The sequence below is a fragment of the Manis pentadactyla genome, chromosome 10 (assembly GCF_030020395.1).
Source record: "Manis pentadactyla isolate mManPen7 chromosome 10, mManPen7.hap1, whole genome shotgun sequence".
Lineage (NCBI taxonomy): Eukaryota > Metazoa > Chordata > Mammalia > Pholidota > Manidae > Manis > Manis pentadactyla.
The window spans coordinates 103066264-103175061 of record NC_080028.1 but is presented as its reverse complement, the minus strand read 5'-3'; the positions used below and the strand labels follow the sequence as shown (position 1 = coordinate 103175061).

Below are 108798 nucleotides of genomic sequence, written 5' to 3'. Positions count from 1 at the left end.
CCTCCTTACCCAGAACGACTCAGGAGACACGGGCCCACGCAAGAGACTTTATTATCTGAAGAAGAGAGTGGCTGCCCCAGAGAGAGGGGGTGGGGAGAGAGAGAGAGAGAGAGAGAGCAGCAGAGAGAGCAGGGGGACAGAGACAGAGACAAAGAGAGCAGCGAGACAGACAGACACACACAGACAGAGAGACGAGAGAGAGAGGGCAGCAGCGTGGTGCCTGTATTGTGGTGGATCCGCTCGGCCACTTGCCTTGGGGGAGGGTCAGGATATTTAGAGATAAGGCGGGGTAAGCCCAGCAAGCCCCAGGCAAGCCCAGGCATAATTCTCACCGGCTTATGTGCTTGGGACCATGGGGCAAAAGGAGGATAAATTATATATTCTTACATTCCTCCCTTTTCTGTTTTATAAGTGGTAGAGGATTTGGGAAGGGGTGAAGGTTAGTCTTCAGTAACTGCTTCTTGCTGATTAGGGGCGATGAAGTTCATTTTTGTATTGATGAGCCTTTGGTTTGCAGTGGCGATGGCGTGTTCCAGGATCAATAAGGATCATCGTCTTTGGAGAGGGGTTGGTCATCCTGTAATATAAGCTGGTTAAAGGTTTGGTTAGAAATTTTTTGCATTTGGGCTGATTGCTATGTTTACATAGGGTGGCTGAATTAATAGCATTTTTTGGGACATATGCGTAGGCAGCAAAGCAACCGGTAGGGCAAAGGGAATCCTTGATGGTGCAATCTTTTAGACAGTCTGAAAGAGAAGAAAGGGCTGGTGTTGGGAAGATAGCTCTGGTGAGAGAGTAAGTGTTGCTACCAGGGTTAACAATCCTGAGGCATGACGCATGGCTGTTGTAAGGGAGGGCTTAGGACTCTCTGCTGGCAGAAGCTTCTTCAGTGATGAGTGGAAGTGGAGATGAGTGCTGCGAAATGCAGAGTAAGAGGTCCTGGCAGGGTGGAGTAGGAACCTTTGGGAGATTTAGTGGGAGGGGAATAAGATGAGACAAATGGTTTAAGGTGGGAGTTGTGTATCCAATGGGGAAGACCTTGGAGTTTCACTGCAGTTGGCGTGGAAAGGATTACTGTGTATTGTCTTTGCCATTTGGGAATTAGGGATGGTGTCTTTGTTGTTTGGAACTGGCATGGTTTGGAGTTTTTTCCTGTCTATGGTAATGGCCTTGTAGCGCGGGGAGAGCTGAACTCCCAGGTATGTGACCTGAGAGGCAGACAGCTGAACTTTGGAGGGTGAAACTCGATAGCTGTGTTCTGAGAGAAAGTTTAAAAGGAGAATAGTATCCTGTTGAGAGGTTTGTAGGGAGGGACTGCATGGGAGGAGATCATCTACATATTGAAGAAGGGTGGAGCTCGAGAGAGTAAGGGATTTGAGGTCTTGTGCTAGAGCCTGTCCAAAAAGGTGGGGACTATCCCTAAAGCCTTGGGGAAGGACTTAAGTGGTCTCTGAATATTAAAAATTAACTTAACATAAGGAATTTCCTGCCTTGATTTTTCTCTGGAATACCGGCACCTTGGTCTGGGAGCATATCAAAAGGCTGCCTGCTCAGCTCCCAAGGTGGGCTGAGGTATTGTCTATTTGCTAAAGAATCCTGCCTTTTACTATGCCATCTACAGCTGGGTCTGCATGCTAAGTTAGTTGCCCAGTTTGCAAAATTACCTCCTCAAGATCTGAAGGTGGAAAGACAGCACATAGGCCTGGGCCTTTTAGTATGCTAAAGTGAATCTTATACATGATTACAAATGATTAGCATAATAAAACATGTGCTACTCTTTATCTGGGGAACATTAACTGATCTCACGGAAGAATGATTCTAGAGCTTAATGTTCAACATAGTTTTAGTGGGGGGGGCGGTTTCCTAGCATGTAGTTTTACATTGCTCTGACTGCAAATATCCTGCCTTGCTTTCTCCAGAAGCTCTCACCTTATTCTGTCTAAGCCTATGATCCCTGTCTCATTCTCCCCTCTTCAGATAGAGACTCTAGCTGCTGCTAGGGAAAAGGGGCGATGACCGCTCTGGCTGCTTCATGCTGAGAGGGGGCGCAGTAAAGGGTGCAGCTAGGTCTCCATCACTGGTCAGTTGAGAGGGCCTTGGAAGGTTGGCACTTCTATTCCGGGTTTCATTTCTATTATTATTTGCAGTTTTGTGGCTTTTAGGCAAGATAGAACAAATTGTTATTAGGTTAAGTAGCAACATCTAGAGTTGGATTTTCCATTCTGGAAGGACAAACTTGACGAGATTAAGAATGCATGGCTGAATATGAGAACTAGAAATATGAAGAGTCTAATTGAGAATCATAGCCAGGTATCATGGGGAAACTAGAATGTTGGATCGAGTTTACATCTCAATGACTAGTATTGGGATTTAGTATAGATAAGACTGCATTATTGAAACAATACTTTTCTCTAAAATCACCCTCATTTTTATTAGAAGTATCCAGATTAAGAAAATAATTAACAGTTGGCTTGATTATTTGCATAAGTGCAGCAAAAAGAGTAATTGATTACATGGGATCTTTTAAATGTGCTTTGCTGGAACTTTTTGCAAGGAATTGCAGATTGAACTTTTACCGGCTTCTTGAGGCCAGAAAGCCAGGCCAGACTTGCCATCAGCTTGTGCCTGCAGTACCTGTAGATCTGGGTGAATTCCTCTCTTCCTGAGGTTCCTGCACCTGCCAGGAAGTGACCTTCCTTACTCACCTGGTAAGGCTGCTGGGAACTGTAAGCAAGGTACCAGGCCAGTTCTTCTAAGGGGCTTTGTTGGCTTTATAAAGTCAATCTTAGTTCCTTAAAGCTGTCTGTTCTTATCTGAGTTTACATACGTGTCTCTCAGGTATGACATTCCAGTCAAAGCCTTGGTAATATAACCAGCGTTTTTAATTAGTCCTCTTACAAGGAAAGCAGATTCTTATTGAACTTATGCAAATAAACATACTGCCATGAAATATAAAAATAGTCACTGAGAGTTTTTAAATTCTGGAGGGATCAGGTAGAAAGATAAAGTTTCAATTCTGCTTATAAAGGCAGTCATTTACTAAACTGTTGTCAGCTTAAGAGAAAAAGCTTAAAACACTTTATCAACAACATTTGAAACAAAAAGCCACAAAATTATCTTCCTTAGTTTACTTAATCGTATGTAACTAATACCTGTTTTGCTGAAATCTAGTTTTTTACTAGTTTAGGAGTAATGAAACAGTGAGTATAGATGACAAAAGACTTACAAATGACAATGGTTAAAGATCTGATGAGAGATTACTGTAAGACAGTTGTGAAGGAAATTTGGATATTTCTGTAACACAAAACATTCAGTAACAAAGTTTAGCATCATTCTCTGTGATAGTGCCTTCCAGGTAATTAAGCAGGTAAATAAGCCAAATTAGCCAAATACTTTCTCCAATGAGAAAAAATTCCTCTGACATGTTCCAGGGGCCCTCTGGAAAATATCAGAGTTAACTAGAGGTAAAAAGCACTTTTTTTGAATTTGATTTTGGGAAACTGTTAAAAGTTGTAAGGCACTTGCTTAAATAGTTACTTACATTAGACAAAGCTACACTTCACTTTAAGCATTTTTCTTTGAAAGATTTAACAGATACCATCAACTTAAATGACTTTAGGTAAACTTAGGCAGCTGATAACCATAAGGACATGTCTATTCAGTTCAACTTAAATTAGCATTAATGCTTAATATCTTCTATTAGAATTTTCTGGAAATTTTAGAATGCCCAATTTTTACAAGCGCTTGTCTTTAAAACAATTTTTATTAATACCGTCTGGAGGTAGAAAAATATTTTTCATTTACACACTTAGACACAAACATACAGATTGAGATGTAATGATACAGTGAGAGGACAGAGCTCCTGGCATGAGCCAGAAGGGGACAAGAGAGCCCGTGGTGGTGCATTGTCTATAGGAGTTTTATAGGCAGTTGAGGATATTTGGGAACGTGAAAAAAGCTTAGGGGTGTGGACTTTAAGGCAAGTAGTAGGTGTTTAGGATTGCAGGGGAGACAGAGAGAGAGCTTGGTTCGGAGGTAGGAGAAAGCCTGGATATATGGGATCTCTTTCCATTTGCCCGTGCACTCACAGAAGTTGTATAAGTCGTGGAGAATTTTAGGATCTAAAGAGCCATTTGGGGGCCATTTAGACTGATTGTCTAAGGGATATTGTGGCCAGATCTCATTACAGTAGCGAACAGGTTTGAGGTCTGGAGTGAGGTGGAGGTTTAGATTATTGAGTAAGCACCCTAGCGGTGAATCTGCGGGAACGGAGGGGCCAGATCCCATGGTGAGAACGAGACCGTTCAGAAGTAGCTGAGGCGTCCCTGAGCGATTGAGAAGGTCATGGAGAAGACCAGGCACAGTTAGGGGGTTGTCACCACCTCTAACTGAGGGGTCGAGGCGAAAATGCTGAGGAGGCTCGGTACCTGGTACCAGGAGTTTTCGAGTCGAGTAGAAACGTAGATAAAGGGAGACTGGGTCTCAGTGGATGAGGGTTCTCACCATGGGGAGGCAGAGAAGGGTTGACTATGGGGATCAACTGTGACTCTGAAAGTTGTGGTTTGGGGTGCCCCTGTCCCAGAGGAGCCCTTGGGGGTGCCGGACACTCAACGGTCACTTCCCAGGTTCCAAAAGGACATTTAAGTTGACCATGAAGGGGAGACTCACCAAATCGAAGGCCGGTGTTGGGCGAGAGGAGGAGCGACTGGGGAAGTGGATGGTGAGCCCGTGGAGGAGGATCGGGCAGTGAGGGTTCCCAAAGCAGCTCAGGTGCACCAATGAAAAGGTATCTCGCCGCGACCCTCCTTACCCAGAATGACTCAGGAGACACAGGCCCACGCAAGAGACTTTATTATCTGAAGGAGAGAGTGGCTGCCCCAGAGAGAGGGGGTGGGGAGAGAGAGAGAGAGAGAGAGAGAGAGAGCAGCAGAGAGAGCAGCGGGACAGAGAGAGCAGAGAGCAGAGAGAGAGAGAGGGAGAGAGAGCAGGGAGAGCAGGGGGACAGAGACAGAGACAAAGAGAGCAGCGAGACAGACAGACACACACAGACAGAGAGAGAGAGAGGGCAGCAGGTGGTGCCTTTTATTGTGGTGGATCCGCTAGGCCTGTTGCCTTGGGGGAGGGTCAGGATATTTAGAGATAAGGTGGGGTAAGCCCAGCAAGCCCCAGGCAAGCCCAGGCATAATTCTCACCAGCTTATGTGCTTGGGACCATGGGGCAAAAGGAGGATAAATTATTTATTCTTACAGAGACCTGAAGTCCATGAGCTCATCTTCATGTTTCCAGAAGCCTCACAAAGTTGTGGCTTTTCCTCTGATAAGGCCAGAAAGCCAGACCCAAACATATGAAAACTCACACATACTGGGTTGAACTGTGTCCCTTCAAAAGATATGTCCAAGTCCTAACCCCTGGTGTCTGTGACTGTGATCTTATCTTGAAACAGGGTCATTGCAGATGTGACTAATTTAAAGTCAGACTAGATAGATCAAGGAGGGCCCCAAACCTATGACCATGCCCTTAGAAGAAGGGGAAATTTGGAAACACTGACACAGAGATACAGAGACACAGGGGAGAGTGCCATATGAAGAGAGAGGCAGAGATGGGGGTGCTACACCCACAGACCAAGGAAGCCCAGGGACTGCTGGAGCCCCCAGCCACTAGGAGAGGCCTGGAGCAGATCCTCCCTGAAGCCTCAGAAGGAACCACCTGCTGACATCCTAGTCTCAGACTTTGGCCTACACAACTAGGAGACAATGAATTCCTGCTGTTTAAGCCTCCACCTGCCCACACCCACCCCTCCCCCCTCTCCCAGCTGTGTGTGGTGCTTTGTTACAGCAGCCACAGGGCACTCATACATCCTGCTGTTTCAGAGCTTCTGGTTGGCAGGCTTTCTGCATTTCTGACACAAAATGGCAAAGGAGCTGGTCATTGATTAATGCTTGCAATGTGAAACCTTTTCCTAAAGGGTCCATGGAGGAAGATGGATAAAGGGGATCCAGGGTGAAGAAAAGTAGCAGCCTGCAACATACAGTTCTGGAAAAGTACCCAAGAGCCCCAGACTGACTGCTGCTCACGGCTTGGGTGTTGCAGAGAAAATTCCCATGCCTCTGAAATGCCCCCGGGGAAACCATGATTTCCTGGGGGGCAAGTAGGATCCAGGAGCTCTGAAGTCCCAACACTTGCAGCTATGGGATCTCAGGGAAGTATCTTCACTCCTGTCCGCAGTCTGCATAATAGGGTTCTCGCAGCCCAGCAGCCAAGATGGCCAAAGCGAGGGACTGCACGCCAGGTGGACGGACAGGGTGCAAGGAAGTCCTCCTCTGCTCTGCCCTCCTTTGGCCTGGAGGCACTGGCTGGAGCTGGGTTCATTCTTTCTGCCCATCATGGCTGACTGTGGCAGGAGGCTGGACCAGCCCTGCGTACAGAGGGAGTGACAGGTCCAGGCCTGTCACTGCTCAGGAGCTGCAAGAATGGCCACTGTGTCAGGGAATCAGGATGCAAATCTCTCACTGTCAGCCACAGAGTGGATGACCTGAAATAGAGCTAGTGGCCCAAGAAGTTGGGACTGGGTCTGCAATGCTGTATGCCACTGACTGGGGGCCAAGGGACATGCCTCTGTGACTCAGCGGTGACTCACAAGGAGGCAGCAGAACGGAAACCACTAGTCCGCCCCCCAGCTAAGGAAGCAGCCCCTGGAGGCAATAAGGAGCTACAGCATTGCATCCCCTCCACTATGGGGACCCAAGCTGGGGACCCGGAAAGCCCTGAGCCACGGATCTCCTTTGGCCCCATCCCAGTTCCCACATCACAGAGCAGGTGGTGAAGGGGTGTTCAAGGCCCAGGAATAAAGAAGCTTGCCCCTAATTCACATCTGAGTGTTAGACAGTAGGGCCTCAGTTTCCTTTATTTGAAATGGAACTAAAAATTGTTCCATGTCCTGGGAGGCTGTGGACACCCAGGGCACATGCCCGACTTCGATGAGTGCTCCGTCTCTGGGCACCAGTCTTGCTGTCACCCGGGTCTCCTGTGCTTCAAAGCCTAGAACTTTTTCTTTCTTCTTTTTTAAGTTAATAATCCAAACTCCAAGTCACAGAGCCTCTGGGAGCCTCAGCCTTTCAAGGCCAAATGGAGAGAATCATACTCAGCTCATAGGAATGTGAGATGTATGTAAAATAACATGTTGTCGCAGCACCCTTCACAGATGCCAAGAGCTGGAAAGCCCCAGGTGCCCACCAGCCGATGAACAGATAAAGAAAATGGGGCACCACCACACAGTGGAATATTATTCCGCCACAAAAAGGAAAGTAGTGCTGATTTATGCTACTACATGGATGAACCTCAAAAACATGCTGAGTGGACGAAGCCACAAAAGGTCACATGTTGTTTGATTCTGTTTGTATGAAATGACCAGACTAGGCAAATCCATAGAGACAGAGGGTGGATTCACTGTTGTCAAAAGCTGGGGGGCCGGAGAATGGGGAGGGAGTGTTCTGGGCATGGTGTTTCTTCTCTGGGTTTAGGAACCAGACAGGGGTGATGGTAGCATAGTGCTGTGAAGATGCTAAATGCCACTGAACTGTACACTTAAAATCGGTTAAAAGTTATGTGTGTTTTCACACATACAGCATATGATGGCATGTGAGAGGGCCTCTCTTCCCTCCTTCCAGGGAAGTAGTTTGTGAGCAAAGAATGAGGATGAGAAAGATGCTTGGCAGCATCTGGTAGAAGCATCTGGAATGGAGTGTCTGTGTCCCAGGCCAGGAAGGTGGCTGGGTTGAGGCTCCTCAATGGCTGTCCCAAGACCTGTGGGCGCCGGAAGAAAAGCCAAGCAAGGGCTGGGGCCCCAGATACTGGGGCGGAAGCCAAAACAATGGAATCCCCTGCATTTGGACTCCTTCCAAAAAGGCTCACATTTTCCGTGGAGAAGGCGTTCATGGGAACTGGCAGAGAGGCCGGGTTTCCCTGGCTCCCACTGAAATGTGACACCCTGGCCACACAGCCAGCCCAGAGCCTGGCTCACCACAGACAGCTGGCTCGTGGTCCATGGGAGCGCTGCTTGCAAGCTGGCCTCAGCGGATTTGGCTCTTGAAGGCTGGGAGACACGCCAGCTAGTGTGGTCCTTGAGAGGCCCACAGAGTGAGCCGAACACAGACGCAGCCGGGGTGAGGATGTGAGCACGTGTCACTCATCTGGAGTCACCTAGCCAGCAGCATGGCCCGTCGAGAGAGCCCCTGGGAAGCAGGACAGCAGCAGGGATGGCCTCCGAGGGGCCAAGGGTACTGTCACAACTCCCAACACGGAGCTTCCTCGCTCTCACCTGACAAGCACTACTGACAAGGACTCTGGGTCCTAAGCCTGGGGCAGGTCAAAAGCAGTACCCTGAGGGAGGCAGCCCAGGCTGATGAGAAAGGAGACCGGTACCAGATAGAAAGGAGTCACAGAGACCCTCTCCCCAGGGTGGGGCAGTGTCCACAGGCCCCTCACCCCACCTGTCCACCCAGCCCAGCCTAGCAGCTGGTTTTGCTGCTATGAGCACATGCCAAGAGTCATGGGACGGCCTCATCTCGGGCTTTGCCCAGCAACCGTGAGCTCTTTGGGAACCCACATCACCTCCAAGGCCTCATTGCTCACTAAGCCCAGCCTCCCCATCTGACAGCTGGGCAACTGAGGCTCCAAACGTACCCCGCAGCTTAAGAAAGCGGGGTGCCATATCAGTGCACATTCACAGACACCCCAGCCCTGAAGGTGCAGTCTGGTGGGGGAGCCGGAGGCAGGACCCCACCCTCACTGTGGGGTCCCTGGATAGTGAATAACTTACCTAACCCAAACGGAGGCCTGGCCCTTGCTCCTGGCTTCAGGGAAAAGTATGGTATGTCTGGTGGGCAGGTCTCTGTTTAGGGTGGGGCAGCCGCGCAGGAGGACCAGCCTCCGGACTTAGGGTGGGGGCTCTGGGTAATGCAGCAGCAGTTGAGCCAGTAACCAGTGGGAGGTCAACGAGTCAGTCATGCCTTCATAATGGAACCCAGATAGAATCTCTGGACACCAAGCCTGGGGGGCACCCCTGGTTGGTGACAGTCAATGCATTTTCTTGCACATCGATGTGGGAGGGTCACAGGCCGAGGACAACACAGCCCTCTCATAGGGAAGCCCCCAAACCACCCTCTGCATCTCTCCCTTCGGCTGATTTTAATCTGTATCCCTTGCTGTAACAAACTGACCTGTGAGCGCATCTGCTGTCAGTGAGTTCCAAGAATCCTTCTAGCACATTACCAAAGCTCAGGGAGGTTTTGGGAACTTGAGACTGGTGCCAGAGGTGAGGCAGTCTTGGGGACGTGGCCGCAGACCTTCGGCCAGCTCGGAGTAGTTGCTCTCTCCAGCCTGGAGCCTCACTTCATCCTCAGATGAGATAGATGACCGCCATCCCCACTTTACAAGGAGAGACAAGGGCTCAGAGAATTAGGTGTGGAGACAAGATGGAAGCCTGTCTTTTAAAATTTCTGGTCCAATTCTTTCTCCAGGACAGCCCACCAAGTGATGTGTTTTTAAAAGGCCGATGTTATCAGTCATTTATTGCTGCATCGTGAACCACCCTGAACGTAGGGGTTCAGAACCATTACCACCACGTTGGCCCGTGGCTCTGGGGGTCACTGGCTTGGGCTCCCATAGACCCGCAGGCAGAGGGCAACTCTACTGGGCTGGGCGGCTGGGGCTGAGGCCAACTCAGGTTTCTCTACCTGTGCCTCAGGGGCCATAGAGACAGGCTCTCAGGCAGGAGGCCCTTGTTGGCTTGTGTCCCCCTTGCTGATGCTCGTTTGGCTACAGCCCGCCAAGCCCAGAGGCAGTGGGCAGGACCAAACCAGAAAGGGACTTCGGGAAGTGTGGACACAGGGCCATGGCTATGACATGATTCAGTGGCTTTCCAAAATGGGGAATGACTTCTTAAACATTCTGGGCTCTTGAGGCATGTTCTCTGGTCCACCAGAAAGGGGAGGGCTGGGTGTGGGCAGCTGGGAGAGGGGCCGTGGAGGCTCCGGTTCTTACGGCCTCCTCACGAACCTCAGGAGCAACCAGAGGGGCCCTCCAGCTCTCTGTGGGCTGGGACCCGAGTCTGTGGCCAAGGCTGGCTGACCAGCTGTTGGAAGGATGGACTGCCACTTGCACCGTCCCTGAACTTCCGGGGGAGAAGCCAGCTGCTTGGACCGTGGGAAGCAGGCCAGCAGCGTGGGGAGCGGTCGGAGCCCTCCTGCCTGGGACCGTGAGAGAGGCTCTCATTCCCCTCCTGAGCCCTGCCAGCTGCTCTGTAGGCTGCCTGTGACATGTTCCCCTTCCAAGAGCTGAGCCCCTTTGACCAGAACATTTCCCAAGCTGTGGTCTCCCTGCCTGTAAAAGGAGGACGTCACGTTTGCCACCTGCGTGGTGCCAGGGCTGTGCTGGAAAGGGGTTGCTCACAGCTGTAACCCAGCTTCCTCTGGAACGTGTCCCATGTGACCTGCCCAAGTCCCCTTGGGGCCTGTCACTCACCCACAGCCACTAAGTCTCTGCCCAGCCTGGGTAGAGGCCGGTCACTGCCTCCCACGTGGGAGACCCCATATTCAAATCTGGGCTTGGATGAACCTTCTTTCACACACAGGGCAGCCTGTTTCATTGGCCAGGGTCAGGCTAGTAGGTAGGGTAAGCCAAGTTCTCCCTCCCCTGGCTGCACTGCCTCTCCAGCGAAGCCCTGCAGACATGCTGTCCCTGGCTCCTAAGGGGCTCAGAAAGGAAGCACCCCTCAAAGTCGCCAGCACCTGGGCTGTGCCCTTTGTCCTCAGCGTCTCCTCACTATCTCCCTCTCGGTCAAACTCGGTGCCATTCCGATGCTGGCCCCTGCTGCCCCCTCAGCCTCAGCTCCCCCAGAGGTCCAGGGTGGGCAGGGGTCAGGGCAGGAGCAAGGTAGAGGCTTCTGGAAGGGAGGACAGGATGACGTTGCTACCATGGCCCAGCCCTTGATAGATGCTCCACGTGCGTTTCTGGAACATGTGTCCGCGTCTGCTTGGCGAGCTCCCTGGGTTGGCATGGGCGCCTGAGCGCAGGCCAGAGCTCTGGCTTTTACTCTGTTTCCTCCCCAGATGCCCTGCTCTGCAGCTTAGGTGGGGTCAGCTGGGGGAGCAGGAGGCCCTGCTGGGCTCATCTCCCCACCTGCCCCAGGGCTGAGGCCCCAGCTTCATGAGCACACTCAGCTTTGCAGACCCCATGCCCACCCCAGTCTGATGCACCAGTGCCCTGGGGACGCGCCAGCATCACGGAGGTTGGACAGCTGGGAATGTGTCCCCATCCGAGGCTGCTCCCACCTGCCAGGCCTCTTTCTGCTCCCTGTCTTGGCCAGGAGCTGCCTGCCTTCTGGGGACCAGGTGCCCTGAGTACTCACCTCTCTCTGCAGGGTGGCTGGGGGTGCTGGGGGGTAGGCAGTATTCTCAGGGTCCCAGGCCAGGGGCCACGGTGCCCTCCCAACCACCAGTGAGGGGGTCCTTCCACCTTTCGAAATGCAGATCTGACCCTGTTACTCTCCACTCCTTCCTCGTGCCTACTGACTCCCCAGCATGAGGGCCAAACTCCCCAGCAGACAGGAGACCCCCCAACAGCCTCCACTTCTCTCAGGAGCCCTGGGTCCCCACTGGCCCAGGCCATGCCAGCCGTCTCAGCACTGTCTCCATCCCAGAGGGGTGGCAGGTTGAGGGGCTGCTGGTTCCCTTGGCAAGAAGACCCCCACCCACCCAGCCCTTGTCCCCTCTTCTGTGCGGAGGGGGACAGTGTGCTCCTGCCCCCTGGCCATTGCCCAGCACTTCTTGCCCCTGGGCCTCTGGAGTGCTCAGCCTCAAGCAGCTGGGCAGGTGGACATTTCGCAGGTCGAGAAATTCACTCCAGTCCTGCCAACCTCAGCCTGGCTGAGAGACAGACATGCAAACAGATGAATAAGCCTGAATACTGTGTACAAAGTGCCTGCCTCCCTCCCTCAGTGCCTGGCTCTCTGCAACCGTGCAGGAAATAGTAAACAGATGAAATGAACTTGGTTGTGAGAACACAACAAAGGAGGGACTGACCCACAGAGCTCCTGGCAGGGGGACCGTGTGGGCACTGGGGGAAAGCACATTCCTGCTGGGGAGACACATCACAGGAGAGGGCTGGCTGGTGGGGGGGAAGGGCCTCATGGGCTCCAGAAAAGGCTGTGGTCAGTGGGACGTGAACAGCTGGAGGGGAGGGCAGGGGTCAGGGACAGATGGGGGAGGTGCACCAAGCTGGGGCATGGAGGGAACCCAGGGTGGCATGTGGAGCTGAAGTGAGTCTGCTGAGCTGGAGAAGGTATGTGTTTACACTGGTTATTAACCAACAACCACAATAGCAGGACCAAAGGGCCAGAGCTGAGATTCCTGGTGCAGGGACAGAGAGGAGGAGCAGGGAGTGCTGGCCATCCCACTGGATCAATCCTGCTCTTCTCCCTGTTCTAACCCATGGGATATGAGGGGAAGTGTGCTCAAGTGAGGGGACACTCCCTCCTTCCTTCCCGCTGGCTGGAATGTATATGTTATGGCTGGAACCCAAGCAGCCTCTTTGAACCATGAAGCCTTGTGTTCAGGAGAGTGATGCCACAATAAAAGTGTGGGTCTTTGGAAACCATGTGGCCACCATACCTTACCTGTACTGTTTCTTTTGGGAATTTGGAACCTTCTAACTTGTTCAGGTCACCATTATTTTGGGTGTTCTCATACTCTAGCCAGATATAAACCTGATAAATGGAAGGATGGGGAGGAGGGCTCTGATTCTGAGGACTCTACTGAGACAGCATGGACAGAACTTTGTTCCTAATCTGTTGGGGGACACAGGTGTGAGGAGGGACAGCCTAGCTGCCTCTGACATCCTTCCTGGGGAGGGGGTAGACTTGGCTCACTGCACTAGGCATTTTGTGTGCCAGGCTCTGTGTTTGCTGTAGGTATGTGGGTGAATCTGACGACCACTTTCTTCAAGGAGCTTGTGGTCCAATGGGGACATACAATCCACTTAAAGGGCTCTGATGGAGGAAGGTATGCACTTTAGCCAAGAGCTGCAAAGCCCTTCCTATGTTTGTTCTGCACTGTGTTAGGTGTGGGAACAGCAACAAGCATCTTCGGCTCAGTGTGGAGCTTATCTCGGAGTATGATGGGGGGTCAGACTACGAAGAGCCCTGCTCTCCACGGCCAAGTAGCACAGCATGCTGAGTGCCCCAGAGGGGGCATCCCTGAGAGGTCACACCAGGGGCCACAGGAGTCCTGAGGGTGTTCCTGACAGTCCCGCCACCTCTGGGGTGGCCATCTCTAGGGCCATGGCTGCTGGCTCCTGGAGATCAAAGCAACTTCCCTCAGGCATTTCCTGCATGTCCTGGCCATCCCCCACCTCAGCTGCAGCAGACAGCAGATGGGGCCTGGCCAAAGCAGGTCTGGGCTGACTGGGGCAAGGGACAAGGCCGGACAGGCGAGGCTGAGACCACAGGCAGGGTGGGCAGGAGAGAAGTGCACAGGTGGGGGCTGTGGTGAGGAGGTTAAATCAGTCAGACGTTTTTTGAGGGAGAGAGTCAAGGATGGCTCCCCCCAGACTTGTGGTCCATGTATACAATGATGGGGTGGGTGAGGGGGGTCCCTGAGGGTGTGCCTGCTTGGGAGGAGAGAATTGTGCCATTTTTTTTAAAGTTCTATTTAGGAAAAAATATACATAACATAAAATTTACAATTTTAACAATTTTTAACTGTCCAGTTCAGGGGCATTAAGCACATTCACACTGCTGTGCAACCAACACCGTTCCCCCCATCATCTCTACTAGTTTCTCATCTTCCCAAATTGACCCTCTGTCCCCACTGAACACTCCCTCCCCGCTCCCCAGCCCCTGGCCCCACCACCCACTTTTTCTCTGAGCTTGACTCCCCCAGGGGCCTCCATGAGGGGGGTCACAGTGTGTGTCCTTCTGTGTCTGGCTTCTTTCACTGAACACCGTGTCCGCGGGGTCCCTCCATGCTGTAGAGTCAGGATCTCCTTCCTGTATAAGGCTGAGTAATATTCCATTGTGTGGATGGAGCCCATTTTGTTTATCTAGTCATCTGTTAGACTCTCCTGTCGCCCCAACGTTCTGGCTCCCGGGAGCGATGCTGCCGTGGACAGCATGTCCGAATGTCTGTCCACGCCTGACTTGAATTCTCTGTGGTGGAATTCTGGAAGTGGAATTGCTGGGTCACATGGCGATTCCGTTTCATTTTCTGCGGGACTGCCAGACTGTTTCCACAGTGCCTAAGCCATCTTACATTTCTGCCAGCAGTACCAGTTCCAATTTCTCCACATCCTCACCAACACCTACGATTTCGTTTTTATATTTTTATAGTAGCCATCCTAATGGGGGTGAGTGCCATTTTAGGCAAGCTGAGGCGGATGTCTTCGTCATCCAAAGGAGATGATGGGGAAGTGACAGAGACAAGCTGGCTGGGGAGGTGTGCTGTGGTCATGGGCATGGTGGGAGTCACAGAGCCGGGGGTGGGCACGCTCGGCGGGGCGGAGGGCAGGGCTGCGGGGAAGAGCCCAGAGCATCTCCCACACATGACGGCTGGTCAAGGGCAGCGGTCTGAGGTGGAGCAGGGGCATGGGGGTCAGGGCAGCAGAGGGGTGTTTCCGAGGGAGCAGTGGTTGGCAGGGTCACATGCTGCTGAGAGGTTGGGTGGGGTGACACCATGGTGGCTCCCCCTAGGGCTGGCACAGTGGGAGGGGACCAGGAACCAGATGTGGGCTGAGCAGTAAGTGTGAAGTGAGACCCCTAGGAGTCCTGAGGTGTGGGAGAGCCAGGGCGGGAGAGGGGCTGGGCAGGGGGACAGCAGGGCTTGGTCAGTGAGGGACACCTGAGTGTGTCTCCACGCCCATGGGGTCCTGGGGTGGAGGTGGGAGGGTGCGCTTGGAGCAGGGCACCTCCTCCCAGCCGCCAACAGAAGGAAGAAAACTTAGATGGGGAATGAAGCCCACATTCCACCAGCAGTGACCAAACTGGGAAAGGGATGTGACCTCAGGCCACAAAACCTTGAAAAGTAGTGTCTATGGGAGAAAACAGAAGATTCTGGAAGGACACAGAACAGATCCTAACCCTACCCTCATCCCTCAGATTAAATAATGAGGAATGAAGCAAAGTCCACAGAATTCTGAGAATTTTTGTTAGGACCTCTTTTCAAAGAACTTGCTGCGGGGGTGACATGCTGCCCAGAGGCCCCACAACTTCATGGTACAGGTTCTCAGAGCTCCATGTGCCCTGTGGGGGAACACCAGGAAGCCCTCCAAGTGGCTCTGGGCTGAGAAACAGCTCAGGATGTGCCCAGGAGCCCAGCCTGTCCTCAGGCACCAGGGACAGTCCCGAGGGCAGCCTCAGCCCCAACTGCTGCTCATGGCAACACGGGGCCCCTCCCGGGCCCAGAGATGGCAGGGGGTAGAGCTCCCTCTCCACCAGTGTGGGGCAGCATGGCCCCACAAAACGGAGGCAGCATGGGACACAGAGACTGGACCCACCCTGCCAGATGCGGCAGGCCCCCCGCCCCACTGTTCCACTCCAGGAGGGTTAAAGGTAACATTTGAAGCCCAGCTTCCCACTGCTGCAGAGTCATTTCCGTGCAGCGTTCATCCCCTGCCCTCCCGCCCGCCACCCTCCACACAGAGGGAGGCATCTGCGCTGATACCTACCAAGTATCCAGAGCACTTATTTGTAGGTAGGACGGGACAATGTGCGGCTACTCTCTGCTTAGCTAACTTTCTCAGCCCTGTGTTAGATGAGAAGGCAGTGGTCCGAGAGGAGGGTCCCCGAGCAGGGCACAGGCTGAGCTGGGGCTGGGGGTGGGGAGCCCATGGGTGGGGCGGAGCTCCGAGCAGCAGGCCGTGGGCAAGGCCTTTGTTTCCTGCTGGGACAGTTCAAATGCAAGAGGAGGATTTTCCCCAAAAAATATTCTATGGAAAAGAGGGAGCTGCTTTCTACTTTAGTTTTTACAAAGTATCTCATACCAGTGGGCTCTGAATTACTTTATTTTGACAGCCCCATATTGTGTGGGAAAGCAGCCGAGAGCCAGGAGTAACATTTATGTAGGCCACGGGCAGAATCAGCTAAAACAATCTAAGAAAGAAATGCAACGATTTAGTCACTATTGTGGGAGCAGAGCCTCATATTTGCAAGTATTGGGTGTCACTGTGAATCAGCCTTTAGAAAATCACTTAAATATACAGCTGGGGATCACGCTGTGGAAATATGAGCGGATCTGTGCAGGGCAGAAACCACCACCACCTCCAGATAAACATCCTCACGTTGGTGCCTCAGGTGGGAAGAAACCTTCCCAGAGACAGTGTATCCTATAGGATCTTTACGTCTCCATATGAATCCACTTGGCCAAGTGCATTAGAGAATCGGAATGGAGAGATGTGGGTGCGGGTGTGGGCTCACAAAACCCATGAGTGTCTTATTTTACATGTGATTTTAAATATATATGTACAGCCAAATGAGCGAATTAACTAACATAAGCTGACATTTGACAATTTCATCCACACCTAAAAAAAGTTGGTATTTTCAAGTTGGTACATATCTTCTCTTTGGAGACATGGAGGCAATTCATGTAGCTCAATATGGCTGGATGTTCCAGTGTGTGTGTGTATGTGTGAGAGTACCGAGTTTGTGTGCACATGCGTGTGTTTGTGACTGTGTGGGGATGGTGTGGCGTGTCTGTGGGTGTATTTGTCCTGGCGTCCATGGGGATGGCTGGCTGGGTCCTGCAGCCTTACTGCTGGTGTGGCAGCAGACATGGGTGCTCAGAGCGTCAGTCCCCAGGCCTGGTGAGTCACTGTGGGTGGTGAGGAGGCTGGAGGGAGATGGGGACAAAGCCCAGGCTTCTGGCTCAGACAGATGAGTAGCTTGTGGTGTTGCTGAGATGGGAGCATTTGGCGGGGGGCTGGGGTGGCAGAGGAGGGGGTGAAGGTAAATCAAAGCTGGTCCAAGCTGAGTTTGAGGCATCTGAGATGTATGTGCAGAAGTCTACATGATATTAGTGAGTCTGGGCCTTGGGAACGGAGCCTTGGGAACCCACATCTAACAGGTGGGCCGAAAGGCTGGAACAGGCTAGGAGGAGGCGTGCGAGGGGCCGAGTCCAGTGCCCAGGAGCCAGGAGCCAGAGCCAGTGGGGGAGGCAGCTGAGCGGGGTGGCAGTGGAGAGGCGCTGCCAGCAGGGACAGCAGCTTTGGGGGGACAGCCCCTACCTCCCCACCCTCTTCCTGGCTTTCATTCCTTTAGAGCTGCTGGGAAGGGGGCACTGGGAGGAAGAAAGTACCCAGACTGCGCTGCCTGAATGGCAGCCCCAGGAGCCTTGGCACACTTGCAATCTCTCCTTTGAATTCAGACTGTTCTGGGGCCTAATTAACACATAGCTCAGGGGCATCCCTCTCCTCATTCAGAAAGCCCAGGGCTCCATGGAGACTCCCTTAGACTCCTCAGGCAGCCACTGTCTGATGGGCTACCCCTCTATGATGCATGCTGGGCCCCCAGGATGTTAACAGAAGGTGCCAGCTGAACCCCTTAGCTGGCGCCCCGGCCTGTTCCTCTTCCTCACGCCTGTTCCCACCCTGACGGCAGTGCTGAAAGGAGCCAAAGCTTTGGATTCTGACTTTTTCTTACTCCCTTGCAACTTTTGAGGAAGCTCATATTTAAAGATATCCTAGTAAAGCCCTGGGGTGACTGTTAACCAGTCTTTAAGGAAGTTCCTTGGTTTTTAAACTTGCCCTACTTTTAAACTGAGAGAATTCCCTAGAGCACCTGAGATCAATGTCTGTGCAAATGTGTATCTGTGTGCACATTTATGATCTACATGCATTCACACTTACGTATACAATGTATGCACATTTATATACCTACATGCATGCACACCTATGTATCTAATGCATGCATATTTATGCACCTAAAATACACATATTTATGTATCTAATGTATGCCTGTTGCGTATCTACATGCACACACATGTAAGTATCTACATATTTAGCTACACCTTCTGCTTTTTTCCTTTTGCTAGGTAGAGGCCTGAGGTTGACCCCTCTCCATTCTCCCCTCACCAGCTCTAGCTGAGACCCCCAGAAGCTGCCTCTCTGCTCCTGGACCCCTGCCCCATGGGAGAACATGTAGTGGCAGGCTTGCGGCTGGGGCAAGGGTCTGATGCACCCAGCTCTCCATTGGCACAGACTCCTTAAGTCTGACCAGCTCCTCTGCAAAGCATGAAGGCTTCCAAATGGACCGTCTGCCAATGAGACACATGGTGACAGGTGCAAAGATGGGCCCTGCCAATGCTGGAGCCCGCAAGCCCCTGGTGGAGCTTCAGATGCAGCCTGCCCAGGACTGAAGGGCCTGGGGAGCAGCCACATGCGCACCCAGAGAGGCACCTTGTCCTGTGTGACAAAACACTGGGAAACAATCTCTCTCCAGAAATCAACTTTTTTTGTCATTGGCATCTGTGTTTGATTCCTGAGTAAATTATTCCTTCCCTGTTCCTCAACAAAAACAGCATTTGAGGAAATACTCCTGCTCCCCTATTTTTGTTTCCTGATACTCCAGTCCTCAGCAACAAGGAAGAACAACTCCGAGACGGGAGTGCTGATGGACAACGGCAGGCAACGGGCGGCGGGACCATTCCTCAGCCAGCTCTGACTCCCAGCCTGGGCGGCCATCAAAGCCCAGGGCTGGAGCCCCACACAGGGCTCCTGAAGATCAGCACAAGCGTGGGTGGCCTGAGTGAGGTGATTAAGATGACAGATTTATTGGGTAATCAAGACAAATGCCCTGCGAGTCAACTTTCATTTACAAAGGCCAATACTTCACACTTCAACTTGCACAAGAACTTGCTTCGCTTTCTGGGGTGCTGGCTTGGCCAGCTGCTAACGGGCTCTCAGGGCTTCGGCGAGGCAGGAGCCTGGAGTAGCCGCCTGACCCCCCACAGCTGTGTGTCCCCTCTAAGGTCCCCAGAGTTGCTCTTCCAAAGGCACAGGAGGGGTTTGACCAGCTTAGCTGGGTTCTAATGGAATTTAAATTTCACTCAGATTGTGAAGGCTTGTGGGGCTTTCTGCAGGGAGTATCTACTTCTTATATACAAAGCAAAGCTCTGCTGTGCTCCTCCTGCTGGATCTCAGCGGGTCGGTCCACCTGCTGATGCGACAGTGCTTTTGCCAGGAAGGTTTCTGGAGGGTCTGAAGGGTTGGGAGCTCAGTCCTCACCCACCTTGTCAGGGGATGAGCAGCCAGTGCATGCCATCAGACATCAGAGCCCTGCCCACCTTAAAATCCCTCCTCACACAGGTGGGCAAGTGAACAAGACCCTGAGTACACCGAGCTCCTTGCCCCCGGCCAGCTGGGCGGTCCCACCGGCAGCACCCATCGGGAGGCCTGGGGGCACTGCCATCATGGCTGTCCTCCTCTCTGGACCCTCTGCCCCTGCTCCCTGGGGGGGATACCTCCTAGTCATGTGCCTTTTGCTCCAGGAGCACACTTTGCACAGAAACCCACAGTAGAGCCTTCTGAAAACCTACCACCTCCTACCTGGCCAGCCCCCATGACACACCTCCCACACCTGCCCAAGGCTTTGGTCCCAGCCTCCCTTTGCCAGTGTCCAGGCAGCCATCTGGCCCCGGCCCCTGGTCTTCTTGCCAGAACCTGCTCCTCCCTGCATGGCCCCTGCAGCTGTGTCATCTGGGTGAACAGGAACCAAGGCCTTCAGCCATGGCACTGGCTGGGTTCATTTATAGCTGCCCAGCACCCTCAGAAAGGCGATCGGTCTCTCCCATGGCTGACAGGAACAGTATCCTACGAAGGCCGGTGGCCAGGCGGGTCAGCTGGCTACGGGTCCCAGAGTGTGCCCCTGGAGCGCCTGCTCTGGAGGGAACTGGTGGGGGCAGCACGGACTGTCCCCCCAGCTCAGAAGGGCAGGCAGCTCACACACTCTGCTTCACAGACAGACCCAGCCATGCTGCGTCAACAGGCACAGTGCTGTGCACACCCAGCCCGCAGGGCTGGGCCCAGGAGATGTGCGTCTTCCCTTCCCACTGGCCTCAGGGGGCAGGGAGGGCGGCTTTCAGAGCTGGGACGCCCACAGCCCAGCAGCAGCAGTCGGGCCGGGTGGAGGCCCCAGAGCTGGGCGAGTGCTGAGGAGTAGTCCTACAGTGTGGGCACATGCCTCTCCACTGCTGCCCATGTGGGCCTGTTGCCCTTTCCTGGCCCCACTGACTTCAGTCTTGTTACCCTGAGGACTGCTCCACTGCTCAGCCCTGCCCTCACCCCATGTGGGGTCGGGCTCCTGGGGGACGAGCCTGGGCTAGTCTGTGGGGCGGCACCACAGAGGCGGCCCAGTGGCAGACAGACCTCTAGGTTCCCAGCCCCTTTGCACCCTCTTCCCAGCTGCTCCCTGCCCAGAGCCCCACCTGAGCCCCGGGCCCTGTGTTCCCAGGGACTCACCTGCAGTGGCTGAAGAGTCAGAGTGCAGGAAGGCTGCCCCCCAAAGGGCATATGGGACACCAGCTCAAGTCACAGCCTGTGGGGTGTCAATGACTGAGGCAGCTCCTCCCGGGCTGTTGCCTTTAAGTGAGTGCAATGTGGGGCCGAGGGGCACAGGCAGGCAAACCTGTGAGCGCAATGCAGGGCCGAGGGGCACAGGTGGGCAAACGTGTGCATTTACAGCTTGGGCATCCTCTTGGAAAACTTGAGGCCCCTGCAGGCCACAGTGCCGCCAGGCCAGGGGCGGGACACCCTGATGGTGACCTGTCATCCGTGAGGGCCTGCGGAGCTCCTGGGTGAGGGCACTGAGGGAATGCCCGTGGCTCTGCATGGGGTGCAGCAGCCAGCATCTGCACGGCTCTGTCCCTTGGGGTCTGTGCTGGTGGGCAGGTGCCTACAGACCTCATATGCTGAGCCTGGCACCTGGGGAAGCACAGGCTGGGTTACAGGGAATGATCCAGTGGGTAAAACAAGCAAGTGTCAGATGCCATCAAATTATCAATCAGTCCAGGGGGGTAAAAAGAAGAGGAAAATCTATGTGACGGCCCACAGGCTAAAGAACGAACAACTAGACAAGCCAGGCCCCTTGGCTGGAATTTTTCTGACTCAGGATTATGAACAGAGCCTACGTGGAGAAAGAGTGTGAGGCGGGGTGCCCTGCGGAGGTGGGCCACCCACTGCGGGCTACAGAGCTCCTCCAGCCGCCGGCCTGCAAGCCGGAGCTGGGGACTTTCTGGCCACCGTTGGGGCTGCGCTTGTGTCCCTGAGCTCCACCTGAAAAGAGCTGCTGTGCTGCAGGGCTGGCCGCGCACCGGACTTACACCACCCCTAGAGGGCAGCAGGCAGCTGAGGCTGGAGGGGCCGCGCCCCAGAGCCCACCCAGGCCTCGGGGCCCCATACACCAGCAGGGCTAATCCCACACAGGAAGGGTGAGCCTGGGCTTCTGAACGCACCTCGGTGCCAAACCAGCAGGGTGTGGGCCGTGGAGCCGGGCCTGCATACAGCAGGGCCGGGGCTGCCTGACTCCCGTTCTCCTTCTGCGGGGTGAGCCCCCAGAGCCACTGGGCTCGCAGGACATGCTTCCCCGCTGCAGTGTCAAAGGGATTAGATCATAATCTGGTATTTTTAAAACACTTCATATACCCAATGAAAGACTCCCACAGCCCCTTCCTGGGCCCAGGAGCTCCTGGGGACGCAGGGAGCAGGGATGATGATGGTCGGAGTGGGGAGCCAGGACATGCCCTCATTTTGGACCCTGAAGTCACCAGCGTCTGTCCTGGGGATGAGGAAGCCCTGCCCCCACTGCAGGCCTATTTCGCCTCTTCCAAAACGCATGGCTTGGCATGTCCATCTTGACCTGGCTGGACAAACGTCCATGAGGGTAGGCGGTGGGTGACCTCAGCACTGGCTCCCGACAAGGCAGGCCTTCCCAGGCCTCAGCGGCACGTCTTTGCAGGGCTCTGGCGACCTTGTTCTGGCTGATGCCCTGCGCTGAAAACCAGCCAGAGGTGAGGCAGTGAGGCGAGCACTGGCCCTTCCCAGAGATCCCCTGCAGGTGTTCAGGGTTCTATACCAGCCAGCGAGCAAACCAGAGAAACCCATGGAGCCGGTGGCGTGGAGAAGGTACTGCTCTTTTCCTAATGAGATAAATCACTTTCCCGTTTTAGTTAGGTCCCCTGGAACGAGCTTTGTCCTCTTAACCCTAGTGGCCCCCACCAGCCACGCCGACGTGAGGGGCAACGGCCAGCGGTCTAGGACTGGGAGGCACTTTTCTTGGAAGGCAGCGCTGGAGCGACTATGATCTCGTCGGAGTCATCGGAGATGATGTCCTCGGTGGGTGGGGGCATGGCTGGCTGCAGCTCCAAGGGCGCCAGCTCAGCTGGAAGGAACCAGAGAGGGTGGGTTACCAGCTGCTCAGGCCCACCACCATGGTCATCTCACACATCACCCTGTTCCTGCCGGAAGCCAGGTCACTCCCAAAGCGGTAAGGGACGGAGGCCCGTCAGCCTCCCTCAGGCCACTCAGACACCTTCCTCTCCAGCCACATGCACTAGGGTCTCCAGCTCAGCTTGGCACTTGGGCCAGACTTTGCTGGCACTGAGGGGGCTCAGGTCTGGGTGGGAGACCCAAGGGCCCCTCACAGAAGCCCAGGACAGCAAGTCAGTGCTGGTGAGAACCACACACTGGCTAGGGAACAGGTGGGACAAGACCGGTTGCAGCCAGGACCGCGTGGGGCCCTGAGGTCACAGACCTCTAGCTCCCAAACCCTGCAGCCTGTGCTGGACAGCCCCCTACAAACACCACCCTCCAGACCCCGCCCCTTATAGACCTCATCCCTACAGACACCACCCTATGGACCCCACCCGCTAAGCGCGCCCGCAGACGTGTGAGGGGCAGTCCCGCGGCTTCATAAAGGTGCGGTGAGAAGCAGCCCATCACCCACTGGAGATAAAAACAGCCGGAAATTATGGCTCAGCTGTGCTGCAGATACGGTAGCTTTCAAGAAACTCAATATGAAAGCAGAACTTTATGAAATTAAAAGACATCAGTATTCAAGACCATCTTGTTTTTTCCTTTGAAACTCTTCTACAGCCAGAGCAAAGCAGGCCTGATTCACACGCTCCCACAGACCCCACCGGATGGCAAGCGGCGTTGTGCTCCCTGTGGTGCCAAGCAGCGTGGGCGGCGCTCCCGGCTGCCCTGCCCCAGGACTAAAGGATTCCGGCTACAGGGCTGGGGAGCAAGGCAGGAAATGGGTGTCCGTGGGGCAGGCGGAAGCCTTGGGTGCCCCAGTCTGCCAAGCTCCGCCCGCCTACCCGCCTGCCCTTTCCTCCCAGGGCTGCTACCGTTGTGGAGCTTTACAGACAGTTTCAGAGAGAACATCAAAGTTTGCCGGCTCTGACAAAGTCAGAAAAAAATGACTGATGTGGATAAATGCGATGGCGATTTCCAGGTCAGACACGGTGTGAGATCCTCAGCTCTTGTAGGATTCCCCACATACTGCCCCCAACGGGGCGGCCCCTGGAGGGTGGTGACGCGTGCCGTCTGCCCAATTCATCCCACCTGTGATTCCTGGCCTTCCCAGGGCCACCCCACTCACCCGAGCAGGACTGGGGGGCTGCTAGCCTCCGCGGCCCCCTCGGCCTCAGCGCTTCATCCTCCATAGCTGGCCCCTTGGCCATCTCCCCGCTGCTCCCTCACTGCCTTCCTTACCCGAGGACGCACCAGGACACACTCGCGTGGGCAGGGCCACCGTGCCCACCACTGTTCCACCCTCTTGTTTTGGTTCAGAAAAGCTGCTTCCTTGCATACTCTCCCCTGATCTGAAGCACCATTCCCTCCCTGCTCCTGTCCTCAGCTTCCACCTTCCTGGGGGCTCGGTACAGAGAAGCCCCTCGTGGAAGCATGACATGCAGAGAGGGGACGTCACACCTACACTTCTTAGCCTCATGACAGCGCCAGACCCCAAGGCTCTCCCTCAGCAGTGCAGTGGTGGCCACAGGGCTGTAATGAAGGCTTCCTAATGAGAGCACATGGAGGGACCTGCAGCAGTGTCAGAGCCAGAGATCCAGGACCGAGGGCCCTCCCAGGACCCCCGTGGACACAAGGCCTGGAGAGACCACATGCCAGGGATCAGGCCGAGCTGGGGCAGGCCCCATGCATGGGTGCCAGGCCCCCACCTACTGTAGGGACTTCTCCACTGTTTCTGGACCTTCATGAAGTAAAAGGAAATATAAGCAGTTTTACGTAAAACCAACCAACTGGAGAAGTACTAACCCTGGGGGAGGGAAACCACTTCACTCCAGCTGGAGCTGAGAATGAAACCAAAACACAGAAGCCGCGCAGACCCCGACTGTGGCCCTTGGTGACTGTGGGGCATGCTGCCACTGACGCAGGAGCTTCCTGCGGCCTGCCTGGCTCTCATCTCTCCCCACAGCCCAGGGCTGAGGGAGGCTTGGTCTGGGTGTCTCCCATCTGAGGGCATTGCTGAGCTCACAGGTGGGACGAGACCCTGACACGTGTTTACACATCCTAAGCTGCTGGGCTGTGGCAGCAATTCTGGCGTAAACCTCAGAGGCCAGCTGCCCTTGCAAAGAAATTCAAACGGAGATGCAATTACCAGGACAGGTTGCCAGGAAGGGTGGGGAGCAGGGCTGGCTGGGTGTGGCTGGAGCACAGGTTTTCTTGGCGGGAGCTGCGGCAGCACGTCTTTGACAGATGGGGCTGGAAACAAGGGACATCAGCTGAGTCTGACTTCAGAGAATGCAAGCATCATTGGAGGCTTACAGCCAGCCCCCTGGCTTGCAGGAGGTAGCCGTCCCATAGATGTGCCCAGCACAGCCAGCCCACAGGCCAGCTGGGCCCCGAGAGGCTGGCTGTGGGGCCCTCAACCTGTTCCGTCAGTCTCCTTGGGGTGCACGCTGATAGCAGGCCTCACACGCCTTCCCTCCCCCCTGTGTCGAGATGCCCGTGCGTGGTGATAGTGTACTGAGCTGAGCTGGCCTGTCCCAGGTCACTGGGAATCAGGACTGCGACAGTGTGACTCAGCCTGGCTCTCCTTTTGCAGAGAAACCATAGCCTGAAAAGCAGTGGATGGCTGCCATTCCCTGCTCTGCCATGCAGACTGAGAAGCAGGGGGCCTGTGGCAAGAGGGCAGCCTGAGATGTCCAGGCAGCAAACTGGCCTGGGCTACCCCCAGGCCCAGAGCACCCTGCCCTTCTACTTGTCTTCTCCCAGGACACAATTCTAGAAAGGCCTCTTCCTGAGGAACAGAGCTTGTGGCCCGCTCCACCTGTGTGGCATGATAGGCATTTTTCACAAGGTGTGACTTCTGTTCTGGGGACATGCCAGGGTCCTGTATCTTGGGAATGCCACCCACTGCTTTTCAGTCTATGGTTTCTCTCTGCAGAAGGAGAGCCAGACTGAGACACCCGCACCTGGATGCTCCGGCTGCCACTCTGGATGCGCAGATTCCCGAGATACAGGATGGGGGTGGCCTGCTGGGGGGACATACCCGTGCCTGGTCCGCACTAGGTGCGCCCGGAAGACGGACTGGATCATGGTGATGGCCTCCTCGTGCCTCGCATCACCCTCAGCCTGGGCGATGGGACTCGGAACACAGGGCGCAGGAGAGCTCTGCAGTGTAGAGACAGCAGGAAGAGGACTGTTTGAGACTCCTTGCCTTCCTGAGTGGCAGTGGCCGCCGCCTGGACTCGAGAACCAGGCGAGAGCACAGCCGCACTCCAGCGGCTCTGCTCGCTAACCCACCAGGTGGCAGTCCCCTGATTGGAGGACCTTGATGCTCAGCCTCCAGAGGTCCATGAAATGGCTGTCTCGCCCTGTTCTCAGTGGGGGGGTGGGTAGCTACAGAGAACCTGCACCTCCAAGCACTCTGTGCCCCAAGCTAACCCATCCGGAGCTCACACTGGAGGCACCACAGCATGGCCAGGATGTGCCGGGAGATGCAGTGCGGCACACCCATTGGCAAGGGAGGGACTGGAGGCTGAGACCCCCTGCCTCCCCTGCAGATGGAGCATGAGGAGAGGGAGCAGAGCAGGCGCTGTCAGACCCCGGCTGTGTCCAGCCCGAGAGTTACCTGGTTGGGAAGGCTGGGAATCTGTGAACCACAGGCATTGCTTGATAGCAGCTTCACCCGCACTAGATGACCCCGGAAGGCTGCCTGAAGCGCAGCAGCCACCTAGCAGGGGAAGAGGAGAGAGATGAATGCTCATTTCCCTGGGAGATGGGAGGTGCAGCTTAAGGAAGGCTCCAGAGGGAGCAGCTCTAACAGCAGAGAAAAATGACTTTCCTACTACTGCAAAACCACAGGAGCGTCTAGAAGAACCTCTCTCTCTCACTCACCCAACATCTCCCACAGCAAGAAACACGCCAGTTCTCTAGGGAGGCAAGGGCACAGGTGTCTGAACCACAGTGACCCCAACCTTGGAGCATAAATAAGCCACCTCTTAAATGCTATTAAATGCAGCTGCTAACACTGGCCTGAGTTTCACAGTCAGGTTTCCACACTGGGATATATATTCTGTCTCAGACATTTTCCATGCACACCTTCTACACTCAAGCAGGGCAGAGTGTGACTCCATGCTTCACAGTTATCTATCCTCCGACTTCCATCTTGAGGAATACACACGGATGATCTATAAGCTCTGAAGACAGTGTTCTGGATCTTATCACAGCACTTCCGTTTGAACAATCTTGCCTCCAGCCTGGCTGGAACTGTCACTGCTTGACCAGGGGCTTGGATGCCCGTAACAGGTCAGGGGAATGATGTGCTGGCACACGGATCCCTGGGCGTCATGCATCTAGGGGTGCAATTGTAGCATGAAGGTGAGGAGAAGGGAGAATCAAGATGGGTAAGGGCAGGCACAGCATGGTCAGCAGGGAGGTGGCCCTGTCCCTGGGGCTGCATGCTTGGCAGCCCCTGCTCGAGATGGAGCAGCACCAGCTGGACCAGGGATGGCAGCTGCCGCTGTACACCAACCCTATGTGACAGAAGGGGCAGTACACACCCTCTTGCCACATGCTGTGCCCACAAGCCAACTCTACCCTCACAACAGCTGCACACAGTAGGTCTCCCTTATCTTGGCTTTATAGAGATGAGGGAACTCAGGCCTCAGGAGGGGAGGCCAGAGAAGCACAACACAACAGCCCACAACAGCTGTCTGGTTTGTAAATGAGCTACATTGGCTTTGAGGAGTCCCAGATTCATTGATTTGCTCACACACTCAAAACCATTTACCAGGATTTTGGGAAGATGGCGCCTTGAGTAGGGCAGCAGAAATCTCCTCCCAAAACCATATATACTTTTGAAAATACAACAAATAAAACTACGCCTAACAGAGAGACCAGAGGATACAGTACAACAGCCAGGCTACATCTACATCTGCGAGAACTCGGCATCTCACGAAGGGGGTAAGGTACAAGCCACGGACCAGCGGGATGCAAGTGCTCTCCCCACCCCAGCTCACCTGCGGGAGGAAAGGAGTTGGAGCGGGGAGGGAGTGGAAGTGCAGGACTGCTAAATACCCAGCCTTGGTAATCCACACCGGGAGCGCAGACACACACTGCATGGTGTGCTGGATATTAGGGAAATGGAAAAGTAAAATCTGCGAGCGGGTCCCCACAGACTCATCTCAAACCCAAAGACACACAAAGAAAAAAAGTCAAGGGATGGAAAAATATTTCATGCAAACAACAAAGAGAAAAAAGCAGGTATTGTAGTACTTGTATCAGACAAAATAGACTTCAAAACAAAGAAAGTAACAAGAGATAAAGAAGGACATTACATAATGATAAAGGGCTCAGTCCAACAAGAGGATATAACCATTATAAATATATATGCACCCAATACAGGAGCACCAACATATGTGAAACAAATACTAACAGAATTTAAGGAGGAAACAGAATGCAATGCATTCATTTTGGGAGACTTCAACACACCACTCACTCCAAAGGACAGATCCACCAGACAGAAAATAAGTAAGGACACAGAGGCACTGAACAACACACTAGAACAGATGGATCTAATAGACATCTACAGAACTCTACATCCAAAAGCAGCAGGATACACATTCTTCTCAAGTGCACATGGAACATTTTCCAGAATAGACCACATACTAGGCCACAAAAAGAGCCTCAATAAATTAAAAAAGATTGAAATTCTACCAACCAACTTCTCAGACCAAAAAGGTATAAAATTAGAAGTTAATTGCACAGAGAAAACAAAAAGACTCACAAACACATAGAGGCTTAACAACATGCTCCTAAATAATCAACAGATCAATGACCAAATTAAAATAGAGATCAAGCAATATATATAGACAAATAACAACAATAGCACAAAGCCCCAACTTCTGTGGGATGCAGCAAAGGCAGTTCTAAGAGGAAAATATATAGCAATGCAGGCCTATTTAAAGAAGGAAGAACAATCCCAAATGAATAGTCTAAAGTCACAATTATTGAGATTGGAAAAAGAAGAACAAACGAGGCCCAAAGTCAGCAGAAGGAGGGACATAATAAAAATCAGAGAACAAATAAATAAAATTGAGAAGAATAAAACAATAGCAAAAATCAATGAAACCAAGAGCTGGTTCTTTGAGAAAATAAATGAAATAGATAAGACCCTAGCCAGACTTATTAAGAGAAAAAGAGAATCTACACAGATTAACAGAATCAGAAAGGAGAAAGGAAAAATTACAACGGACCCCACAGAAATACAAAGAATCGTTAGAGAATACTATGAGAATCTATACGCTAACAAACTGGAAAACCTAGAAGAAATGGACAACTTCCTAGAAAAATACAACCTTCCAAGACTGACCAAGGAAGAAACAGAAAATATAAACAGACCAATTACCAGCAACAAAATTGAAGCAGTAATCAGAAAACTACCCAAGAACAAAACCCCCGGGCCAGATGGATTTACCGCTGAATTTTATCAGACAAATAGAGAAGACATAATACCCATTCTCCTTAAAGTTTTCCAAAAAACAGAAGAGGAGGGAATACTCCCAAACTCATTCTATGAAGCCACATCACTCTAATACCAAAACCAGGCAAAGACCCCACCAAAAAAGAAAATTACAGACCAATATCCCTGATGAACATAGATGCAAAATTACTCAACAAAATATTAGCAAACCAAATTCAAAAATACATCAAGAAGATCATACACCATGATCAAGTGGGATTCATCTCAGGGATGCAAGGATGGTACAACATTCGAAAATCCATCAACATCATCCACCACATCAACAAAAAGAAGGACAAAAACTACATGATCATCTCCACAGATAGCCACGACAATCAGACAAAACAAAGAAGTCAAACTGTCACTGACAAAATTCAACATCCGTTCATGATAAAAACTCTCAACAAAATGGGTATAGAGGGCAAGTACCTCAACATAACAAAGGCCATATATGACAAACCCACAGCGAACATCATACTTAACACCAAGAAGCTAAAAACCTTTCCTCTAAGATCAGGAACAACACAGGGATGCCCACTCTCCCCACTGTTATTCAACATAGTACTGGAGGTCCTAGCCACGACAATCAGACAAAACAAAGAAATACAAGGAATCCAGATTGGTAAAAAAGAAGTCAAACTGTCACTATTCGCAGATGACATGATATTGTACATAAAAAACCCTAAAGACTCCACTCCAAAACTACTAGAACAAATATCTGAATTCAGCAAAGTTGCAGGATACAAAATTAATACACAGAAATCTGTGGCATTCCTATATACTAATGATGAACTAGCAGAAAGAGAAATCAGGAAAACAATTCTATTCGCAATAGCATCAAAAAGAATAAAATACCTAGGAATAAACCTAACCAAGGAAGTGAAAGACCTATACCCTGAAAACTACAAGACACTCTTAAGAGAAATTAAAGAGGACACTAACAAATGGAAACTCATCCCATGCTCTTGGCTAGGAAGAATTAATATTGTCAAAATGGCCATCCTGCCTAAGCAATCTACAGATTCAATGCAATCTCTATCAAAATACCAACAGCATTCTTCAATGAACTGGAACAAATAGTTTTAAAATTCATATGGAACCACAAAAGTCCCCAAATAGCCAAAGCAATCCTGAGAAGGAAGAAAAAAGCAGGGGGGATCTTGCTTCCCAACTTCAAACTCTACTACAAAGCCACAGTAATCAAGACAATTTGGTACTGGCACAAGAACAGACCCACAGATCAGTGGAAGAGGATAGAGAGTCCAGATTTTAACCCAAACATATATGGTCAATTAATATACGATAAAGGAGCCATGGATATACAATGGGGAAACGACAGTCTCTTCAACAGATGGTGCTGGCAAAACTGGACAGCTACATGTAAGAGAATGAAACTGGATCACTGTCTAACCCTATACACAAAAATAAATTCTAAATGGATCAAAGATCTGAATGTAAGTCACGAAAACATAAAACTCTTAGAAAAAAACATAGGCAAAAATCTCTTGGACATAAACATGAGTGACTTCTTCATGAACATATCTCCCTGGGCAAGGGAAACAAAAGCAAAAATGAACAAGGGGGACTATATCAAGCTGAAAAGCTTATGTACAGCAAAGGACACCACCAATAGAACAAAAAGGCATCCTACAGTATGGGAGAATATATTCATAAATGACAGATCCGATAAAGGGTTGACATCCAAAATATATGAAGAGCTCATGCACCTCAACAAACAAAAAGCAAATAATCCAATCAAAAAATGGTCAGAGGAGCTGAATAGACAGTTCTCCAAAGAAAAAATTCAGATGGCCAACAGACACATGAAAAGATGCTCCACATCGCTAGTCATCAGAGAAATGCAAATTAAAACCACAATGAGATATCACCTCACACCAGTAAGGATGGCTACCATCCAAAAGACAAACAACAACAAATGTTTGCGAGGCTATGGAGAAAGGGGAACCCTCCTACACTGCTGGTGGGAATGTAAATTAGTTCAACCATTGTGGAAAGCAGTATGGAGGTTCCTCAAAAAGCTCAAAATAGAAATACCATTTGACCCAGGAATGCCACTCCTAGGAATTTACTCTAAGAATGCAGCAGCCCAGTTTGAAAAAGACATATGCACCCCTATGTTTATCACAGCACTGTTTACAATAGCCAAGAATTGGAAGCAACCTAAGTGTCCATCAGTAGATGAATGGATAAAGAAGATGTGGTACATATACACAATGGAATATTATTCAGCCATGAGAAGAAAACAAATCCTACCATTTGCAACAACATGGATGGAGCTAGAGGGTATTATGCTCAGTGAAATAAGCCAAGTGGAGAAAGACAAGTACCAAATGATTTCACTCATCTGTGGAATATAAGAACAAAGAAAAAAACTGGAGGAGCAAAACAGCAGCAGAGTCACAGAACCCAAGAATGGACTAACAGTTACCAAAGGGAAAGGGACTGGGGAGGATGGGTGGGAAGGGAGGGATAAGGGGGAGGGGGAAAGGAAAGGGGGCCTTACGATTAGCATGTATAATGGAGGGGGTCATGGGGAGGGCTGTGCAACACAGAGAAGTCAAGTAGTGACTCTATAGCATCATACTACACTGATGGACAGAGACTGTAATGGGGTATGTTAGGGGAACTTGGTGATGGGGGGAGTCTAGTAAACATAATGTTCCTCATGTAACTGTAGATTAATGAGACCAAAAAAAACCCAAAAACCATTTACTGCATGGCCACCACACGTCAGGCACCATCCTAGGGCTAGGGGTATTGGCACATGGAGACAGAGATGGTACTGCCTCTGCGGACTCACATTCTAGCAGGAGAGGGCAGCAGTCCAGCAGGGAGGAATGGCACAAAGGCAGCTAAAGCAGGCCCCGGGGCTGGGGAGGAGGGGTGGGCGCACGGCGGTAATGCCTCTAGGGGCCCCAGCAAAGCGAGAGCAGGACACAGTGGTATAACATTTAGGACTCACCACCTGGTGGCTGCCTGGGGAGCAGGCCCAGGAGGGCACAGGTGGAGGTGAGGGTGGGGAGAAGTCCTCACGGCCCTGGGGGCTTCACCCTGGTGTTCACCCTCCATCCTGCAGTCTGTCCTGACCTCCATTCAGTCTTGCTTGCACACCTGCTCTCCTTTTCCAGAGCAAGCCATGCCCTTTCACACACCCAAGGCTGCCTGTGTGTATCTGGCCCCGCGTCCTTTCTCTTTGTTCCAGGCCTGGGCAGGTAGCACTGCAACCCCACGGCCCTTAAGCACACATCCACCCATGGCTGGAGTCTCTTGTCCACCTGTTCGTCTTAATGTCTTTCTGGGTCCCAAGGGCCCATTGGGGTGCTTGGCACCAAACTGATGACCAATATGGGTGCTGAAAGAGTGAACAAGCACGAATGAGCTGAGTGTGAAACGAGCCGAACACCTATCCGACTGATGCCGTGTGGGCCTGCTCCCATCTCATGAAAACAAGTGTCTGGTGATGCTTCGTGAGCTAGCCACAGTCACACTGCTTCAGCACGAAAACACTCACTGCAGCTGGGCAGACAGACTGGCTTACCTCATCCAGATCAGCCTTTTTTTTCTGAAAAACAGAGAAATCATGAATCAACATGAGGAGGACTTTTTAGAGTACAGTGTTCACTTCCAGACCCTGCCCCTGCCACAGGCAGGGTACCAGGTGCCCCTTGCTGGAGCCCCTCCCCACCAGCCTGGATGAGGGGCCGGCCGGTCCCCCGTGACAGTGAGAAGGCTGGTGGCTGTGACTGCATGGCCGGCGCCTCAGGGCAGCAGTTAGGGCGCGGTGCTTCAGTGGCCTCAGCGGCTATGCCAGGCCTCCCTGCGCTTGGAGGAAGCCCCTTCCCACCACAGGAGCTGGCCTACTGGGGCCCTTGCTAGGTGACCACAGAGTAGCTGGACACGGCCTGCTGCCTTTGTTACAGAGGGGACCCCATCAGGCTCCCAAATATGATTGTCATCAAAATTACCTGTGGACTTGAAAAAAAAAGATTCAGCTGCACCCAAGATATGCTGAACCAGAACTGTCACAGACTGGCCTAAGAACATGTATTTTTATACATGTAAGTGAAGCTGAAGGCCTTCCACAGTGAAAATCCCATGATTAGACATGTGCCTTCAGTGGCTAATGACCATGACTAGGTGCATGCATGCCACCTAGCTGGTTTCTGGTGTTAATCGGAGCACATAGCCCAAAGCTGTCACAGCAAAAGGATTTCCCCCTGACCAACAGAGGAACACAGAGCCCAGGTCCAGTGGGACATAAACAGGAGAAGACGTCTGTGTTTGATGAAAATAACCGACTGGCAGAGGTGGGATGAAGCAGCAGATGAGGGTGGTGCTGGCAAGGAGCTGGGGAACACAACAGCACACAGGCCAGCCTGGCAGAGTGGGAGCCAGGGTGGGAATGTGCCGCGCCTCGGGAGAGGGAGTGGCACACGCAGAAACCGACTTCCTGACTTGGGCTTGTGTCTGGGCAGCAGGCGGTCCACCCTGATCTGCACAGTGGGGGGACGGTCATGCCCGGGGAGAGCGCCCCAGGAGAGCGCCCAGCCTGCTCCTGGATGCAGTGGGCTGGACAGGTGCATGCAGAAGAGACCAAGGCGAGTCTCTGGTGTTAATCAGAGCACACGGCCCAAAGCTGTCACAGCAAAAGGATTCCTGGTATTTCAAATACCTTCTTCTCAAATGTCTTACTGGAGGCACGTGTCCTTGATTTTTTTTGGGTTCTCTTAAAACAGAGTCCTGGCTCAGTTTGGGAGCCATCTCCTGAAGGGGGGCAGCAGCGGGAGCCAGGGGATGGCAGCTGGGCGGGTGCTGGAGCAGCCGTCAGCACTGACTCGTGTTATCTTTTTAGTTAAGTGAAGGGCTGATGAGGAGAAAGGCAGAGGAGACTGCAGAAACCGGTAAGTTGCTTCTAAAAACCCCACAGCCCAGACTGCCAGATTCCAGGTCTGGGGTGAGGAGGGCAGGGAGCACAGAGGCCTTCCAGCCCGGGAGGTGGGGCGCCAGCGGGGCCTCAGCCTGGGGCTGGGCCCAGCATCCCGCAAACTCTGGGGCAAGCTGGATATTGAAAAGAATAATGACTGTAATTATTCTAGAAGTGACAAATTCTGAGTGCGCAGCGACACGCCCCTCCCAGCCTCAGAGGGAGACTCGCTGGCCCCCGCCGGAATGACAGGACAATGGCTTGCTCTGAAATCTGTTTACTTAGTACTGAAAGGAAGAGAATGAAGCATTCACCCTGCAGAACTTCCTAGGAGGGCCTGGAGTTGCTGCCCAGCTGCCCAGCTGATGAGGGAAAGAGAGGGAAGGATGAGGTCTGAGAACAGCCCCCTTCTGCAGTCGTGAGGTGATGACCCAGGCAGGGTCAGCACTGGATGCCAAGGCCTTCGGGAGTCAGGCAGGGAGAGCAGGGCACATACGGAGGCCGAACTCCAGTTACAGGTTACCGGTCATTATCAGGGCAGGAGGGGTTTACAATGGCCACAGCTGGCGGCCACAGCATGAACCAGCCACCACAGGGACACACACAGACAGGGGCCACCTGGCCCTGTGTGTGCTTGTACGTGAGGAAACACGCTGGCCATCGCCCATGAGCTATTCCTGCCTAAGCCATCAAAACTGAACTGAACCAGGCCTGTGGACCTAAATTCCCATTCGCAGGACACAAAGGGGCCCAGGACAAGGTAAAGGCCACAGAACAACACAGACCAGATGTGGGATGTTCTCTAAAGAACTGGCTGTGCTCTCTACACAGGAGGTAACTTTAAAAAGACGAAATGTTGGAACTGATATCATGAGCAGCCAGCACAGGCTTTGATTGCCATTAGCTCCAAACCCAGCCCAGACAGGCTGGTCTGTAAAGAACCGTGAATGGCATTGTGGGACACTTGGTGAATTCGGAGTCTGACGTGGGTGTTCCTGGTCTTGGGAAATGACCGCTACGTCTCTTAGGTGTGGCAGTGGCGTGTGTGGTGAGGACAGTGTCCTTGTCTGTAGGAGATACGTACTCAAATTTCCTAACATCTCAAGCTTACTTTCAGATGGTTCTGGAAAAAAGTGAGAGGTAGAGAAAGAAGTAGCTCCATGTCAGCTACAGCAAGTCCAGCTGGTGGGCAGGAGCTTGTCCAGTGCCTCACTGAATGGACTCGGTTCTCTCATTCTGCATTTGTAAGTTTTCATAATGACAGGTGGTGAGAAAGTGATAGCGAAGAACACTGGCTGCCCTGGGAAGACCCCCGGGCCGCAGGTCTGCTCTGCTGGGGAGAATGGGGCCCTGCTGGTTATAGACCTGGAGCCCCTTCAGGGCCCTGCGCTCACCTGAGGCCGTCTCTGTCCTGTGAGGATGGAACTCTCACTGAGCCACCCCAGAGCTTGGGGAAGGAGTCCAGGCCTCCTGTCCCGAGGTGGCACTGGGGACACCCCGCTCCTCAGCGTCACTGACTAACGGCAGCTGTCATTCCCTAGCCTAGGGGGCAGCCTTTCTGTCTAGTCAGTATAGCCAGGGTCCCTGGGGAGCGGCCTGTTGGGCAGGTTTCTCATGTTCCTAACACATCAGCCTCGCTCTGAGCTGCCTCCTCCCAGGACTCAGACGGGGCTGTGCAGGGCACCTCTCCCCAGCTGGTCAGCGATCAGCCCGCCTCACCAGACTCTGAGCACAGTCGCATGCTTGGAGTGGACAGGACAGCGCTTCCCGAGTGTGGCTGGGGTCTGTACCAGGGTCAGTCTCCCTGAGACCCTGCCACCCCGCCGTGTCCTGGCTGTCAGTGAGCCAACACAGGCTTCCGGACAAGCCCCTGCCATGCTCCTCCCAAGGACGGGCTGAAAGGTAGCCCCCGCGGGGTCCATCTTTCACCGTGGCCCAGGTGTGGCCTGTCGCTTGTCCCCATGTGACATCATTTTCAGCTGTGTACATTCTTCTCTCCTACATGGGCCTGCACGTGCGCTGCACCTCCAAGGGAGTCTGCACATCCCCCACACTCAACACGTGGTGGGATGAGAATGACCAAGTGGCTGGGGCGCCAGGGAGGGTGGTGCAGCCTGGACCCCTGGCAGCACAGCCGGCCAGGGTCCCACCAGGGCTCACCTTGTGCTTGTACGCCTTCCATCTGGCCTGCAGGGTCCGGGCGGCTGCATCTCTCCTCCGGTCGGAGCAGCCAGAGGGGGTGCAGGGGGCGCCCCCCTCACCCGTGTCCGGCCCCGAGTCCTGTGGGGAGGGCCTGCTGGCAGGACGCGAGGGCCAGGGTTCTGGAGTCTGCAGGATATTCGAGGCATAGAGGCTGGTTATGTCAGGCAGGAAGATGGCTATCAGGCAAGGCAGCAGGATATTACTTGGTAGGACCAGGCTAAGCTCATCAGCCAGACTTTCTAATTTAGAGGAAAAATCTGTACCCACACTGTTCGGTGTGCGGGATGACAAAGAAACCTCCGGGGAGACAAAAGTATAAGCAGTAAACGGACTGAAACTCTATTTAAGGTTTCCGCGGACATCCCTCGCTGTCTGGGGGGAGGCGCTCTCTCGGGAGGAGGGCGGGGCCACGTCACCCCAGCGGCTAACAGGCAGCGTACAGTCTCAGTGACTGGAACACGCTTCCTAATTTAGGGACATGCCACACTGCTGTTCAGATGATCTGCTCCTGGGGGTTCTCTTTGGCCTTTCTTTGAGTCTAATGCTGAATTATGAGATGGGACCTCTGCGATGGAAGGCAATCGATGTCAGCTTGGTGTTTAGGGTGGAAAGAAGCAAGACTTGCTACTGTGCCCATCAAACAACACCGACCTCCACCACTTAGGGCCCAAATCCCCCATTTACAAGGACATCTCGCAATGAACATCACGATGGGGACGACATTCTCACATCAGCGATGCAAGCTCAGACAAGATGTGCATCGTCAGAGGAAAAGCTCTCGCAGAGGGACCGGAACGGAAAGCCCAGCTGTGAGAGGACCGGCCGGGCATGCGGGTCTTGTAACTAAGTGCAAGGCCCGGGGTCAGTCCTCTCGCGGGTGCTCAGGCTGCTCACCTCACTTCCTGCCGAGACCCTCTCAGGGTCTCCCTGGGGGGCCCACCTCCTCCCTGCCAGGCCCAGGCCATCACCAGGCGGAGCTCCAGAAGCCGGGTCAGAACCCACCGAGGCCGCCTGGGCCAATGGGAGCAAGGAGGTGGAAACAGTCCCTTAAGAGACACAGCAAAAACTCTTGGCAGACAGCTGAAAGAATTTAAAATTTTGACATGCGTATAAATCCTTCCGGCAACTGCTATGAACTGACACGGAGTCTTCCCAATGAGTCCCTTTTACTTCAAATGGAGATGCTTTTCAGGCGGGAAAAACCCAGGGCTAGTAAATGCTTATGTAGACAATTCTTTCAATACTAACAGGACCCACATAGAAACAGCCATATTTGGCAGTCGTCCCTCCGCTTTTCCACAAGTAAGTTTCTCTCTAATAAAAAGGGGTCAGTGCCCTAGCGTTCTGGGGAGGGTTCTTCGTTCGCATCACACAGGACACAGGTCGGAGGCTCTCTCCACACAGGAGGAGGGAGAGATCCACTTCCCCTCCGGGGTGGCTGCAGCCATCCGGGCTCCTGACTGTTGGGGGCAAGGCTGCCGTAAAGGCCCGTGCACCTTTACCTCCTCAGGCCCACTGTCTTTATGAACAGTGGGACGCTTGGGATCTGAGATTTGTTCCTGTCATTTACAGGGGCAGAAAATCTCACGGCTGTATAATAAGATGCCTAAGAACACAGTGTAATTTTGACACCAAACAAATCTTGTTAAGCCTGTCAGGAGAAACAGAGAAAATGATTAAGGACATAATTCCTTGAGGAAAAGAAATTTTATAGGTGTCTCTACCGACATGTCCATTCTGTCTTGCACTGAGTGAGGATTTAAATCCCAAATTACTGAAATTAACAGAAAGTGGCAAAGAAACATGATGGCCCTGCAGCTGCAGAGCCAGACCCTCCTGATGGTCGGGGTGAGGCCCAGGGTCACCTTCCTGCTCTGACCTGTGTCTAGTTAGTTTGCAGGAAGGACTAAGATGACCTTTTCCCTCTCTCCACACAACACGCTGATAAGACAATAGGACATGCTTTTCTCCCCATTTTGAATGTCTATACAAAACCTGAGCAGGCCAAGAGAGGGAGGGGTCTTCAAGAACCAGATGCATTCCATAAACAAAGCCATTATTTCCAGTTCTGCTGGAAATGAAAAATATTTTTTCTCCCTAAGGGACATATGACTTTGAGTGAAGAGTTTTAAAAATAAGCAGAAGTGTCTACATTTGCTCACCCTGGGCACCTCTGGGGTCAGGACTCCTGAGTAGACAAGTCACACACCAGAGGGGACTGAGAGGGACCCCCACGGTCCAGTCCTCGCACTTGGCCAGAAGGACGTGTTGAGACCACGGCCTCTGTACTGGCCTTGGGGGGCTCCAGCTAGCGCACCACCTTTTCCTGCCTAATCAACAGAGCCGTGGTTTGCCTCAGTTTGTACCTTAACCTTTGCTCATCAGCTTCCCCACCTCCCAACTTTTAGCTCTTCCTTTTTCTCTTGTGCTAGAGTTGAAGCACATGTATTGTCACTTGCTAAGAGAAGAGGCTTTACAATGAGGACTCAAGCTAAATATGCCAGCCTTGGATTTAAGAAGCAAAGCATTTATTCTCAACTATCAGCAGATAACCCAGCAGCCACATTACACCTGCATTTTCCTGGGGGCCAATGACAATCTGTCAGGCCACTTGCTACAGAAACAACAAGTCATCTTCTGAAGCAAGAGCTTGGTTCAAATGTGTGCAGGATGAACACCAGCCCTCTGGCAGCTTCTCCAGGAGTTACCAAACTGCAGCAAGCAGGAGAGTCACAGAAAGGGGCTGTTGCACAGAGCCTGCCCATCTCCGACGTGCTCACATAGCCCGGGCCACGCTGGCTTCATCTACCACACACCAACACGGTGGGCACCTCCTGCAGCAAACTGCAGCCACAGGGTTTTAATATCTCTGTTATTTGTTTCTGTGTTAACACAGTATCTACCACCTGAAGATTCCATTAATTGGAAGAGGTTAGCAAGGCACATTTGAGCCTATGGAAGTCCAAGTGCAGTTAACCCTGGGCCAATGGGGACGGAGGGCTCCCCTGGCCCCACGGAGGCGCCAGGGAACCCTCATGGCCACCTCAGAGGGAGCTGCCTCTGCAAGGGGACAGGGACAGGAGGACAGACTGTGTAGACTCACCTCTCACCTGCCCACAGGCCCACCAGTCATTCAACACCAGAACATGTGCACACCCAGCTGCAGGTCCAAGGCTGAGCCCTGGCAGTCCTGTGTCGGGTTGCAGGGCCCGCACAGGCAGTCCTCACTGGCTGCTTGCCCCAGCCCTCCAGGCCTTCTCGGACTCCCTGACTTCTAAGGGACAACTCCTTGTTGGTTAATGGCACTTTGTGCATATTTGAAGTTTTAGGAAGACCTTCACGTACCAGCTTGACCACCCAAGACTTGAACACTGAATCAACAAGTCACTTAGCTGCCAGTTACTGTCCAGAACTCTGGGGTTCAGTGTACATGTCACAGGAAGCAACGACGACGATGAAGGGAATGGGTCTGTCGGAGTTGGAAGCAGGGAAGCCTGGGAGGGTCAGAACTGCCAGGGTCAGCTGAGGGCCCCACCCCCCAGAACAAGGACCATGGCTGAGCCATACCTCAGGGCTCAGTTCCATGGGCTCATCCTTCTCTTCTTTCTTATTTCCTTCCAGTTCTTGAAACTTCTTGGTAAGTGTTTGAATTTCTTCTCTAGGGTGGAAGGGAAAAGACAGCTCATTGCCATCCCACTGTGCGAGATGAGATGTCTGTGACAGCAGGAAGGGCAGCCTCCTGGGGGACACGGGGCACTCAGCCACCACCCCTGCCACTCCTAGGGGTGGTCCCCGTGTCCCCACCGCAGGACGGTACCTGCCACTTTCTGTCTTGTCGGGACCGGGCACCCATGGGGGCAGGGGCCAGGACCCCTGGACCTGGCACATGATAAAACTGTAAAAACACTGACTGTGTGGGTGACAAGTACGTAGGCATCCTTTGGAGTGTTTAATAAACAACTTGAATGAAAGGAAATACAACTTACGTCCTTGCATTTTAAAAACAAAGTAAAATCAACTCTTCACTGTGTACCTGCCCTCTCTAAGGCCAACTCTAGCCTCCTGACAAAATCTAGCCCTTTGAAAATAAACTTCTTTATTCACTCCAGTCATCTGTGTCTAATTATTTTGAGTGCTAAATATTACTGTTCAGATTTCTAATTTACTTTTTTGGGGTGTCTTTTGAGATAAAATTCATTAAAACATAAATGCACTATTTTAAAGTATGCAATTAAGTGGTTTTTAGTATATTCACAATGTCGAGCAGCTACCACTGCTAATTCCAGAACATTCCTATCACTCGAGAAGAAGCTGAGTACCTGTCAGCAGGTGCACCCTTTTCCCTTCCGCTTAACCCCCGGCCACACTAACCTACTTTCTGCCTGTTTCTCTCACTGTGTGAGGGGCTGGAAGCTTGTCTGTGTTGTAATGTGTGCCAGAACTTCATTGCTTTTATTCTTCTGTATAGAAATGCTTCAGATTTTTAATCTGCTTGTCAGCTGATAGACCCTGGGGCTCTTTCCACTCTTTGGGGACTGAACAATGCCACTGTGCATGCAGCCGGCCCAAGGACGCAGCTGACACCTGGCTGGCTCCTGACCACAGGTGTGGCATTGGGCACGTCCTAAGATGCCAGTGCCGGGCATGGCTGGGGTGAGGGTGCACAGGGCGTCATAAGGCCTCTGGGCACACGCTGGCCTGATCGTGAAGAGCCTTAGCCCAGAGTTTGGGTTTTTACTTTGAAGGAAACAGAAAATCCCTGCAGGATGTCGAGGAGACATGTCTTCATCAAACTGGAGCTCTGTAACAACCACTCGTGAAAGCTGGGCTGGCATGTGTATGAGGGTAGGGGGCGTGTGGTCCTCAACTCAAACTTACCGCAAAGCCTCCTCTCTTGCTCTTCTCTCCTTCTCATTTTCCTTCACATTTTCTAGCTCCTTCTGCAAGTCCGCCTTTGTCTGTAGTAGCTGCTTCACTTCCAAACTGAACACACAGAACCAGAGATGTTTCAGCATTCATTAAAACAAAGGCCCACATTACACCAATCTCCAGAGCAGGAAGAGCTCTTGAAGAAATGGAAATAATGCAGTCCAGCTTCTCACTGTGACAGTGGACTGAGGAGGGGCGGAGTGTAAAGAAAGGCATTTGTTTACAGTCACACAAACAGGAGCCAACCCCAGGGAGCAGACCATTCAGGTACGGACTGAGCACCCACTATGTGCTGCGACTGTCCAGGGGAGGGTGTACAGTGGGGAGCAAAATCTGCTGGGGGAGGCCCTGTGTCCCCATCTCAGGGGAAGGCACCAACCAGCAGTCTCACAGCCCAGCTGGGCCCCATACTGAGATGGACGCTGGAAGGGCCCACCTCCCACCAGGCTGCAGTGCAGCCCGGGCTGAGGCCCTGAGCACGGGGCTACCCGCGCCTTCCCCTGAACTGCCCCAGAGGGGCTCTGTTGCATCCTACGGGGCAGGTGGCTAAGAACCTCTGTCTGAACCTCGGGCCACTGCTTTTGTCCTGTTGGCCTAACCTGTCCAGGCCCAGTTAATCTACAATGAAGGAGAGAAAGCACTCAGAGTGTTTAGTGGAGTACCTGTCACTACAAGGGCTCCATAAATGGGAGCTATTACCATGTCATGTGGTAACTTAAGAGATGACCAAGATGTTTATTTACCTTTCAAAATGACTAGCTTAATGTTTAAGACTAATTTTTACAATGAACCTATCAATTTGCACAGATGCACTGTTGGACTTGGACTGGAGGAGGAGGAAGAGGTGGAGTGTGAAGGAATTTTCCTTCTCCCTTAAACAGAGGCGGCAGAGAACTTAGGCCAGGAGTCAGCTAGGGAGCCCCTCTCAGACCCAGCTGTGCACACTAATCACCAGGGGGTCTCATTAGAGTCAGAGTCGGATCAGGAGGTCTGGGGCGGCCATGGTTCTGCATTTCTAGCCAGCCCCCAGGCCACACACTGAGAGGCGAACATTGTCTTGGATACGGTGGCTCTGCCAGCGGCAGCGGGAGCAGGACACGGGTGCAGCTGAAGCAGGTGGCAGTCAGAGCCCTAGGACACGAAGAGTGCACAAGAGGCAGAATCTTGACATTTTGCCTTTTAAACTCAGGGTCACGCTGACGACAGCATTTATGTCTTACCTGGTAAATGGACTAGACATTATAAACATATTACTAGATCTTTAAACCACTCTGCATAAGATCTAATTCATGGCCTGTCCATTTCACATAAGTCAACAGAAGTAAATTCTTCTCTAAAAGACTTTGGAAAGCCCTCTGGAATTCCGTGTGAAGAGATTTAAATGGCACCCCTTCTCAAGGACCTAATACAGCCAATTAATGTCTTCTTTTTACCACTAAATCTGCCTTTAGTTCACAAGCAGAATATAAGTTTTAGAATCATATGAAACTATTTATGCGATGACTAGTCAGAACTGAGCATTCTTCCTAAATTCACAACAGTGTGACTACAGCCACAGTGCCAAGGCCGCGCCCAGGAAGCCGAAGGGTGCTGCTTGCACCCGACCACGTACTCTCTCTCCTGCAGCTGCGCCTGGAGGGTGCTCCGCTCGGCCCTCAGGTTCCTCACAGCCCCCCGCAGGCGTTCGCTCTCCCTCTGGTGGTCCGACCTCGGCTGCCTGTCCACCGCAGAACTGGATGCAGATTGAGCTGGTGGGCTCGACATGACCACTTCTGAAGTGTGTGATTTTTGCCTTTCCACCAAACTGATCTGGAGGCAACACAAATGTTTGATAGACATTATTTCTTATTTTACATTCCAGCCAGGAAACCCAGAGACAAGACTGTGACCCAAGGGGAACCTTGTCTCCAACCAAACTGGAGTGTGGCCCAAGAAATGTAGGGCCTTCCATTCGCCATGAGGCTGTGTGCCCCAGCCAGCGTTCCTCCCTCTAGGCAGAGCGGGAGGAGTGGCCCAGGCCGCTTCAGGGCACCAAGGCGCCACCTCTAAGAGCAGAGGCCCGGGCCGGGGGGCTCCTGAGACCCTCCTGTGCTCATCTACCTGCTTATTTCCCTGGAATTTCTGGGATCTTCAACTGCCCTGCTTTCAATCTAAAATGAGGATCCAGGTTTGCCAGCTAAGCAGAACCAAGTGCCTTCAGATTCCCACTGCTAGCTGCACCTCTCCCACCCTGGGATGGGACCACCCACGGGGCCTCTGAGCCGCCCCTGTGGCTTTCCTTCCCAACAAGCTTCGTTTAAAGTACTAGCAACATGTAAGAGCTTCTTCAGTTTTCTGCTCTGTAAATATGTGTTCCCCTCTAGGCTGACTGCTCAGCCAAACTGTGTGACTCAGTCCCTCAGATCCAAGTCCCACAGAGCCAGGCTCACGACCAGTGGGCAAATTCATACAGGGGTATAAGGGGAGGCTAATTTCCCAAGTTTGCTAGCTGGCAAAAAGTTTCCTGCAAATTCAAACATTATCCAAGTCGTGAGAAGCACCCCCTGGTGAGTGCTAGCAGTGAAAGGCCGTCTGTACGCGTCAGGCTGGATGTCTGGAAGGTTCTAAGGCCACAAGCACCCACTTGAGGTTCCACATCAAAGCCCACACCACGTGTTGTGTGATCACAGCTTCACCTCAGGGACCCAAGGGGTGGCAGGTCGTGCCCTGTAGGCCAGAACTGTGGGGGGTCTGATTCTGCAGTGCGCCCTGTTCCCCTGTCCTCTGGGTCTGTCTCCCATGTTGCAAAATACCCAGCTACTCTTCATGCACCAGCAGGTCCTAAAGGACAGAAGGCGAGTTGAGAGGCATACCACTCACTTTTTCCAGCTCTGCGATCCGTCTAAGCAGCCGGGGCTTACTCCACTCCATGTAACCTAACGGAAGCAACAGGTTTGTAAAGACCCACTTCATACAACTGCCTGATGGGCCCCTTCAGCCCGGACCACTGTCTCAAGCAAGGCCAGATAGCTTCCTCTTCCAGAGGTGGGCATGACTTGTGGAACCACCAGCAAAGCCAAAGACCCACACCCGGCAGATCCCTGCAACCATGGGCGCCTCTCCCGGAAGGGCTCTCTGTCCCTCTCACTGTCATTATCGATGCTGGTGGCTCTGGTCTTAGGGTGACACTCCTTCCTGATTCTACCCCAGTTGGACATTGGCCCCATCAATCCACCCAGTGGTCCTTCTCAAGGTCACCACTGACGCTCTCTGCCGTCTCAAAGCTCAGTTCTCAGCTCCTGCGCTCCTGGGCCCCCAGCACACTGGCCTGCTCTCCTCCTTCCGACCTTCCTCCACTGGACTTTCAGGACACCAGTATACTTACCAGCCCCTCCTGACGGCCCTGCTGGCTTGCCCTCTCCTCACCCCCTGGGAACACCACTGGGTCAGGGCACACGCTTGGCCCCTCCTCTTCTCTACCCACTCACTAGATGCCCTGGACCTCAGCGGGCACCTGTCGGCCAGGTCTAGTGCTCCCACTAAGCCCTCCACCCTGAACTCACCTGTCCCTGAGCTGCACTGGGATGTCCAGGGCACACCACAGACATGATGGTCCCCTCCCCCGCCCTGTTCCTCTCCCCACTGTCCACACTGCAGTGAACATGGGCACATCTGTCAGGGGCTCAGCCCAAAGCCTGGGACCCTGATGCCTGCCCTGCTGGCCTGTGCTGTGCACATGGCCATCCCTCCCCCAAACCTGTGCTCAGCTGTCGCTGCCTCAGTGGGGCCTTCCCCAGTGACCTACATGCAGGCGCACCCCATGGGCCAGCCTCCCACCTCCCTCTTTGCTCTGCCCCACAGCACCATCTGCACTTGACCCATGTTTGACCTGAGGGCCTCCCCCTCCCTGCTAGGCTGTGGCCTCCCCAGGGGGCGTCTGCGTGCTCCTGCTCGCTGCTCCTCTCCAGTCCCTGGCACATAGCAGGTGCTCACTGCACACGCAGTGCATCTTGGGGAGCATGGCCCAGCACTGTGCATCTGCATTTGCAGCAGATGAAACAGGGCCTGGAGGGCTGGAGGGGGAAGGGCCATGACTCTCCTGTGGCCACCGCCCAGCGTCTTCCCTGAGAGAGCAAGAGCTGTGCCCTCTGCACATGTCCTCTCCGCGGGCAGCTCTCAGGAAGATACCCTTGATCCTGGAGGCAGTGGGGGAGTTGCTCAGCACACGGTCCAGGTCCTCCTTCAGGCTCTGGTTCTCCTCCGTGAGCTCCTGAACGCTCTGTGACAGGCTCAGGAGGGCGCTGCTCACTTTTTTCTGACTTTTGAGGCCCATTTTCTTCTCCGCTGGAGGCCTGGGAACAAGGAGACTGAGCGGTGAGGTTTGGTCTCTAACCCGGTCTAACAGCTGCCTCTACTGAGGTGCAGGCACCGATGGCCTGGGTGCCATCCGCACCTCGGCACGCTATGTGCAGCTAGGAGGAAACGCTAACTCTGAACCCCAAGTAAGCCAACTGCTGTCCTCAAATAGAACTCCATTCCTCTCACTAGTAAACCTGTATAACAAAACATCATATTCGATTATTAGGGATGTTTTAAATGGTATCACAACCATCTGTGGGAACGTGCTTCCTCTCCTGTTACAGCAGCACCTGTGTAAGAGGGTGCTTGGCTCTCATCCCCCCACCCCTAACCTACAGTCCATCCTCAGAACTCAGATTTGCATTTGCAAATTCACCTTCTTTCTGAAGTTCAAGTGCAGCACCCCCCCCATTGGTGCTGAGCACACACAGGCGTGGGTTGGTGGCAGGCAGCGTGCTCCCAGCAGGGTGTGACCAGGCCCAGCCCGCCAGCTTGTCTCCACTCTGTTTCTCAACAGGGTCATTTTCCATTTAGTCTGTGCTCTTCAAGTCAGGTGATTTCCCTGTTCAGAACGGGGCCCTTCAGCACAGACCTGAGGTTCCGTCCAGGCCTCCTCAGTGCGAGGCTGGGAAGCCCTGTGTCAGACATGCCTTCACCAGGCATGAGTCACCCAGCTGTTGGTCATGAGCTCAGTGTCAGTGAGTCAACAATGTATACTAAATAAGGTGTCTTTAAACAGAAACACATGTGAAAACAGGTCGTATGTTGAACAGCTGATGAAAACGTTGTGCCCAGAGGCTAGCAGGAGCCTAACTCTGGGATTCCCTTGGGAGCAATGGTTTAATATTTACCAATTCAGTGTCTGCGGAGACTATAGAACATAACTGCTGCAAAAAATGGGAACCAACTATGATTACTAGCTGGCCCTTTACAGAACAAGTTGGCCAACTATGGGGGAACAGGAAAAGGGAAAACATGCCTTGCACAAGTGCAGAGAGATAAGACCTTGATGTCTCTCCCAACAAACTTATTTGGGAAAATGGACTTGTACTGTATTAAATGTTTTCCTAGTAAGGAAGATCCGCTTTGAGAAACAGTGTTTTCTAATTGTAAGCTGGAAACTCTTGAGTAGGGTGAACAACTAACGCGTGGGGCACGAACACGCTGTTAGCAGTCAGCCGCGAAATTATGTGGGCACATCCGTAACCATCCTGGATGGAAACATACCCACTCTAACCGCTGGCAAACAGGCGTGGGTGCTGGCGCCGCTCCACTGAGGGCAGTGTGCACAGCTTGCTCGTGGTGACTATGCTACTTTTAGAGCAGTTAATGTGAAGACAGCATGCACCACAGCTCCCAAGATTATCATACCTCTTTACTGTAGTTTCAGAACTTGCCAAGAGAGTCTGCAGCCGATGAATCTGTAAATTAAAATGCATGAAAATACAAAATGAGCATCAAGGCCTTCCTCTAAGAAACTGCCACCAGGTCCCCACTATCTTCCCAGTGGCGGGAGGGAGGCACCGAGTTGCTGCGATTCTCCTTCAAGTCAAGATGACTTAGGAAAGCTGGACCCCTGCCTCGTGTGCCAGGCTCTCACTCCCTCCGTGCTCTCCGACCCCGCACCACGTACCTCCTCATAGTAGGTCTCCATGGCAATCCTCATCTCCTCCAGGTTAGTGGTCTTCATATCGGTCTGCAGTTTGCTAAAAACCCAAGTTCAGGGTTAACACGGCAGAGCCAGCATTCCCAGGGCAGAACCAGAAGCAAGCGTTTCCCCGGACATCAGAGAAGAGCTTGGAAGAGAACCAGGAAGGGAAGGGGAAGCCGGAGTTGGCCCTCAGCTGGCCTTGCCCCAGGCTTATATTGAGAACTCCGCACACCCACAGGAGCCCTTGTGTGTGGGACCAGCCACTTTCCATGGTGAGGAACAGACGTCCTAAAGACATTCTTTATAAAGAAGAGGCTGTCTCTAAAAAACTGGAGTAATTGTGAAGGAAACCCCAGGGCAGGAGGAAAAACTGTCTTTGGGGGAAGGTGGGAGGGTAAGTTTTATACAGGAAAGATTCATTTTTCCCTTGTGCCATCAGGATAATTCTCAACATATAACAGACTTCAGATAAATGGCTCTAGCAGAGAAATGAAAGTCAAGTTGCAGAGTTCAGGATTCTGAAACACAGAAGAAATCAGCAAATAATAAAATTTTTTCAGTTGACAGTTTCAGCAAGAAACAAAAAAGGACGTTGCATAAAGAAGAGACATGGGGCAACAGAAGGAGGACCTCACATTTCCCTAAATAAACCCAAACGCAGTGAGGAAACACCAGAAAGAAATGTGCGGCCGCTCCATGAGCAGCTGTGGGACAGCAGCTGGCAGAGTGAGGTGTGCGGGGAGATGCCCCAGCCGAGGCCCCAGGCCTGCTGGCGATGCAGCGCGCTCACACAGGACCAAGGAGAGGAAGCATTTAAGTGTAGCAGGAACAAGAAAAGAGGAAAGGGAAATACTGTCCCTTGGTGAGAGGGAGCCACTGTTTACTTTCATTCTTTTAGTAGAAAGAGGAAGCTGGGCCAGGGGCTGGGGACAGAGGAGGCGGGGACTACGCTCGCTACAGCTGGGAAACAGAGTGAACACTGAGGCTGACAGCAGACGGGTGAGTGGGCATGTTGGCTGGGACGGCCCACAGGCCACCGGTGGTGTCCCCGTACCTGATGGTGTTGTCCTTCTCTTTGCACTGCTGCTCCAGCTTGAGGATCCTCTGCTTTAGCCCGCTGATGACCTGGCAAGAGAAGAGGGGCATAGCAGATGGACCACCCCCGACTGGGGCTGGCCCTCCCTCCCTCTGCAGGCACAGACGGTCCATCCCGGCTGGGCTGGTGGCCCTGCCTGCTGAGCCGGCAGCACCCGCCATCCTTCTGTTAGGGTGCTTCACACAGCAGTCCCCTCTCTAACCCTGGCTTCCCTTCTTGGCTACAGGCACAGGGGAGAGTGGACGGGACACTGTCCTGCCCACGGGGTGCATGGTGGAGAGGCCCAGGGCACACAGCCTCCCTCTTGGCCACACTCCATGCTCAGGAGATGCTTCACCAGCCAGTTTCGAGGAAGCCGCTACAAGCACTACACACAGGAGCTGCTGTCTTACCAGCCCCAGGACAAAGCAGGCCACAGGTTCCCGTGGGATGCTCGGAGGCTGGGGGGCCTGCCTCACTCTGGGCTGTGCCTTATGCTCCAGAGAACATTCCTTGCTTTCTTTTTGAAGAGCCAAACACCTTTTAAATTGGATTTTAAGGTGATTTTAAGTTACATTAGTAATAAATGAATACATTTTCTTGTGGAAAAAAAAATTAAAGCATTACAGATGAAACTATACCCTTTGACCTTACCCCCTTGGCCAAGTGTTATCAACTCCATGTGCACTGTGCAGGCCTATCACAGCATGTGCATCTGTGTGTGGCTGCTGAAACCGTGGCCCTCTGCTGCTCCCAAGAACGCGCTCCTCCCACACTTCTCACCGGCACCTGCCCCTCTCACTCAGCAGCTGCCAGGGTGGTCAGTTCCGCCAGGGCCCACAGAGCCTCCTGATCTTTGCAGTGTGCGCAGACATGGTCTATCTACCCACGCTGCCACTGGCAGGGATTAAAGTGGTAACAAGTTTTCGTCATTATAGACAGTCCTCCGACAGAAACCCTTGGCCAGGATCCCCCTTGTGTGTGCATGCACGTTTCCTGAGCAGAGAGGGAAAGCAGAAATGTTCGGTCCCAGGACACGGCCACTCTGAAGGGCGAGTGGCAATGGGTATCAAACTGACAACTGCACCTGCCCTGTGATCCAGAATTTCCACTTTGCATCAACTCTAACAAGAAAAACCAGCATCAGAACAAAAACACAAAGAACCCTTTCTCTATAAAAACACCCACTCTGCAGATTCCACATCCTCACCCAAGTTAAACATGTAGACATTTCTAAACGTAGCTGTACTGTTTTATATTCTTAAAAATATTTTATTCTGAAGATGTGTCGATGTGGCAGTATTCCAATTCGAATGGCTGCTCCTCAGTTTCCCTCCCCACAAATTGGGCACCTATAAATATCCTGTGCAGAAAGCTTTCCATACGATTTTTTCTTTAGACACAATCCTAAAAAAAGCCCTATTAGGCACACAGTAGGCATGATTTTACAGACCATGCTTTCACTCCATCACAGCCACTTAAAGGCAGTGTCTGAGTTCTGAGCACACTGGTATTTTCTCAGCTCAGCAGATATTGGTTTTGATTGTGTTTATTTTACTACTTTAGGGTGTGGGGTTTCCCTCACAGCAGTTTAGGATGACATCCTCACTATTTACTGCAGGTGACTTGCGGGGACAAGCCCCAGCCTGGCCTTCACAGTGCTTGTGGCCAGTCATCAGGAACTCAGTTTGGTTCAATCGCTTGACCTCAGTTTCCTGATTGTAAAAATGGGGACTGAAGTCCCTATTACAAAAACATCACATGAGATTATGCACTTGAGCAAACTGCACAGCTATACAACGTTTAAGGGTTGCTATTATCCGACAACTACTTTCCACAAGAGGGGAACATGGTTTGTCCTCAAAGCCCTGGGGTACTCGCTTTGTGCTGCCCTCCCCCCATTACAGTGACCCAGGTTCCATCGCGGTCCTATGGGGCTTTATTATCAGTACTATGTTATTATCAAACCCATTAATCACATCACTGGTGCTATTATATTCTGTGTTTAATAATCTCAAAATTGTTTCCCTCCCAGTTCCCTTTTAGCATTTCACACCTACTTCCTTGACTCACATGAGGTTTACTGTGATACATATTTCTCCAACTGCTGCAGTTTATTCCCACAGCATGGCTCCATTTTCCATCATGTTGCTTCACGCACTCTGTTATGTGGATGTGTCTGTGTTTGAAGGTCTTTATTCTATGCCTGCTCTGTTTTCAGTCAGCATCACTTGTTAAGCATGATGTGGTCTCTAGGTGTGGCGGGAAGTCCCCAGAACCCTGTCTCTGCAGCGTGTCTTCTGCGTGTGGTAGCCCCTCAGCCTCCCTCCCATGGCCCCCTTGGCCCCATGGAACCTGGCTAGCGGAGGTTCCGAGCCCTTCCCCTCTAACTGCCACTCCTCCTGCACGAGTGCTCTCGCATGAGGCGCCCGGGCCATGGGCTGTCGCTAAGCAGTGTGAAGGCTGGCTGCCTTTGGGGGTTATACTCACCCAGCCAGAATTGGGCCTCTTCTCCGCCAGAGTGCGAATGAAGTCTGGGCCCTGTGGTGGGCAGATGGGGAGGTGAAGACAGCGTGGGGCCAGGCTGCCCCGCTCATCTGAGCAGTGGGGCAGCATGCATTGCGGGCGGGACTTACCCGGGGGGCGTCCAACAGGTGCTCGATCTGCCGGTCCTTCCGGCTGTTTTCCTCTTCTAAGCGCCGGAGCTTCGTCCTCATCAGGTCCACATCGCCTTTCTGTGCGTGGAGTGACTGGAGGAAGAGGGGCCACACAACGCCGTGCACATACGGAATGCACACACAAACACCCAGGAGAAACATGGTGTCAGGGAAGAATTTTAAAAGCCGCCTGGTTCCCAGCCAGGGCACAGTGTGTGGTGCGGGGTGCAGGCTGTCTGGATGCCACAGCACTGAAGGGCACTCTGGCATTTAGTGGGTGGGGACCAGGGCAGATGCCCTGTGAGGTGCAGGACCGCCCCACTCAATGAAGAGCTCGCCCCCCAAATGCCAGCAGCACCCCCACACAGAAGCACCGTTCTGCACGGCAACACTGTCAGTGACCCACGTCACACGGCCTCTCCCAGGCCCACACAAGGAAGCCCATTTTTGTCATACCACACATCACAAAGTTCGTTAAAGGCTAAAATTCTTATCCTCAACTGAGGCCCAGCTGGCCTGCATGTTGTCTGCCAAACAATTATGGATGGATGAGTTTTTTACCAATCGATGGTGAACTGAGAAGAAAAAGACTGTGCTGTTCATTTTCCACAAAACTAAGTTTATTCAACTTCTATACCTATCCTGTGTTTTGATAAATTCTTCCTGCTGTCTGGGGTAAGACAGGCCTTTCATGAGAGGCAGTGGCAGGGTATGTTTGACTTCTGTCTCCCACATCTTCACTCTTCTTCATCTGTGAAGCCCCACGGCCCGAGAGGCATGAGGCCTCGCCAGCACTCCCCCACTGGGGCCAGGGGAGCCAGCCCCATCGTCAGCACCTCCAAAGGGGCCAGTCATCTCAGAACTGCCCTTCCCCTTTCAAAGGACTCCTGTTGCTCAGAGGAGGCAGGTCCAACCACAACTAGCTGCTACCACCACTGGAAAGAGAATTCCAAGTGTGTCCCGCTGAGGAAGGCCTGGCATGTGAGCTGCATGGCTACAGTGGCAAGGCTACCAGTATGGCCATGGGGCAGGGACGCTCGGCTCTCAATGCGTGTTTAGGGAACAGGCCAGTCAATGCAATCCTTGGGAAAGATAAGAAGCTACAGTGGGAATTCTGATTCCAAAACCACGGAGTCCACTCACTTTTCCCTTCTTACAGTTCCTCCCACTTACAGCAGCTAAAACCTTGGACACTGTAGTGAAACAAACATGAGGAGACTCAGCAAGGTGGAGAGGAGGAGGCAGGCTAGCTAGGGGCCTCTGGACCCAAGGAGCCGGGCCGCGCCCCCCACCTTCTGTCTTGCCAGGGTGCTGGAGGGGCCCGCATCCATATCTGCACAAGTCAACGGCACCGACAGGCCTCCGCACTCCAGCAGGAAGGGGCAGTGGGGCAGGCAGACAACTTACAGGCAGTAACTGCACCACGCAGGCAAACACCCAGCCCTGCCAGCGAAGGCTGAAAGGCTGAGTGGGGAGCCCAGAACACCACCCTGTCAGGCTGTAGCCAGGCGTCCTTGGGGTAGTGGGGTGAGGGCATGGTCAGAGGCCGACCAGAGGGTCGAGACTTTTACTGTCCAGTGGTAATGAGGTCACACACACAAAATAAAATGGGAGAGTCAAATCCTAACACATTAATAATTATATTAAATGTAAACAATCTAAACAAACCAATTAGAAGACAGAGATTTCCAAAGTATATTTAAAAAAAGAACCCACAGGGCCCAGCCATATGCTGCCCTCAGGAAACTTACTTAAACATGATGAGACAGGGGGGTGAGAAGCAAAAGGGTGGGGAAAGAGATTCCATCAAACCACAGATCAAAAGCAGAAGTGACTATGTTAGTATCAGATAAAGCAGACTTCAGAGAAGGGACAACAGCCAGAACAGAGAGGGACGCTGCGTAATGGCTGTAAGGGTCAGCCCACCAAGGAGACAGCGATCCTCAGTGTGCATCTGCCAAACAACAGCTGTAAAACATGTGAGGCCAAACTGATGAGAATGAAAGGGGAAACTGACAGATCCACGATTAGAGCCACAGACGTCATCACCCTTCCCTCAGCAACCGAGATAACAGCCAGGCAGAGAATCAGCCAGGCTACAAAAGAACTCATGTTCAGCCAGCAGAGTCTGCCTGCCATTCACAGAACACTGCACCGAAGGGTGGGAGGCCTGTTCCTTCCACATCCTGGGCCATAAAACAAACTTTAACAAATTTAAAAGAAATGAAATTATACAGTGTGCACTCTACGGTCACAGTGGGGTCAAACGAGAAGCCAATGACAAAAATAACAGGACAAGTTTTAAACTCTTAGAAAGTAAGCAACACAATTCCAAATCATCACACATCAAGGAGTCTTAAGGGCAGGAACTCGTCAGAAAGGTACAGCGCATCACAGTGAGCAGGATGCAGCTGACGCGGTGTGGGGAGGCCGGAGGGGTGCACGCAGCAGCTGGGCAGAGCTCGGGACAGTGTGGGTGAATGGAAACGTGTCTCAGAGGCCATGTATGGCACGATTCCATTTACACAACACTACCAGGAAGCCAGAACGCGAGACATGGAGAGAAAAGTCGTGTTGCCAGGGGTGAGGGACAGTGCTGGGGAGGGAGGTGATGTGACTGTCAGCAGGAGGAGGGTCTCAGATGGAGGGGCAGCTCTGTGTTTTGAGGGTGGTGGTGGTTTCGCAAAGCTACACATCATAACATGGCCCAGTACCACACACGCACGTGTCCTGGCTTTGATGCGCTATAGCTGCGTAAGATGTAACTGTCAGGGGGACTGGGTGAAGGGACAAGGTGCCTCTCTGTACTATCTCTGTAACTTCCTGAGAATCTATAATTATTTCAAAATGAGTTTTTACAAACGGTCCACACTTACCGGCCTCTTACTGTGTGCCAGGCACTGTATTAAAGCACTCTCATGTATTGTTTTATTGAACCATCTCACAACCCTATGAAACTGTACTACCATTAACCCCATTTTTCAATAGGAAACTGGGGCATCACTTGCCTGAGAAAAACTACTCTGATGCTCAAGATTCCAGAGAAACAGTATTGAAAATAAAAATCTCTGCATTCAGAAGCCCAGACTGATTTTATCCAGAAACCAATGAGGCTAAGTCTGCATAAAGTCACTATAATTTTACCCACATACCCATCACTAGCCCCAAGAAGATCCCCCCCAGGAGAGCTATTGTGGCTCTCATTCACTTGCAGGGGTGTTCCTAGTTCATTCTGTACTGTCTCCCAGAAAAACAAGAATTCCCTTTCCAATATCCCTGGTACACAGTCACCCGACATCTGCTTCACATCTCTGAGGCAGGGAGGATGCTGGCTCATCAGGCTGCACTTTGCTGCCGGACACAGGTGGGCATTCTTCTGATTCTCCCTAAACTGAGCATCCTCTCTAGACCACAGGGGAGCACCCTCTGCTGCACACAGGGGCCTGACGCAGGTGCTCCTAGTCTTCTCCTGTGCTCCTCAGGCTAGGTGGCTTCCAGACAGACTCCTCGCCATGCTCCAGGCATTCTGGCTGCCAACACTCTGCGTGAACCTCTGGTGCCCACAATCTCCCAGGTGCAGCTCCACTGGTGGGGACAGTGGGTCTACAGACAGACTAATACGGAAGGGAATGAACAGCAATCATTCCTCCAGGGGCACAGACTATGTGCAGACACTGAGGACTGGTGTGATCACCGAGGTGATGGAAGGGAGATGAGGATGAGGATGATTTATTTCAATGCAATTCATACTTCAGGGAAGGGAGACAGCATGGTTTGGTAAAGATGATCTTGGGAGGCAGAAGACCTTGATGGAAATCCCAGTTCTGTTGCTGGTTAACTTCAGATAGACTACTAACCTGAGTCTCAAGGCCATCACCAGATCATGGTAGGAAGCTGTCTCACAGAGTCCCTGCAGTGATCAGCTGAGGTCGGGTGTGAATGGCTACTTAACACTGAAGAACTACACAAATGGGAGGCTACTGATAGTGACACTGGATGACCTTGCATGACGCCGAGTCTCAGGGCACAAAGGGACTCTGAAGTCCATCTGGCCCCTCCCCATTGCTCCCTACCATGCAGGAGAAGCAGAGCGGAGGGACTCCAAACTGTCGAGGACTCCTGTACAGGTGGTGCCGGGCATTTTGTAAACCAGGGTCCCCGGTTCCCAAGGTGCTGGCCAGGGCGATGCTCAGGGGTCCCTCTAGAGCACATGTCCTTTCCGCGCAGAGACATCCCACAGACACACTGGGCCACCCACTGTTACAGAAGGGCTTTCGCTGTTTAACATCAGCAAAGGACAGATAGAAACACTACCTTCTTCAACTCAATGATCTCGTCATACATATCTTCTTTCTCTCTGTAGATGGGGGTCCCAGGGACATGACCTGGAGGGGACACAAAGCACTTATAAGATTACCTAAAAAGTAGAATTATTCTTGGCTATGCCTTAAGGAAAACCTGGAAGGTAATAAAATTACCTTTTTGTAAAAAAAATAGACTAGAAAAGAAGAACAAAGCTATTGCAACGGTTTTAGCCTGATCATGACACTTCCCTCAAAAGGAGACGTAGGAAGATGAAGCAAGAGGGAACTAAACCTCGTGAACACGGGACTTAATATGGCAAAACGGTGAAAGAAAGGAGGCGAGAGGAGAAGCAACGTGTGTAGATCTCAGACAGACAGACAGACACCAACAATACCGACAGCGGATGACGAGCCTGTTCCCAAAACGGGGAAGGGCACTCTGGTTCCAGGATGGCACCTAAGACACTGGGACTCTGACACACTTAAGCCTGAATCAGAGCTCCTGGCCAGTGAACGCAGTAAGGGGACCAGCTCATGGGTTCACCATGCTCCCACAGAGGCCTCCGGGAAAGCAGGGGGCCTAGGGACGAGGTACCTGGAGGAAGGCTAGACAGGGAGATACAGCCGTGAAAACAAACCCATCCTTTTTGGTGAGATCCGGGCTTCTTCTTATCTGTAACTTTCATTTCTAACATTGTTTTCACACTAAATGTAAGTAAGACTCTAAGTCTAGGGAGGTAGGCACCGCTGAAGCCTAGGCAGATGGCCCTGTCTGCGTTAGGAAAGCCCCTTCTAGGAGGGCAGAGTGGCCTCTCAGGGCTACCGTTCTCAGGACACTCCATTACCTCCTGCTGATGGAGCGACTACAGGGAGTCCCAAGTCTCACTTTGGCAAAGGACATGCACCAATTTCTGCTTTGCTTAGCTGTGGCTCGCCACCATCAGCATGCTCACCATTGCTGGCAGAACGCCTGAGATTTGACCTCTTCATCCTCCAAGTTTCTGTCACATAGTCTGGAGAGCTGCCGGTGGGGCTGATCCATGCACGCTCCAAGGTGAGGTCTGACTGCAGCGGTTGGGTCAGACTTCCTGGTTTGAATGTGCCTGGATTTAATATGACAGATAAAGGAAGGAAGTGGAAGGTTTTGCCTCTAATAATCAATCTTCCTGGGTTGAAGAAAGCTTCAGTCAACCAGTAGACAGCAGTAATCAGTGGTACGCTGATAAATATTCAACAACTGACTCTCAAAATATAAGGCCCAGATTTGAGGCATCTGCCCCTTTCCATGTCGTAAATATTCCCACCATGTCCAGTTCCAAGCTGCTAGTGTGAGATCGACTAGCTCACTTAACAACTGGCCCTCGCAAGCCGGCAGGAGCTGGCTCCACACCTCGGCCAGCAGCTCTAAGACAACATAAAACCAAAAGGGAAAAGAGTCTCACAAGCAAACCATCAGAAACCATGCTTACATGTTTCATAAAAGCTGTGAGGCTCAACACCTTTGAGATGAAAACCAATGTCATTTGAACAAGTCGTATTAAAAACTATCTCAAATCATCCCCCGCCATTTCCAAAGCTCTCATCCAGAGCGGGAGGGTCCTCTCCCGGAGCAGCCGCATACCTGGCTTTGAGCTTCCCAGCCACAGCTTCTGTGGGGTCAGGGACATTCTGTTACCAAGAGGCACGCTTGCTGCTGTCCTCGGAGATCGCCAGGATGCCACTTTTCTGGGCTTGGAGTGGTATGGTGACTCTAAAAAGCCAATATATAGTTCTATAGGTGCCTAGGTATCAATGCCCCCAGAACACATGTGCTTAGGAAAGGCAAAAATTGGAAAACAAAACATTCAACCAGGGTAAAACATTCACAGAATAAAAACATTCTAATAAAAAATTTAAATATAGCTATGATATATGATATATATATATACTTACATTTGCTTTAAAATTTTACTATAAACATAATGGGAAATTTATTTAGAGATATGAATCCACAATTCTACCAGTATTATAAAATTTAACTGCCCGTCCAATTTTTCCAGATACGTACATATTTTTACAGTCACAGTCATAATGAATACATAATTTGTATCTTTTAATACTTAACACTGTAAATATTTTTCATGTTGCTACATATGAACATAATAACATTTAAAACTTAATATGCAAACTATAGAGAAGAAATGATTTTTAATTTTGTCATAAAAATGAGGGAAACATTTTAAAATTACTTTTTAATCTGAGATTTCACCTCTTTAATTATGAAAAATATAATAGATTTGTGTAAAACTAAATTATTTATAAAATATTCTTATATTTCTTAACTAGTGAAGAAATTTACATCTGTAGAAGGCCCTAAAAACCTAAGTCCAGTATACATAATTTTAAAAATTTCTAAGTTTTTTCCATGGCTTCATAATGTATGGAATACTTCCCATTGTAACTTAGAATGAGGAGATAAAGACACACTAGACCCTGATGCATTTTCACTCACAAAGACCCTAGCATCCCCTCTAGGATATTCTGAAGGCTTTCCAAACTTTCAATACCCATTTAGGCACTCATTTACTAAATTAGTGATTAGAGAAAAGCCCTGCAGATAGCACTGCTTCTGAAGTCTGTGATTTCTCAGTGAGCAGTAAGAGCTGCTCGGGAAAGCGTGTAGCAGTGGATGAAAGCAGGGGCCAGGGCCGGGCATGAAGCAGGCAGTGGCTGTGGGCTGGGCAGGCTGCCTCAGAAAGAAGACACCGGATGGCAAGGGAATGCCACCCACGCCAGCCACCATACAGCGCCTGGGGACCAAGTGTGTATTCCACACACACCCGTGGGGAACTGGTTTAGGCATTAAAAGAAAATATTTATGAATGAAAGGACAGACAAGGTCTCTGTTACACCAGGAGTGGGGGACAGGGCGCCCCTGAGAAGTGACATCTGAGCTGAGCTGGCCAACATGTGCGAGGGTGGTGATGTGTGAAGACAGGCCCTGGGGAGGCCTGGGGGCCCATCGAGGGCCAAGGAGCATGTGGCCTGAACCTGCCACTCAGCTGCAGTCCCAGCCCGGGGAGTCGAGACCAGTATGACGGGGGGCACGGGGACAGTTACAGCACATCCCTCAAGTCTTTGGGATTCCAGCCTTCTAAATTATGTGAAACACAATTCTGACATTTACAGAAATCACAATAAAACTAATTTGATTATTACTATTCTCAACACTTGGAATGCTTGACTTCCAGTAAGAATGACTGAAGGAGGCCTAGTATCTTACCTTAGGTGCCTTCCAGTTAAAAAGGACTTATAAACAAAATGGTTCCAAAACAAGAAGGTTTAAAACACAGTCACCCACATTTTCACTTTACATCAGTTCTCAGTTTTCCCCATGGAATGAGAGGAACGACATCAGAAATCCAAATTGCTAGATGACTCCTTCCTAGTGTTTATATTGGATTGCCATACATGCCTTTCCTTCCTTGCAGGAATTTATCTAATTATGTTTCTTGAGGTCTAATATCAAAGTTCATTTGTGTTATCTGAATGTGTCATATGACATGGTATGTTTGAGATGTATATGAACATACGTATACATGTAAATACAGATACATCAAAGTCAGAAAAGGCTGGGATGTTGGCTAGCAAAAGGAAGCCAGTCTAGGATTTAAAGTTTGCCATAACGACATCCATACGGATCTCACTACAGAGCCGTGTCAGGACAGACAGGCGTGGCCGAATGTCTGTGTTCCCCCAAATTCCCAGGTTGAAGCCTCTGCTCCAGAGTGATGATGAGGGAGGCGGGGGCTTTGGGAGGTGCCTAGGTTATGGGGAGGCCCTCATGATGGGGTGAGAGCCCCAGTGAGAGGGACCCTACAGAGCTGCCTCACCACTTCCCTTGCAGGCAGCTGCCTGCCACCCAGGAGAGGGCTGTGCCGCGACCGACCCTGCTGGGATCTTGGATATGGGCGTCCGGCCCCTGGACTGTGACATGGGAACGGCTGTCATTGAGAAGCTGCCCGGTCTGTGTCACCGAGCCAAGCTGCTTAAGGCCCATCCCTGCAGTGACGTCCCGACAGCGGCTGCTAGCTTCATCACAGCCAAAGATGCCGTCTCCAGGGATGGAGCTGCCCTTCTGCTGAGGATGGGGACAGAAGAATCCTGCCAGGAAAAGCAGCCCGGCGCAATCCCAAAGGGAAAACCCACTAACTGCGCGCCTGTCTGGAAAGGTTTACACCTCCTGAGGACAGTGCCCAGATGAGTGACCTTGACTCTCAAGGAACAAATCCTGAGGTTGAAAGTCCTTGCACTGACAGCGTCCCCATGAGGGGAGCCATTTGTGAAAGCAGAGCAGGGGAAACACAAGGGCCTTGAGGCCGGTGCTGCAGGAGGCCCCGGGACAGGGACCCCCAGGGACCCCCACCCTCAGCTGGGCCTGCCCCCACTGGGATGGGGGAGGTAGTGACCCCAGACCCCAGCACAAACCAGCTGGGTGGCAGAAGTGGCTTGGTGATCTTAAGTGCTTCAAGACAAAACATTCTTAGGCAGGGACGGCTTCTACACTGTTTCCTGGGCTAAACTGCACAAGTCCAAGGGACTGGGACCTGGTGGTACTTACTTGGTGATGTGGGTGGAGGTTTGTGGAAACTTTTCCTTTTTGCTTTCTGGAAGAGAGAAGAAACCACGTAAAGCTGGTCCAGCCTCCCTGGGGATCCAAACGGCCCAGCTGTGAAGCACTGGGTGTCCAGAATGGGTGGAGGGGGCAAGGCCACAGGATGGAGGCTAACTCGGCAGACATGTAAGCCACATCTGAGCAAAGGAGACACAGGCACAGTGTGGGACAGGGGAGGCCAGATGGGGTGGTGCTCCTGGCCGCCCCAGCCTCTCACAAACAGGGGATATGAGACCAAAGACACCAATAAACGGCCCATCTCATGCCAGCACCTGGGGCCCTGGGATGCGACCTGTCCACCAGGGAGGGAACCCTTGTGGATTCAGTAAGACAAGACCCTTGTGAATAAGGCAAGCGCAAACCCCACTGGGGAGGGAAGGTTGTGAGGAATGACCCCGTCCAGACCACCAGCCTCTGTGTGACAACATGATGCTGGCTACAGACCAGGGCACTGCCCGGGCGCTCCTACCTCATCATGGTGTGGCCGGGGCAAAAGGCATGCCTTCCAGCCTCATCCTCATCCGCTTCACACCAGGGAGTGCCTAACTTCTCTTCAGCAGAAACAGTGAACTCTGTGTTTCACGCAGGCTGAATTTTACCCGGGACGTTGGTATGGATGCCTACTTCTGGGGGCAGTGTCCTGGGCCCATGTCCCCAGGGGTGTTGAGGGAAAATCCTGAATTCTGCAGAGGCTGCTCCCCTCACACATGCACTGGGACACTCCCCGTGGGTGCAGAGAGCTGACGTGGAGTGGCATTAACCACTGCCAGGCCCCCTCAGACCTATGTGCCTGCATGGTCTGTCAGATGGAAGACACACAGCGCCACAGATTGCCTTTGAACACCTGGACGAGCCTGCTTCCACCAATCACCCTCCTGCAGGCTGGCTCCCGGAGGCCCACAGACTGGGCCATGTGGCCAGGGCAGGGCGCAGTGCGCCAGAGCTGCAGCTGCCCAATAGTCTCCCCTCTCCCACCCCTGTGTGTCAGGACTGCAGCTGGGGTGGGGGAGTGAGGGCCGAAACCATACACAGGATAAGAACTTGTAAGCTGCCTCAGATGCACTCCATTCAGAACCAAACTTCTGGATAAAAGTTTTAAAATTATAATCACAGTTATTTAAATCCAACTAAGGGCTTGAAATTTTTCAAATGCTGAGTAGCACTTGGAATTTGCATTCCAGCTCTAAATACAGCATATGTGGTAACACCCTATTGTACATGTATGAGTGTTTCAGGGGCAAAATAACCCATATGGGGATAAGCTAGCTGCTGCCTCCCAGTTACACTCACCGTCTCAAAATCAGAGTCAAAGGTAATTGCAGAGAGACTGTCATCTCCCTGGAAGAGAAGCAAACATTAAGACTTCAAGGCACCCAACAGTCACGCTTACAGAGTGAAAACAGCCTGCCCCAGCTGCTGAGGAAGAAACCCAAAAACTCCACTCGGGTTAAACCCAGAACGTTCAAAGCAAGCAGCAGCCAGCTTGCTCAGGTGCGCCAGGATGCATAGGGGACACAAAACCCAAACTCCACCTGGCAAAGCTGCTCCACACCAGTCAGTCCAGCAACACCACATCCAGTGAACTGGTGCGCACATTTGATAAACAGTTCTTGATAAAAGTATTTCATTTTTCTCATTGTTTAAATGTTGTCTTATTTATCTTGCCATCAAAGCACGAAGAATATGTGCCTCTATCCTGCTAAGAACGAGTCAGAGTCACTTAAAAACACACATGTATAAGTACATGCACCATCTGGGCTTATACATTTCCTGTCTTCTTATTCCAGTGACTCGCCCTGGCCCAGCGAGTAAAATAAAATCTGTGCCATCTCACGACAGTGCTAGGATGTCAAGGAGAAAAGGGAACATTTCCCAAGAGATCTGTGTTAACACACTCAAGTTTAAATCCTAGAAAAAGAGAAAGCAGGAAAAATTTAAAACCCCTTTAAAATACTGTACAGTAGATTTACAATGTGGACACTGGGCGTCCTCTGCTTGCCCTGTTATGGATCAACAGCGCCACCTCTGGGCGGTGGAGGTAAATACGTTCCCGCGAGCAGACTGCAGTGTAGTTGAAACCCCAGAGCAGTATTGTGTGGGACTTTACCGCATTCTGAAAAGCACACAGATGGTCTTCAAGGTTAATTACCAGTACATTAAGCAACAATTCTAGCAGTTTGAGATTTTACTGCATGTTTACAGCGGCATGGTGACAGATAAGGGTAAAGTGTAAGGATTGTGCTCCTCTTCCACGTGGGAGTCCAGCAAAGTGCCACATGCCTTGACGTGGCGTGGGGGCGAGGGTAATATGTTCCAAATAAACAAAATCTTTAAAAAATTAGCCACAGGCTTGGATTTTCGATGTCACTAAACAAGTGAATTTTAAGGTATAAATAGCAAATGACAATTATAGAGAGAAATTTTCATTTAACAAAGTATATGAAAATGCTGTGCGTGCAAAATTTAGGATGGGAAGACAGGGAATCAGATACACATAAGTGGAAGATCAGCAGAGCCCAGCCAGTAGCCATGTTTCTATCCCCTAGTGTCATCAAGGGTGTGCCTGCCAAGGGCAAATATGAACCTGTTGAAAATCACAACAACTTAGAAAAGTAGCAACAACTTGCTTTTGTGAATATTTTTCATTATTACTTGTTCTGAATAAAATCATGAAAACTTTTTAATGACCTGAAATTTCAACAAGGGGTGAGCTTGGACATGTGTTGAACAAGAAGTGGCCTTTTTCCAGGTGTGTGCTCACCCAAGTCATCATTTTCTCCCTATCAGTCCTCGTCAAATTTTGATACTCTCCATCCTGCCAGTCAGAGGAACTGAAGAGGCAAAATGTTGTAAACATCTGACAACACAGAAGAGCCCTGACCCAGCCTTCTGTTGGCATCACCCACCCCAGGCAGGAACGTCACTCCAGGAGAGCCACATAGCTGTCCCTGCTGCCAGCTCTCACGCAGTGGCACAGAGGTCCTGGGGGGTGTGGGGGGAAGGCAAGAGTTGTACCCAAGGGGACTGAGTGCAGAGAGCTGCATGCCTCCCCGAGTCCACTGGTGACATGGTGGGGAGCAATTTCGAGGCCCTCCCAGCTCCATGATCACAGCAGCAGAAAGCTCACTGGCAGAACAATGAGAAGTACTAGAGCCCAGAAGAGCCTTCCTAGAGCCTTGACGGTCAGGGAGGCTGCCTGCAAGCACTAGATTGCATTCACTCAGGAGGAGGATTCGGGGGGCCTTGGAAACATTCCTCATGCCAGATCAATCAAAAAGGTGCAAGCCCCACCAGCAATGGGGCCTCAGCACAACCTCTGAGCAAGCACTGGCTAAACAATAAGCTACACCGACTGAAAAGCAGCACCGAGGTTCCGAGAAGCCAGGCTTACGAATAAAACCGCAAACACCCTGGGAGTCCAGAGGACAATGCGCACGTCCCAGGATGCCCTCTCGGGGCAGACGGGACAAGGAGAACCCAAGCTGCTAGTCCCTGGCTGCTCGGTGGGCAAAACTCCTGAACTGTGACAGCAGCCTCCCAGGGGCGTGCGCGCACACACACACACACGTGCGCGTGCATACACGTAAAGGGCAGAAACCTAACTGGCTAAGGGGCTTAAACCCAACCTTTGACCAACAAGTGGCTTCTGCTGACCCAAAGGTGACCCATAGATAGTTAGGCTAAAAGATTTTAAACAAGAAAAAATCAGAGCAGGGAATCGGAGGCTGCAATGCTAGGTGATCAACTTCACAGAGTTATTTCAGCCAAGTCACTCATCCAATCAACAAACCACCCAGCAGAGGACATCAATCCCATGGGGAGGAGGATCAACAGCCAGAGATGCTGCAATACAGCATCTAAATGTCTAGTTTGCAACAAAACATTATCAGACATACAGAGAACCAGGAAAGAGTAATCAGTGTACACGGAAAAAGCAGGCAGTGGACACTACTTTAGGAGGGACCCAAATGTTGGACATAGCAGGGAAAGATTTCAGAGCAGCTGTTATAATATGTCCAAAGCAGTGTGGCTGTGAGACTCTTGAGGGTCCATGAGGTAGGAGAACACAGTGGTTATGAGCAAGCAATGGGCCAGGGGGTAGGGGGTGGGTAGCAAAAGCAGGTGACACAAAACCTTAAAATGAGTAAATGCTCAGTAAGTACTCTTCTTCTTATCTTGTTCTAGAAACTGTGAGTCCTCTTACAAATGTTGGCTCCTAAATCACTGGTGACCACACCCAGGCTCTACTTCACCCCCGTGTCTCTGCGCTAGTCAGCAGGGCCCGTTTGCAGCCACAGCACAGGGAGCTCCCTGCACAGTAAGTGTTCTGTGATGTTAACAAGCAAGTCCAGGGGCATCTATTTCAAGGAGCTTGGGGGTTTGGATGGACTGGACAGTGTCTGCCCTCAAGGGGTTCTTGTCTGGTTTAGAATAGATCTTAGCTCAACAGAGAAACCACCAGTTGCCCTGGGCTAAGGGCTGAGGGTCTCCTAAATACCAAGAGGGTTTTTGCACAGCTATTCCATAAGGCTGATTTTCTGGAGACCAAGACACCAGCACTTACCTCACATTTGTGTCCTCAAAGCTGGACATATTCAAGGGGATTAGTAAATGCTTGTATGTGTAAGAGTGTCTGCAGTAGCATTGTTTCTAATTGCAAAAAAGTGAAAAAAGTAAAAGCAGGGAAACGGATCAATAAAATGAGAGTACTACAGGTTAGAGTTTTTAAAATCATGTTCTTGAAAATGTGGGCATGTGAGAAAACGCTGACAACAATTTAAATGGCAAAGGTTACAAAATAATATGATCTCAATTTTTTTTTAATGTATGGAAAAATGATTCATTGAAAAAAGATTGGAAGTATATATGAAACATTAACTGTGGTTTCTGTAGGTGGTTATGTTAGGGTAATTAGTTTTCTCTAACAGGCATGAATTATTTCTATACTCACAATATAAGAAGTTACTTTTTAGAGATTAAGGAGCAGTAAGCAAGACCACTGTAGATGAGCAGGACTTCTGGATGAGGCACCACTTGGTGCCTTCAGGGACAAGTAGGAAAGGTCAGCTGCCCCAAGCGGTCAGCAGCAATGAGCCCCTACTCTGGGTAAGCTCTGTACAGTCCAGCTGAGCACTGCCCTCTTGGCAAGAAGGAAGCAAAGTGAGCAGTCTTCCCTCTGGAACCCTCCAAAGGCTTCCGACTGTACCCTGAATACAATTTCAAATGCTTTGCACGGCCAGCAAGGCTCTCCATGGTCAGACCATGCTTACCTTCTGTTCATGCCCCTAACCCACGGGATCCCAGCAAGCATTCTGCCAGGTCCTGGGACACTTGGCACTTTGCTGCCTCAGGACCTTTGCACTTGCCTGTCCCTCTGCTCTCAGATCTTTACCAGACTACCTCCCTCTTGTCAGTGACAGCGCCAGGGAGGGTGGGAGCTACAGCGCTGTCCTGGCACTGATTCCAGGCAGCCCTTCTCAGCCCACCTCCATCATTATTCTCAGCCCCAATTATTCCATCCCATGCGACTGTTTTGTTTTCTGCACAGCACTTTTCATGTTCTAACATGACCTGAATGCTCTGTTTATTGCTTTGCTCTCCCTTCAATGGAATTCAGCGTATGGGTCCACACTGATGTCTCCAGCAGAGAGCAGACGCACCAAAAGCACTTGGCAAAGGAACTAGCTGAGAACCGGCTTGCCCTCACCCTAGGGCGTAAACTTGGGCGGCACCTCCTCCGGAAAGCCTTCTCTGATCAGTGCTGGGCCGGACCCTGTTCCTGGCACCTGCCTGGGCTCCCTCCCTCACACCCGGGTTGGCTCAGGCAGGTCGCCCCATCCATTGCCCTCGACCTGGACTCGGGCCCCCTCCTGGCGTCCGGGAGGGCTTCCTGGAAGCAGCGGCCTATGCAAGGGCGGGCGGGGTCTAGAGGCTACGGAGGCCGAGCGAGGTCCGCTCTGATGCGGTAACAATAATGGCAGCTGTCACCGGCAGCCGCGGGGAACGCGCCCCTTCTCCGCCCGCGCCCGGGCCCGCACACCGCGAGCTGCAAGCAGCGAGAAGACCCAGCTGCCCGCCCGCCGCCCTCCCGCACTTACCATATCCGAGGTTGGGTCTCCGGTTCCCAGCGACATGGCGGCGGCACTGCCTGGATGCCTCGTGGAGCTGCGGGCGCGGCTGTACGGCTCCGGGGCTCCTCAGGCCGCCGGGCCGCCCGCAGCCTCCAGGTTCGCCCGCGCGCCCGCCGCGACCCCGCTGCCATGGCAACCGTTCCGGCCGCCGAGCCCCGGATGTGGCGGCGCCTGCGATCCGGCTGACCGTGCGCGTGCGCCGCGGCGTCCGCCGGCTGACCGGGAACGCGCACGGCGGCAGGGCGACGTGGGTGGCTCTGCCTCCCGCCGGACCATAAGCATCCTAAGGGTTTAAGAGGTTAGCCTTGGAAGGCGCACGCGGCTGTGCAGTGTCACAGGCTGCTAGCTCCGGACGCCTGGCGTTCAAAAAATCATCTCTGACGTTCTCAGGCGCTGGAGTTCTGATCTAGTTAAAGGACAACAAAAAGTAGACTGTGTCCTGCGCTCAATGCCTGTCATGAAGATCTTCAGGAGCTCTGGGCTTCCAAGTTCACGGAAGTTACTGTGAAACTATGGTTTTACTCTCTCTTCATACACCAGGGCTGTGGGGCCGCAGGGAGCCCGGTGAGAGCCCAGGCTGCAGAGAAATTCCGCCAGAGCCCCAGCAACCAGCCAGCAAGGGAGCAAGAGAGTAAATACTCTGGGTTCGCCCTTCCCACCTTCCTCTGGCTGCCCCAGTCGGAAGCCAGAGGGCAGGAGAGGCCAATGATGTGGTCCTTAGACATGAGCCTCCTGGGACACAGAGCGGGGCGGAGGGGAGAATGGAGCTGGGAGAGCAAAGGAGGGGCCCCAGCACAGGAGCCACGTGGCTGGAGCAGAGCCTGAGCACCCAGGTGGGGCGTAAGCAGCAGAGAGGGACGCTGAGCGCACCCCCAGCCAGCGACGACGTGGGCAGTGGTACCGAGGGACTCAGGGCAGCATTTACTGGACAGCCATTAGCTGACACGAGTCGGGCAGGGGTTGGCCTGCTTTGGTTGAATATAAGGGAAGGTTTGATTTGAGAGAAGAGGTTGGAGAAGTTCTTTGAAGGGGCCTCATGAATACTGCCTGTCATGTAACCAGGAAGTATAGGATGCTACTGAAAATTTAGACTAGTGAGATGTGCTCAAAAGAGAATAAATAGCATCTCACTTATGAATGAGGCAGGAAATCCATTAGCACAGTTTTACGATCAGAAATATTAGCTGCTCCAATAAGTGGAGGATCTGAATGGCTCTAAAATACTTTCTCTCTCTTGGCATCATTACAGCTCATGCATTTTGTGGGCAATACCTCTCACAAATTATTCACATGTGAATAAATTACACCCACTACCAATTCTGTAGGTGGTTATGTCAGGGTAATTAGTTTTCTCTAACAGGCATGAATTATTTCTATACTCACAATATAAGAAGTTAACTTTTTAGAGATTAAGGAGCAGTAAGCAAGACCATTGTAGATGGGCAGGACTTCCGGATGAGGCACCACTTACTGTGGTGCCTGGTAGATAATGACCGCTCCCTAAGTGATAGTTGTAATTGTTCTGTGATTACTTGTCTGTGTATCAGGTCATTTGTGATCTGTTTCCCTGCTTTTCTTTCCAGTTAAACCCTTGACTTGTCAGAATCCTGTTTCCACAGGCTGCTCGTCTCTGCCCCCACACCTCTGTGCAGAGTAGTCTTGTTCAGCCTTTCTGACCTTTCTGTTTCTCTAAATGTGTAAGTCTTGCACATCCTTCTGATGCCACCACAGCTTAATTTTCTCCAGGAAGCAAGATGTCTTCCTTGACCATATTCATCGTGCCTTTCCTTCCTCTGGAATCTGGTTGCTCTTTTTCTTTATACCATTTATTTGGCACTTAACATAAACTTACTAAGCTTTTGTTTTTTCTTGGCTTTCTGTTTAACTTTTATGTATCTATGTCTTGTTTCCCTGAGTAGATGGTGAGTTTCTTGACGTGAAAGTGTATTTTGAGGCCTGCTGTAAAGCAGTGATTAAGAACACCAGCTGTGAGCAGGACCTCCTGAGTTCACACCGTGACACCACCACTCACTAACTGGGTGACCTTGACCTTGGGTACTACTTAATCTTGATGCGCCTCAGTCTCTCCACCTATCAAAAGATGATGATAGTGCCTTCTTTTTTGTGAGTTTAAAAGAGAAAATACTTAGTGCAGCCATTTACTAATTTAATACATACAGAGTTCTTGGAATAGTGCCTGGCATATAGTACTCAATAAATGTGTTGTTGTTATTAACATAACCCCAGTCCTAATGCTTCCTCCTACAATACTAGTCTCACATAACAGATGCTTAATAAATATTGCTGAATGGGTGAATATTTCCCCTGCAGTACTCCTTTATAATTTTCTCTCATTCTGATTTTCTCACATGCATATAGCAGGAAAATTGAAAGTCTCTTTTCATTTACTTCTAAACCAAAAAAGAAATCCCATAGGTTTAAACAGCTTTACTGTCTGGTATAAAGAAACAAACAAACTCACTTGAGAGAAACAATTTCTTGGTACTAAATTTGAAAAGGAATTTATTTTAAGATCGTGGGGCAGGATGCTGGTGGAGGGGGAGAGCTCATTCTTCTAAAACTTACTTAACATGTTGTGATTAGGGAAGAAAATTCCATTAAACTCAGGAACTGTTATCAAGTAACATGAGAAGCCCAGGGGGACTCAGTCAGCCATGGGGTGGATTACACAGAGAGAGCTTTGTACCTGTCCCTGTCTCTGGATGTAGGATCCCTGGATGCCCCATCCTACAATGCTAGTCACACATAATATATCCTTAACGTTGTTGAATGGGTGAATATTTCCTCTCCAGTACTCCTTCATAATTTTCTCTCAGTCTGATTTTCTTACATGCATATAGCAGGAAAATTGGAAGTCTCTTTTCATTTAATTCTAAACCAGAAAATAAATCCCATGGATTTAATCTTACCAAAGAGTAAGATTAGTGGTATGTACAAGAAGGCAAGTGTAACCCAGAAACTGTGATCTGAAATTACCTCTTACATCATAAGTGTATTTTTGTCTTTAGGGAGCAGTGTTGTCAGTAACTTACTATAATTGCAATAACCACATCATTAAACTGTGTCTGCAGAGAGCATGGAAAATACATCTGCCCTTTACATGACAGTGTATCAGAGAATATATTAGACTTTTAAGATCCAATGCTATTTTTAATAGTTTCCTATATATGAGTTAGGCATTTCAGTTACACACACACTTTGACATTTCCTTTAGAAAGTGAGAGCCTACCAAGAAATACATGTTGTTTTGTAGAATTAATAAGCCTGATGATAAGGAGCTGTTATACTGATTTTAGTTAGATATTCAGATGATTATTTAACAAATGATATTAAAATATCTGTTATTTTAGGATTAGAAGAAAGTTTTGTGCTGGGTTAGAAAATGGCTTTAAGACAGGAAGTAGGAATTATAATGGGCATTTCTCTCAGTGGAGGTCAGTTAGCAGACTATTAAAAGGCCCTGGGATTTAATATATTTTATAAGTAATATGGTTACATGACACCTCATAAAGTAATGTTCTATTTTTTGAATGACTCATTTTGGAAAACACAAAATCAATGGAAATAAATTACAGGAAGACAGAAATATTTCATGAACAGACAGAAGAATTGTAAGTAATAGTACAAAGGAGTTAGTAAAAACAAACAAAAATAAACTGAATCATATTGTTTATAAGATGGCTGATATTATTTCGGCAAGAGCTGGGAGTCCCTGTAGCTTATTCTTAGTGAGAGACTTTAAGCCTATGAAATTCTTGATACATCAATAAACACTTATCCAGGAGGTAGTCTATATAGAAAAAAAGAAATTAAGCAAAGTAAAGAAATTTGGGAATGATAAATCTATGGAGTTATATACTTTAGGGGAAACTGTTGAAACTTCTCTCTTTTGCTCCTTTCCCCTCCTCATCCAAGAGTCTCTCTCCTCTGCGCATGTCCCAGGCCTGCCAGCTCTCCCTGGAGCCACTGGGCACCGTTTCCCCTGGGTGGCCTCTTGGCTGAAGACAAACCAGCGGGCTGCCTATGCCGTGTCACAGGGTCACCGATGAGAAGACTAGCTCTAGACGTCCCCTAGAGGGGATAAAGGAGGTAATATCGCGTGTATATATCATCCTTATCTGTACACAACACATATCTAAACCGACCTAGATGGGAAATGAATTGTTAATCATGGAAAATATATGGGGAGGTTAAGTTCAAACAACTGTTGGTCAAATTTGACTTTTATCTTGGCCTGGTAAGTATCTAATAACTGACAGAAAAGTACACGTTTTCCCCCATTTGATTTAAGTGCTCTGATTAGAGTACATTGTTTTTCATAATCTCAAATTGTTTAAACATTCATTCAGAATGTGTTCATAACAAGACAGCCAATGTTGGTATCTGATGATCTGAAATCGGCTCTGGTTTTTATGGGCCTGTTGAGATGTCCTTTCTGCGTGTTTTCATTTTTGAAGTTAATTTGAATCTCATAGAAAAAGATTTCAAAGAAAAGTTATGAAATTCATAAATCCACAGCAGATTAAACACGAATGTCAGGATGGTGTTTCTGTGTGTGCGTGTGCGTGTGTGCATGAGTGTGTGTGTGTGAGGTGGGGAAGTGCCACAGAACAGGGATGGACTCTGCACAGGGGGTAAAATAGGAAACAGCTTATTGGAAGACCTTGTCAAGTACCAGGACTGTGGGATGTAGAATGAAGTGTGTGTGCAGCAGAGAGCCAAGCCCTCCCAAGGCCAGGAGCTGAAGGTGTTAGTGGCATAGGGGCTTCTCTGGTGCTGGCAGAACGATCCCAGTGCTGCTCCCTGCTGTGAACGGGGCCGCATCTCAGCACGTGCTCTCTTCTTTCAGATCAATGACTCCAACAGCCACCTTGAGGAGGTGACTGAGGAGGCTGATGCCATCGCCTCTGTGACCAATCTGGGATGCAAGCAAGGCTTGAATACAGATTACCTGGATTTTCTGGCTACCAAAGAGGACAGCTATACCCATTCTCCCTTAGCAGAGATCTCCAAATGGCTACATTCACTCTCACAAATGCAGCTCCCATGACCCCGACCTTCCAGGAACGGTGGTACATGAATCTCAACAGCCTGATGGAGCAGGCACTGAGCCCGCAGTGTGGCAGCGGGGAAGACCTATATATCACCACAGGCGCTGTGCCCTCAGACTGCAAAATTAAAGACAAAGTGGCCATCCCTGAGTTCATCTGGCTGGCGGCCTGCTGTGCTGTCCCTGGAGGAGGCTGAGCCATGGGTTTTGTGAAGCATATCTGGGACAGTGACATCATAGAAGATGTGATGGTGAAAGAACTTGAGAAACTGCTTCCATTCAACCTCAACTGTCTCAGAACAACTGTGGTGAAACTGACCAAGACACAGAGAAAATGAAAAAAATCTTGGAAATGGTGAACCAAGTCCAGGATGAAGAGCGAATGGCCAATCTACGGAAGACTCCAGCCCCCTCTCCGGCACGAGGAGTGAGGGACTGGCTCTGCCACCTGCAGAGGCACCTACAGATGTCGGCGGCTTTTGGGGGAAGCTCATGGGCTTCATTGCCACCCCATTCATCAAGCTCTTCCATCTGATTTCTTACCTTGCAGTAGGAATCCTGAAGAACATTGTGTATTTCCTGTGGCATGTCACCAAACAAGTGACCAAAGGCATAAAAAGTTGCCTTTACCACCTCGGTTCTGCCACCATCTCATACTTCATTGCCATCGGGGAAGAGCTGGTGAGCATTCTCTGGAAGGTGCTCAGAGTCACGGCCATAGTCATCAGGGCCATTCTCCGGATCCTTTTGCTGTCTGATGAAGGCCATTTGCCGCATTCTGGGTGTCCTGGTCCGAGTCATTGTGGATGTGGCGGCTTTTCCCGTGTATATGGTGGGCGCAATTCCGACTGTGTGCAAGGACATCGCCGTGGGCCTCGGTGGCACCCTCTCTCTGCTCTTTGACACAGCTTTTGGCACCATGGGTGGCCTTCTTCAGGTGGTTTTCAGAGTCTGCAAGAGTATTGGCTACAAGGTCACTTTTGACAATTCTGGAGAGTTATAAAACTCAAAAGACTAATAGTACCCAGTTGCAGTGAATATGATTTTTTAAATAGAGGAAGCTGAAATACTTTGTCTTTACAGTGGGTTTTTGTTCCCTGTCAATTATCATCACATTTCGGCCTTGGTTAGGGGGTGTCTGCATGTTTTTGCCTAAGAAGATGGTACAATTTAGACTTGACCCAAGAGAAGTGTTTCTGGTGGGATTCTGTGTAGGTCATCTGCTGAGATATGAGCAAACTTCCAAGCTATTAGAATCTTTAGTTATTCACTCTGTTACAGATTAATTTGTGGTAATTAAAAATTACAGAGGAAAGAAGAATTAGAATGAGGTCAACTTTAAGCAAAATGTTTCTGGGAAAAGGGGAAAAGAATCTTGTTTCTCCTATTACTCTATGAGACTTAAGGCAAAACTGATATAAATATTCTTAGCCAATTTGTTATCACATGCTTTCTTTCTCCCCAACTCATCTGGACTTGGTGAAGTGACAACATGTTTCCCTGTTGAAATAACTTTCTTAGAGAAGTAGAATCTGTTATACCCCTTAGCTTTCCACCTCTCCCAAGGACCTGTCTTGGGTTAATATTTTCCTCCAAAGTTGAATTTTGTTGCACTTGTCTTTTAGGTAATGATAAACATTTTACATCAAATGTGGCATAACCAAGTTTGAATGCAAGGGCAAAAACTCTTTATTCCTTGAACAATATAGTATAGTTCTCTCTGGTATAATGGAGAGGGTGCAGGGTTCACAACCCTGCTGTGAGTAGGTGCTATAGGTCTGAGGACATCCTTAGCAAGCTTGGATTAACTTGATGTACATCAAATCTCTGGCTGACAAGATTGAGCTCAGAGACCTACATTTTAGGCTAATATGAAAATTCATATTCTGCAATATATTTGTTTGGTCTTTCCTATGCATCAAGTAAATACCTAATACAGTAAGACACTCTGACTTCTGTCCTTAATGATTGTTTTTGTATAATAGCTTGTTTGAGATTGTTGAGTATAAATGTATAGAAAACTAAAGAAAAACTATTTAAGCATCTCAGAAAAAAATATATCCATGTCCACTTATATCCTAGTTTATGTGGGTATAAACTTGCTAAGAATCATTCTCTCCTAGGAAATTATTTTTAGTGTGTTTGAGGCTAGAGAACATAACCCTCCCATTAATGCGAGCTTGATTTGAGAGCTAATCCCCAATTTTTTGACCAAGCATTTGTCATTTTAAATCTTGTGCTGAGAAAGAAAACAGAACCTCCCAAACTTTGCTTTGCCATTCTCAGCCTAGATGGAATCACCTTGGCTTTTCTGAGCGTTCTAAAGACTTGCTGTGAGGCAGAAAGGGGCCAAGTGTGAAATACTGATCTGGGGGTTGCAGGCCACCAATTTTATCTGACCGTTAAATGCAAAAACTTGGGATCCAGAAAGGCAGTAAGGAGAATGTGATGGGTCAACTATTTGCATCAGGTTGGTTTAAGAAATGTAAGTGTAGTAAGAGTTACATTTTGCAGAAAAATAATTGAATTGCACCAGAGTAGAAGAGTAGCCACGCTAATCAGTTGGTGGTGCAGTGTTGGGGTCTGTGAACACTGAACTGGTGCATGATAGAGAAATATGCACTAGACTTATCTAAGAATCTTAAGCAGTGTTTTACCAACACTTCTGTTTGTGAGCATATAAATCTGTAGCTGGGCTTCCCTTCATTTCAGCAGCAGGAACGCACACGGAAGGGTAAGGGGTTTGCCTTAGTGCTGATGGGTCAAGAATCCTGCTGGATGAAAGAGATCTTAGGTGTGACCAGGGAGGTGTTCTGTCCAAAGCCCCACGTGATGGGGGACCTGACGCACAGGGAGACTGCTTGCCTTCAGTCTCCTTGTCAGATGATGGCAGATTCGCATGTGTCCTGTTATACTTGGGATGCCAGAGACGTGGTGTGTGTCACTGTTCACCTGCTCCCATAGCAGGGTCTTCTCCTTCACCAGTCAGACAGACTCTAGGCCCTGACTCATCAACTGGATTCATCCCATGTGAAGAAACAATTAGCCCTCCATGCACTGCGCCATGCTTACTGCCTCCCCCAGAACCTGTGTTCCCTCACTGTAATGGATGTGGATGCTGAAAGGCCCAAAGAGGGCAACCGTGGCAGCTGGAGCCCGTTGGCACCATGCAAGGAGCAGGGCATCCAAACTGCTTCTTGAGAGCCATTTGGAAATGTCTTCTTTTTTTACTCTTAGTTATTTAGTGTCTTATTTATTTATTCTTATGTGGTCTTTTTTGAAATTGGGGAAGGGATTTAAAGCACAAGTATCCTTCAGGTGAGGTGGCTCAGACCCTCTGCTCTGGACCACTGGGGTTGGCTGTGCCTCCAGTTCACCGGCGCCAGCACTGCCTCTCTGGGCTGATGCACCCCACCTCTGGTTTGAAGATTTGTCTGTGGCTCTGTTGTGCTCTCTGGCTCTTGGGGAGATTGCCAACTCTTCAGTAGTATGGAGCTGATTTTCTAGTCCGGGGACCAGCCGCATGTTTGCACACTCCTTTTTTCCATTGTGCCTTTTGAATGGCTTCTTACTCAGCATCCTCACTCCCACCTAAATGCAGAGAAGGAGCCAGAGCTCAAGAATTCATTCACTCGGTCATTGATCTATCAAATGTGTATTTGAACATCAAGTTTCCAGAGATCAGCAATACATGGATCCCGTCCTTGAGTGCAAAAATTTAGTGGGGAGAACACATGGTGCAATTGGTACATGTGACATCATGGTAAATGTTACCATGAAGGTACTAGAAGCATGCTCCCTAGAGCACAGGAGGAAGCACCACAGAACCATGGAAGTTAGGGAAGCCTACAGAGGATGTGGCAAATACCAGTTTGACATTTTCAAGCTATGTACAATGCTGTGCACCTTGCAATGCTCAATAAAGTAATGATTGACAACTCATTAGCTGTTCTGTGAAGTATCTAAAAGGGAAGAATCCTAGTGATTGAAATAAGGTTTGGGGATTATCTGTAATTTTTACTTTTTTCCATTTTCTTCCTGATTCATAAATCTGGATTTTTCAGTTTTTTTAAACGTTTTGAATCATATGTGAGAAAACAAGGTTGATCATAAAACAGGCCATGTTACTAATTTTCAACGTTGTTTCTCTGAAAAGCTATTTGGGACACCAAGTATATGTGACATGTCCTTCATAAATAAGCATGAAAGGCTTATCGTTTCACTGATTCTGAATCACATAGAAAATAATAGAAACACTCTTACTGATTACTTGTTCATTAGGAGACCATCACAGTGTGAGAAATAATGAGCCCTCTCTGGAGGAGGACCTGTCCTCTCTGGGGTCTTTCATAGGGCACCTTCTTTGGGATGAAGGGGGCAGGAGTTCTTGGCTGCTTTCCCAATGTGAGCAAGGTCTTATGCATGAGTCTGTGTCTTGTTAAGCATTTTCCCAAAGCTCACCACACGATCCATGTTTTTCAAAATGTTAAACTTAGAGCAACACAGTGCAGACTGCTTGACTTTTCATGGATTCTTAGACATCTTGTTGTCTCTGGGGGTATTTTCCTCCATATCATGGCTTGAATTCTAACAATTTTTAATGCTTGAATTTCAGCACAGAAAGCGTTCATGACCACTTGTCACTGATGTGTTCCATGAATAGGAGTCTCCCTCTCAGGAGGTGGATCAAGGTCAGTCCCAGAGGCAGTAAATGTCTGATGGTTAAGAGCCCAGGTTCTGGAGTCCAAATGACTCAGGCTTGAATCCTGACTTGACCACCTAACAACTGTGTGGTGCTGGGCAGGTCAGCACCCAGAGACTTGGCTTCCTCATCTATAAGGTGGGGTCATCATAGCACCTACCTAGGAGGGCTGTGGTGAGGACTCCATGAGCTAATGAAGATAAACACGTGCATCCCCATGCCTGTCGCAGGTAAGTGCACTGAAAGGTTAATTGTTGATATAGCTATGATTGGTAACAATATCCACACATCTTGGATGAAATGGGCTGGAAGTTGCCTTAGAGCTCAGGATGTTTCTAGATCAGAGCTGGAAGGACTAGGGTTAAAGGATAGTCTGGCAGTGAGTGAAAATGAAGGAATCCAGAGCCTCATCAGTGGTGGTGATGTATCTGAAGAATTGAGGCAGGGTTCGACCTTGAGTCTAGAGACAGGAGGCTCTGGGAGCAGGCACTGTGTGTCTCCAGCACTCCAGAAAGGGAGGCATGAGCATTTCTGATCTCTGGAATAGAGAGGCATTTTCCCTCTAGGACCCTTCCTTGCTAAGGCCACAGTTTAATGACAGATTTGGCTTCCCAAGATCCCTGCTATCCTCAGAGTTAACTAGACAGAGAGTATGCACGTTGTAGCAGCAGAAAAAGATGATGGCCCCACTGTAAATAGTCATTCTTCTTAACTACTCAGCCTCTTCTGGAGTTAAGGCAATATGACTTAGTGCCCCAAACTAGTTGATCCCAGTGTATCGACTAGGCAGAATATCTGGGCCCCCATAGTTGATCCACAGGCCTTGGACTAAAATGATCACCCACTTTTCCCCACCAATTCACACTCAATAGGTACAGCCTCCAAGAGGCCTGCCTGTCATCCTAGTGTCATCTTTGGCTGATCTCAACCCATCTGTGAAACCTACATCCAAAGCAGATGCTGACAACACGTTTGGACTTTGGAGGCTTGAGAATGATAGAAAACTGCTTGCTATCTCCAAGACTGCATAACAGTTTTTTAGATAGGAGATCATTTTTATAAAGAACAACCCATATTAATCAGGTGAATCAAAAGATATAATTTTGATGATTAATTAATAAATTTAAGAGACCTCCTTATCCTGTGTGTCCTGTTTTGGTCCACTTAGTGGATCATTCAGATTCAAACCTTAAGAAAGAGGCATCCTGGCAGGTGCTCAGAGCTTGTGGACTTCGCTTCTGAGCTGCCCTTTTCATTGGCAAGCCCCACTCCCTCCTTCTGACCTGCTTGCTTGGCGTCTTTTCACCCTCTCTGCTCCCCACTCCAACTGGTGCACACCCATTAAGTGCCTTCTGGTTTTTTAAGATTTGGCCCTTCAAGACCAGTCTTGATTCTTTTTATCTTGATATAGTTACACCCCAAGAAAGATCACTTTTCCAACCCTATGGACAGCTGGCCAGACTGCCCCAGCCAAAGGAGTCCTGCCTCATGGGTCCCTTAACCACAGCCAGAGACTCCTGGGCAATGAAGGAGGAGTTTACACGGGTAGCAAAGGGGCTTTGGCCCATGCAACCACTCGGAGTTAAACTTACATGATTTTACAAGTATACAAAAATGTAATTCATGCTTAATGAAAAAGGCTTTGAGAATAAATACAATAATTTGGGGGTGGGGATGTAGGGTGATGCCTAAACATGTTTTGCACCAGCCCTTGTTAAGATTCTCTTATATACTGATAAGTGCTTCCAAAATACAAGTGTGATTTTGGATACTCCTTGCCCATCTGAAAAATTTTCAACTTCCTTTTCATCTGAAGATGGTAGACTCACCCATATAAGTCTAGAGTTTGCAGAAGTACTTTCATGTACAGGCATTCACCTGATCTTCTCAAACACTGCATAGACTGGTGTATTGGCAGGTCCACCCACATCCTCTAGACTTTGACAGCAAGAGTCTCAGCACCTGTCCTCTTAGTATTTGATTCTCTCTTGGGCAGGAAAAGGGCACACTAAGATGGTCCAATATTCAGTATAACAGATTTTTTTTTGAACTTTCTGGGTGCACAAAGAATTTCCATCCAGTGCTGTTTTGAACAATGACTCTGATTTGGAACATCACTATCTAGAACCATCCCACAGACTCCATGCCATGTAGGAGAGGCCATGTCCTTACAAGAGCTTCCAGAGCTTCTGGCATCTTTGGAAAGAATAAAGAGCTCAAGATCAAGTTTGCTGTGAGTTCTGCACTAAAGTGCTTCTATAAGAGCTATGGTACAGGGTTTTAGTTTTTTTGGTTGTGTGTGTATGTGTTTGTTTTTAAGCTTATAGTCTGGATTCTGTAGACCTGGGTTCAAGTCTTTGTTCTCCTATGACACTTTTGGGAAAATCTTTAAACTTTTGAGAGCTTTAATTCCTTATATACCAAATGTGGATAATGAAAGTATCGAACTCATAGCATTTTTGTAAGGATCAAATGAGATAATATATTTCATAAACTACAAAGTGTCATAGAAACATATAGCTTTATTATTATAGGAGACTCCAGGGTTGGTTCTCTTTCCTTAACAATTGCTGCACAGTTCATTTTTTAAATGGTGAGTAAATGTAGATGCCAAAGCTTCATCAAAAATTGATTTTGACAATAGTTGTTGAACATTATGTCCTGGGAAAGCTCTGAACTTAAGGTCGTCAGAATTCTGCCTCTTATCTACCCTTAAGTCCTATTTTCTTAAAACTCAATAAATCCCATCAAAGCAGACTGCTCTGCACACACCTCATGGCCCATTTGCTTTCCTCCTGTATGAGTCAGTCAGCTGCATCCCTGAAATATTAGGCTTTGAAAAGGAGACCCCATATGAGTCATATAACCGGTGCCAGAAAGTGAAAACTTTGAGAACTGGCCAAAGCCTCCCAGACTTCCCCGGCAGCCTGCCAGTGAAGGCCAGTCTCGACCTGCCAGCTGAGCGTTCCCCAGGAACACCAGACAGCGGCCCCAGGGATTATGTTTCTGGAGGTCCTTTCAAGTGTGGGATTCCCTAGGATATTTGTCGATTCGGCACAGGCAGGTGTTCCCTCTCACTGCATCTAAAGTACACTTCCAGGGAATGGAGTTCCAGAAGTGAGGAGTCTGCAGGCTCCTCAAAGGTCAAAGGGGAGGGTGCTCCCGGAGCAGAGGAGACCTGAGTTTACTCCGTGTGAGTCACGGCACCTTTTCCAGATGTCATCATTGGTGTATTTGCAAAACAAGAAGAAAGGGATAGACAGGACCATCTTTAGAGTCTTGCTAAATTGCAGATAATAAATCTTTGCTTCTCAACAAGTACTTTCAGATCATTGAGTCACAGAAATTCTGATCAAGTTTTTTCAATTTATCTCTCCTATTTGAGGGTTTACCAAAAGTCAGAGAAATCCCCTGGGACATTATCGGGCAGGACAGTGAAACATCATTGTCATTATTATTATTATCAGCATTTTCTCTTTCCAGACTTGCAAAATTAATTAGCAGGGTTACCCTTGGCCGAGCCAACCTGAGAGCATTTAAGAAATGCTGTAATACTCTGATCTCAGTAACTCCCCCAGCAGCTCACGGTGTTGCCAGAAATCTCACCCTTAGGCCCTCTTTGTTTCCTATGAAAATACAGAGTCTGAGGAGAGTTAGCACACGGTGTCAATACTAGTAACTGGGAACAAATAAACTTACGAATTCCTTCCCACTAGCCGGGACAACTCCCTCTCACAGTGCTTGTTTGGGGAGGTAGGAGGTGTGGTGGAGACACTGCCTGGGGGGACAGCAAGGCTTGTTTTAGACCTGCTGCCTGTAGGCCAGAGCCTTGCCCTGGAGAGCTCTTCGTTGTGAGGGTTGGGGGAAGAGTGAGGTGCTCTCAAAGATCTTAGATGCGACACCAGCAAATCGCTGTCTACATGTTGAATAGAAGATCCCCCCAAATTAGATTAAAGTAGAAGCACACACCTGAAAGAAGTGACAAGGCTGTCGGGCCTGTTGCACATGTGGCCAGCGGTGTGTGTGCTGGTTAATGTGGAGCAACCAGCTTTCTCGGGGTGGAGATGGAGCACCCTGGTTTGTAATGTGTGCTAGTTTCTCTGGTATAAATTCTCCCACCATGGCTGATTCAAGCTGCCAATAAGACCTCATTGAAAGCAAAGTAGGAGACAGATGCCCACAACCTGCATTCCTGAGCTGGCTCAAGCTGGTGGCCACCCCGCCACCCCCCAACTGCATGATTCAGGTGAGTGCATTATGTCATACGGCTGTTGCTCATGCTAAACGATGCAAAGCAGTCAACTGCACTGCCTCAGTGCCGCAGCTGTCAGGCTGGGCTGCTGGAAGCTGGAGTTACTCTGGCTTTTCATGGAATAGAAACACCCCTGCACCTCTACAGCTTATCCATCTACTCCAGCCAGCCCAGTGCTTTTCTGAGACTTCACTTTCTTTACAAAGCTGCCTATGGTGAGCATGTTGATGACATTTAAAGTAGATGAAGATGTCAATTCAAAGGGTTTCTACGTTTAGAAATTGTGACTTGACCCAGCCAGGTCCCTTCTAGTAGTAGCAGTTGTACAGCCTTGGGCATAGTGAGAGGCTGATACCAGACACTTAGGCCTCAGAGTCAAGGCAGCAGGCTGTGGACCCAGAGTTCCAGGAAGTGGAGGAGAAATCCTCCTCGTCCTGAGGCTCCCAGTGACAGGAGCAGAACCCGGCCAATGACATAGACCAGGGGACACGTCAGCTGGGAACCTGAACGGGGGAATGATCCTTCTGGCTAAGGCTCGTCCCACTGGGCCCAGAGACACAATACGAAGAACAATTCCCATTCTACTTTTATTAGTTTGAGCAAGTCATTTAACCTCTCTTTGCCTTCATTTCCTCACCTATACAATGGGATAACAAGATCTTTCTTACTTACTTCAACAGTTATTGTGGGGATCAAATGAGAAAACAGATATGATCATGCCTTATAAACACAAAGGCATTATTTTCCACCATGATTATCCCAGGGTTTCATGGAAGGGAGAAGCAAGGGTGTAGGAAACTGGAAGAGCCCAAGGAAGGACATTGCACAGTCTCCAGAAACTGGATTTGCTGTTTAAGTGACTTGGGTCGTACCATATTCATAATGCTAAAAGTAACAGCTCAAATTTATTGGGCATTTATGTTCTAGACACTCTACTAAAAGGCATTTATTTTTTAAAAAGGACTTTCACAGGGGAAGGCACCAAGAATCACGAGGGTCAACAACAAGGCAGCACAGCAAGAGTCCTTGTGTCTTAACACACCGCGTCCTGCTTCAGAGCCCAGTCAGAGCCAGCCAAGCTTTCTCCAATAAGGGAATATCTCTCAGCTCAATATTTTAATAAATGCCTTTGATGATGCCTTCAGACATTCTCTCTCAATCCCACAGCAGGCAGGGCTTTGCTAGGAGTTGGGAAACATGGATCTTTAGAATTTTTTGTGCCATCTGGAGATTAGAATGGGTATTTATCATAGGGTTTTCAATGTAAATATTTTTTCCTCAGAGTCTGAAAAAAAAATCTAGTGAAATAATATTAGGTTTATCAGATAATGTTGCAAAATGTAGGGTGATCGGCCTTTAGAATTTTTGGTTAATATTCATTTGTTGAACACTTCATGTCCACCAGGTTGTTTATTAGGCATAAAGGGTAGACCAGAAATACACTGTGTACTTGTACGGACTGTGGTTGGGGAGAGGGGGAGAAGACCTGATAAATATAATAAGGCACACAAACAGCAAACATCCTTAATATGCATACATTGCCCAAAATGCCTAAGAAGAATGTTGTTGCCAGTTTTTTGTTTATATAAAGCCAGTTTATCTTATTTTACCTTTTTGCAAAGTATGACTTTATAGAAAGGTAGATTAGGAATACAATCTTTTCCCCATGACATATTTTATTCCTATGCATTTTTACTGTCAACAATTTTTTTGAATGGGAAAAGGGTTTCAAAATAACATAAGTTCCCATTTTGAGAAGGGAGAATGCAAACATCCTACAAAAAACCTATCTTTAAGAAGGGTCTCTGATTTACAGTTGTATGCAGTCACCCTGCTTAGAGGTGAGGTTGTAGAATGGGAGTCTACACCCCCCGGCAGGTGCTTCATTCCTGACTGAAGAGTCATCTACAGGAAAATGAAGATTGAGTAGCACTGATCTTGAGCACTCTAGGGACCCTGAATATTTTGGGGCTGGATTTCAACAAAGAGGGATGTGCCCAGGGAAGACTTGGGGAGTCTCATAGCCTTGCCCGTTTGATAGCAAAACAGTCCAGATGGAAAACTGTATAGCCCCCGGCCTAGACCCATCGCAGAGAAAATCCAATCTTCTTTTTGGGAGGACCAAGGACTTTGGCTCCACTGGCGGCCTGAGCTATCTCCTAAATTCTCTCTTGCTCCCTTCAGCCACGAGGCATGTTTAGCCACTGCCCAGAAACATCAGTTGAGCCTTCCAGTGTCTCTGTCTGCAGAGATAAAATTAAGTCAGATGAGGAACCATCTTCAAGTAACTCACGGTCAAGCCGACCCTCTGATCACTTCATTGTGTGCCTTTGTCTCATAGCTTGTTTATTTACATGTTCCCAGAACAAAGTGACCCTGGAGAATGACTCATTTATTGTCGGCTAGTATTGTGTTGTGAGTGAGAAGGCAGATGAGAGGTGCTTTGCCATTGCTGGGCACGAAGAAAGTGCTAGTGCTTCCTAAATGCATCTGTTATGCAGCCGTGTGTGCTCCGCCTCCTCCTGCCTCCCGGCCCCAGGCAGGCTGGCGAGGCAGGCTGTGGGATCCGGCTGCAGCTGCTGCCGCTGTTCCAGGGGCTCACAGGCGGCACGTTCCACGTCCATCCCTGGAGAATCATCTGCTTCTCACTGCTCTTCACAGCCGGTTTCAAGGTATTGGGTTGGACAAGGAAGATAAGGTGCTCTGATGATCAGCATACATCTTTTCAGTACACTTACATAAGGACAGAATCTCAGAATTACTCTGAGAAATTAGATACTGTATATGAATTTCTCCAAATGCTAATATTATGTAAGGACATGACATTGCCTTCTTTATAAGGCAGAATAAAAACAATTTTAGATGGTTGGCGTCAACAGAGTCAGTCAGTAAAAAGAGCAAAGACACTGACTGTTCAGCAGCGAGCACCTATGTCCAGTCCCACTGAGGGAGACAGTGTTTTGGATAGAATGAAAATGCAATGGATCAGTAAAGAAACTCTCAGGATTTATTTAGATTTTTTTTATTACTTAAAAATGTCAGCAGATCTTATTTCTGAAAACAATTTTATTCCTAACCATTACACAAATATTCTATCCCTTGAATGAGCATACTAATCAATCACTTGGACAATGTCCAAATAATCTAGTCAGGTTTAGCTGGATATAGTAAACTGTGATTATGGCTAAATTTAATCCCATTAGCTGCACTGCTTAAAACAAAACAAAACAAAATACAGAGGTCATCCCCTTCAGGACTGAGTACATTTCCCAGAGGTGTGAGACCCCAGGTGTCCCCTCGCCGTGCTGCATTCCCCTTGAAGCTCGCTCGTGACACCAGCCTGCCTCGCACCCTGAAGAACTGGGACACCCTCCAGTGGTTGCTTCTCCCTGCCCACTAAGGCACAGAAGGCCAACATGCTCCTACCCTGGCAGTTGCCCTGCCACTCTCAGTGGGCAGGCACGTGAAGTGTCACTTGTCCTCGGTGCCTGTAGGGGCTTCAGATTCAACTGCAAGTGCTGTGAACAGCAGCCGATGTCCGGAAGAGGCAGTGGCAGGGGATGAAGGATGTGGAACATGGCATAAGCTGCTCATAATGTGAGTCGCCTTCACCCTCACACTGGGGAAGGAGGATGAGGAAGACGGTAAGACAGGTGGGAAAGCACATGGAGCCCTTTTGGGCAAATGGAGGCAAGAATGAAGGTCTGATCTCCCACAGGCATTCCTGTCACAGCTCCATGGGTCCACCTCTCTCTAGGAGGGCGTAATGACTTCCCAGGTCTTTCTCATTCTAGGAAGGCTCAGCAGAACACCTAAGAATCTCCACCAAGGAGGGTCCATCATGACCCTCCAGACACATCTCAGTCCAGGAGGGTTCTGGACTCTTCAGCAAAAATGCACACGAGGAGAACATACCAACATTTCCCATACGCCTCTCTGCCAAGGAGAGCTAATCATGACTTTCCAGACCTGTCTCCCCCCAGCAGGGGGACCGACCGTCACTGTTCAGGTACATGTCAGTTCAAGAGGGCTCTGGACTCCGCAGATATACTTCCTTGCAAGCAGGAGGACCTGCCATGATTCCCCAGTCTGGTCTTTTACTGTCCATCATTTCCTGCCTGGAACCAAAAACAGTGAGAGAGCAGAAAAAGCCTCCATCAAGTCTCCTTTATTGGAGGCTGAGGACCCTCTCATCAGTCACTCCCAAAGGAGAGTAAATACCAGCATTGGGGTAGAAAGCAATCAGTAGCTGCAAGACTGGAATCTGGGGGTATCCTCCTCCTCAGGGAACAACTAGCAGCAGAGAGAGCATCTGTGGAATTTGGCCATAAAGACCACTGGTGTCAACAAGATTCTGCATTTTCTGAACAAAAACTTGGGGTTAATAAATGCCAGTTCTATCTGACTCTTCAAACAAGAAGGTGAGTTACCTACACATGCCCGCAGGAAAGAGCAAACCAAATGGTCCAGAGATCAGCCAAGGGGTCTGCAGCCCAGCCAGTTCTGGACAGGGTCATGGTGAAGATGAAGATATGAAGGAAAACCAGCACTCTGAGCTATAAAATAACCAAGCAGAGAAATTTATCTATGGGCTCCAGATCCTCCTTCTCTTCCAGATTGACTATGGAGAGGTTGCCCAGGGCACCATGCCCTGCCATCGCTTCATTGCTGCTCAGGAACAGAGGATTGAACCCCCATACGGGTGCCTTAAGTTTCCACTGATGGCCACTGAGTCCCAAAATCCTGTCTCTTTCAAGGTGTCAAGCAGACAGGCTGGCTAGGAATTTTTGGACACAGTGGGGTACTTTCCCCTCCATTCCCACTTCAAGAGGGAGAAGCCACCATGTCACCTCCTGCTGTGAGGGCTCCACTCTTCCTGATAAATGACTCCCCCTTGGCCGTCACAGCTGTGAATGCTTGCTCCCACCTCCCAGGCGGTCCTACACCCTCAGAGCTCCCTGCACTACTCTGTTACCTCTACAGCTCTTCAGTCTAATCTTGGCATTGGAAATCCATCACCTACTTCTCGGAGCTACTCCCAGCTCCTGGGATTCATCCTTCATCAGCTGATGTTCACACCCAGGCCCAGAAGTCCACCCACCACCACTCCTCAGGTCAGCCTGGGCTCTGAGGCCCACCAGCTTCCGGTTCATCCTACAGCTTCTGGCTTTCACTCCAGCCTCTCAGAAGGCTTCCCACCGACCAAGCGTACACAGTGATTCCTGACTCCAAACCGGGAAGTCCCCAGGCGTCATTAAAGTTCCTGGAAACATGCCTCCCTTTCTTCCAGATGAAAAACCCTGCCTTTCCCCACCAAGTTTCTTCTTTCTGATTTCCTCTTTTTTCCTCCACAGGAAAGTTTTGGTGATTTTGTATAGGGAATCGCTGTATCTCCAGAACTCGTTACACAGATTTTGCACACAAACCCACAGTGGTATGAATAACATTGCAGCAATAACAACAAAAAAACATAATAAACTGCTAAATAAAAGAGCCTGTATTATGTTATATTAAAACTACACTTACAGGCAGGCAAAGAAACATTAATAAAAACAAACAAGGGACAACATGTCAAATAAGGAGGAAGACAAGGAGGAGAAGCAGGGATCTGATTTATGAGTACAGGGCAGTGAAAGTGCTCCAGTGCCCAGTTCCTGTGAGGAACAGGCAGGGCCCTCGGCAGGTGGGTCAGGCTGAGACTTCAGATGGCTGTGCGCACTGCCCGGGGGGAGGTGCGGGGTGCGGGGGGTTAGACTCTCTGTTTCTTAAGCAAAGACAAGAGCTTTCTCAGATGTGACACAGAACTTGTGTTTATCATTTAAAATAAAAATTCTAACCCCTTTATTTTTGTGAAGCTCATGGTGTGTGACATGTTTATAGCTCATAAATTGTAGCAGCTATTAACTACTTGCCCAGTGAACTCTTCTGGGATAAAAACAAAAAACAAAAAACTGGTTTCACCACCTATTAGAACTCCAGCCTATTAAAAACTAGTGTTGCTTGTGAAGCTTGAGAAAGCAGCTTACACTGTTGCTGTTTGAAAGGAACTTGAATTAAAGGAATCTTTGGCATTTTTCTGAACCCACACATGATGGGCTGCATTTTTTGGTTGTTTTCTTTTCTTTCTCCTCCTCTTCTCCTTCATTGCTCTAGGACCTGGGGCCGCAGGGGTGAACATCTGGGCACGGTCTTCAAGGAGCCCATCTGTCCTGTTCAAGTGCCAGGCAAAGCCCACCTTCTTTGGTAAAGGTCAGTATGGGTAGAGATGGGGAAGTGGAGGCATAAATAGCTGACTTCAGAATATGGAGCAGGAAGGCAAAGAGCCTGAGAACTGCCACTCAAAGTACAAGTCGGTACAGAGGACACATGAGCAGGAGCCAGGGCCCAAGGAAGGAGAGGGCCTGGAGCTGGCTGATAACTATGGTTTGTGGGTTGGCTGGGCACAGGGGGTCTCTGGGGGTGCAGTCTGGTGCTGGCTGGGACTGCAGAGTTCAGAAGGCCCAGTGGACTGGATGTCCAAGACAACATCCTCATTTGACTGGCCACGGGCTGCCGGACGATGCTGACTGTGAAGCGGACACTTACACCACGGGTTCTCCACGCGCTTGGGCCCCTCACAGGGAGCCCGACAAGAGACCCAGACAAAACGACGGAGCCTCATGTGATCTAGTGTCTGAAGTCCTAGAACACTGCTTCTGCCACGTTCAGATGGACAAACAAGTCACAGAGTCCAGCCCAGATGCAAGGGGAGGGGAATCAGACCCCACCTGGGAAGGGAGGAATGGCAAGGTCATTTCAGAAGAGCAGCTGGGCTGCAAAATACTCCTGTAGGCATTTAAATGACTTACCATCCGTCATAAGATGTAGCATTAACGTCCCATTCTACAGGCGAGGGAGTTTTGCAACAATTAGCCAGATCAAATGGTCAGCTCACTTTCTTAAGGTCAACCAAGTCCACATTCCCTCTGATTTCTTTACCATTATGTTTCATTTAAGACAGTGTTCTAAAACTTTAATAATGAGTCACTTGTTTTAAAGATGCAGTATTATTTGCAATAATAGGAAAACATAAATTAAATTTATGAACTAGAAATGTAACTTCTAGTAGGATTTGGGAGGTCATGTTTGAGAAATATCATGAAAGGAAGAACTAGCATTTGTTGAGATGCTTCAGTGGTCCAGGCAGTTATACACTACATACAAACTCATTTAATCTTCACAATAATCCACTTCTTCCAAATAAAAAGTGAAGTTTAGAGTGGTTAAAAACTTGTCAAAAGTCACCCAGCAAGTAAGTATTGGAACCAGGGTTTAAACACAAGTATGGCTCGGTCCACCTTCTACGTGTTTCCCACACAGCTCCATGCTGTAGGCTGGGCTTCCCAGGAATCAGGCTGAGAGGAGATGAGCATGAAGGAAGTTAATGGGATGTTCTTACGGACACCACCTGTAAGGGAAGGTAAAAGGCTCAGGATCAGGTAAAGGAGGTGGACGGCGATGTAGCCGCACTTAAGAAGTCAGCAGGCCCATGGAGAGCTGGGACAGTCCTTCAGGGTTATCCTGAAAAGGGAGCAAGGGCTCTGGACCTTTCTTGCCATCCCATGCCCCCGCGGCAGGCATCACAGTAAATGGCTGTTGAGTAGACAAACGCTTCAAGCACACTCAGTCCAGATTGAATTGTAAAGGGCAGCAGCATCAGAGAGGGGAGGCACCACTGACGTGTGAGGGCACCAGCCCTGACTCAGGACCAGGAGGGCCTTTCCTAGCGGACACTGGGACACTCAAGGCCCTAGACAGTCCTCAGAAGGTGAAGCCAGATCTCCAGGCCCAGAGCGCTAAGATGAACAGCAGTGCGAGCCCCTACGGACAGACAGACTGCCCAGGAGCCCCTCAGTGAAGGCTGGTACATTTTTAATGTTGCTGAGTTTAGGAATGGCTCGAAATCGAATCAACTTACAGTATTGAATTTATTTACTCTTGGATTCCAAATTGTGACCAACCTCAAGGAGGAGTTCCTAGAAGTCAGTAATTCAGGAAGTATTCACGCCTAGAGGCCAGTGGTGGGAGATCACAGGCTGATAAGGTATTAGCAGTCAATCAGGACAGTCATCTGCAAAGGTTGCTGTCCAAAGAGGGTGGAAACCTCACGTTTCCCAGACGCACCCCTCACATCTGTGCCTGATTGAGCCTCACCTTCAGTCTTTGTGGAGGACTGGAAGGAGAAGCAGGGAGAATTAGAGGTCAGCAGAGAAGAGGAAGAAATGAGATGCCGTAAGGGAAACAGGACTGATTTACTGACTATGATATCTCACTTAATCCTTATCACAACCCTATGAATTAAGCTGATTACTGGGTTTCCAGATGAGGAAACTGAGATTCATAGGACTAACTGAGATCCCATGAGTTCGGGAGGAAACCGAAGAGAGAAGGAAAAAGGGGTGAAGGGAAGAGGGAAAGGAGACTAGAACATACTCAGGCTGTGAGAACACCTTCTCTGCACCCAAACCGAGAAACCAACAGGAAGTAAGGTCCTGAGCCCTTAGTCCTCATTCTACCTTCTCTTTCCCCCTTCTCAGCATCTCCAGATCCTGCCTGGGGTGCCTGATGACCTCTGAGGGGGCTGTCTTTCCAGAGGTTTTTGACATATGATCACAGAAATCATTTTTGGCTTAATTTCCAACAATTTTCAACAATGAATTGAATACTTACTGAGCACTTCCTATATATTAGGACATTTTAAGTACATTATTAATTTACTCTTCATTCACAACGACTTTGCCAAGATAAAGAATTATTCTGGTTTTTGTGGAAAATGTTTGAAGCTCAGAGAGGTTGAGTAACCGGTTCAAGATCACACAGCTAGTGTCAGCACCAGGACTTACACATTTTCACTTCATCATCCTGCCTCAAGGTCCATGAACATCACATATACCACTCTGGGCTTGCATTTGCTGGGTCTAAACACACAGTGCCCATCAGGGGGTACAAATTTTGCATGGATTAGTAACCCAGCACTGGGTGTTTTATTTTTATTTATTTAATTCAATACTTTTTTTGTGACTCTTGGTACCTGTATGGCATAGAGGCCTCCCTCAAATAAATTAAACTTCCCATCTGTACTGAGATCATTTGGCAAGAAGTGATTCACAGCCAGCGCAGATAGAGGACGAACACAGGAAAGGGAGGCGTGTGAGGGGAACCTGCATGCAGCTGTGGCGCACGCACCTCATTTTCTGCCTTCCACCAAATAGCCAACACCCCCACGCTGGTACTCGCGGAAGGCAGCATTCAGTTTGTGCTTCTGGCCTGTGGCCCCTCGGTGGCCCCACAACGAGCGCCCAACGCTCTGCAACTTTGGCGGTCATCATTGGTCGGGTACAGCCTCTGGCCGGCGCGGACACCTGCAGGTGCCGCAAGTCGGGAGGTGACCGCTATCCACAGGGCTTCTGCAGTCCCTGCACGGCTGCAGAGGGGGGGAGGCCCCTGGTCTTCCCAGGTCTTGGCAGCGCAGGCAGACACTGGCGGAGCACTGCGGGAGGGCTGGTGGGCCAGGGCCCCAAGGCAAGGGACCATTCCAGAGGCACATGCGATTGGAAGGCACTGTCTTCTCAGAACCACACGAGGCAGGGGGCATTGGAGGCCAGGCCTCCTCGGTCACACTGTGACCCTGAGTGCTGCCAGCCAACCAGGCAGGGGGGCAGGGAAAGAGGGAGCAGGAGGAGGAGGGGCGGGGAGGGCATTTGCTGGGGCATATGGAAACACCGGAGTCAAGCAATGCCAGCCACAGTCTGGAGTCCTAGATGGAAAGAGGACGGTGCCACAATGGTACCAATCCTCAACCCTGGGTAGTGGAAAGGGGAAAAATTTACACACACACACACGTATGTAACTTGTGTAAAACAGCCAGGGTCGAGACCCTGTCCCACCATCGTGGGGTCCTGCCAGAGGTGCGTGACCTGACAGCGGACAGGCGCTTCCCAGGACGAGGCTGCGGAGGAGGGTCACACGCGGGCCCGACTCGCGCAGGGGAAGTCCCGGGCGGCGCTGCCTCCCTCCGACGGATCGGGCGGCTGCCTGTTTCCTCCGCAGGCAGCGTCCCCCAGCCGAGCGCGGCGGGCTGTGCGTCGGGAACCTCAGGGGTAGCCCTGAGCGGGGGCGGCCCGGGCCCGAGACCCTCTACGCTCCCCGCGGCGGGCAGGGGCGGGGCCGGACGCCGCCGCGCTACCCTGTCCCCGCGGCCCCAGCACCGCCCTTCTCCTCGGCGGCTGCACGTGGCCCGCTTCCTCCCGCGCCGGAAGGGGACGCGGAGCCCGCGGGCCGGAAGCCGGGGTGGCCGGGGTCCCTCCTCCCGCGCTCGGCGCCCCTGGACGGCCCTCCGGACCCACGCGGGCGGCGGCGGAGCGCCTCGTCTCGGGGGGCGCGTGGGCGCCGGAGGGAGGCCCGACTCTCCGCGGGCAGCGCCCTCAGGCGCCCAGGCGGCGCCGGGCCCCGCGCCCCGCGGCCGCCGCAGCAGCTCTGGCCCCGCCGCCTCCCAGGACGCTACCCGACGGCGCCTAGGCCGCTTACTCCTCCAACAGATTTAGGACATAACAGTAAAGTTTTAGGATGGCCAGAAGAGATCACTCTTTGCTGAATTCCAATATCCGAAAGATAATTACTTGAGTAATTGTAAGCGCTTCTCCTTATTTGGAAAAAGAAAAGGAAAAAAGAAAATACACATACACACAAACCCAAAAATGCTCAAGTTAAGCATTAACAAACCAGGTTCATGATTTATGACCACTATCCAAAAATCCAACCATAAACAATGCAAAGTAGTGCTCCTTGGTATTATTTTTTCAATTGTTACTAATGTTAAGCATCAAGAAAATTAAAACATCATTGCACATTACAGCCACCAAAAAAAAAAACGGCTAAACTTTGACACTAGAGAATTGAATAATTTTTGATGTTACATCACAAACAGCTTCTGAGGTATTATCTTATGTGAAAGGTCTTTACACACATACGACATTTTCCCTGGGTGATGCTTCAGGTCAAATGCCGAGTTATGGCACGAAGAGCATAAAGAAGTTCAGCTTGCATCCGTGCTTCCATTAAAGTAAATTTACGTGAACCTAAAAATGAAAATTTTAATTTAGTGACCGTTATAAACATAACTGAAAAATCTTTACTTTTTTTCAGATACCAGGCATTCACAAGGTTTTCATGTATATATAGACAGACACATGTACAAACAAATGCCTGGGCATATTTATACAAGTACATGATAAAAGAAAGAAACCTCGTGTTGTGCCAGAAAAGGATGATAAATGGAAGGGGAATATTAACACAACACTACTCCATGATTCTTTCATGAGAGAAAAAAGTTAAGTCTTATATAACAAGTAAATCTAAAATGAAATCTTTGTGGGAACTCTTTTAACAGAAAATTTTAACTCTGTTACTGACTATGAAAACAATGGATCCATGTACGTGATGTAACACTCAACAGTATTTATCAAAAATGGCTCTTGTGAGCATTTGATGAACGACCCTGAAAGTCTTAAAAATTCCAGTAATTATTTTTAGAACATGGGTTTTGTAAAGCCAGTCTTTTGAGTTTATAAAATAAAAATGTTTATAAATTACAATTTTCCTATAAATTATATTTTCTTCCAGTTGTAAAATTTTATATAACTAAAAATCATCTCTATATTTCTTATAGCCTATGTTTATTCCTTGGGAAGGTCTTTAAAAATATTTCTTACTGTTTACTTGAAAGATACTAAGGTGGAAATTTAAAGCTTAAAGCAATTTGTGGTTAGTGTCTGGTACTCATTAGATATGCTTAGCCTAAGGTTCCTGAGACTCATTTAGATAACTCTGTGAATAAGCACCTAACATTTTTTGGGATACTCTGAGTTGATAGGTTAAAATTAATACCCACATATTTTCAAAGTTTATTATAAAGAAATATGTTTTGCTATTATATTTAAATTATTCTGGTAACTTTCTACAGGTTGGGTTTATTGTTGGATATAATCTCTTGAGTTAAGAGAATATTTCTAGATAAAACCTAGTAAAGGAAGAAAATCTAGTGCAAATATCTAAGTAGGGCATAAAGATACATCAAGGAAAGATGGTGGAGATAAAATGGGTATTTATCTGATGTGTGATCAGCTCTAAGACTTCAAAACATGTTAGATTTTGAGGCCATAACATTCTCTGTCAAGTTAATTAGTGAATATTAGGACCCTAAAAAGATTTTCTTACTCTGAAGCTTGGGCACTGTGTTATAAATGGAAGATTCTTGGACTAACAGGTCAATACCTAGGATTTAAAGCAAATTCTTATACTGTAATGTTGGTAAAGATGTGTAACACTTTTTAGGTCCTAAATAATAATTCTTATATATTTCATTCAAAGAAATATTCTGACATAATAATATATTTGGCTCAAAGGTCTTGCATTATATTGTCAAAATACTAAATTACCAATCAGAATGAGAAACTATTGTTCTAATATGTTAACTCTAATAGCTAGAGTTAATGAATCTCTAAATGGATATGACTTCTGAGCTAAGATACAATTACATCTAACAACATCTCAGTAGGCTTGATTTTTATTAATCGTTAGAATGATAGATGCCTTCACAAATGTACTTCAAAAATATCAATATTCGGGTCTAATCTTTCAAAGGTCAATACTAAACTTTATTTACCACATTAGACAAAACATAACCAAAATTTAGTTAATATTCAATAAACCTAAATTTAGTAACATAAAAGTAAACAGATGGCTAGCTGATGCCACTTTCACAATGGCACTAATTTATTCATGTTTCCCTGTATCGTTTTTCATAATCATTGCTAATTATATTGAACATTTATCTATGGTAAAATGTCTGGTCCTGAAACATACCTTTTCTGAGTGTTTGAACTGACACCAGTAACTATCATACATGTGCTTGGTAGTTTTCTCAGGATAGCAGGTCACTGTCTTCATGTAAACCTTCAGCTTGTTTAAGTAATTGATTAACTTCTCCATAATCATAGTCATCATACCTATGAGCAAGGTGACAACAGCTTTATAATCACAAAATAAAATTTTCTAAAGTTATACTGAGACTTTTATTACCTAGTAATTAAATACCAAGAGCTCAATCATTAACTCATCTAACAAATACTGAGTGCCTGTCATATGCCATGTACCTTCTGGAACTCCTCTGTGAACTGGTGATACACTACTGAACAAAGTAAGACAAAAATCCCTGGTCTCATGGAATTTAAATTCTACTGGAGAAAAAAAAAATTAAAAAGACAACCCTATACCATGTCAGTGGCGGTAACCACTAAGAAGAGCAGAGGGCACAGGAAGTCAGGAAGAGAGCAGCTGTGGTTGTGACAGGGTGGGCAGGAGGGCGTCTCTGAGAGGCTGACACCTGGGCGAGTATCAGGAGAAGGGGCTCCAGGGTCCAGCCCTAAGGCAGGAGTCAAACGTTCCAAGAGGGAGTAGCCAACTGTCCAATGCCGCTGACTCATCAGGGAAGGTGAGAACCGAGGGCTGACGCTGGAGTAGCTACACAGAGGTCACTGGCTGCCTCACTGCCAAGGTTTTTTGGCAAGGGAGGAGTAAAAGCCTGACAGGATAGTGGGTTCCAGAGGGAATGGGAGATGAGAAAATAGGGACAGTAAATATGTAACATTTTTTTCAAAGAGATATGCTGTGCATGGGAGCATAAAAATGAGGCAACAATCAGAGGGAAAAGAAGAGTAAAGAAAGGAGTTATTTTTTAAGATGAAAGAAATAGCATGTTTCCATATTGACGGGAAAGATCCAATAAAGAGTAAAGTTGATTATGCAGGAGAAAGAAGGTAGAATCGCTAGAATAAGGACCTTCAGAAGATGAGGGGAGATGGGATTTTGTGCCGAAGTGCACAGGAGCAGACAGCTCATCCATAATAACAGAAGGGACAGCAGAGGAAATGGCTGGAGAGGCAGACAGGAGGGTAAAAGTAGTGAGAGCTTGTGGGATTCACTTCCACATTTTCAGTTAATTTTTATCCCAAACATAATGCTTAGTTAAAAAGAAGTTATCTCAAGGATTTTTTTTTTGTTATTATTAATCTACAATTACATGAAGAACATTATGTTTACTAGGGTCCCCCCCTCACCAAGTCCCCCCCACAAATCCCATTACAGTTATCTCAAGGATTTTATATAAGCTTTATTTAGTAGCATCCTACTGATAAATATAACCACGACATGTGATTTACTATCTCAAATATAATATTTGTCACAACTGAATTAAATTCTATTAGTATTTATTTTTCTTAATTAGGTAAGTACAATGTATGTTTTAAAATGTGAGGATTCTATGATAACTTATTGTCTAAGACGGTAAATGGTCTAATAGCTGTAACTTAACCACATTAATAGCGTCTTTTATGTAGAATGTTTCATTATTAGTTGATTGTTCAGTAAATTTCTTTTTTAAGTTAAAATTATAGAAAATACTTTACTTAACAAATCAATTCTAATTCCATTCCATTAAGGCTTTCTAATACTCTCTCAGAAAGGATACACTGCAGAGTCAAATTGAATATATTCGTAACTGAGAATTTCCTTTCTGAAAATCTATCTCCATAAAATCCTTTACACTCTAGCTCAAAAAGGTACATTCTTCAAAAAGAGCTTGCCTTGCTGATTAGACCATTCAATTTCATGCACTCATTTACTCACTGTCCTTTCATTGCTTATTTTCTAAACTTAAAGGCCATTAATTTATACTGATGGATAGTTTTGTTTTTGTGTTCTGATGGAAGGTTCACGAGAGCTTAGTTTTATTTATAATTGCCATTCCTTCAAAAATAATAAATAAACCAACAAAGCAACCAGCACTTACTACAGTGATCTAGAGGGACTCAGTGTTTGTTTTTTAGCTGTCGATTCTTTCAGGAAGGATTCTCAAATTCAGTCTGATTCTACTTTATCCCCACTGATTACTGATTATTTTTTCCCCTTCTTGGTAAACCCTTACCACTGTATTCACATGTACGTGTTAAGATTCAAAATAATTAAAGAAAAATGCTTTTCTATAAAATGGAATTAATTTCTTAAAATCAGAAGTCTGCATGTAATATTTTCTCCCCAGAACTGTATACCCCTAACCAGGACAGAAGTAGATCCATGTCAGGGTTTTCCTTTGGTAGTGCAGAGGACCGCTTCCACAGCAAACATACCTGATTCCAAACATACAGTGAGCATAGTTAAATAAAGCTCTGCGTAGCATGGATGTGTCCATGTCCTCATGGGTGGCCATAGTGTTATAGGTGAGATTGTAGACCATATGAAACTTCTCATCAAGAAGATGTCCAATGTCAGAATAAAGCCTGTTCACCGGGAGAACCCGTGATTTTCCCAGATGTAGTTCTGAAAGAACAGGATTCCATCCAAGTACAAAATGACATTCTCTACTTAAACTCTATGTTTTTATTAAATATAACTACTGGAGCAAGCAACTGAAGATAGTTCAAATTTAATTCTAAGTTTGTAGGTTTACTAAGAACGTTTCACATCAGTCTGCAGATCAGAGCACCATGTGGTTTCCTCAATGGAGTCCAAGGTCTGGCGTGCTGGGGTTGGACTCTGGCCTCTCCTGTGGCTGGAGACTATGCAGACTATGCTCTTATCTGAAGGACCCCAGATGACCTTGGAGTATTCCTATGTGACCAAACCTACTCAATGACAGGGACAGTTAGCAGATCATCTGAAACCAGTGCAAAAGAGTCTGTCTTGATTCAAACTTACTCTCTCTTTAGGAGCCACATCACTATTGTGGCTATTTTTCTGGGGGGGAGGGGGAGCTTACAAAGGTAAGGTAAAAGCAATAGGTAGTTTATATGAATTTAAGCTATGTAGTCAATATTGTAACTTTGGAAATCCATGGAAAAGCTAAAAAGTGAAGTGGAAGCTGGAATTGTTTCATTGTTCTAGTTATGTACAATTTCCTTAATGCTAGATTGTTCCTTACTGTCCTTAGATTTTGAGTATGACATGATTATAACATCTGATGTCTCCTGATATATTGAAGACCCTGGTTTTGGGTATGAAGACTTTGCCATACCTTAGCTTACAAAGAGGCATACAGGGAAAGACTGGCAAGGGAACACAATGTAGAGGAAAGCAACCTTTTGGGTGTGGATATTATTCTTGGTTGACCTGGGTGTTAAACAGGAAAGTTCAGTTTGTGAAAATTCATTGAGTTATATACCTAAGACTTGTACACTTTTATGTGTACATGAAAATAAAAAGGTATGCAACTTATGAAGTAACAATGTGCTTATGGTACTGGTATTAGAGTATTATGAAAGAGGCATTCAAGAAGATAAGAGATTAGAATAATAGTAAGACAGCTGACTTCTGCATACTTGGTAATATTAGAAATCCACCACTGAGAAACTTTAAATGCCTATTGAATGCTAATTTGATTTAAAGGTAACTATTTTCTAATTCACTTTCTTTTTGCAGGTTAGTCTGTCTTTATAATTATTTTTTCTGATTTCAACCACTAAAAGGGGATAGGTAACCTTTATTTACTCCCTTCTACTCTACAAAATGAACATATAGTTTTTAAAATGAAAAAATTAGCTTCTATGCAAAGTACAATATTAATAAGTATTTTAGTTAATATTAAAATTAATGTTTAATAAATAGTTAATAAAAATTTTATGGCATAATAAAAAAGCATAATTTTTAACACAGCAGTCTTAAGAAGCTTAAAAAACAAGTGGTTACAGTAATTCATCTGAGAGACCCGGTACACTAGTAGTACCTTAATTATCATTCATCTCTTGCTATTCCATGAAAATCCTAGCAGTATGTATTCTTTCCTCACAAGTTTTAACTTTTCCTTAGGTTGCTACCATGGACTAAATGAGATGCTTCATAATAGAAGGAAAGATCAAGTGACCAGGCTATCCAACTTTGGAAACACCATATTAAAATACCTTCTCTATTACATACAGAGAAGAGACTGGCATTTGTTGAGAACTTACTATATACCATATGCTATGTACTTAATCTTTATTTTTTTCTTTGTTTCATTAACATGGAAAGAAATATCCACTGAATAAGCAAACTAACTCTCAACTACTAATACCATTGTCAGTACTGAATGAGGGTCGACAGGAAATACAATGTGGATTAGCTTAACATAATGTGGAAAACTTGCAAACATTAAACTACTTAATTTGATCTGAAGCTTTTAAGTGACTTTCAGTTCTCTGAAGAGAAATCTCAGGCTCATCCCTTGCCCCGTCCCCCAGCTGCTGTTGTCCCTTGTGCTCCAGCACCCTATTTGAGTAAATAGACTTTTCTTTCTGTGGACAAAATTGGTGTTTTCAGTGCATTATCTCTTAACATTTATGAACAAAGTTATGTTTTCCTTAATTCAGTCCATCACATAATAATCAAAAGAAATGAAGCAAAATTTGAAAATGTAGTAGCAACTCCTGAGACTACTATGAAAACTAGGAGTTTTGTGCGTTGCAAAGTAAAATTGAACCAGGAACAGTGAGCAGTAAGTAAACTCTGTAAAACAGTTTCTCTCTTCAAGTGCTTTTTCTTCCTACACGTACAACCAGGTGGTTTCATTTGGCAAATATTGATACTGGAGTTGACCATTATGTAGCTGGTACCTTTGATTTCGATGTTAGTTTTTGTTTTGCTTATATACATTTTTATGTTTTCACGGGACTTTCAAACATTTTTATATGAACAATAAAGAGTAATTAGCCAAAGAGGAAGGAATTTGTCCTATGAATAATATCCACTCATTTTAAAATCAGGGGTCAATCAAGACCTATTTCTACTCAATTTTGTCCACAGAAAGAAATGTACAAAGGTGTTTCATCAAACTACAAATATTTTTTCCTAAATTTATTTTTTAAGAAGTCACAAAAATTTTCTAAAGGTGTCAAAATTAGTGTTCTGGTCAACAAATCTAAAACTATAATTTTAATTTTATCTAAACAAATATTTCAAAGTCTGGTCTCAAAGGAAATAATATTTGGCATATTATTTGCATTTCTGTCCCTAAGAGGTAGCTACTAACATAATACAGAAAACCTCTGTTACAATAATGGAACACTTTTCTAACTTGAAAAACAAGAAATAATAAAAGCTGGTTAACTATTATCTAAGCTAAAGAGTACTACCCTGGTAGAATCCTTTGAACATTTATTTTCTTTGAAAGGCTTGAAAAACTATTTGTAGAACATCTACATGGAATCTGGAATGCTTATCATGTTGGTCAAACCAAGACATATTTTTATAGGAAAAGATAAATTTCTAGTTTCATTTTGAAACATGGTAGGCCTATAAAAAAATGACTCAATCAGCCACTGTACTGGCTCATTTTTCTATGTTATCTTTGTGTGACCAGCAAATTAGTACTGAGAAAGGTTAAAAACAAATAATGAAATGATTTATTCCCTTGAATGATTTACAGATGATACAGCCTCTTGTGTTAAGTTTAGAATATACTTCCGGCTAGGGCCCAGGACTTGCTAGTCAAAATTTAGAAGGCAGCAGGGGCCCAAGAAGGGAGAATAGAGACTGGGACCCAAAATATATTTTCAATACTAAAAATAAAAAAACTTAAAGAAATAAAACATGTTTATTCTTCAAGCTCTAATGATCTTAAGAGAAACTCTTAAAAATCAATGTCTAAAAGCAAACAGATTACTAACCTTCATAAAAGTTTACATTTTTAAATATTGGTTTACCTAAAAGGTTCACCCTAGGCTCATGATTTTCCTTTGTCTCATCTGTTCTACCCACATGATTATTTTTATAATCAACTCTTTTAACTTCCAAAACTTTATCTTGAGGTTAAAACCCTCTCCTGACCTTCAGACTGTCTGCTCTATCCTTGCTACTCCAAGCGTGCTATTCAGACTAGCAGCACTGGCGTCACTCGGTGATGAGGTGTGTGGCCTGTCAGGTCCTAGCCCAGCCTGACCGAATCCGAATCTGCTTCTCAGCAAGATTCGCCAGTGACTCGCATGCACATTAAAGTTTGAGAAGCACACAAGTAGATATCTCCAGACTGGAGGTTTTACAGACATCTCAACTCAAATGTCCACAATATGGCAGCTTATATATGTTCCTTAGGGTAGAAGGGTCATCATGATAAGGCCTCTTATCGACCTAACTGCCACATCATCACATTATCTACCTCATGATTTATGCCACAGCAACACAGAACCACCTGCTCCTGCATCCATCGTCTTTGTGCCCTGGCTCAGGCTTGGATGCTGTTTACCACCAACTCCTCTGTCTCCCAGCCACTGCCTGACTCTCTTGCACTTAAGCCTCTAAGACTTAGCTTAGAGCAAACAGCTGCAGGAGTCTTCCTCGAGGACCTCTTCTATCCACCCTACCAAGACTGGGTTCAGGGTGCTCTTTTAGGTTCACATACCCTTCACATTCTGCTATGCATTGTAATCATTTTTTTCTCTCCCACTGGCAAGGGGAGACCCCAAAGGGCAAGAATCATGTCTTATTTAGCCTGACAACATTAATCCCTATCACAATGCTGAGACTACATAGGGCACTCAATACTTTTTTGTAGAATAAATATTAAACCAATAACTGAAACATCAAGTTTCTTTATTTGACATTTCCTGCTGTTTAGAAGCTCTGAGAAACTGTTACTTTACATACTCAATTTGGTAGATAAAACCTTCCATAAAAAAAGATCATCAGGGGAAGGACATAAGGGTTCTTATTCTTCTTCCTGGTAAAACTTCTGAGAGCTATTGCTCCATGCTGTTTAACATTATACCAGTTATGGCCAAATCAATTACCCTCAGAATTTATGAGACTGACTAGGCTTAAGACTAGTAATTTTGAAGCCCTCTTTTAAGCTAATGAAGCTCTATTTTAAGAATAAATATTACATAGATTGATGACTTTGAAGGGTTTAGGCTTTCAATTGAGTGTTATTTTAATAACCTTTCCCATGTGATGTTTGTTACCTTTTTTAGTCATAATCGAAAAGTTTCCCTCCTATTTCAATTGTCTCTCAGAGTATTAAAAAAATGCATTTTTAAGAGTAAAGAAGCTTAGCTTTAATACAAAATGAATTTCTCCAAACCTAATATAATGACCCATATAATACACTTACAAAATTCCAATGATTTCTCCAAAGAAATGCAAATGCACATGCAATGTAATTTTAGAATCTGGAAAAGCAGCAGTGTGAGAACAATCCTCCCACACACTCCCTATGCACAAAAAAAGCAAAAGCTTTTTAAAAAATTCTATCTGTTGAAACAGTATTCCCCTTATCATTAAAAAAAATTATAGAAGTAGCATGACTTAAAATATTCCTATCTAATTTAATAGGCAACTGGGCTGCTTTGTGTAACACTGTATCCAGGATAGAATATGGACCACAGAAGTGGAAGTTCCTCTCAACTGGGTCTGAAATGTACTCAGAGATGCACCAACATAGGAGGGGAGGCAGGACCACTAGGGTCTGGCAGAGGAAGAGAACTACATAAAAGGAACATGCCAGTAGAATCATTTTTACATAATCATATGGAAAAATACTAGAGGTGGTCTGTCAAGGTTCTAAGGACGACTAAAGGCAAAGACTGAAATAAAAAAGCACCTGAATGAGGAAATGAATGAAAAGTATCTCCAGAAACCACGAAAAGACTTTCTTTCTTCTCCTTCTCAAAACGAGTGGTCATTTCTTCCTGAGATGTCTCTTCTTCTTCCCTTTCTTCCTGAAGCCTTTTCATTCTCTCCATTAAGGCCTCTAGCTCACTCAGAGAATCTACAATCTAAGGCAGACAGGATGATGTTTAGGTGTTAATCAATATTAAAAATTGTTCTAGTAAATGTCTTCATCTCCCAAAGTCATCTTATTATGTACAGTGGCATAGGCACAATTATTAAGTTCCTAAGTGGGTTTTCCTCTAACTCCACAGAAAATCCTATGACAGACACAAACATTTTCAGACATATGATGTTTTTACTTCAGTTATAATACAGAAAATTTTATAAGATATATTTAATCTAGATCTAGTACCTGATATATCATATATAAAAAAATTATAGTTTATTTTTAAAAATGATGCACCCTGAAGATTTGTCAGTAATATCTATCTGTGTTAAAGGAAGTATCTATTTGCTTAAAGCCTCTTTAAGATAATTCAGAACTTCTGGTACAGGTTACATTTTTATAGTAGTAAAAATTATGCAAAAATATTTCAAGTGCATAATATACTGTTTAGTCAGAGAATAAAATCTCTCTAGATGTTTGTAACATTAGGAAGTTTAATGGCAAAATAGTAAAGAAAAGCAGTTAAGGAAACTAACTTCAAAGACGGAGCTGGAGGGTATTATGCTCAGTGAAATAAGCCAGGAGGAGAAAGACAAGTACCAAATGATTTCACTCATCTGTGGAGTATAGGAACAAAGAAAAACTGAAGGAACAAAACAGCAGCAGAAGCACAGAACCCAAGAATGGACTAACAGGTACCAAAGGGAAAGGGACTGGGGAGGATGGGTGGGAAGGGAGGGATAAGGGGAGGGAAAAAAGAAAGGGGGCATTACAATTAGCATGTATAATGTTGGGGGGCCATGGGGAGGGCTGTGCAACACAGAGAAGACAAGTAGTGATTCTACAGCATCTTACTACGCTGCTGGACAGTGACTAATGGGGTTTGTGGGGGGAACTTGGTGAAGGGGGAAGTCAGTAAACATAATGTTCTTCATGTAATTGTAGATTAATGATAACAAAATAAATAAAAAAATATTTCAAGTGTATAATATACTGTTTAGTCAGAGAATAAAATCTCTCTAGATGTTTTTAACATTAGGAAGTTTAAAGGCAAAACAGAAAAGAAAAGCAGTTAAGGAAACTAACCCCAAAGTTGGTGCCTGCAGGGATGTGTTCTCTATGTTGTTGTCATTAGCGAGATCACACACACTGAAATTGTTGACTGCTATCAGCCTGAATCCATTGGATATTTCTGGGTCTCTCTCTGGATTGATGCCACTACCAAATACAAAGCTTCCCAGCGCATGATAATGTGCCAGTAGGACCACAGCGTGTACCAGTTCTGGCAGAGACCAGTTATTTTCTCCAGTTTTGACAAGTTTCTGAAATGAGAAAGTAAAAATGAAAATGAAAATCACAGAATACTACAAAGCAATTTTAGAAAGCATGGAAAATCTACCATATTTCATATGTAATACAATTTGATAGCAATAAACTTAAAATTCCCTTTTAAAAATGTCTCATATTAAAGATATGGGCTTTGGTCAAACAATGTTACATGAAAACTATCATATATATTATTTTAATAAGACATTTCAGAGAATCAGTGAACATTGGAGTTAGAAGGGATTAGCAAAACGTCTACCAAAACCATTCATTTTAAGGTTTTAAGCAGACTCTACCTTAAAAATCACATAAGAATCAAATTCAGTAAGTTAACTTTTAGTTATCTTTTAGGCATCTACTCTAATGGAAAAAGAGCCTGCCTATAGCAGATGCCAGAAACTGTACAATACTACTGAACATTTCAATAAGAATTTTAAAGTTTCAAAGCACTTTTTCATATGCTATCTTACTATCTTACTTGATCTTCCACCTGAATGACGGACTCACAAGAGACGCCATTCAAAACAGTGATACCTCCGTACCCAATTTCTCCCAGAGCCTGTTCCATCTGTGGATCCCTTGGGGTTTCTTTCCCATCAGTGTGTCCTCTCTCTGTGCATGTGTGCTGCTGCTCCCGCAAGCCTACCCTCATCCCACTCACCTCATAGCTAAAGCCCCAAACCAAAATCTGCTTTTGCTTTACTGTCATTATTTAACTACCATGCCTGCGCACTTGCACACATGTAATTTAACATATTACCAAAAGTGCAGGGAAAAGAAAAGGATATTTCAACCACCCGAGTTATCTTTTAAGCATCACCTTTTATTTTTATAAGAATAATGATATAATCAGAGTATGCATACTTTTATCTGTTTTTCAAACTTGACATTTCGACATGTTCATTTTTCTTGAGGCTACAATGTTTTATATTAATTTTAAGCATGGGATATATTCTACACTAATGGATGTACACAACTACTGCACCTACTCCTTACTGTTAGATATGCCAACTGCTCCTACATTTTTGCTTATTTGCTATTATTAGTATCTTCATGCTATACTTTGCTCATATTCTAGAAATAACTCCTAATGGGATTTTTAGGGCAAAGAATATTAATATTTTTATTATTTTTGATAGTACTGCCAAAGAGCTTTCCCAAGGGACTGGTAGAATTTATAATGCCTTTACCAGTCTTTGCAGGGTTATTATTAAACCTGAAAGGACAGCGAATACTTTTTAAATTCATTATAATCTAGACTCTTTTTTTAAACAAATCCTGAAGCTCTTTCAATAAGGTTACATATGACGTCCAGAAGGCCAAATCTATTTCTTTTTAGTCCTTATCTTTTATCATCTCTGCAGGATTTACATTTTCTTTACTTCCTCCCTTCCTGAAATTAATCTCCCTCGACCTCAGCAATTCCATGAGTTCTTTGCATCCTTTCAACCCTGAGATGCACCTCTCTCCTCACAGGCCCCCCTTTCCCACAGCCCCTCCAAAATGCTGGCTTGCTCTACCCATGATCTTTCTGGCACAGTAACTCCTGGAAGGATCATTCATTCTTTCAACTTGACCTTTGCTAATCTGTAAATAAATACCTGATCTAATTTTGAATCTATCCCTTACCTTGAACTATGGACCTGTATTTCCTTCTGTAGCCGGACATCACTGTATCGATGTCATAGACTGTTGGCAGGCCTGTGTATGCCATCCTGCTCACAGCAGTGCCTTCTGCTCAGTCAGGAAGACACGTTAGAGTTACTCTCCTGTCCTACTCCCTTTCTCTATCCTACCAGTCACTGAGTCCTGATTATTCTTGAGCTGAATAGTTAACATACAGTCTTACCTCTCCTCTTTATCTCCCAATGGCTTAAAAAAAATCATTTTGCAGGTGGATTACTGCAACTGTTTATGTCTGGCGTTTCTGCTTCTACACTAGACCATTTGTAATTTATCTTCTGTATTTGCTAAAAATGCTTATACTACAACTCAGCTCAGAAACCTTTAATGGACCTTGATTCTTTATCATTGTGATCTCCAAGCTCTTTTGATCATATATACTTCTGACTGTAACAACTGGGAGGCCTAACTCCTGATAGCATGTACATTTATTTATAAGTTAATATGTACTTACAAAATACACCACTTTATATAGATTAGTTATATACATGTACTGTAATACTAATATTGTAAAATGCAGAAACCTAAAAGGTTAAGAATACGTGTACACAGACACAGACACACACACACACACACACACTCTAGCATTTTGAAGGACTGTCTTATGTACCCCTGAGGTATCATTAACTCTGGAGACTATAGTTTCCTGAGGATAAAACACAAATTCTTGAACACAGTATTCATTGGCTCAGACACAATATGATCCCAATTTTTCCCACCTCCCATCCTCCACCTTACATAACCATTCCTAACCTGAAGCTGTTAGCTACTTTTCCAAGACACCATAATATTTCATACATTATTGTCTGGACGGAATACCCTTCTGTACTTAAAAATTCCCACTTAGTCTTCAAGACCTACCTCAAATGTAACTTCTTTCATAAAACGTCCTGATCCCATTCTCTTTATGCCTTCATAAACTACTGTGCTGCGGCCATTATCTCTGCCTCTCCTCCCCTAGACTCCAAGCATGTCCAATGGCAGGGTCTACCTTTTAGACCCACCAAAGTATCTGGCACAGAGTAATTATATTAATTAAAATTAATTCCTTTATCTAACTGACATATCATCAAACTAGAATATAAACCTCAGCACAGCATTGTGTCTCACATTCCCAGGTAGCTTACACAAAGTCTGAGAGCATACAGACTGAAAGCAGTTGAGGCTGGTTTAGGCTGGGCACCTCTGGGTGCACTCTGTCTCATGGCCGCGCACATGCCAATCGGCCACCAGGATCGCTCTTTCTGGAGGGAGAGTGAATCCACTTAGCAAGCTGGCCCAGCCCGTCAAGGTGGCCTCTGCCACAGCTTTCGGCCTTTCAACACTTCCTACACAGACACAGGATCATGGGGGATCTATAGGGTCTGTGAACCAGCCACCATCGCGCACATGCTACATGTTGTTCAAAAAGAATGGATGCGACGTTGTACAAGTGTCGCCGAAAGTGAAGCTACGGAAGCCAGAAATCTTCCGAAAACAGACATGTCGTGACGGCCCCACTGCGGTTTGTGAGCGTGTCAGCGGGTGGAGAGTTTCCATCCCTGAGCTTAAAGCAGCAACTGTGAATGCTGGCCAGTACGAGATGTGTGTGTCGAATATATTTATGATTAAGACTCCAGCTATTGCTGCTGTTGGTCCCGTTGAGTGACTACCAGACTTTTAACCAGATTCGCAGTGACATGCTGGCTTCATGAGTAAAATGCTACTCATCAAAATATTTTGAATATACATATTTTTTAAAACAGAGACCTTCAAGTTTTATACTGTCAATCCCTAAAGAGAAAAATTAAAATGAACATATATGCTTGGGAGAAAAAAAAGTTAAGTTTGGTTTAACTGAGCAAATAATAAACATGTAGTCTAGTAAGACGATTTTTTTAAAAACAGGCATTTCTATGCATTAGAAGCAGGGATTTTTAATACCTTCCACTAACATGACAGCTCTCACTGATTGAGTAGTTACCAAGTACACACACAGTGCTAAGGGTATTTGTAATAGCCTCACCCTGCAGGCCTTTTGATGGACGTTCCTTTGGACGTGCAAGTGCTCTAGTGAATCACAGCTTTATTTCTCTTCGAAGCTCCAGCTGTTAGAGGTCTTTAAGCATTCATACGCCACTTAGAACTAGAAAAGAGTGTATAACTCATTTAATCTAGGTCCCTTGTTTTATAGAAGGGGAAATTACTGAGGTCCATAGAAGTTAACTTACTAAAGGTCATAAACTTGTAAGAGTGGAGGACTAGAACCCAGGTCTCCGATGGCACCAGGGCTTCCTTTGTTGTACCCACTGCTTGAAAATAGAAACCAACTTTTCTCATAGCCACTCACCGAAGCACTTGTATAGTTACCTACTGATTACTTAAAGTATTCATTTGTACCTTCATTAAATCCACCAACTCTCTAAATTTTTCTCTTCTACACATATTGTTATTTTTTGTTTTCCGAGTTCCTATAATTATTTAAAGATTAAGCAAAATTAATTCTTAAGCAAGAACAAAAACCATGTAACTCTTTGAATCATTAGTAAACTTCTTTTTTATTTCAAAGAAACACTCAGTACCTGAATGTGCTCTTCTGTGACTAGCCAGGGTCGGTGTGCTAGCAGCTTATTTATTTCATTAAGATTTTTCAGCCTTTGTGGTACATATTCTAAACCATTCAACCACTCAGCAATACCTCCTGTCTTTAAAAATTCACCCACATGCATGTTTATTAAGTAAGAACAGTGGTGCCTAGCTGCAGCCTAAAACACAAAGGGAAGAGTTAGTTGATTAAACAATCATGGTAGAGTCCTACTCTTTTTCTAAACAAATAATTTAGATGGAGTTTAATAATTTTTATGGCCAATAATTCTTTTCTTACAGATCCCTCCTCCTTCTAGAACTTTCATCACAGTGCTGCCATAGATTTTTGAGTCAATACATGAAGCTGATACTTGTATAAGCAAATAATTGTTACACAAAGACAGTCACTTCCTCATCTAGAATTTGGGTCAACCTAGACATGAGAAAATACATGTCCATTTCATTATGGTAAATGATATCAACTGTATTCTATTAAACCATAATAAAATGTTATTAATTTGTATCCTACCAATTCAGAATGCATGCTAACTTGGATACCTCTTATCCCCTTTAAGATAACTGATTTCTCATCTTATCCATGCACAGCACCCTCCTGAGGTAGAACTGAAGCTCCTGACATCTTCCTTCCTATGCATTCAAAATCAGCTTTGATACTGACAATTTGGGAAATCCATGCAAAGCAGACTTTTCACTGCTCCTTTACTCAAGAGCTGATCCTTAGTAAAATAGCACTATTTTGTTCTTCCTGTTTTCTGTATCTTGTTTATCTCTTAGTTTGTAAGCATTCTAAGTCTGCCAGAACTTTAAGCTGAAATTAGTCTTAGTCAAGTCACCATTCAGTAAAACACAGAATGCTGCCCTTTTGTCATTCAAAGTGAAAGTGACACAGCACAGACAAGATGATCAAATCAAACTTGTAAAAACCAATCTGCCAGCTCACGGCCCCCTCTGCTGGCTCTGCCAGCCCAGCTGCTCTAGACTCTCCATACAGGCAGACCTGCATCCTGCTGTTCTCCTTCCTCTTTCTCTGTCATAGTCCACCTGTAACCCTGTTTCAGCCTACCTTTCTCATCCTTGCTGCCTATGGTCCCAATTTATAAGTCTCTCCCCGCAAAAGTATTAACTAGTTAACTAGTTTGTGCCAAGTACTATACTGAGAAATATTGTAACTCATTTCAGGGCTTTCCTCTTATCTAGCATCTCTATGGGTGCTGACTGGGCCAAATCAGTAATATTCTTCCTGTATAAAATGACTAAACAAAATGTTACAATCTGTTTTGTATTAATAATAATAGGATATCAAGAGCAAAAACAAAACTTGTGTGATATTAGCGATATTGCTTTGGATCCTACAAGCATCTTTAATCATAAGAGATTAAACTGGTAATTAAATGAGAAATGTTAAGTAATTAAGTAGTATAAAGCATTCAAAATGTATCCAAAAGGCCACAGGCTTCTTCAATTCTTATCCCTATAAAGTGCTGCTAGCTTTGTGCACATACCCGTAACATTAGGTGGGAGGAGCGAGGACGATGTCAGGTGGGGGCAGGGCACAGGCCAAGCGCACGTTTATTGCGATGTAGGGCCTGTGCGCCACGGGAAGGGGGCCGTCCATGCGCAGCATGTAGAACTGGCTCTGCAGGAAGGACTCCAGGTACTGGGCGTGCAGAGCCATGACCTGCGTGACGTTGTCCAGGCGGCCGGACGTCGAGTACTCCTCCACCAGGAAGTTGGTGCGATCATCCGCTGTGTCTGCTTGGATGACCTGGACACCAAGACACACGAGACGGTATTAAAAAGTAAACCGATCTGTAGTTTACATAAATCATGCCACTACAGAAGCAAATGATCGTTCTTTTGATATTAACAGCCACAGAAATTATGCAGTTGTTCATACCAGAAACAAAAAGGAAAGCACTACTCATTTTTGGCTCTGGGACCACAATTTATTGAACAACAAATGTCAAATTAACGAACATTATACACACTCAGCTATGAAACCGGAGAGAAGCAGCTCCCATTTGCTTTGCCCGGCGCACAAGGCAAAGCTTTCGGGGCCCACTTGCTTGGTTGTCGGCATACCGGTCTGCGGTGAGGCTGAAGAAGTGGCATTTGATTATATATACTTACAATTTTGTCTCAGAAACCTATGAAGACACTTAATCACACTATCTTAAGATAAATATTTTCAGTTTGATCCTTTGCTTGTTTTTGCTATTCAACATAAAAAAGGGCTTCTGAACTTTTTATAGGGACAAAGGAAAATATTTATAGGAAAATTTATAGAAAAGTGTTAATTGAAAAATTGAGTACACCGAAGTACTGGCATTCCTATTTTGAGCCTATCATATTAATCACTAAAAAACAAGGTAATTTATTAAAATGGACATCCTCCATCCTAGGAAGTCAAACTAGCTTTCTCAA

The 108798-nt window shown here is 48.0% G+C and overlaps 1 protein-coding gene, 1 long non-coding RNA gene and 2 pseudogenes across 5 annotated transcripts; 2 read left to right on the top strand and 2 right to left on the bottom strand.

Annotated features, from left to right (window-relative positions):
* Nucleotides 1-18791: 18791 nt before the first annotated feature.
* IQCE (IQ motif containing E) lies at nucleotides 18792-66374 on the bottom strand. Of its 4 annotated transcripts, none has more exons than XM_057487441.1 (22): nucleotides 65883-66374; nucleotides 61075-61122; nucleotides 59731-59921; nucleotides 56752-56880; nucleotides 56084-56233; nucleotides 55141-55211; nucleotides 50806-50919; nucleotides 50660-50710; nucleotides 48149-48219; nucleotides 47077-47149; nucleotides 46815-46864; nucleotides 45273-45436; nucleotides 43965-44020; nucleotides 42718-42914; nucleotides 41055-41159; nucleotides 39744-39834; nucleotides 36135-36302; nucleotides 32589-32612; nucleotides 26138-26239; nucleotides 25556-25677; nucleotides 24662-24765; nucleotides 18792-22420 (listed from the first exon to the last, which is right to left on the bottom strand). In XM_057487441.1, the coding sequence occupies exons 1-22, from the start codon at nucleotides 66044-66046 to the stop codon at nucleotides 22293-22295; spliced, it is 2373 nt and encodes a 790-aa protein (XP_057343424.1). In that variant the 5' UTR covers nucleotides 66047-66374; the 3' UTR covers nucleotides 18792-22292. The 4 variants fall into 4 exon arrangements, with proteins under 4 accessions (XP_057343424.1, XP_057343425.1, XP_057343427.1 ...); XM_057487442.1 differs by having other exon boundaries at nucleotides 56084-56218; XM_057487444.1 differs by having other exon boundaries at nucleotides 59731-59776.
* Nucleotides 66375-66676: 302 nt separating this feature from the next.
* Nucleotides 66677-74928, top strand: LOC118936140 (endonuclease domain-containing 1 protein-like; annotated as a pseudogene).
* A 5077-nt stretch (nucleotides 74929-80005) lies between these two features.
* LOC130685156 (uncharacterized) lies at nucleotides 80006-81078 on the top strand. Its single transcript, XR_008999533.1, has 2 exons — nucleotides 80006-80155; nucleotides 80902-81078. It is a non-coding gene; the product is annotated as an uncharacterized LOC130685156 (long non-coding RNA).
* A 9525-nt stretch (nucleotides 81079-90603) lies between these two features.
* LOC118936142 (sestrin-3-like) lies at nucleotides 90604-108454 on the bottom strand (annotated as a pseudogene).
* Between the last annotated feature and the right edge of the window lie 344 nt (nucleotides 108455-108798).

Bases quoted from the DNA above. Each gene is read 5' to 3' on its own strand.
- IQCE (XM_057487441.1), bottom strand. From the start codon at position 66,046: ATGGCAGCGGGGTCGCGGCGGGCGCGCGGGCGAACCTGGAGGCTGCGG. The intron at 42,915-43,964 runs GTGAGTGGTATG...TGTTGCCTCCAG, and splicing joins GGATCGCAGAGCTGGAAAAA to ATCAGTTTGGTGGAAAGGCA. The intron at 36,303-39,743 runs GTATGGCTCAGC...AATATCCTGCAG, and splicing joins CCATGGAACTGAGCCCTGAG to ACTCCAGAACCCTGGCCCTC.